The 144,179-nt window shown below is 40.4% G+C and overlaps 2 protein-coding genes and 2 long non-coding RNA genes across 9 annotated transcripts in view; 2 read left to right on the top strand and 2 right to left on the bottom strand.

Annotated features, from left to right (window-relative positions):
• The window catches only part of ACVR1C (activin A receptor type 1C), an 80,757-nt gene extending 42,694 nt beyond the window's left edge, over positions 1 to 38,063 (top strand). For both annotated transcript variants that reach the window (XM_084799166.1, XM_084799167.1), the window contains 7 exons: positions 13,149 to 13,388; positions 19,784 to 20,014; positions 23,052 to 23,219; positions 24,531 to 24,687; positions 26,339 to 26,463; positions 27,743 to 27,873; positions 33,634 to 38,063. In XM_084799166.1, the coding sequence (XP_084655292.1) occupies positions 13,149 to 13,388; positions 19,784 to 20,014; positions 23,052 to 23,219; positions 24,531 to 24,687; positions 26,339 to 26,463; positions 27,743 to 27,873; positions 33,634 to 33,759 (1,178 nt within the window). In that variant the 3' untranslated portion in view covers positions 33,760 to 38,063. The remainder of the gene's footprint in view (positions 1 to 13,148; positions 13,389 to 19,783; positions 20,015 to 23,051; positions 23,220 to 24,530; positions 24,688 to 26,338; positions 26,464 to 27,742; positions 27,874 to 33,633) is intronic.
• Positions 38,064 to 73,896: 35,833 nt separating this feature from the next.
• Positions 73,897 to 136,318, top strand: CYTIP (cytohesin 1 interacting protein). 4 transcript variants are annotated; one of them, XM_084798167.1, is made up of 9 exons: positions 73,897 to 74,017; positions 75,446 to 75,538; positions 117,265 to 117,314; positions 117,653 to 117,707; positions 120,507 to 120,609; positions 120,811 to 120,904; positions 123,556 to 123,625; positions 130,621 to 130,687; positions 134,907 to 136,318. In XM_084798167.1, exons 2-9 carry the CDS (start codon positions 75,536 to 75,538, stop codon positions 135,371 to 135,373), a joined length of 909 nt encoding a protein of 302 aa, XP_084654293.1. In that variant the 5' UTR covers positions 73,897 to 74,017; positions 75,446 to 75,535; the 3' UTR covers positions 135,374 to 136,318. The 4 variants fall into 4 exon arrangements, with proteins under 4 accessions (XP_084654293.1, XP_084654292.1, XP_084654290.1 ...); XM_084798166.1 differs by lacking the exon at positions 73,897 to 74,017 and adding an exon at positions 74,933 to 74,977; XM_084798164.1 differs by lacking the exons at positions 73,897 to 74,017; positions 75,446 to 75,538 and adding exons at positions 94,006 to 94,101; positions 108,136 to 108,295.
• LOC311606760 lies at positions 94,111 to 108,034 on the bottom strand. Of its 2 annotated transcripts, XR_014782428.1 has the most exons (4): positions 107,616 to 108,034; positions 100,934 to 101,219; positions 99,457 to 99,517; positions 94,111 to 94,804 (listed from the first exon to the last, which is right to left on the bottom strand). It is a non-coding gene; the product is annotated as an uncharacterized lncRNA (long non-coding RNA). The 2 variants fall into 2 exon arrangements; XR_014782429.1 differs by lacking the exons at positions 100,934 to 101,219; positions 107,616 to 108,034 and adding an exon at positions 100,316 to 100,679.
• Positions 135,862 to 140,224, bottom strand: LOC311606761. The gene is made up of 2 exons (XR_014782430.1): positions 138,031 to 140,224; positions 135,862 to 137,987 (listed from the first exon to the last, which is right to left on the bottom strand). It is a non-coding gene; the product is annotated as an uncharacterized lncRNA (long non-coding RNA).
• Positions 140,225 to 144,179: the final 3,955 nt, after the last annotated feature.

The raw sequence follows: 144,179 nt of genomic DNA, 5'->3' as shown, positions 1-144,179 counted from the left end.
AACTCCAGTTCTGCATGATCTTATGCCCTCTTCTGGCCTTTATGGGTCCCAGGTATGCAGGTATACAATATATACTTAGAGGCAAATACTCATATACATTAAAAGTTAAATAAAAAAGCATAGAAACCAGCATAAAAGAACACATATAGAGAGAATTACTAAGAAGAAATTATAGACTCAGTGCTCTGCCTAGTTTAAGAGAACAAAAGGTAAATTAGAAAACAGTTATAGAGAATAAGGAACCATAAAATAGTGCTCTAGTAGATAAGAACAGTAACAAAAGAAAAATAATAAAAATACGTAACAATTGAAATTAAAAACTGAAGAAATGGGTTTAACAATTGAAGAGATATTATAATTCTGAGATCCAGGATGAAAGGAATTGTTTTCTGTGTACTGTGTAGACAATAAATGATGAAAAATGTGAAGAGAGATGACAAAGACAAGTATAAATAGGATTATCATGAGATAGGTCATACATAATGGTACAAAAGAGCAGAGGAAAAAAAAAAACAAAGCAAAACAAAAGATCCTTGGGGAAAAAAGAGCCATCTTCACAGCTAGCAGATCAAAACTGATGAAGGATGTGAATCTACAAATCTCAGAAACTCACTAAGTATCACCATGACAAGTGAGAAGAAAGCCCTGGCATATTGTATAACTGACTATTAGGCACCAACACAAAGGGAAAGCTTTAAATTTGGCAGAGAAAAATGGTAAGCTAAATGCAGAAGGGATATAGTGACGGCGGACATTGTCCTTGCAATAGTGAAGAGGGAAGTGAGAGAGACTCGAATTATGTCACCAATATTCTGAGAACAAGACCAGCAACAGAGACTCTATATTCAGAAAAGTGATCTTTGACACATAGGGAGAGGATAGGAAAGTTTGACAGCAATGGACATGGAATGAGTTGGCCTTGAGAGAAGTCTGGCACAGGATATTCTGAAGGACTCTTTCCAATATAGAAAGAGCAAATGCACAGCTCTGGCACTATGTGCAGGATGGAACCGTGAGGTGAGAGGCATATAACTGATTATAGAGGTTATTGATTAGCAACAGAAATGATGTCCATGGATCCTTAAGAATAATATAGGCAATAGATTATCTTCTTTATGGTTATGTAAAAAAAGAATAATATTGACACACCATTGTATATAAAAGTAGCATACTATGTACACCAGGAGAAGTATACATATAGTTCATTTTCTGAAGGCTTTGATAGATCTAGATGGAGCATAAAAATTCTTGCAAGTATTACTCAAAATATGTTTTAGATGAATGTTGTCATTGCCCCAGACATCTAAGAGAATAGGAGAATATTGTCTTTAGTCTGTGAAAATAAAAAAAAATAGAATATGAAAAATTACAGCAGATGGCAAGACAAGAAAGAATATGACAGGTGGGCAAATGAAAGCAGACAAGTATATCAGTTAAGAGCAAATAATTTAAGGTAAATAAGCCAACCATTCTAGTTAAAACAAAAGATTATCAAATTAGAGAAAAATTAATTCAATTAAATCTTTAAAAATATATGTGTGGGGGGCTGGTGATGGGTCAGTGTGAATGTCTACTTGCTGCTCAAGTCAACTGACCTGTGTCTGTGTTCCTAGAATTCACTTAAAGGCAGGAAGAGAGCTGACTCCAGAACATTCCCTCCACGTGTAAATGGTGGCACGTGCTTGCTCCAGCCTCCACTGTCATCACAGAACAGTAAATAAATAAATAATATCTTAAGAATTTTAATTAACTCTATCTATCTATCTATCTATCTATCTATCTATCTATCTATCTATCTATCTATCTATCTATCTATCATCTATCTGTCATCTCTCTGTGTGGGACCGTCCTTCTGTTACAACACTCTGGAGGTGAAAGACAACCTATAGGATTCAGTTATACCCTCCCACCACATGGGACAAGCTCAGGTCGTCAGACTTGACAATAGGTTCTTTTACTCCATGAATCATTAGTAAATTAATTATTTTTACATCCACTTACTTATATGTATGCACATATGCATGTGCGTTGGTGAATGTGTACAACAGTGTGCATTGGCAGGGTCAAAGGACAGCTTTTGGCAGTCTCTTCCTCCATCATATGGGTTCTAGGGATGGAACTCACTTTGTCAGGCATTTCAAGTGACTTAATCTGCTGAGTGATGTCTCTGCCTACTAAGAAAGGAATGAATAAATAAATCAATTAATCTATGAAAATGTTTAGAGAAACATTAAAATTATTCTGATGGAAAAGATATAATATGCACGAAACAAAGGTGATAATTTACATTTGCTAATAGCAGACAGAATAAACATTAATGCAAAAGAGTTGCTGGAATTAAAAATGGCCTGGTCAAAGGCTGTAGCTCTTAGGAAAAGAGTGCACTTCACACACACACACACACACACACACACACACACACACACACACACCACATGAAAACAATTTTTAAAAAAGAATCAAATTGAGGACATAACCTTTCTTTCTGTTGTGCCTTTAAGGGCATTACTAAGCATAAGGAAAACCAAGACATGTCTACAACCTCAGAGGGAGGTTTTTATTAATCAACTACAATATACTCAATAAATTAATATAATTTTACTTATTAATTAATTAACTAATATTAATTAATATACCCTGGAAACAGGCAGATAATTTTCCATAAAATTACAGTTTACCAGTGAAAATAGTCCTGTGACATTAAAACATGATTTTAAAACATTCTTTTCAAGAAAATTTCAGTGCCCTAGAGGATCCACCAGAAGACCTGGCCAAGCTTCCAGGAACACATGGCTCCTACCTGGACTTTTCAAAGTATGGACACACAGGATATAATCCTGTAACTCATTTTATGCTTGTTTTAAGAGCCTAATCTGCAAAGTGTTGGTATTGAGATATGGGGCCTTCTAGGAAGTGATCAAATCAGGAGGGTGGAGTCCTCAGGAGTGGGATTAATGTCCTTATAAAAGATGTCCAAGGTAGCCAGCTCCTTTGGCCATTTGAAAACAGATGAAGGTAACTCATCTGCCAGAACACAGGCCTCCACCAAACAAGACCTGATGGCACCTTAGCTTGGACTCCTTAGCCTCCAGGACTAATCATGAGAAATAATGTATGCTGTTTATAAGCCATCCATAATTCCCCCAATCAGCAGAGTAGTAATATATTTATTTTTATATAATTGAATTGTTTAATTTAGTACAATTTCATATCTTACCTTTTTTTCCTTTAATATCAAAGAAAAACTTCTCCCATGTGAACAAACACACTTTGTTCTTTGGTGGCTAGCCTGCATTTCACTTTCTAACAGAAATGTCTTCTGGTGTCTCTCTGTAATATATTGTAGCACACCTAGAGAAACAGTCATCAAGCAACATCAAAAGCACTCCAAAATCCACAAGATCCACGTAGCACAAAGGGAGGGAAGTTTATAGGGTTAATCGTGAAAGGCATTGCTATTTGGTGCATGCTTACACTAATTACAGCTCTTCATATGGAAACAGACTATTCAACCACAACCCTCAAGCTACACAATCTCTGTTTCTATTCTGCTACCAAAATACAGTGCAGGATAATGGTAAGTCAAACCGTAACTTCTCATTTTTTTCCCATTCTATATTACAACACCCTCTCTTAAGACAACCATCTTATTTTTCACTAATTTAAAGAGTCATTTTAAATTTTAAAGGAGGTACAACATTAAAAGGTGGACTCTCGGCTAACTTTTACACAGTGCTTATTTCCTGTTCTGTTCTCAATTGTGTGAAGAGAAAAAGGAAGAGTCATTTATCTGCATCCATTGTGTGACATGTGCAAAGCCCACTCATAAGGGACATGTCTGAGGAAGACTTTCAATCAAATGAAAGGTTTTCATCTGAAGAAAGAGGAAGTTCTCAGAGGATCAAATTGATCAAATATTAATAATTTGAAAATATAATGCAATTTCTGAAAAATGAAGACTCCACTAGACAGCATATTCTTTGGAGAGAATAAGTCTTGTTTTCTTTATTCCTTTTAAAACGTCCATCATTATCTTTTGACTTTGGCTTTCTGTTTGAGACACAAATTCATTGCTATAGTCAGAATGAAGTGACATGTGCATGTTGAAAAAAATGCTCCTGGCCCCTTGTGGGATTGCTCCTCCATCATAGAAACAAATCCGTTCACAGCTCTCCTGAAGGACTCGGTGCACACCTGCCAGGTTTGCCAGACAGGATTTCCCCACCTCAGCCCATAAAGTGAAAGGTGCTATATTTTTAAGATTTTTGTAAGTTCAATTAACTCTATCATTCAAAGTAATCAAACCTGTGTTTTGAAAGTTTAATGGGAGAAACATTTCTGGTCTCCAGAAACAAGTACACTGATTCAGATTAGTAAATTTTCTTCATAAGGATGGAATAGGAAATTGAAAATGAATTTATAGCCAATTTAAAATTGAGCATTCTGTATTATGCAAGGTGCTATGCATGTAAATATCTTTAATGTCTCACCCAAATCTGTGTTCGCGACCATGATGGGACCTTGAGCGAGGTCAAAATGTGCTTATCAATCTTTTCCAAGTGAGCAAGCTGCTTTGTGGAACACATTAGAGCTTACACCAGTAAAGATTTCGGACAAAGACATGTGTCTTTTCCCTTGTCATCAATATTTTAAGTACCTTTTGCTGAGCAAGGCTTCCTGCCATGAGCTAGGGAAGCTTTCTTTCTTCTTCTTTTTTTTTTTTTTTCACAGAAAGGACTTCTTTTAGTGGAGGACAGAGGAGAGAGACTATTGCTCTTTGCTGCCCTGAAATCAAGGAAAATGACTTGTGAAACCTACTTGGGTTTTCTTTCAACATTTTATATTTTTAACAATTAAATTTTTTTTGTTTATGTGTGTATCTGTGTGATTGTATACCGTATATAAATGGGTGCCCATAGAGGTCAGAAAAGGGCTCTGGAGCCCCTGGATATGGAGTCATAGGTGTTGTGAGATGTGCTCATCCCCCATCATGACTGCTGGTTCTCTGGAATAGCAGGAAGCACTGTGAAACAGTAAACATCTCTCTACCCTTCTTCCAACATTATTTTATTAATCTTATCACTCCTTGAGTGGAGGTTTTACTTTTTTAAACACTGTTAGGTCAACAATTATATTCTTCAGCCTAATGCCAGGTAAAGCTGTCATCCAGGAAATATTTTTATGTGTGATGCCACCTGCTTGCTCAAAGATTATGAAATTTGGTCTGATGACAATGATGTACACCAAAAAAGGCCTTTTCTTTTCTAGAAAGAGCACCAGAGCAATGAAACTTGTGTCAGTAGCTCACAGGTTCAGCTCAAAGGCAGAAATACTTACTAGTCTTGTCCCTGGCCAGGCTTGGTGGAATATTTATATTCACAGCCCGGTACATGACGCATGTTGATCACAGTGCTTTTTAAACATGACTAGCAGTGTGTGCCGAAGGAAGACCATTTGCTGATGTGTTTTGTGAAGGCGTCTGGCCAAATGAGCTCATGTGCAGCGTATGTCTCCTGAATCTTATCACGGTGACTGCTGTGAACAAGGAGTGGTGGGGCTGTGACAAGCAGGAGGCAGAGGAAGCATGGGGATGTGAGCATCTGCCTGCAGCAAATGAGTACATGACCCCAGTGAAGTCACATGGAAGTCCAGTATTATGGACTTAGTCCCCTAACTCCTTCCGCCTCACATTCCAGCCCAAGTGCAGCTACACCTAATGATGGGCGCCTTTAATGGGGGAGGGGGGGGGAATTAACCTGGGTCTCTTTAAGGGTTATTTTGGACTATTAATTTTCTGTAACCATAACCATTTGTTACCATAATGGTTGGCAAGAAAGCACCAACCTTGAGAAGTTTTGAAGAAAACACTCTTTGCGGGAAACCTTCTAGTCTGGTGTACTTTTGTTTGTCTCCCTGAATTACTTAAAAAATAGCCAGTCAGCTAGTACATGCCCTTTTTAGGCTATCTAGTCTCCAAGCTTTTCTCTATATTGTTTCATTTAAGTCCGGCTGATACCATTTCAAGGAGGAATAGAAATGAGTGTGTAACAGATTTGGACTAATGTATTCCAGGCAATGGCAATGTGGATTTTTAAAAAAAAAATATTTGATCAAGTACATTTAACCACACTAACTTAACCATAATTCCACCTAACCCTCAGCAATCTCTTATAGCAATGTTCACTCACAAATTTCAATACATACCAAGGAAACGTAAAATTCTTAAGCTGGAGCCATATGGTTCTAATGAGCATCGATGATCTATCCTTTGATAAAAGATAAAATGTCAGCAACAGTTGAGAAAGCACAGGAATCCTGCCCATGTTCTCTCCTCTGTTTCTTTGCAACCTGTTGAGTTTGCTTCCCAAAGCAAGACGTGGGACGTGGTGGGAAGGGAGCTGACATGGACAGCAGTCCTGGGCCACGATGGCAGATCTGAACTCTGTGCTCCAGGTTGGGGTGACTTTCACCACCAGCTCAACTAGCCATTGAGGGAAAGTTGCAAATTCACAAATTAAACTCCTTCCTTCCTTCCTCCCTCCCTCCCTCCCTCCCTCCCTCCCTCCCTTCCTTCCTTCCTTCCTTCCTTCCTTCCTTCTGTCATAATTTCTTCTTCACTACCTCTCTTTCTCCATCCTCTGTTTTTCCTTCCCTTTTCTCTACCTTGCTAATACATTTAGCCCTTCATATTCGTAAGTTCTGTCTCCACAGATTCAGTCAGCTGCCTACCGAAAGCATTTGGCGGGGGGGGGGGGGGGGGTGTTTATACACATCTCTACAGGATTTTTTCTTTATCCTTATTCCTTACACAATGTGACCATGACATAACATTTACATTGTATTAGTTTTTAGAAGTAATCTAGAGGCAAATTAAAGTGTGTGGAGGAGTGGTGTGTGGGTTATGTAAAAGTCCTATTCCATTTTATATAAGGGACTTATATAAACGTATATAATTTTAAATTAGTCCCCATAAATAACAAAGGACACTTGTATTTATTTTCCCGGTTCGACAGATTCCAGGGTTCTGTAGAGATGCTTGTGAGCTGGTTTCTCACACAGCTGGCCTAGTACTCTTGTCTTCTTAACTCCCTTTCATTTAATTGGCTTTGGAAGGAAATGCTTTGAATTCCTGATGCAGTGCCGCCCAAACCTCACTTGTGGGCTGTCACATGTGTCCTGCCATTATGTTTTTCATGCTCAGTACATCCCTCCCAGGCACCAAAGAATCGTCATAATCAGAAATCATCAAATAACAAGTTCTCCTGTGATCAAGAACTTAGAACTTGCTCCAAAAGTAGTATTTGTATCAAAGCTGTCTTCTACTGCCATCTTCTATCCCAACTCATTGGCTGTAGGTATATTTTTTTTTCCGTCTTTCCTATTAGGATTACAAGGGAACATTTGGCTTAAGGGAAGGTTTTATACACGTTTGCTTTTAGGATTGTTCAGTGTTTAAGGAGTCCTTTCTGAATGGGGTTGCTAGCCAATTTCTAGCTGAGGAATCCTTTTTTGTCCCCTACTAACTTGTATCAGTAGATCTGTTCACAAAGGGAGAAACATTGGCCATCTACGGTAAACATCCCTGAGAGCAGTTGCTGGCACCATGACAGGTGACTCTAATTTCAGGTTTGCTGACCTTTTATCTCTATTAGTTGCCATAGTGATGAGCTGAGCTCTGCTTAATAGACCTTTACCACAGTGAAGACAATCAATAGCTTTTTAAGGTGAATGTTTGTGTTGGGGGCTCCTGATAGGCAATATCAAAATTAAATGTAGCTCTATGGATGCCTCCAATGATAGAAGTGAAGTTAGAAGTTGCCAGCATATGGAAACAGGTATTTAAGAAAAGATTTAATTCACATGGTGAATATACTTGGGGGCTTTTGTAAACACCCAGGATCCTTTGTGAGGGTACAGAAAAACAGAATGATCACTGTGGAGTGGATGGTGATTCTTTTTTTTTTTTTACAACTGCAAACTTCAAAAGTCACAAGGGTTTGGTTAAGGATTTCTGAAGCCAAGTTGTCAGAGAATGCTCTTAGCGCTCCTTGAAAAATACTCCAGGCTAAGCTCTCACCATCTATCTGCGTAACAGCCAATGATCCCAGAGGAGGCCTGAAACACACAAGGTATGTATGTGGTGGCCAGTTAAAGTCTACAGTGGAAGCAGAAAAGCTGGGACTGTGCTCCACAGCCCTTTACACACAGACAGCCGACTGGCAGCTCTGGGGACTATGATGAAACACCTAGCAACAGACTGGGGAGGAATTGGGTACTTTTTTCTTTCAGATCTAGTTATTTTCAAAGGTTTTTCATATATTTCTTTTTTACCATATCCTGAGAGAAATGCAAGAATCATTAATGCACTAAGTTGTCTAGTTTTGACAGTACAGTGGGAGCCATCCGAGGGCAGCATAACTCACAAAGCTCATTGTCAGCCACTTATTTGGCCTCTAAAGAGCAGATGTGTTCTCAGTGGGATGGTCGCTGGACCTTTCCTAGCAGGATGGAGTTAGCCTTGTGTGTGCAGGGCTCAGCATGAGAGGGAGGCAATGCCCAACCAAGGAGGACTTTCCTTTCTTTCTTCCTTTCTCTCTCTCTTTCTCTTTCTTTCTTTCTTTCATTTGCAAATAGGATTTATTGTTCAAATTCTCTTGTTTTCCTCTATCCTTGGATGACAATATGCTTAAAAACTGAAAAGAAGACAGTATTTTACTGTAGTAATGTTTCACCTAATATTATCTGAGCCTCATTGACAGGGCTCACTGGGGAGTGCCTGTGGTGTGCAAGGCTGGCAACCTGACCTTGGTTACCAGATAAAGACGGCCCAAAGTAGATGCCACAAAACACAAAGTTGCCTTCCAGGCTCCACTTATCTGTGGTGGCCTAAGAACTTATAATCACACTACACCCCCCCCCCCCCAAAACAAACCAAAAAGTTCTAAATGAATCTCATTGCTGTCACAATATTTAGCAGCTCTGGATAATTTCCTTAGAAGGCAGTACTTCAAGATGAAATGCCAAAAACAAAAACAAAAACAAAAACAAAAAACCAACAAAACAAAAAACACAGCAAACAAACAAAAAACCAAAACCAACCAACCAACCAAGCAAACATAAACTATTTCTTTAACGATCTGTTTTAATTTTAGTTATGTGGTGTCAGTGTATTTTGTGTGGGATATGTGCATGTGCATGCTAGATTCTGTTGATCTTCTATTGCACTTTCACTTGGTGACAGGTCGTTTTCTGCTACAGTGTATAGCGTGGGATCCCCATCATCCAAGTGGTCCATTGTTTATTTAACTATCAGCCTGTGTGTGAGCATACTTTTCCAGGAAGGGTGCTGGTGAAAGGGTGGTAGGTTGTTGTTCCTGGGTTTCCTTTTTATATTTTCACAAACTCCTCTGAGGCCTTTTCTTTCCTTAGAGGTTTAGGATGAGCTCCTTGATGTTTGAGGTGTTTCAGAACTAAACTCTTCTAAATTCTGATGTGATAGTTTGTCAAACACATCTCAAAGCTTATTAAAGACAAAGATTAGGGGATGGAGAGATTGCTCGGTGGCTAAGAATGTGTAATGCGTCTGCAGAGGACATGGGTTCAGATCCCAGCGCCCACATCAGACTGTTTACAACTCTACCTCTAGTTTCAGGGGTTTCTACACCCTTTTCTGGTCTCACAGGCACCTGCTTATATATAGTACGCATATAGATAAAGGATTCCGAGACATATAAACGTAAATTTAAAGTAAAAACAAAACAAAACGAACAACAGAAGCCAGTGCTACTGGAGGTAAGGCATGGCTGTAAAATTAAATAGTTGCAGAGGTAACCTCAGTGAGTCAAAAGGAAGCAAACACCACACCAGTCTCACGGGTTCTTAGCTACAGACTGTGTCTGTCATGACCTTTTTAGGTGTCACTGCTTTTGCAAATTTAAAAGAAAAGTCTGAAGTGCAAGATTAATTTTCCATTTAAAAGATGGCTACAAATATAGTTATGGATTTTTTCTAATCTGTATGTATGTTTGGTGTACATATGTATATTTATGCTTGTTCAAAGATTGTGTGTGTGTGTGTGTGTGTGTGTGTGTGTGTGTGTGTGTGTGTGTTTATGAAGGTCAGAGGTTGGTGTCAGGTGTCTTCTTTGCTCTATCTTCATTTTATATATTGAGGCAAGGTTTCCCACTAAAGTCAGATCTTGGTTATTTGGCTATCTAGCTAGGCAGTCTGTTCTGAGGATCCTGCTTCTGCCTCTGAATGCTGGGATTACAGGCAGGCCTCCATGTCTTCTCAGAGTCTATGTGGGCTCCGGGGATCCACCCTTGCACAATGAGTACGTGATCCACTAAGCCAGTGGTTCTCAACCTTCCTAAATGCTGAGATCCTTTAATACAGTTTCTCATGTTGTGGTGACACCCAACCATAAATTTACTTATTTTTGTCACTTTGCATCTGGAATTTTGGTACTGTTATGACTCATAATGTAAATATCTATGTTTTCGGATGGTCTTAGTCAACCCCTGTGGAAGGGTCATTCAACCCTCTCAAGGGGGTAGCGACCCACAGGTTGAGAACCACCACACTAAGCCATCTCCCTTTCCTGTAAATATGTCTTACTATTATTTGGTTTCGATGATCACATTGACATTTCTGAAGAAGAGATCTCTTACTTATCAGGAATAAAAATAGTCAAATTTTAAGTGACCCCACAGTTAAGAACTTCTTACTGATGACCTACTATGAATCAAGCAAGCACTGTGGGAAACACTGGAAATTCAGTGAGGAATACCACAGGCAGCTTCTTCCTCTCACAAAGCTCTCGGTCCTCAGAGGAAAATCAGACGGTAGATGAATGAGCAAATGATTGTCACGGGGCAGTATTAGCCAGGAACTGAAGTATAGCAAGGTGCCAAGGGAGTGAGTGGAGACTGGGAAGAAATTCTTTTAAAATCCTTAAAACTTAATTTTCATTTTAAAAACTTGGAGATGATTAAATTTTGTCATCTAGGCCGGCCTTGAGTTTTCCATCCTACTGCCTATGGTATTGTAGGTGTGTTGCACTGTGCCCAGCTTCCTGACAGTACTTATTGGTAGGGCTGTTAGCTGAGGTCATCACCTTCCACCAGGCGTATTGACCTGGGCTTCTGGCTGGTCATTTTCCATTCTTATTGCTCCAGTCTCTACTGACACAGTGACCACTTAGAATAAAAGTTTGGTCATATCTGGGGCTGGAGAGATGGCTCAGTGGTTAAAGGCATTGACTACTCTTCCAGAGGTCCTGAGTTCAATTCCCAGCAACCACATGGTGGCTCACAACCATCGATAATGTGAACTGATATCCTCTTTTGCCATATTAGCACACATGCAAATAGAGCGCTCATGTATAAATTATATAAACAAATAAATTACATAAGAAATTTCAACCAGATCTCAGAACCTCACAACAGCTTCCATGCGAAATGAAACACCTATTCCTTCCCTTAGCCTGCAACTCACCACACAAGGTTTTCCATCAACCCCTTGATCCCACACTCCTTTCTTTACTTGTTTCCTGCATTCTCTGACATGTTTCTGAAGTGGCCAAATAGGTGCCCACCTCTGGGTCCCTTGCACTGGCTTTCCTGGTTGCGGGCACCATGCCTCTCTGCCTGCCATTCAGTCTTGGTTTCATTGTCTCCATGACACTTCCTGGTGGGGCTTTCTAGGACCAATCTGAAGTGACATCTTCTATCATGATGTTCTCTCTGCTGATCCATCCTTCTAGCCCTTATCTTGTCTTCTCTTTGTGCTGTGTAGCCCTCTGCTCAGCTCTCTGTAGTTAGAAGAGTGCATGTGCTCAGGGAGTAAGGGTTGGGCTCTTCACTGTTTTGCTTCTAGTACCTGGAATAATAGCAACATATTCTGAGAGCCCGAGGATTATTTGTGAAATAAGTGAATGGATGGATGAACTACTGAGTAGCAAGGAGAAAACAGCACAAAGGAAAGTATCGAATATTTTGGAGGATTTTCAAACCTTCCAAGATGATGGTTCCATAATTGCCTCCCATTGTTGTAGGCTCAATTTTTTTTTAAACTAATATATTTTATTATGAACTTATTAACCGAGCATACGTCACTGATAACCCGACTAACCAAAACAATAGAAAAAGAAGATTAAAGAATAACAAAACTGTAAAGATATCAGTTCCAAGGCACGATTCTCTTGGCGTAATTAGCAGGATTTCTTTTGCTGGAACCTTTAGTAACCAGAACCTGGAACCTCAGCAGGAGCCCAGAGCCGCGAAGCCTCCCCTCAAGCAGTTAGGAGTGTCTCGAAGTGGAGAGATGAACAGCCAAAAACTATCCCAAGTCTCCAAAGTCCCCGCCTCTAGTTTTGGGCTCATTTATGTATCTCCTCCCAGAGTCTGTTCACAGATCTTTTCAGCTGGTAACAATCAAGCTCCCGCAGGAGGTGGTTTGTCTTCCAGTGGATTAACCTCACCTGTTCTCACAAGACTGCTCCCCATCCCACACTTGGGATCATAACAAAAACAGATTTATCTCTCCTTCTCATTGCCTTGTCCTAGCTGCAGCTACTTGCCACTTTTTTTTCCTCTTATTTTTGGTTTCATTGTGGTCTTTGCCACTGAACTTAGATCTACACTTTTGTAGCTCCATATTCTGATGTAGTCACCAATATTATTTTGGTGACTCTACTTGGACTTCCAGAATAATTTTTAATTTTAGTACTTTTAAACTATTTTCCGACCTACATACAAAGTAATGAATGGGTTCTGTTGTGAATTTTACATATATATATATATATATATATATATATATATATATATATATATATATATATACACACACAAATATATAGGCATATTTGCAGCATATGCCTATAATCCCAGTACTGGTGAGCTGGAAGCAGGAAGATTAAGAGTTCAAAGTTATCTTTGTCTACATAGTTTCAGGCTAACCTGGGCTACATAAGACCCTGTCTCAAAAATAAAATAATCTTTGAGTTTAGATTGACTTCAAAACTCTCCCATGTTTACTATAAAAAAAAAACCCTAACAGAAAATTAATATTTTAAAAAAAGAAATTGTCAAAGACATTTTACATGAGTTGATTTATGGTTCCTCTCACTCTTTCTTTTTAAACTGCAGCATCGCCAAATGTCCCCAGGCTGGGCCCCACGGAGCTGACAGTTGTTATCACCGTGCCTGTTTGCCTCCTGTCCATAGCAGCCATGCTGACAATATGGGCGTGTCAGGACCGCCAGTGCACATACAGGAAGACCAAGAGACACAACGTGGAGGAGCCCCTGGCGGAGTACAGCCTGGTCAATGCTGGGAAAACACTCAGAGATCTGATTTATGATGCCACTGCCTCGGGCTCAGGCTCTGGTACGTGTGTGTTTTCAGTAACCAAACTCTGGTTTAAAAAGAAATGAACCACCTCTTTGATAAGAGTGTCCAATGTAAACTCATCAACTGAAGTGCTCCATGAGGTACAGAATAAATAAAGTCATGAACATAAATCTCTTTAGGGATTTATGAGCAAATTGTCTACGGTAGTAGCTTTTTAAAAGGCCTTTAGGATTCATTGTCCCTCCACGCATTCTCTTCTTTTCTTTACCCTGTTCCTACCCACATGAAATCTCATTTTAGCTTCTCCTTTATCTCCCCATAACACCACATCCCATTCTCCCTTCCTTTTTTTCTTTTTAGAGAGAGGCAGTCATACACACAAATACACACAGACACATAAATACAGATAGACACAAATACACACACACACACACACACACACACACGCTCGTGCACACTCATATGTATGCATGCATGCTCACAGACCAAGAGACAGATAGAAGAAGAAGAGGGAAGGCATTGAGTTGGGTTGGGAGGAGTTGGTGGAGGGGAAAATAGGATCAAAATATACTGTATGAAAGCTTTAAAGGGCGGAGGGGGGGGGAGGTGGTTGGATGAGAAAGAAAACTGTCAAAATGCTTCTCAGGTGTCCACTGCAGCTTCCTGGGTCTAATTTGTGTCTTTTACACCTTGGGATTTGATTCTTTGTTTGTTTTGGCTTTCCATTTGTCCTGCACCCCTGCCCATTGTCAGAGCCATCACTGCCATGTTCTCGGTCTGTTTAATGGAAACAGAGCTGTTCGGTGGGGTTGGGTTTAAGTCTATGAAATGTGGGAAAAGTAGTTAAGAAAGCAATTTTCTTGTGCGTATTTGTTTGTGGTCGCCGAGGCCTTCTGGATCTGTAGGCATCCACCAAAACGTGCTTTCGAAGCTAACAAGGAGCTGCGATGGAATTAAATCAGTATTATGTTCTGGAAACCCAGAAATGGGAGCCCGAAGGAAGCTCACAGCATTCCTGCCTGACTTCCATGGCTCAGGGTTATCTACTCACTGTTATCTCAACTTTACATTTCCTTCTTTAATGCATTCGGACCTCCGATGAAGAAGAGTCTTTTTCATAGCTTAAAACACTGGTGGAGAGGGAAGGGAAAGGGAGGGAAGGGGAGGGAAGGGGAGGGAAGGGGAGGGAAGGGGAGGGAAGGGGAGTCGGAGCAGAGCAGGATTTCCCTGAAGTTTTAGGGATTCCTCTCTTCCCATCTGAATTTCTAGAAATCCTTAGCCCTTGGCTTTGCAGAAATATGACCAAGAGTACACACTTCAGAAGTTCTTACAACTCTCCTTGCTTTAGAAGGATCATTGGTAGTGTCATTAATCCAGCCAGGGATGGTGGTACCTGTCTATAATCTCAGTAGTGGGGAGGCTATAGTAGGAGCCTCTCCAGCTAGAGACTAGCCTGAGCAAAAGCTTGCTTTGAAAAAAAAAAAAAAAGGAAAGGAAAGGAAACAAAATAAAACACACAGCTTTGAGGAACTCTCCCACTGGTGGATGTGAGCAGTAGCCAGGAAGATACAGTTAATAGAGGCAAGGGAGAAACAACATCACATTCATATGGGCACCCTTATTTAACAGGAAGCACTCTGGATGCATCCGAAAGGAACAAGATTTTGCTGACCCAAAGAGTCTAATGGTCCATGCCAACATTATAACATCAAGTGAGACTTTTTTCTTTATTAAATGGAGGAAACCAAGAGAGGAAAATCTTGGAATTACAAAGCATATAAAGGTGTTATACAAATTATGTCATTGTATAGCAGGCTTATGTATTTTTTTCTTAATAGCAATATTCCGCAGTATTCAAATTCTGCTTCTTTGGATGTTTCATGTTGAGACCTACTGTACTCCGAGTTTTTGAGTACTGGTGACATTCCAGGCCCAAAGATCTCTCTGGTTTTTGCTCAATTTCTAGAAACACATTCCTTTTCTTTTCTTTTCTTTCCTTTTTGTTTTTTTGACACAGAGTTTGTTTGTTTAGTTCTGGCTGTCCTGAAGCTCATTTTGTAAACTTGGCTGGTTCCAGACTCAGAGATCCTCCTGCCTCTGCCTCCCAATTGCTGGGACTAAAGGCCTGTGCCTTAAGCACACATTCCTTTACAAGGTTCTGAGGACCGAACAGTCTTCTGTGTATTTCTCACTGAAACATTGTAGTTCACTTGATGATATTAGGTACTGTCCCAGGTAGTTTTTATTGTCAACTTGACACAATCTAGAGTCATCTGAAAGGAGAAGCCTCAGGTGAAAAGCTGCCTGGGCTAGGCTGGCCATTGGGCATTTCTATGGGGGAACTCTCCTGAGTGCTAACTGAAGTAGCTGGGCATAGGCCACTGTAGGTAGGAGCATCCTTGGGCGTATGGTCCTGGGCTGTACAAGAAAGCTAGAAAAGAATAGGCTAGGGAGCCATCCAGAAAGCAGTGTTTCTCCATAGTTTCTGCCTCCAGGTTCCTGCCCTGACTTTCTTCAAGGATAGATTGTGTCCTGGAAGTGTAAGACAAATAAACCCCTTCCTCCGCAAGTTGCTTTTGGTCATGGTGTTCATTTTTCTGCTCTTTAAGTGTATTGAATCTGATCAAGGATTTCTCCTCCAGGCAAACCCATGCAAATTAAGAAGCAGAAGACTAGATATGTAATTTAAGAAAGGAGTAATGAGCTGGCAAGATGGCTCACTGGGTAAAGGTGCTTGCCACCAAGCCTGAAGACCTGAGTTCATTTCCCAGGACCCACACAGAAGAAGGAGAGAGCCAACCTTGACAGGTTGTTCTTTGGCCATGAAATCTTTATGGTGCTCTCATCCTACATACAAATAAATAAATGCAATTGCAATTTGTTTTTGTAGGAAAGGTTCATGAGACACGTGGCACTGACCCAGATTAGTGTAGGAAGCTTTTTTTTTTCTTCAGTAGATGGAGACCATTAAAGTGGCCTACAACTGTTCAAATTTCATAAAACACCGATCATGGCATACCCAGCCTCAAGGCATACACCTACAACACAGTTCTACACCTGAGGCTCAGGGAAGATAGAGTGGAAAGCAATTAAGAGCCAGAGGAGCGGGAAGTCACCTGTGAGTTTGTGCCTCCTAGAAGTGGTAGGGAAATTTCTCCTGGGATGCCTCAACTATATGGCTGCCTGAATAAGACAGAACAAGGACAACACCAATAAACACGCTAATGAGGAAAGAGGAAATCTCACAGAGATGCCCAATTTCATGGAGTTCTGTGTTTAAACAAATACCAAATGGACTCATTGGGTTTTATTTTATATATTTATACGTATTATACATGTAACAATCAAAATGAAAGAAAAATGGATGTTAACCTTTTGAATACTCTTAAAAGTTTATCTTCAAGCATGGATATGAATTTGTTGGCTCCTGGATTCTTTGAGATTCTTTGAGATTATTCTAAGACATTTTATGAAAAGAAGAAGGAAGCATACCCAAGCTTGATCATTTCTTTCTGTTTTGCAATGAAGACTGAGTCCAGGGTCTCACACATCACAGGCTGGGCAGGTTATCTTTCTCTGAGAGGGGTGTGTGTGTGTGTGTGTGTGTGTGTGTGTGTGTGTGTGTTTCTGTTTGTGTGTCTATGTGTGTGTGTGTGTCTGTGTGAGGGCAATGGTCACAAGGTATCACTAACTTGTCCAGGTTAGCCCTGCCTCAGCATCCCAAGTTGTTTAGAACACAGAGCTGTGTCCCCAGGCTCTGCTTATGGATACTTTTCCTTAAAGACAAATTGGAACAAATTTTAGGTATTCTGTCTTTGTATAGCCAGTTCGTTTGGCAGTGACCCCCTTGATTATTGTCTTTCTATTACCTGCTTGTTTAAATTCTGAGGGGAGGGTATGGATTTGGAGGCGGAGAAGTGGGAAGGATATAAGAGGCATGGAAAGAGGGGGAAACTAGGATCAGAATATATGTATGAAAAGAAAATCCACTTGAAAAAATTAAAAGCACATGCCTTTGGTCATCAGGGAACAGGTTTACCTTCAGCAAAGCTTCTTCCATAATAGCTTGCCCATAGGGAGGGGACTGGACCTGTCTGCTTCTTCTCAGCCTTTCTCAATTGGTCGGTGACCTTGGAGCTGAGGCAGCTTTGTCAGATATTGAAAAACCCTGATTACGAAGCTTATCCATGACCAGGTCAGGGACAAATTTCAAAGAGACGGAGAGCCTACAAAGTGAAAATAAAAGATGTTTTATTGGAGTCTGCTTGAGAGTGGGCTTTGTCTCAGGCGGCTTTTAAGGACATGGGAAGCCTGTTTCTTTGTTTTATGGTATGCATTCTGACAGATGGTGACACAAGCCAGACCCCAGCTTTCTACAATCCCCGGTGAAAAGATTAAAATGAACACATAGCAAGAGGCGAAGTTTCTGTTCAAATGCAGTCTGAAGCTGTATAGCACAGAAACTACTCAGATCCATTTGTTATTTGCCTCGGAAGATAGTGTAGCAGCCTTCATTTTCACTCTCTCTTCCTGCTCACCCCACTGACCCACTTTCACATTACTCTTTGTCCATGCACTGCAGTGTGAAAACACTGCCATACGGGTTCTTTTCTTTCTTTGTCAATGATGATATGGGGAGAGGGACACTGAGATTTGACTTAGTAATTAGTAGCGTCACTTTGTGCCAAACACATTGGGTATAGCATACAAAGATAACCCTGGATACTTGTTGTGGGATGTCTCTTTTCCCACAGACCTGTCCTGCTATGGGGTGTGGGGGGGTGGTGCAAAGCATTCTGAGGCAGCCTCGGACAGCATCAGACCTTCTTCAGGTCTGATTACTCTCAGCGTCCAATTTTCTCATCGATGGATGATGAGGCTGAACCAGATGGTCCCCAAAGAACTTTTGGACTGTGGGGTTTGGTGACTAATTGTTGAGGCTCAAACCAGTGAATTTATAGTCTGTGCGTATTTACCATCGTGGGTGGTTCTGCTGGAGATGAGAACATCTGTGTAAACACTGGCTCATTCTTGGAGCAGGGGACAATGCTCCCAGGAGCCACATGGACATTGTTTTCTCCAGCCACCTGGGAACAATGACAAGGACCAAGCTGATTTTCTAGAATACACTCAGCCTGCAGCCTCTTTAACCATTTGCTTTCTAATGATACAACTATAGGAATAATAAAACCTTCCAACGGGCCTTATGTTGAAAATTCAACAAATGAGAAGAAAGAATATTATAACTCATTCTGATTCCATCCTGTGGTTCAGTTTCTCTTCCATGCGTAGTTTGAAAAGCTACAAACTTATATAGATAAAACATACTGTACTATTTTCAATTAACAGTGTAGCAAAGCAGCTTCTGGTGTCATTGGAATTCCCTTTGCTAGCAGTGCCATCAGTGTTACACAGTGTATTCTGAGACTGCTGTAATATTAAGAGGGTAACCATTATTGATCGTGCATTATGTCAGGCACAGTGCTAGCTGCCTAACTTCCTTATTAACTCTTATATTGTCCCATTTCCCGGAGAGCAGTGCTAAAGCTCTTAGGAGTTAAATAACATGTCCATGGTGATTACATGACACAGTTGAAACTGGAGCCCAAGTCTTTACTTATCTGTGCTTTTTGTCTCTGTACCATATTTCACAATTGTCTTCTTAACTTGAAAGGCTTCCTTTTTGTTTTCTATAAGTAACAATGTATTTAATATTTTACATGGATTATCTACATTTTGCATTAATTCTATGGGATTGAATTTTAGAAGCAGAGATACTGTTTAAAAATATATACGACCAATTTGGGCATGGTGGTATATACCTTTGTGCCAGCACTTGAGAGGCAGAGGCAGGCAGGTCTCTGTGAATTTGAAGCCAGCTTGGTCTGAATAGTGAATTCCCAGCCATCAAGGGATACATAGCCTCTGTCTCAAGACAACCACAACAACAACAACAAAAATTAAGGGTATTATACCTATTCACAGAACATGTTTTCCTTGGATTTATTTATTTCTCAGACAACAACTCAGTCATTGAATTTGATTTCTTATATGCACATTTATTTTGTTTTTAAAAAAATATCACAAAGAGTTCTTTCCTTTTTGAAGTAGTGCCTGGAGCCATGGATGTTTTCCTTTGAGTCAGACTGGCTTCATGGGAAAATTCAGGAGGATTTGCCACAATTCTTAGAAATCAGATACCTGCAGCAACAGCAGGCTGTGTTCCAAAGTTTTGTTTGTGAATAAGAGACAAGACATTAATCATTTAAGACATTTACAGATCGTGTCCTGGCACCACAGTTTGTTGTAATGATGCTTATTCCTTCAAATTTAATATAATCACTAAAGTGCTTGAGTGTTTGGTGTTCATGTAACAGTGACTGTCATTGTGACTTTTGTTTGTACGATCTGTCTGCCCTTCCTTTGACTAGGTCTGCCTCTTTTGGTTCAAAGAACAATTGCAAGGACGATTGTACTTCAAGAAATCGTAGGAAAAGGTCGGTTTGGGGAAGTGTGGCATGGAAGATGGTGTGGGGAAGACGTGGCTGTGAAAATATTCTCCTCCCGAGATGAAAGATCTTGGTTTCGTGAGGCGGAAATTTATCAGACTGTAATGCTGCGTCATGAAAACATCCTCGGTTTCATCGCGGCTGACAACAAAGGTGAGGTCACTGTCGCCAGAGCTGGCAAGCAGCAGCAATGTCGGATTGCTTGCCAGCGGGAGGCATCCCTCTGTTTCAGGAAGAGACATAAAAATCCTATCTTCTTTATTATTAAAAAATATTCTTTTTTCTTTGCCACATGTAAATGGCCATGGCTAAGCAGTTGAGTGTGGCAGCAAATGATAGGTGTGAAATTATGATGACACAGCAAAGCTGATGTTTACCATAGTGGATAACTGGTACTGGGCAGGGATCAGCCATCTGCCACTGGAGCCAGTCTGGGGAGAAAAGAGTCTACTGGGCTAGTTGTTCTGTGTTTAGTCATTCTGGTTCACAGAAAGATCTAGACAGAGGCATTTTGGAATGTGGAGAGCATGTGTGTGTGTTGGGCAGTGGGATGGTCGATATTTGAATTTTGTATGGCTGCTGTTTATCACCGGGGCTGGAATCTATGTTCATGGGCTTTGTCTGCAGGTATCCAGTTCTCAGCACATGTCCCCACTAGACTGTGTGAGAATGCGAATGGGGCAAGAGATCATCAGTGGAGTTTGCTATCATTGGTAATTTGCCCATGCCTCAGAATTTGAAGTTTAACACTGACAGGTGACTAATTATTAGTTCTTTAGTGTCCTGGAGCAAAACAGACGATCACCTAGCTGGGATTTGAAGTCAGTGCTCTCAAACTATTGTACATGTGCTGGGACAGTGAGGGAGAGACATAGTTAGTGGATCACCTCTGTCTCTTTCCTCTTCCTAAAATGCTTGGGATCATTTTACACACACACACACACACACACACACACACACACACACACACACACACACCACAAACACACATACACACACACACAGCACAAACACACACACACACGCACGCACACCACACAAACACACACATACACAAACTCACACACATGCACACGCACCACACAAACACACACACATACGTACACACACACACACACACACACACACACACACACACACACACACACACGAAATACAGACTGAAGTGAGAAAAATCAGTTCAGGAATGAAATTAAATCTTTAATCAGATCCTATGAAGAACTTTGGTGAAGCCACAGTTATAATCTCATCGAAAAACAAGAATTTAAACTAAATTATCTATGAATTTTACACATCTCCTATTGCCTGGGAAATTAAAAAAAACTTTAATTTTGTTTAATAGAAACATGATCATGCTTTTATTTATTATTAGTTAAGGTGGCAAAAGGAAAGTTTGGTAGATATTGCACATTCTGACCAGATTTTTGTTTCCTACTTCTGATTTGTAAGAAAAGAGAATAAAGTTGAGATTAGCTGAGAGGCAAAGGTCTTCACACGTTCTATCATTACCACTATCATCATCACTTTCTTCTTCTTCTCCTCCTTCTCCTCCGCCTCCTCCTTATTATTATTATTATTATTATTATTATTATTATTATTATTATTATTATTATTACATGTGTTTGGGTAGTTTCCATGCATGTATGTATGTCTATGCCTAGTGCCAAATGAAGCCAGAAGAGGACATTAGACCCCCTGGAACTGGAGTTACAGACTATTGTGAGCCACCATGTAGATGCTGGGAATTGAACCTGGGTCCTCTGGAAGAGCAGCTAGTGCTCTTAACTGCCGAGCCATCTTCCCAATCCTGCTTTCCAACTTCTTATGGACATATACTTTAAAACTATATCCAGAGTTTTGAAAAACAGTCATTTTATTCCACTGCTAAGAATCTACTTTGCAAAACTCTGCTGTCCTGAGCTGAGGTTAGGTTAGGTTTCTGTTAGGTTATCAGCAGCGAGGTCACCGCAGCACCCGGATGAACTAGTTTAATGACAGCGCCCTAAGAAGGCCATTCTGGTTTCCTTCCATTTAACTGGCTTCTCTTAGTCATAGCCTTAATTGTCAGCCTTTTTTCAGATACAAAATGGTCTCTAACATCACTTTCATCTTCGCAAATTCTTTATTCGTGTAACAGTCACAGTTTTACATTGTGACCTAGGGTCGGACAAAGACATTCTTGTGAGAGAGCATAGCTAGGCATGGGTGTAAACTTCAGGGATTAGTGTGTGGTGGGTTGTTAGTGAACTTTACAGTATTATATTGATGCCTGACCATGTAGCACTTGGCAGGAGAACAGCTAAGCAAAGTGCTTACTGTAGAGTCTATTTTAATTCCAGAACTGGCCCGAGATGACCATACTGTCATATGCACTTTGCTTAGACAGCTACAGCTAATTGTTGAAGCTCTGCCACACAGAGAAGCATCAGACCAATTTCTAGTCTGCTAAAAAGTCTTTTGAAAAAACATTGGGTTAGTTTTGTTTAAATGGGTACAATATCAGTGACTATGTAGCAATCAATCCTAGTACTTGGCTCCTTATGAAACTGTTTGGAGTCCATAACTCCCTATTTATTTTTGCTTATTGTTTGTTTTTCGAGACAGGGTTTCTCTGTGTAGCCTTGACTGTCCTGGATTCACTTTGTAGACCAGGCTGGCCTTGAACTCACAGAGATCCATCTGATTCTGCCTCCCTTAGTGCTGGGATTACAGGTGTGTGCCACTGCGCCCAGCTCATAACTTCCTATTTGTAAAGACAAACTCCATGGACATGGCTAAAATGTCAGCGTTCTTATTGTAGTGATAGTGGTTGGTGTAAATTTATTGTATTTATTTCTTTGATCTTTCTTAAAAGCTTGAGAGTAAGGGACAAGGCTGTACTGAAGCCAAATGTACCTCTCAGAAGTTTCTCCCACAGTGCACCTCTCAGAAGGTTCCCGAGCACTACAGTAACTGTCACCAGCAACTATTGGTGACAGCACTCAGGGACAGAATCACTTACTTGTTAGAACCACCTTTCACAACTTCCTGTTTTGATGGAAACTTCTGCCACACTCACATTTTCAATAAGTCATTGAGAGTTTTATACTCCCCTAACTTGAGCTTTCCTGTTGAAAGAATTGCCTTCGTTTCATGAGTGGCATGGATGAACTTTAAATACTGACCACAACAAACGATGTTTTCTTGTCAGATAATGGGACTTGGACTCAACTTTGGCTTGTGTCAGAGTATCACGAACAGGGCTCCTTATATGACTATCTTAATAGAAACATCGTCACCGTGGCTGGAATGGTTAAGCTGGCGCTGTCCATAGCCAGTGGGCTGGCTCACCTACACATGGAGATCGTTGGTACTCAAGGTATGCATCTCCTTTCCAAAAGCTGGCCTTTGTATTGAGTTTATTTTAGTTCTTTATAATCATCAACTACAGAGGGGACAACAGAGCGACTTCACAAACGTGAGGTTCTTGTCACAGTGCGAATGACTTTCTCATACTCTCCGAACCACATGTGTTACTCATGGTGTATTTTTATCCTCAGTGGCCCCATCCTTGCCATCAGCCTGTGTACCTGGAGGTCTTGTTTTGGTGGCAAAGGCCATATGTTCACATATGCAGATGATATAAGTTTTTGATTTTGAGAATTAAAGCATAATTGGGAAAGGTGATGTGACCATGAGAGAATATCTGAAGCTGGGTGTGGGAGGCTGAGGCAGAAGGATTGCCCATGAGTTTGAGGCCATCCCAGGTTACATGGTGACTTTCATACCAAGCTGGGACTATCTCAAAAAGATGAGAAAGACTATCTGAGTCATACTTGAAAGCCAAATGATAGCCCCTGCCTTGTTGACTTGCTGAGCCCGCAGGAAACTAACTCTCAAAAGTCATTAGCCTAAACAGGCCACTAGGTTCAATGACCTCTTTCTATTCTTAAAAATTATTGAGATTCCCCAAGTTTTGGTAACTGTAGGTTATATTTGTTAATAACCTCAATATTGAAAGCTTTTCATTGATATACTTAAAAATTGTTTACTTTAAGAAATTAATTAGCCAATTAAATATTAATATGAATAGCAGCTTACAAATGTTTTATAACTTTTTTCTAATGCAGTGTAGTGACAATAATGTTTTATTTCCTACATTTTAAAAGTACCTTTAATGTCTAGCTTATTGTCTGAAATTTCACAATGCTCTTTGTTCTATTTGCCTCATTATACGGTTTTAATTGAAGTCAGTGGAGACATGGTGACATGACCCTGACAGGTCGACGTATGGTAGTTTTTAAGGATTCCCCTGTCATCTTCTATTCCACTTGAGATTTGTCAGTCTAACGTAGTCATATTTTGAGACCTGTTTGGTTAGAAGCTATTTGCCTATTGTGGATCACACACACTAGTAACTTTAAGTAATTTATTTAAACAAATTGGTGACGAATGCTCGCAACTGTCACCTGGTGTTCTGCACACTGGGACTACTTGATCATAAGCGAGAGACTGCCCTCACTTAGCTCGGACTCTGAATAGGAGCCCGAATGTCTCTCCAAAGCTCTGCTGGACTTGGGGTGCAGTCAGAGACAATATATCTGAGGAGGTGACATTTGAGCTAAGCCTTAGGAGATCCCCAGTCTTCAGTAGGATCAAAAGCTGAATACATTTTTCTTCTGCTTTGTAGGTAAGCCGGCCATTGCTCACCGAGATATAAAGTCAAAGAATATCTTAGTGAAGAAATGTGACACTTGTGCCATAGCTGATCTAGGGCTGGCTGTGAAACATGATTCAATCATGAACACCATAGACATACCCCAGAATCCGAAAGTGGGAACTAAGAGGTAAGATAACTTTTCCTTGGTGGCTTACTAGAGTTTATATGGTGGGTCAAATGCCATGAGTGCCTGTGTGCATCCAAATGTGAAAAAGGTTAAGCCTAGAAAAGCAAGAAGTCCTTCCGGCGACATTGAGAAGCCCGTGGCCACAATGATTACAAAGTGGGAGGGTTGTCTTTTTTGCCCTGGTGACGTAGCCATTTGAATGCAGAGTCTAGTTCAGAGCAGTGGTGAAGAGGTAATGGCATGCCATATTGATGTGACGCAGTTTCTGGATGGAGGAAAGAAACCACTTCAGTCGTATATAGACACTTCAGCACCTTTGTGCCTCACCGGTGAACTGAAATTCAGGGCTTGCTGTACAGGCTCAGGCTTTAAAGAAGACATAAAAAAATCAGGGCACTGGAATAGGCAGGGTAGGGATGATACATAAGAAAGCCATTTGTGTCAGAGTTATGCCCTTAACCCACCAAGATATTGTGTGTCAATTTATATTTTACCTATAGTTGCACCTGTTCTTAATGTCCTAGAAGGATGCATTTTGAGGTAACATGCATTTGGATACAATCTCCACTTTCAAGGAGCAGAATATAATAACGCTAGGGGGAAGCATGGAGTAAAAGGAGCTCACACAGCTGGGGCTAAGATAGGCTCATCAGTCACAGACCGTCTGGTGTGTTTCTCTTGTTGACCAGCAGGTGGCTCCGCAGCTACTCTATGGCCATCTCCTTTACCTGGGTTCCCGGCTTGATGCTCCTTTTTCCTAATTCCAGAGCCCTTGGCCTTGAAATCACAACAACCAAAATTGTTTCCTGGACATGTTAAAGCGCTTGAGATAGAACTTTTTCTAAGGAGATAGAGCTGGCATCTAAGCCAGTTGAGATTTCAGAACAGTGCTTGCAAGCCATTTGCTGTCTTTTGGTAGACAGTATCAAGTGGGCAGAGAGATTCCAGGCAAGTGTGTTCAGAATGAACAGCCCTAAAAGCCCTTCTTTTCCAAATAAGGACAATCCGCTTACTATTCCTACAAGAGGGACCCTCAGGCAAGGCTTGGGTGCTGGTTTCCTTGGGGGAACCTAACACTTTGAAAAGAACCCAAAGAATGTAGAGTCTGGAGCAACACCCAACTCCGTATGGGCCAGTTAGGCTCAGTCAGGCCCTGTGACTCTAGGACTTCTTCCATTAAGCTTTGTTTGAACTCTGCCATATTTTTCTTGGTCACGGCATATAATAAAATTCTTTATTCTGAGAAGGAATTTGTGGAATGCCCTGTGTTGGCGATTGAGCGCCCTGGGGTCAGTGATGCACCCTATTTTTCAGAAGGACCTTATCTACATGACAAATTCTTGTGATGCCAAGCTCTGTCTCTGTTGCTGAGTTCTTCCCTTATTAACCTTCTCGGTTTATTCTTTCCAAGCACTAGGCTGCTGTTGAGTCTGCCATAAAATGTGAAATTGTGTAACCTTTAGTTTCACTTTAAATGTTTTTTAAAATGATGGTTGAGCCAATAACTGTGTCTTCTTTTTAATTTCACCCTATTATGGTATCTGAGATGCTCCTTTAAAATTGATGGGAGCTATCTTAATTTATGTTTTGTATCACGATGTGTTAAAATTGTGTTTCACTGGACCGAATCTCCATGTGAACATTTTTGAAGGTATATGGCTCCTGAAATGCTGGACGATACAATGAATGTGAGCATCTTTGAGTCCTTCAAGCGAGCTGACATCTATTCTGTGGGACTAGTTTACTGGGAAATAGCTCGAAGGTGTTCAGTTGGAGGTAAGCTTTTGGAAAGACCCTTTGTTCCCCTTTCCTTGACTCTGAGCACAAGATATAATTTTCTATATTTTCCCCCTCAGTATACTGAATAGTTTCTGAGTAGGTAAGAGAATTCCATTCAGTGATTTCTTTACAGGGGCAAAAGTAGAGCATCCTGTGGAGAGTGTGTGGGGGTTGTCTTTTGAATTATGCTTAGATGTGGGTGATAGTTCTGATCATTCTGATACTCATAAAGATTATTTTTGACCCACTTGAAAATTATCTCATTGGACTTTGGAAGCAGCTGAAATCCCTTACTCTTATCCCAAATGAGCTAAATGACTTGTCAAAGTGGCAGGACTGCAAGCCTTCTGTTCCCCAGGCCTTCCCTCTTTTCTCTCCTGTGATATAAAGCACTGGGGCAGATAAAGTGGAGTGGGAAAGTGAACGACAGCTTACCCTTTGCCCTCTACAGCTTCCCCAAGCTTGGAAGTTAGTAAGGGGACCCTGTTAATGCAATCTAATGAGATCATTGCACCAGTGGTGGTGGTGGGGACCAGTTAAATGCTTGTATAAAGGAGTTTACAGAGTATTCCCCAAGGTGAGACACACCTTCGATGCAAGTGAGTTTAGGACTTTGTGGTGTGTGTGTGTGTGTGTGTGTGTGTGTGTGTGTGTGTGTGTGTGTGTGTTGTATCCCTACATGCCATACACTGAGCTCATGTTGAGGTCAGAGGACAGCTTGTGAGATTTGATTTTCTCCTTCTACCATGTGGGGTCTGGGATCATTTTATCAGGTTTGGCACCAGTACCTTACCTGCTGAGCCAGATACCTGGAAATTCCATAACCAAAAAAGCTATTTTGATAGGTAAACATATTCTATTTATAGGACACTGATGTTATGCTATAAATATTAGAATTGGGGAAATTACTATATTAGCTGTCTAATGGCAACTTATAAAAATAAAGTCACATTTTAAAGTCATGTTTTTGTTGGAGACAACATTTGTTTTGTTTTATATTGTTATAAAATTGTATGCAGTGATGTGGTACTTTATTTATTACATATGACAATTTTATTAATTTTACATTTTATAAAAATTATTTTTACGTTATAAATATCACAACTTTACATAGTGGCCTGTTTCATAGCGATACATTATTTTAACAAAAGTGAGGTTCCCCTTTGCCAGGATATCATGTGTGCCCGATATAAGTAGAAGTAAGTGGTATTTAGTTTGAAATATACATCATTGCTGATTATATATGTAGGGAAATGTATTTTCAATTTTCTTATAGGAATTGTTGAGGAGTACCAGTTGCCTTATTATGACATGGTGCCTTCAGATCCTTCGATAGAGGAAATGAGAAAGGTTGTTTGTGATCAGAAGTTCCGACCAAATATCCCAAATCAGTGGCAAAGCTGTGAAGTAAGGCTCCTATGTTTCTCTTCCTCTTCCTCCTCTTCCTCCTCCTCCTCCCTCCTCTCCATCCCTCTGCCCATCCCTCCTCTCCTCCTCCTCTCTTCTCCTTCTCCATCCACTATAGAACAAGACAACCTGTCTTCTCATGTATTTCTTTCTATTTATTTTTCAGATTAGCGTCAGTGAGGATTTTTCAAATAATATGTAGTCTGTCTGTCTTTCTTTCTTTCTTTCTTTCTTTCTTTCTTTCTTTCTTTCTTTCTTTCCTTCTTTCTTTCTTTCTACAAGGCAGGGCTTCTTTGTGTACCTTTGGCTGTCCTGAACTCATTTTGTAGACCAAGCTGACCTTGAACTCACAGAGATTCACCTGCCTCTGCCTCCCAGAGTGCTGGGATTACAGCTGTGCACCACTGCTCCTGGCTTGTATTTCTTTCTTTGTGAAGTTGTTTAATTCATTCCATATATGGGGTTGTTGTTGTTTTCTTTTACTGTCCTTAGAGGGATTTTTATTCTCTTTGGTAGTATGCATCCATGACATAAACCCTGAGGCCCAGGCAGCCTCTGACAACAGGATCTTTACTAGTGCGTCTCTGAAGTCCCCTGTGCCTTAGGTGACTGTCCGGGATGTATGTCCTCACTGAAGCGGCTCAATAGTTATGCTCCCTGCTCCTCCATGGCAGCATAGCAGAACCACAGACATGGTCCCACCCCAGGGCAACGGGCTGGGGGATGAAGGACATGGGAAAAACCAGTGGGTAATTATATTGTAATTGGTAACTTAGGCCTAATTTCCAAGTGTCTGAGGCTTAAGCTCCCTCATCAGATGAGCGTCCTCACCTTAGATTCAGTTGTTGTCTCTCTTGTCTTCACAAGCAATGCAGGGTTGGGAGCAAGCATGGTGGATACACAGGATATAGTGCTCCTTCCATAAATTCCTACAGAGAGAGGGAAGGAGGTGGCCCAATCCTGTCCTCTCCACTCCTGTGCCTCCAGCTCTCTACTCCTGTGTCTCCACCCCTTCACTCCTATGTCTCCACCTCTCCACAACTGTGCATCCACCATCCTGTGCCTCCACCATTCTCTGCCTCCACCATCCTGTGTCTCCACCATCCTGTGCCTCCACCATCCTGTGCCTCCACCATCCTGTGCCTCCACCATCCTGTGTCTCCACCATCCTCTGCCTCCACCATCCTCTGCCTCCACCATCCTGTGTCTCCACCATCTTCTGCCTCCACCATCCTCTGCCTCCACCATCCTGTGTCTCCACCATCCTCTGCCTCCACCATCCTGTGTCTCCACCATCTTCTGCCTCCACCATCCTCTGCCTTCACCATCCTGTGCCTCCACCATCCTGTGCCTCCACCATCCTGTGCCTCCACCATCCTGTGCCTCCACCATCCTCTGCCTCCACCATCCTGTGTCTCCACCATCCTGTGCCTCCACCATCCTGTGCCTCCACCATCCTCTGCCTCCACCATCCTGTGTCTCCACCATCCTCTGCCTCCACCATCCTGTGTCTCCACCATCTTCTGCCTCCACCATCCTCTGCCTCCACCATCCTGTGTCTCCACCATCCTGTGTCTCCACCATCCTGTGCCTCCACCATCCTGTGCCTCCACCATCCTGTGCCTCCACCATCCTGTGCCTCCACCATCCTGTGCCTCCACCATCCTCTGCCTTCACCATCCTGTGCCTCCACCATCCTGTGTCTCCACCATCTTCTGCCTCCACCATCCTCTGCCTCCACCATCCTGTGCCTCCACCATCCTCTGCCTCCACCATCCTGTGCCTCCACCATCCTGTGCCTCCACCATCCTCTGCCTCCACCATCCTGTGCCTCCACCATCCTGTGCCTCCACCATCCTGTGCCTCCACCATCCTGTGCCTCCACCATCCTGTGCCTCCACCATCCTGTGTCTCCACCATCTTCTGCCTCCACCATCCTCTGCCTCCACCATCCTGTGCCTCCACCATCCTCTGCCTCCACCATCCTGTGTCTCCACCATCCTGTGCCTCCACCATCCTGTGCCTCCACCATCCTCTGCCTCCACCATCCTGTGTCTCCACCATCCTCTGCCTCCACCATCCTGTGTCTCCACCATCTTCTGCCTCCACCATCCTCTGCCTCCACCATCCTGTGTCTCCACCATCCTGTGTCTCCACCATCCTGTGCCTCCACCATCCTGTGCCTCCACCATCCTGTGCCTCCACCATCCTGTGCCTCCACCATCCTCTGCCTTCACCATCCTGTGCCTCCACCATCCTGTGTCTCCACCATCTTCTGCCTCCACCATCCTCTGCCTCCACCATCCTGTGCCTCCACCATCCTCTGCCTCCACCATCCTCTGCCTCCACCATCCTCTGCCTCCACCATCCTGTGCCTCCACCATCCTGTGTCTCCACCATCCTGTGCCTCCACCATCCTGTGCCTCCACCATCCTGTGTCTCCACCATCTTCTGCCTCCACCATCCTCTGCCTCCACCATCCTGTGCCTCCACCATCCTGTGTCTCCACCATCTTCTGCCTCCACCATCCTCTGCCTCCACCATCCTGTGCCTCCACCATCCTCTGCCTCCACCATCCTGTGCCTCCACCATCCTGTGCCTCCACCATCCTGTGCCTCCACCATCCTGTGTCTCCATCTCTCCACTCCAATCACTGCTGCTGATTTTCAGCCCTATTTTAACATAATGAGTAATTTTTAGTGACACCATTGCTCTTTATTTTGTTTTGGGATTATTTTATGTATTTGTCTCTTTACCTTTTTTGTTTCTCTCTTCCATGATGCAAACTCTTTTGTTTAAGGCATTTGTTAGTGTTTTTGTCTTTTGTGGAGTTATTTCAACTCTATGTTTACCTGAGAAGCAGATTTACATGATTTGAAAAGAACATTTTTGGAGATCTTTTGAGGAATTTTCTTATTATTCTCTAATTTCATTTATATTTTTGCCACACATATATATGAATATCCTGAAAAATATTTGCATTTATGTATTTATGAAAATTGTGAGGAAAACTTATTATAGATTCTCTTTCCATATATATATATAATCTGTCCATTTTCATTGCTATATAGCATTCTCCTGTGTGGATATAATAGGATTTCTTTAACTATTCTAGTATTGGTTATCAAATGTGATTTATAGATATAATTATTAAAACGTTGCCAAATATATTAGTGATTTTTATTGTTCCTGTGCCAGAATATGTGACAAAAAGTACTTAGAGAAGGAAGGGTTAATTGTAGCTCTAAGTTTGAAGGTATCATCATGGCAGAAGAGGCATTGCAGTAGTAACATGAGGCAGCTGGTCACATACAACTGATCCACGAGAGGGAGAGAGGGAGGGAGGGAGAGAGAGAGAGAGAGAGAGAGAGAGAGAGAGAGAGAGAGAGAGAGAGAGGAATGGTGTAGGCATTTAAAACATCAAAACTAATCCTACTGACACTACTGACACACTTCCTCCAATTCTTTCAACAAGGCCATGCCTCCTAACCTTCCCAAAGAGTTCCATTAACTGTGGACCAAGCATTGAAACATATGAATCTATGGGGCCTTTCTCACTCAGAGCACCACCTACTCTGTCCAGAATCAGAAAGCATGCAGGAAAATTATGGTGCTTAGCTTGTTTTCTTTCTCTCTCGACCCAGGGCATCAGCCTATGGAATAGTGTCACCTACACATTTTCTTTACTTTTTGAATGTGACAAATGCTTCATATTTAGGTTAAATAAAAAGTAGACTTTGATTTTAATAAAACTTTTCCTCTTCATGTCTTTTCCATTGACTGTAAATTTATTTTATTTTCATATGAATGAATATTTTGCCTGCATGCATGCATGTATACCATGTGCACGTCTGATGGCTGGGAAGTCAGAAGAAGGCTTTATATTCACTGGAACTGAGTCATGGGTGGCTTTGAGTCACCAGGGGAAAGCTTGGCACTAAAGCCAGCGCCTCTAAAAGAGAAATAAGTGCTCTTAACAACTGAGCCATCTCTCTAGCCCCTCTAATTGCATTTAAGAACTTTAAGACAGAGGCCTATAGTGTTCTTCTGTTTCTCTACATCTCGTGGCCAGTCTTTCTGTTTGTTATTTTTGAAGGAAGCTCTCACTATATAAGCCTAAACTCACGGGAATCCTCCTGCTGTAGCCTCTGAGTGCTGAAATCACAGCGTGCACCACCAAACCCAGCTTTACGGTTAAACTTGTTCAAACAAAGACTGTTCTAATTCTAAGGATTTGTGACATGCCTCTGTTCCAGAAACTTCTGTGATAATATGTCTTCAGATAATTCTTCTTTCATTGTCTTTATTTCTATTTTTGGAAAACTCGGTGGCTGCTATTAAACCTTTCAGACTCTACTTCGCTTCACCTGTGCTTCCTATGTTGGCACTCGTATACTTGATCTTGTAGATTTGGTTTCTAGTTCCTTACTGCCTCAGATATGTCTAGCCTGCCATTTAACTCATCTGCTAGATTCTTTATTTTCATACTGAGAACTTTTACTGGTTCTGAAAGTATTGTTCTTTTCCCCACAGGTAGTTCAAGTTTTATTTCTTTTTAAATGTATGCTTCTTGTAATTAAGTATTAATCTATGTTCTTTAATGGATCTGATTCTGATGGTTATTGTTTTGATGATTCTTGTTTATTTATTGGCAACCCTCCCCCTTTCTGAGTGAAGATTTCATTATGAGTTCAGGTTTACTGAAAAATTTGGACAGATTTTTTTTGTTTTGTTTTGTTTTCTTTATCAAAAGTCAAAGTAAGTGTTTTTCCTTACAGACTTCTTTCCTATACATACATACATTTTATTATGTTTATTTTCCTATATGTATATGGAAATGCATGTGTGTGCCAGGGCACACTTGCAGAGGCCAAAGGACAGCTGGCAGAAGTCTCTTTTCTCTTTCCACATGTGGGTCCCATGATTAAACTCATATTCCCAGGCTTAGTTGCAAGTCTCTTTACTTGCTGAGCCATTTTGCTAGCTCAAGATTCATGCTTAAATTCAGGTTTTTTTTAAAAAGCATCTTTAACATCTCTTTCCTTTTGGCTGACTTTCCTAACTTTTACATGCAGTCCCCCATCCCTCAGGCTCTACAACAGAAAATGAGCATATGCCACTAGACCTCCCCAGCTTCAGTGACTTCCTGGGTGTCTCATGCTTCGTGCTTTTACATTGATTTTCCCCCTACGTATATATCTTCTTTCTTTGAGAGTTCATTTATACTGACTTTTTCTATCTCCCCTTAGATTATCATTTGCAACATGCAAATATGAATTGTGAAAGTGTAAATCTTAGTTTTCAGTTTGATGACTTTTTTTTTCCGTGTGTGTGCGCACATTTGGTTAAAATGTAACTTGGTATTCTCACACAGCTTCCACACCCCTCTATGGCTCATGCCACAGTTTAGGTGTTTGGTTTGACACAGGATTTCATGTGACTGGCCTAGTTACATAAAACTTGAATTCCTGGTGCTTCTGCCTCTGTCACCCAATTACTGGGACCGTGCGCTTGTACCACAGCACTCAGCTATTGTTGCTTTTCATAGAGGAATTCAAAAATAGCTATCCTTTCATCTCAGGAGTCATCAATATCATGTAAGCTAGTATTTACAAGGTTCATGTTTGTGCCTTTAAAAGGGATTTTTTAAAAAAAAAGAAGTTTGGCCCAGTTTCCACAATCACCTTTTGGTTTGCGGTTTTGCTTCTCCGGTGCTTTGCTCTGTACACATTAAGCCTTTGGTGTCTTTCTCTCCTGAAGGCGCTCCGAGTCATGGGAAGAATAATGCGTGAGTGCTGGTATGCCAACGGGGCAGCGCGCTTGACAGCCCTCCGCGTGAAGAAGACCGTCTCTCAGCTGTGTGTCAAGGAAGATTGCAAAGCCTGACCCCACACACAGGCAAAGAGAAAGTGCTGACAGCTCGCTTTTGTGTCTCCTTCTTTGTCTGAATGTGTTTTGGCTTCGTTTTTTTTGCTGCGTTTTGTTTTAGTTCTACCTCAATGACGATTCACTACAGTGTTTAAGTGTCCCAAAGACAGCATGAAAAGACAACTCTAAAGTTAAGCACAGGCAGGTCTTGAATTTCCCAATCTCAGTGTTGTCATTAACTTTATTTTTTTAAAGGTGACACAACTCATTTTTTTAAACGTGAGGAGGAAGATGTTATGAATATAAAATAAGCTACATAAAATAGTAAAAAACAAAAAACAAAAAACAGTTAAATGTTAAATCTTTGTTTTGCTTGAACCAAGGACAAAACAGAAATGAGATGTGTATTAAAATGTAACTGGGTATTCCCTCTAGAGCATTTTATAATGGAACGGAACTTTAAAAATTAGTAGGATTCTTGAAAAGTCAATTTTGCTCAGAATGTTAACATCTGAAGACTGAAAAGCTGGAGGTCGTCAGTGACGTATGAAAGTGAGGCCATGTTCTCAGCACTTGCTCTCTCATTACTGTTTTTCACTCTTCATCCCTACTCAAGCAGTCCCTAAGTAGTTTGAAAGCCACTGAGCCATTACTTCTGATAAATAACAGAGGTCCCCGATGTCATGAACACTGTGAAATGGCCCCAAGTCCCAGATCTCATGCCAGAGATGTCACAAACCCTGTGACAATAAGCACTGTGAAATTTGCTGGCCACTACATTCCTTTGAATTCCCATAGTGCTTTTCTTCCTAAGTGGGAGCATCTTCAGTTATAATATTTTAAATTTAGTCATATAGGGAGTGCATTGAGTATTTTGTAAGACCATAATGGGTTTGCTAGGACTTCAAAACCAATCTATTATTATGGCCCTGTAGATTAGGTCGTCGCTATCCCATTCAATAATGAGAAAATATTTCCTGAACATTGCCAAAGACTGGACAATTATAAGCATACATTGTCTAAAGATGTATGTATTAAGATGTCATTACTTTGGGGGTCCATATTTATAAAGAAAGGTAAACAAAGAAAAAGTTTGAGAAAAATTAAGAGAACTCTTCCAAAAGGGTTTAACCTCTTACTGGTAGCAGGGAACGATCACACTTGTTATTAGAAGATATTCCTGGCCTCTAATGAGGGGCCGTGTATGGAGAGATTTGGCAGCTCTGCCTCTGTTCTCCTTTTTTTTTTTTTTTTGAGGTACAGAATATTTAATAGGATTCCAGATATTCCCTTACAAATATACTATATGCTTTAGTGAAGGTGATTTTACACGTTGTCTTTCAGTGTTCTCAAACACTACTTCCCAGACCCCACTCCTTAGAGTGTTCTTCTGCCTAGATGTTCTTAGAACGGAGGCACTGCTCAGGCAACTTGAACAGTGAGTGATATGACAGCATATTCTATTCTTTGATGGTTCTCGAATTGAAGACATGTTACCTGGATATTTTTTAAGGCCAGCTATTTGATTACTCATAGTACAGCCCTTTCATTATAGATAGGGTGAAATTTCACCATCGAGCATTTAGATTTTCTCCAAAGCCCACCATGGGGCAATAGTGTTCTGAAGGATGCACCTATGTTGTCCATAAGAGAGCAACTTGATGTGTACATTTTACTGTGGAAATATACTACTGGATCCATTTCATTTGACTGAGTTGACATGAGAGAAACAAAGTGCCGTGACAGCTTTGGGGTTTGCGTATACTTCCATTCTCAGTCAGACACGCATCCATTTATAAGCAGGGGGCACCCCATAACTTGCTTGCCACAATATTGGGTACAAGAGGGAATAAAAAGATAGATAGGTCCTGCCCTCAGGGATTTTAAAGTCTAATTTGGGAGTGGGAAAAGGCATGTGAGCATGAGGGAAGAAAGTAAATTGACAGATCAAATACGCAGTGGGATGTCTTGAGTTCTGTGTGACAGTGGTTTCTAGAACAGGTCTGAAGCTCACTCCCAATTTTCAACACATTTAGAAAAGATCTTTATTTAGATATTAAAGTCTAATTATACCATCAGCATCGAAAGGTGCGCCTATGTGAATGGATGTTAAAAAGAGCTGTGTGACAGGTGATCTGGCTTGTGTTTATTACCTTATTTCACACAGTTTCTACATGAAGGAAATAAAGTTATTTGCTTAGATGATTGTATACAAATCTCCAACTAAAAAAATCCTGCTATAGCCTGTTCTATTCACCACTGTTTGGTGGTGATTATTAGATTTTTAAAGAGAGGGTGTTTTAACATCTTTATATTTTGACATTATGTTTTATAATTTATTTGAGAGTGTAGAAATGTAACTTATATTTTATTGATTCAGATTTCACTGTGGAGGAATCTGCATATTGGTATGTTTTTGGGACATTTTGCTGTTGTTCGGCTGTTGAACTGTAATTCCTAAGTGAATAGTCTTAAAGAAAATAGCCACAAAAGGATAAGGGAAACAATAGAATTGTAGTTTTTCCTTAGCTCTCAATTCAATTATACATAGAAACTGTTCACTTATTAAAAAAAAAAGTAATGAATAGAGCATAAGGCAGATTTACTGTACATACCTATGCAGCTCAATTTACATTACATGTTTTTAATAGAATCTTATGCAATACTTGTTTCTTTTTGATTTTGTTATGAGCAAAAATATCTTCTTAGGTTAGGTGCAGAGTGACATCGTTGTTTTGCTTCTTATGGACATTTTGGCTTTGGGTGTAACCTAGAGCTTAGGAATGCTATTATAAATTTTTAGTACTGTATGCAGAAATGATGGGATTTATACATGGCATCACTTCTTGAAATATGAGACGTGTTATTTGCTGTCAACATTTGAGCATGAATTTGTTGCCTTATAAGTTGTGTGTTTAAGTTTGTAATCAGTACCGATTCTGTTGTATGCATTCTTCCATGTCTAAAATATTTGGCATGTCACATCTAGAATTCTTAATTTATGTTCTGCCTTGAGAGCTAAGTGAAACATGACTGGCGTGCTCTATTTTAGGCATAGCACTTGCTTCTCATCTTTATACTTTCAATTAACTTTGCATTTTACATTTCCATAATTGTATGAAAATAGTAACCTGATTGCAATGTCTGTAGAATTTAAAAATCTGCTTTTATTTTAAAATGAAAAATCTACAATACATTCATCGGATTAGAAGTGCTACAATAACTTATTATTTTGAATGCTTCTACTATTGCAGAATGATTAAACACAAGAAAAGTCCACTGTCCTGCAATTTTGCCACCATGTGACTTACTGGGGCAGAGTAAACTCAGGGCCAGTTTGTAATCTAAGGGAGTACTTAGTGTATTTCCTGAAGGCAGGGAGCAGGCATCTGCCATCAGACAAGGATCAGGAGAATAACTTGAAATTACTTGGCAGGGAATAGCTTTTTGATTCTTGAAAGTGAAGATGAAATTTTACATGGATAAATTGATTCATTTAAAATGTGGAAATTTTGATTTCTACCAAGCAGTTAGGGAACATTAACAAACGCATCAATATTGCTATAGATGAGGTCTTCAATAATCAGTTCTTTTATATAACTTTAAAAACCAGTATTATCAACTACTCAGAAATGTTTATGCTTGGTATCCTAAAATGATGCCACTGTAGCTTTTGAACCTATTTCTTGTCATCTGTGAAGCGTAACGTTTCAGCGAATAGCACCGATGAATGAGACAGTCATAGTTTTAAGGGCTTTTAATTTTTTTCAGGTTTCTTTAAAACTAAACCAAAAAAGAAAGAAAGAAGGAAATAAAGGAAGGAAGGAAATCTATAATATAAAACATTCATTAAAATCTAATATTAAGCATAATTTCTATAGTCTACATATTTTTTTAAAGGACTCTAACACACACATTCTAGTACCTGGCTTTTTTTTGCCCTTTCAACTTTTCTTTCATTATTTTTCACCTACTTCTAAACTTACTGTTCTTCCTAAATTTACTGTTCTTTCACCATCTTCCAAGATTATAGTTACTTCTTAATTATTTTTAAGCATAGCTATTATTTAACATAATTATCATAGAACTGTACATTTGAAATGAAAAAGAAATCCCTTAGTGAGCTAAATTATTTTGAATGTGCCATAATGCAAAATAAAAATGAGAAGTTAAAAGTTAAGGGGACACGGAGCCTCATAAATTGATTCCAATATTTTGTAGACAAAGAAACTGGAGATCAGATATTGGGTGGCTGCTAATGATTGTGGAAACATGGTGGTGAAACCTACTTCTGAAACCTCCCCCACTTTACCAAATTAAAAGGTCAATCAGAACGTATCTTAAACTGCCATGTGCGTGTGTTAATGTGATAAGTCATTCAGTGCTGATGGTCAAATCCTAGTTCTTGGTTCATTTCCACCCAAATAATTTGCTCAGGTCAAGGACACTAGGAAAAACAAAAATAGACAAAGCGAGCATTTCAAAGTAGTCATCAAGCTAGGTAGACAAGCCAGGGAGTGCTGATAAAACCGAAAATGTAATTGAAAAGATGGTAGTTTGTGGAGGTTCTTGGTGGTGGCTGGAGATGTGGAGCAGTGGCAGAGTGCTTGCCTAGCATGCGCAAGGACCTGGGTTCAATCCTCAGCACTGGAAAGAGGCAGGCAGGCAGGAAAGAAGGAAAAGAAAATATTACCAGCATGAGTTATAATTAGAGAATCTTCCAGACTCTTTCCATTCTCCCTCTCTGCACATATTCTTCTTTTCCCATTGTGTCTTGGAGTGGATGCAAGGTGATTTGGTGCATGAACTGGGGACTCTGTGTCACGTCACTTCCCTCTCTCTCTCTCTCTCTCTCTCTCTCTCTCTCTCTCTCTCTCTCTCTCTCATTAGTTTTGACTTTGACACTGCTTTCTTCCAGTGGCAGATTTCCCGAGCCACGCATCACTCCACAGCTCTGTCCTTTCATGTGTTTGAGCCCTGTCCAGACTGTTACACACCGAACTTCTTAACAAGATTTTAATCTCCCCCACTGTGTGTAAGAGGTTTCGCCTCATCAGTTCCCCGGTGATTATTCTCTTGGCACTGGGGAGAGAGAGGGCTTTGTTAATAACAGGCATGACTTTCTCTTAAACTTTAGTCAGACTGTCAGGTTATAGTCTAGCTCCTAGCTAATGCATAAAGGATGCCTGATTCTGCCCTAATGCTGAATTCCACTTAAGCAGTGACTTGAACAGAGACTGTGAGGTACCATGTCCCATAATGTGAGTGCTTGAGCTACTTCTGTGATGATGGCTGCCATTGAATTGTTTTACCTCTGCCATCCTTCCAAAATCTTGATTTATTTATTTTCTAATGTGTTATGGGTGTTTTGACTGAATGTGTGTCTGTGCATCATGTGCGTGTCGGATGTGTCAGAGGCCAGAAGAAAGAGTCTGATCCCCGGGAGCTGGAACTACAGGGAGTTGTGAGCTGCCCACGTGGGTCATGGAAACCAAACCTTGGTCCTCTGGAAGAGCAGCAGCCAGTGCTCTTAACTGCTAAGCTACCTCTCCAGCCCTGCTTCTGCCATGGTTTTAGGCTAAGCCATGTACCATGCTGTTTGGAATGTAGATTATCCTGAAATTAGGTAACAGTCTCCACTTTAAATTTTGTTATTGATAACTGCCAGGATTCTTTTCCAGTTATGAAGATAACATTTGGGAGAATGTGAGTTTCAGCTCATCCTCATTTTAATAGTGCCAGAAATGCATTTTCTGGTGTATGTTATGCCACAAGAAGTTTTCTTCTTGGACCCAACTTTTCATTGGAATATGTAATTATATCCTGGGCTTTAGGAATCTGACTGTTAACACAGCAACTAAGAGCCGGAGTATGGTAGGAAATTCACCTCTTTCTAGCATCCCACTATGAATTCTCCACAGGGAACTCACAGCTTGGGGCAGCTGAGGACCGAGGTGATGGCTGCAGCCAGTTCTTCCCTCCAGACATAATTCTCTAATGTTCAGAAAAAGACATAACGTGGGCTTATCCATCATTAATGATTTTGTTGAAGTTATTTTTGTGAAACAGTGTTCGTTTCTCTAAGCTTATTTCTTAACCTGGCTACCACACAAATAATTGAGACTCCTTTACAATACAGGGTTTCACAACACAATTTTTGAGCAGTTTAAGTCTGTTCTTAATCCTCTACGCTCTTTTGTCTTACTCCCAGCAAACGTCCCAGGGAAACGTGCACTTCGTAGCTTTCCTTGGCTGCAGCTCTTTCCTCTGGCTCCTCCTTGAACCTCCACCCACAGCTGAATCCCTCACTTCTCCTCCTTTCTCCTCTAACTCCTCCTCCTCTGGCAGGAAATCCAACCCTAATCTCTCCCCTGCTCAGCAATTGGTTGTAAACTGCTTTATTGACGTAGCAGGGAACAACTGAGGAGCCGTTTTTTACACAACACTGAGACAGAAATCAGAATGTAAAGTACACAATAACCTTATGCCTACAGAATTTAGAGGAAATCAGCACTATGACTTTTCATCCCAGTTGTCCCAAGACTGAATGAGCTGGACCCTTTATCCCGGTGATCACTTTAACCCAAATCACCTGTAGCAGGGCACAGGAACCTCAATTTCTAGATGCCCAGGGAGGTTTCATTCCATGGACAAACCTTCTCATTTCCTTCACCGGCAAAGCTGTGAGAAAGTCAGTCATAGACAGGGATTTATCAATATGTCCAGTTCCTCATTGGCAAAATAGTAATAGCTACTCAATTTTAAAAAATCTGGCAGTTGTCTGCTTTCTTTATCAAACAAGAGTACCTGAGTAAAATATTAGACTCTAGTTCGTTTCTAGCATGACCTATGTCAAGCTCCTGTACTCTTCTGACCCTAGAATGGGTGAGATTATTCATGTTTGATTGGTGTTTGGGGTTTTTTTAATGGCCTAAAAAGAGAAAATTGGGTTCAGATCTTTTTTAAAAGGGGGATTTTGGATTGATTTTTTTCAAAGCACTAATACTAATTAAACTTCCCTTTGGGTAGTGTGACTCTTCTTGCACCCATGAACACATTTCACATGTCAAAACCATTGCATTTTGACATTACAAAAACATGCCTTGAACTCTTGAACTACTGTGAACAGAATCACTGTTGTAAAGATCTTTTTTTTGTACGCTTTCTGATATTCTTAAGTATGTAAAAAAGATGTTGCCTTCTTCCGCAGACAGGCTCAAATGAATGTATATAAGGACTGTGAAAAAATAAATTCGGTTTTAAAATAAGAGCTGGGCGATAAATTGTATCCAAAATGTGCAGATGGGGATTGTGGAGTGTAGCTGTGTTTTCATTGTTGAAGGTTGAACAGAGTTCCACAGAGTCATGGATGACATTCAGATGTTTCATGAATTTTCAATCTGTGAACATATGCATTTGTAGTAATATATACTTATATTGTTAGGAAATAATCATACTTTAGAATTTAGTAAGAACTCAGTGATAGCCTTCATACCAAAATGTTTAACTTTGCCAACAGCAAGTCATAGAAGTATTTATTTTAAAGCGTTTTAATATTATCGCATAACTTCCTGCTGCCTCCAGGTGTACATGCTTCCCCGCCTAAATGTTATATTTTTATGTATGCATTTTTTCAGGAAGCATATTGTTTTGGAAAGTGGCAAAGACAATAAATTAAGCACTCCTTGCACTTGTTTCTGTAAAGCATAAAGAGCTCTATTTTAAATAAAAGAAACGGTGTCATATGTTGGTGTCCATGTGCTCATATTCTCTTTCACAACTGTGTTTATATTTGTATGCAGAGTGCAGACAGGGTACTGGGGATTGAGTACTGGTTCCGGTAGCACTGTCACTCCCCCCTTCCCTCCCTCCCTTCTTTCCTCCCTCTCTTTCCATCAAGTTAATACAGAATTCTAGAATTTCGAAGCCAAAAGACACACTTATTTAGAACTGTTTTTCTGAATGGCATTTAGGACAGTGTGTTCTTAAGGGCTTTATCTTGTCAATATTTTGTATTAATTTTTTCCAGTTTTTAATTTTTATGTGCATGTTTTGCCTACATGTATATACGTGCACAAAGTGCATGCAGCGTTCAAGAGGCCAGAAAAGGGCATTGTATCCTGCGGAACTGGGATTAGAGATGGTTGTAAGTCACCATGTGGGTGCTAGGAATTGAAGTCAGGTTCTCTGGAAGAGCAGTCAGTGCTCTTAACTGCTGACCCATCTCTTTATGTCCCCACCCCAATTTGAATTGTATGTATTTATGTATTTATATTTTTAAACTCCAATTCCTTTTCTTTTTAAAGATTTATTTATTTGTTATGTATACAGTGTTCTGACTGCATGTGTGCCTGCACACCAGAAGAGGGCACCAGATCTCAGTATAGATGGTTGTGAACCACCATGTGGTGCTGGGAATTGAACTCAGGACCTTTGGAAGAAGGAACCAGGGCTCTTAACCTCTGGGTCATCTCTCTAACCCTAGACATAACTTTTTGAAGAACTACCAGCTTGATGTGCTCTAGAGCCTAAAGCACAAGCTTCTATCATACTTAAAAGCCATAACTGCTCAGGTCACTGACAGAACAAACCCACGGTCTTCACTTCTGGAGCCCCCACCTTCATCTCCAGACTCTGCCTTCTTGCTGTTCCTTGGTCTTTGCAGACATAAGTCTGTCCCAGGAATTTGTCCAATTGGCCTTTCCCTCGTCCTGAGTGCACTGTAGGTGTCTGGCAGGTGCCAGCTTTCCTGTGCGTCCCTCATCATCCACCAGGAGCTGCTCCTTCCCACTTTTCTTTATTGCACTGAGTGCTATTAGGCTTTATTTTCCAGCCTATGCCCAGTGGATATAGACTCACAGGGTCTAACTCTCCAAGTACCGGTGTAGGGCATTTGAAGGTGAAGTTTTAAACCTTTAAGGGCAGTGCATTATGTTGCCCAATGAGAAGCCTCCTCAGGCCTTACTACCCTCTGCTGTCTATAATGACCTGGAGAGATTTTGATGATTCTCTATAATCGAATGATAGTTGTTTTGGAACAATATCACAATTTTGATGCTTTGAGGATTTGGCCAAACAAGCAGAATACTGTGTTCGTTTTACTTTTGGTAGGAAAAATAAAATAAAGCAAAATATACTGAATTTTTTTTACTATTTTTAAATTTTATTTTCAAGGGCATAGCTTTTTAAATAAGTGCCCATGACCTTGCATTAAATTGGTATTAAACAATTATTATGTTTAAAAAGTTTTATTTTATCCACTTATATGTTAAAAAGAACTTGTAAATTAAAAATGAAAGAACGAAAGGAAGGAAAGAGGAAAGGAAGGAAGGAAGGAAAGAAGGAAATCACACACCAAAATTAACCAGACACAAAGTCTCCATAGCATAGTGGACTTCTGCATAGTTTGAGGGGCCAATCTGAAGCTGTGGCGCTTCCTGTTAGATTTGCACTTTCTCTGACCTGGAGCAGCAGGTGATTCTTCTGTAACACAGTCCTAAGAGGGAGCACTAGAAGATGAGGAAAAATGAAGATAGGAAAGCTCTGTCTAATGCAAAACAAGTTTATTAACAAGCACAGCATTTTATATACAATTTTCAGGGAATAAATAGAACAGAGTCAGCAAAAAACTACCACACAATGGGACACCATCAGCAGAAAGCTAATCAAGCGATGCTGCTCATGGGAACATAGGCTAGCTTTTTAAAAAGTCTGTTTAATGATAAAAGTTTCCTCCAAGACATTTCCATGCCCCCCCCAATATTTGGTTGTTACTACTATATCTAGCATATAATTATGATCGCTTCTATAATTAAAATATTTTAATATTATTTTTCTTCCAAATGTTAGTCAATAAATCTTTACCAGATCTGGTTGCCAAACACGCAGTGATATAAGTCATTGTCAGACTATTTCGATTCTGACTGATATTGAAGTGCATACCATTTAGAAAGTCAACCCAGGAAAATACATATTGTTTTGTATATTACATAATCTAAAAAATGATACAACACCCACAAGGGATACACAGAAAATATTTCTTTAAAGATAATGGTTTCCAAAGACTTTCAGAGCAAATTAAATAACTCCTAAAATCTTGATGGTAATAAATATTTAAGATCAAGAAAACAAAGCTGTGCATTTGGGAAGGAGACAAGGCAGGAACACCGAGGGCAATCTCACGTTGGAGGCTAGAAATAGAGCTCTTCTAAACAACCAAAATCATAACCATGCTTGGCGTGGGGACAAATATTATGTCAGAGACGACATAAGATCTCTGTGTCCATTCAGATGAAAGACCAAGGACCTTGACAAGCTGAAGCTTCTGGTACAGGAAATATTTGTAAGAGTCTGATCCAAGGGGAAAACCAGCAACAAACCTCCTGGTAGGAAATTTCCCAAAGAGAGGCAGGACAGCATTTGTGAAGCCTGAGAATAGCGTGCAGAACGAACGGAGGCGGAAGTGTGTAAGGACCGGATCTTCCTGTTGACTGCTGCTGCTGAGGGGTCTCCTGGAGGTTTTAAGGCAGCACTAGTCTCATGACGTTAGCATTCAATAAAAGCAGAGGAGCATTGCCTTGACAGTCTTATCAAAGTAACCCCAAGACTCCTCAGTGTCCTGTCTCCCTCATTAATAAATATTTAGAGATGTTATTACATCAGCGAAACATTCCAAGACGGCCTGCTGTGCCTCAGGGGCAGTGCAATGGAATACACAAGGTAGTTTAGCATAATAAATATGCAAGTAGTTTGGCGTAATAAATATGACACAGGTAGCCTTTTAAAAGTGCGTGTGCTCGCGAGCACACACACACACACACACACACACACACACACACACACACACACACACACAATTGAACTAAGTCTACCTTGTCGTTGTCTTTCTGCATGGAGAAATTTCCAGGTGCCACTGAACTGTGCGCATTAAAATTTAAATACAGCCAAATTGGATTTAGAACCTACTAATGGCTGTTCCATAGAAGAACCCTTGCTTCAGCAACTTAGGAAATTACACTTGATTCTCTTTTGAGTGTAACTCAATTGTGCTTGAAATTGTTCGCTTGAACCCCTCTAAACAAGAAGCAGGTGGTTAAATGTGGGCCCTATTTAACATTTACACAAAACGTTGCCAGCGCAATGCACGGTTGCCCTTTGAATGCCAGCTGCCTTTCCCCTCGCTCTCACAGCCTGTCCTTCCCTGGTCATTGCATTTGACCTTGCTACATTCCTGAAAGGAGAATTGGCTTCAACGCAGTTACCTGCTAGGGAGTATTACGCTATTTTTTTATAGTCTTCTAGCTAAAGCTTCTAATGTGGCAAGTGCTGGTTACTGATGCAGTTTAAGAAACAGGAATTGCTGAGCTTGCTTTATTTTAACCGAAGAAACACAGAGTGGCATGATCTTGTAAAATAGTGAACCGAAACGGGGGGCTACAGCCTAGGTTCGCTATCCAACAAAAGCAAGGCTTTGCAGAAACTCGTTTCAACCTTATGCAGCAACTTAGGTCTTTGCTTTCAGGACATACATGAGCGAGCGCAGGAATGTACTTGTCCATAGCTCAGCTTTTCCTTTACCAGAACACATGGCTGATTTTTATGAGGGACCATAAAGACCCCACTGAGAAGCCTGCCGCCCTGAGGCACATACAGCCAGGTAGAGAGGTGAGGATCGGAAATGGACACATGCTGTCCTTTCTTTACCACAGCAGGCCTTTCTTTGTGGGACGACGCATGCGCTCTCCTGCTTCTGTTGCCCCCTTTCCCCACACCCTCCTGTGCATGGACCCCTTGCTCATTCATCTGAACACTTTCTCTGTGCTCACTAAGGAGTGTCTCCGCGTGTCTGAAGTCTGATGGATAGCCAGGATTCACTCTCCTTCTCAGCGCTTCTTAGTGACTTTCTTTAATTGCTTTCCTTTACCGAGGCTGGGGACTCCTGAACATATTCGTTTGTTCCAGATTTCCTTCCTAAGACCCAGCACTGTTGACGCAAGATACTGCTCACCGCAAAGTGAAGAAAGAAGGGTTCATTCGCATATGAGTGACCGTGGCTCAGAATCACGCAACGCTGTTACAACCAATGATATATTTCAATGCGACAACAGTTTCATGAAGTTTGTATAGCTACAGAACAAAGCAAAGCATACACCGAAGCACTTAGAATATATTGATGGAAGAAATATCAGGGGACTGATTATCGCAAAGTCAGGGCATCTCTGCTACGGGTTTCTGATGCTCCCTGGTGACATTTTTCTTTTTTTTTCTAAATTTAGTGGAAGCTATCAGTCTAGAAATATTTCCCACGTGGTGTTACGTGCTAGTAGATAAGACATCAACAAATGTTTATCAAGGGAGCTAAACAAAGCCTAAGCTAATTTGGCTCTGGGTCACCCACATTACGACTTTGCACAAACATGAAGTTCTAACCAGTTAAACTTTAAGAATCCTTAACGTGGTGTGTGTGTCCCTGCACTGTCACTTCGGAGGAGAGGGTGCCTTTCGGTTTTTAACTTCTTTTGCTTAGTGTACTGTTTCTCTGGCCCCAACCGGGCTGTTGTGTGTTTTACTACCTCATTCTCTGGCATTGCTGGGTATGGTCCTGCTCTGTGAACACCCTTCACTTTGTGGTTACAAATTGTGTGAATTCATTGGGTGAATATTTAGATTGTTTCCAGTTTGAAACTATGATGAGTATATCTGCTACAAACATTCAAGTGCTAGATTTTAGAAGCTATGCTTTCGTTTCTCTTGGGTGAATACTTAGGAATATAATGTTTGACATATATATATATATATATATATATATATATATATATATATATGTATATGTACTAATTTAATGCAAGATCATTGGAGTGCTTATTTAAAAAGCTGTTTCTTCAAAAATAAAATTGAAAATTAGTATAAGAATGTCAGGGTTTTTTTTTTCCAAAAGTAAAACCAGTACAGTGTTCTGATCATTTTGCCAAATCCTCAAAGCATCAAAACTGTGATATTGTTGCCAAATAATCCTCATTCAGTGATGGAGAATCACCAGAATCTCTCCAGGTCATTATAGACAGTAGGGGGTAGTAAGAAGCCTGCATGGGCAGGCTTCTCATTGGGCAACATAATGCACTGCCTTTAAGGTTTTACTCTATTTAATGAGTTATTTCTCATCAAATGAGATGCTGAATAGAAATTGAAAAATGAACATCCTTTCCTCATTCCTGATCTAGGGAAAAGGCATTCAGTTTTCAATTAAATATGACAGTTGTGGGTGGTCCATAGTTTTGTTTTGTTTTGCCTTTTTGGTTTTATTGTTTGTTTGTTTGGTATTGTTCTTTTGAGACAGGGTTTCTTTGTGTATTCCTAGTTGTCCTGGAACTCACTTTGTACAGTAGGCTGTCCTTGAACTTACAGAGACCAGCCTGCATCTGCCTTCTGAGTGCTGGGATTAAAGGCCTGTATATATATTTTTTTTAAATCAATGTAAGGATCCAAGCACACATACAAAGTTATTTATTTTTCTTCAGTTTTCCTTTGTTTGGAAAATGCCCACAGTCTGAGTGCACTTTTTGACTTCTCTAGCTTTGTATCTCCCAAATACACCATCAGCATCTAACCCCTTACTCACCCTCTTTTCTAAGTTTAGCTACTTGAATAGTGGATAGCGGTAGAATATTCAGATGAAACTGACAGAGTGAATTTTCTAAGGAAAAATATATGACAATTAGCTAAATAATAGAAAGAAATACCAGAAACATGGTAAGAAAAAAAAAATCTCAAGATCATAGATAATACACACGGAGTGTTGTGCCGCTTCCAGTATTTGCAGTTGGCAGATGTACTGGAGAAAAAACGGAGGCTGAGCTTGGATATGACAAAAGTGTTGGTGTACTTTTTATGACCTATTTTAGTGGGATTTTTTTATACCTCTACCTCCCTTCCACCAACTCTCAACACTAGGTAGGAGAGGAAGGAGGTTATAATGGGCGGGGACATAGACCTCTTTAGACTTAGTTCCTTGGGGCAGTTCTAATCTTTGTAGTGAGGACATCCAGCAGTCCAGCCTACCAGCCAAGAGCAAATAGCATACACAGTAGCAGGATGAACCAGCAGCCTTCTCCCTCCTCCAACTGTCTCCTCGAAGTATTCTTTTATCTCTCTGGGCTCTGGTATATATACCATCTCTGAGTCTGCAAAATTCAACTAACTGTGGCTGGCAAAGACCATGCCTCACACAAGGCAATTATAGTTAACATCTCTGGATAACTAAGGCAGTCCCATATCACACACTTGGGATTAAAACAAAAGCATGTTTACATAACATAACTGAGTTTGAGATCAAAGCTTCCACTACACAAAAGAAGAGAAGTGAGTTATTAAAATATATTAGTGTCAAGACTAGAGAGAAGGTTCAGTTAAGAGCAGTTGGCTGCTTTTGCAGAGGCCTTGAGTTCAGTTCTCAATACCCACATCAGATGACTCACAGCTGCCTGTAACCCCAGCTCCACATGATGTGTTGTTCTCTCTCTCTCTCTCTCTCTCTCTCTCTCTCTCTCTCTCTCTCTGGCGTACACACGCACACTAAAAAACAAAAATTAAAAAGAAAGTTCATACAAATTCTAGTGTCTTGAAGTGAGTGGAAAGATTTAAACAGGATTTTAAAAGAGCAGGTGTGATACTTGTAATCAAGAATGCTTATGTGCACTGTTTAGCAAATGTTTTGCAGAGGACTTGAGTTCAGTTCTCAATAACCACATCAGATAACTCACAGCTGCCTGTAACCCCAGCTCCACATGCTCTCATGGCTTCCATAGGCCAGAACATAGACTGAAATAGACAACCCCTAACCCCAGTGTAGTGGTGGTCTCTAGAATAAAGACACAAAGTCATAGTGAGCAATAGACAGACGGAAGAAATAGGAACAACACAACATGGGTCTGGTTGGGTCTGTCACTCGAGTTCCAACTGGAAAAAAAACTGATCCTATCCCGAATACAATGTTTACTTAAAATTCAACCATAAGAAAACAAACAGCCAAATACTAGATGAAGTCAGCATCTGCATCTACAAGAAAAGAAGCCAAGTATAGTTGATGATTGTCAAAGAGTAACTTACAATGACAGTGAGGTACCACTACAATCTCAGCAGAGCTGATAAAAATGGAAGTCTGGGCTGATGTTACCCCCTTGCACCGCAAGCAAAATAATAAAGGTACTAACCCAATTACAATGCCTACTGAGGTTTTATATATATATCTCCTCAGTGTATATACACTACAAAAGCATCTTGAGTAAATTTGCTTTGCCTTGAAACTACTACTTTCGTGGTGTGATTTCTTTTACTTCTTTCAGCAATATTTTAGGCGTTGTCTTCTGTATGCATCAGTCTTACACCTATTTTGTTTACTTTTTCTCACAGTGTTAATATTTGAAAATGTCATTAGTTTCACTAGATCAGTTCCTCAAAGGCTTAGCTCTTAGTGCAACAATCTTTCACTCACTGCAGTTCCAGTGATGGATACTTAAACATATTAAGCAAATGGTAAATGTCTTAAACTGAATACATTTGCATTTGAGAATTATTTTTAGCTCGTATCTAAATTTAATTGGTGAATCACTGAAGTTTCTGCTCCCCCAAAATGATATAGGGAGGTCATAGATTCTTTCCAAACTTTAAAAATCTTGAGAAGACCTTTTATGAGAAGTCATGGGACAATTGAATACAACAACATTTTTTTGTTTTACAATGAGAAAGCTGCGCCCAGTGTTAAATAGGCAATCATCGGCAGTAAGAGTGGTAGCTGTGAGCTCAGAAACCCAAGCAATATGGAGGAAAGAGCTATGTTTAGGAAGAATTTCACAGCTGACTGTTTGCTGTGGGTTGCTAAGGAATACAAGACCAAGGTTGAAAACTGGGGAAACTATCAAACTTACAAAAAAAATAGAATGGAGACACTGGCAAAACATTCTACTCTCTTCATTTGTAACTACCAAACAAGGTGAATACTGTGTAACCAAAATATTGAGAATCTGTTCAAAGAATGTTTGCAATGTCTGGGTTTTGTTACACACACACACACAAATGTGTGTGTGTCTGTATGTAAATATAATATAATAATATATGTTAATCACTCCTCAAGAGCAACAGCATGCCTTCCCAGGAGTTGGCCCTGTCTCTCTATTGTATGTTATAATGGATGGGCCAGTGTTTTATAGTGATAGCCTCCAAATTAAAACATTCCATCCTGGAAGGAAACACATTAACTCTCAGAAAGTAAATGTAACTTATAATAGTTAGGAATCAAACAAACTCAAGAAGTTCCTGAAACTCATAGGACTCATAAAGCCCCTGTCCAGGATTATAAAACCAGTACCAATGGCTGGGGGAAGTAAGGTTCTGCCAAATTGCCTGCAAGTAGTGCAGGGAGCCCCAGGGATACAGCTTAGACCTGGTGGCAATCAGAGGAAGGACAGCAAGTTACCAAGAAGAGACTTGATACCCTATGAGCATATAGAGGGGGAGGTAATCCCCCTCAGGAACAGTCATAGGGGAGGGGAATAAGGGGAAATTGGGAGGGAGGGAAGAATGGGAGGATACAAGGGATGAGATAACCATTGAGATGTAACAAGAATAAATTAATAAAGGAAGGAAAAAAAATTAAAAAAAAAAAGGGTTGTCACCCATGCTAGAGTGGGTTTTCAGGGATGTAGTTGCATTTGAATTATCTGTGTTCCTATGAGTAACATAAATAAACCCATTGGCTCACCAAAGTAGACTTGGGTGTGATTGACCTGTAGTCACTAGCTCAGCATGCTCTCTATCTGGGGTGAAGAGATGTTTTTTTTTCTCACATTATCCTAGGAAAAATTATACAACAAATTTGAAGATTTTAGGGGTTTTTCTAACATTTAAAATAGGATTGTTTAATTCATAATAATCTACTATGAAATATTTCCAAACCAGTTTATATACAAATTAAGATTCTTAAAAAGTATATATTAATTTTTTCCTTCTTATCCTCTTTGGTTTTATTGTAGTTTTTTATTCCTATACTTTAAAAATGTTTTTCTTTATTATTTAAAACAATTTTAAATTTAAATATATTTTGATCATATTATTCCCATTCCCAAGTCATTTTAAAGAATCTCTTCTCTATCCAACTTTTAAGTTTTTTCTTAAAAACAAAACAACAAACCAAGAAACAAAATAAAACACCACCCCCCCAAAAAAAAAGAAAAAGAAAAAAACAAGCAACCAAAACCCATCAAACTATAACCAAATAAAAACAGAAAGGAAAAAAAAAAAACCCAAAACAAAAAACAAAACAAGTCTGTAATACCTTATATGTTGGTCAATTATTCCTGAACATGAAACCTTCTCTGGATTGGTTGATGTACCCAGTTTTATTCCATTGGGGGAAAAAAAACCCTGATTTTCCCTCTCCCTAAAGATATGTGATAGGTCAGTTGTAAACTTGACCATATTGTGTTTCATTTTCATTAAATTCTAAAAGTTTTTGCTTTTTTTTTTTTTGAGACAAAGTTTCTCTGTGTAGCCTTAGCTATCTGGAACTCATTCTGTAGACCAGGCTGGCCTCAAATTCACAGAGATCTACCTTCCTCTGCCTCCTGAGTGCTGGAATTAAAGACATGGACCATCATTGCCTGACACAATTCTAAAACGTTTAAATTTCTCTTAATTTCTGTCTTGACCCATTTTTTCCCCATCCAGTGGGGAGGAGACCCCCAGCTTGGTCTAAGCTTGACTATTTTTAATCTTATAATCGAGGTGTGTGATGTTGGCAAAGGGGGCTTATTTTGTTTTCCAGCAGTGAGCTTATAAGGATTTTTGTGAGCTTCTTGTTTGTTTGTTAACTGATTGTTTCATCAAACTTCTTGTTTATGTTAAAAACTTTCAACGACTTCTGGAGAATTTTCTGCACTCCAATATGTACCTATATATGCCATCCTATGACCTCTCCTTTCTTCATGAAGTTTGAAATACATGTAAATCATACGACTTGATGTTGCTCCAGAGGCTCCTGAGTCTGTTCCTTGTTTCTTGGCTTCCCTATCCGTGTGTCACAATGTTTCAGTTCTTTGGTTTATATCGCCAAGTTCATTATTGCCCTATTTTGAGTTGTCTTCTTTTTAAAAATGTTTATTCGTGTGTGTGTGTGTGTGTGTGTGTGTGTGTGTGTGTGTGTGTGTGTGTGTGATGTGTGATGTGAACATGCTATGTGCCACCACGCTCTACTCTGTGCATGTGGCGGTTAAAGGACAACTTTTTAGGAGTTGGTTTTCTCTTTCCACTCTACAGGATCTAGTGACTGAACTCAAGTCATTAGACTTAGCTACAAAAGCCTTTACCCACTGAACCACATGGCTGGCCTCTTTGTGCGTTAGATAATCAGACATACCTTTCCAATAAGGTTGTATTCCAGATGTGAACAGCCTGGAATAAAATTATATCTGGAAATACTATTTCACTCTTGCTTTTTAATGCTGTCCACTTGTTTTCACATCTGTTTTATGTTTAAATATATTAGCAGTGTTGTCATCTTGTCTTGGGCTTTGCTGTTGTTGTTTTTTTTCTCATCTAGTCTGTATCTGTCCTTCATAACTCTTCTTTCTTTTCTTGTAGATCATAACTTTATTCTTTAGATGACTAGTAATTTCTTACTTGATGCTGACAATGTAAAACCTGCATCATTGTGTCTTTCTGAAGTGTTAAGCTTTGATGTCTAAGCTATTTAAGGGGCATGAAGAACAGCTGATTCCTTTTAAGACTGAGTTTTCATGCCTTGTTGAGGAAGATGTAGAGTAATTGGTACTCCAGACCAGCCACGGATGCGGTGCCTGCCAATGCTGCACCTCTTCAGTGCAGTGTGAACTCCTAGGTTTGCCATGTCTTTAGCGTCACAGGAATTGTTCTTTGTCATCATATGAATAGCAACCTAAGTTGGTACCATGTAGCATTTAGGATAAGAAGGATACTACTGTTTAGCCTCCTCCAGAAGCTGTTTTTCTGTGAGGCATTCTCTTGTTCTTTAAATACCAGGTGTCTTTATCTTCTCAATATTGGCCCTTGCAATTCAGCAAGATAGCCAAACTCAACATGCTTCTCCCCTGTTCCAGGAGGTGCCTCTGGGAAAGCAAGCTAAGGGTGCTCTGTGCTTTATTTTAGGAACTGTAACTGTGCTGCTACCTGTTGTTGATTCCTGAAGAAGTTTTATGATCTATGTATGCACACATGGCACATGTGTGTATGTGCACACAAACACACATACATATATTTACAAACTTTCATTGCTATATTTTATACATATGTGACATATATACTTAAATCACATATTCTTGCCTGTCTTTTCAGGTATTTATGACAGGAGAACAATTATAGTGACAGACAGTCTAACAGGGTAGAAGCAGAAACTCTTGTTTTGATTTTTATAATTCTTAGCATATTGTATGTATTTTGTTCACCTAAATGCTAGTCTGTTACATCCCAGTGTACTAGATTTTATTTTTAGACTATATCAAGTCAAATGCTTCAGATAAGGACCTAAAATACAATTTAAACACATTCGAATCATTAAAGTGTGTTTATATTATGGAGAGGTAAAAGAAACAGGGGGTGAGATTAAAATGAAAGAAAAAGATCACAAGAGCTTCAGATTCATTTCTTCGTGTTGAAAGGCTGGATAGACAGATAGTTGGAGATGGTGAGTGATCATTTTTGAGAATGGACCTCGTATAAGCAGTGTAAGCATTGTCTGAACTATCCTTGTCATGTTCAACCTTGTTGTAAGCATTGATGGAAGGTAATATTTTGTGCTGTGTCTACATTCCTCGGCTCTTTAAGCATTAGTTCTTAATGAAGTTTCCAGTTTTATAGCCTTCCAGAACAAAACCATTGGTTATTATTCTAAAAGAATGTAGGCCATTATATATACTCCTGACACTTCTGTCTTGTTTCTGACGGTTACACCTTTCCTCTCTAGAAGGCTGGGAGCTAGAGTGGCAGGTGCCTGGAATGCCCTCCATCTGACACCTGTGCTTCCATGTCTTACTCTCACTTCTTTTCCCCCTAACGCTGTATTGTCTTCCTTTCCTGGACTTGCTTGCTCTGGATGCCTTCCCGTGGAGGAAGGGGTAGAGCAGTAAGGGTCAGTTTCAATGGGAACAGACATCTATTCAGTTTCAATGGGAACAGACTTCCTTCTTCCCGTGGCTTAACCACCTCTGAATCATTGGTTATATAAAACCTCACACGCAGTCCCTCAAAAAACCTCAGCCTTCTTATCCAAAGTTGAGAAAGACAGCTTCAGGGACAGTTTGACAGGGTCCAGAGATTTCAGTTCTATCTGTGTCATTTCGGTGCGATTTTTAATGTACTCTAAATACTGGTAATTGACTTCAGTTTGCATTGAGATATCTAAAAGCAGGATGGAGTGGACAGGGAGGATGCACTTGGGCAATGACAATTGATTAAATGTTAATATTTTTGATATCAAGCTCGTCAACCTCCTACTAAATTCCCTGACACAAACATCTTCAAAGTTGATCCTCAGCATTATGAAAACTAGATACTTTCTTCAAAGATATATTTAAGAAAAATGTTCTGAAGATAAAGATCATAACAATAATTATCCCCCACAGTTACTGATATTTTAAGAATCAAATGAGTCCCCTTCATATCACAAAAGAAATTACATGTGCATATGGACCCATTAACTTTTCCATCCATCTCAAAGGTCTTTAAAGACTATCCAAAGCTCCACACTGAAAAATATTTTGGGAGAAGAAATGCAAGTTTTTCTTGAGAAAGGGAACAGACATTCACTGTGCATTGATTTTGATGTGTAAGTTATTTTGTTTTACCTTTGTAGACGTTTTCCATAAATAGGGGCAACAACAATGTTGATCTCACATGGTCCTCTAGAACTGTGCCATTGCAGACCTGTGGAATCCGTTTTCCTTCATTTGAATATTGGCACTTGTACAATTTTTTAATTGAAAAAAATCACAAAGCAAAAGTGGCTACAATGATTTCTAAGGCTAACTCATGAGAGACATTGTATCTTGATGGCTCACAGGCTTACTCTTGGAAACTAGTTACCACATTGTAAGGAAGCCCAGAACACATGGGGATGTTATAATGTAGGCATTTTATATGACAGTCCCACACCAGCTTCTCACACAACATCCAGAATCAAGCATTAGACATGAGCCTGGAAAGCCTTTGGAGGAGTCTAAACTCCAGCCAAGGAATTATCTATCGGTTTCCATATACCAGAACGGAGCAAACAGTAAACGTGAATGGAGTCTTAATTTTTCAGTTTCCTCTGTTAAGGCTGATCTGAGCACAGATACACACTTTTCATGGATTAGTCCCCATATTGCGTATTTTGAAGAAAAATCAATGTTGTTAGGTTTCGGTAGCTTTATGGGAAGTAGTAAATAGCTGGAACACACTTTGGTTCTGGAAGTGAAGTGCAGCCCAACCAGATGAATCTATGTGGTAGTGGGTCTAGGGTTGAGGCAAGTGGGATGGGCAGCGTCTGCACATGGGCGCTAACAAAAGCCACCAGAAATTCAGGGAGTGTCAGAGCAAATCTAACAGACCTCGAGAAGCCCGCCGCCGCTGCTGCTGACAGAAAGGAATGAGTAAGATGCTACGGGAAGCAAGAGGGAAGGAACTCTCATACACACTGGCACAAAGTTTAGCAACAATATCTCCTGCAGTGAGGTGAAAATAGGAAATGTACCTATTTTCCCAGCTAAAGGAGTATGTATCACAGAAAGAGGCTCGAAAGTGGTTTGCCTCCCGTCTGTTTCTAAGTGCCTGGAGTAAAATCCAAGGAAGAGAGATGAGCTAAAGAAAGAAATGTTATATATAAAGTCTCCAGGGCTTGCTGGTTTGGAAAAGAAAACTGTATCTCATTCCCAGCCTCTCCAGATGGCAAATGATGCTAAATTAAGACATGGCTTCTGAGCAGAGATCAAATCCAGGGTGCTGTCAAGAAAACAAGACCGACAGAGAAATACCTTTTGTTAAGGCTTCACAGAGTTCCGTTATAGGTCATTTGGAGTAGACAAAAAATCACCACGTGGCAGTTTGGTGGTGTTTCTTCCAGGTTCCTTCCACGAAATAATAAGGCTTCCGAGAATCTTAGAGTGGTATTCTTGAAGAGAGCCCATGTTTTGTTTTGTTTTGTTTTGTTTTTAAAGGTTTATCTCAATGAGACTTAACGCATGTGGCTTTTGTCTGATGGGATAATTTATAAATTGATTCATAAGAAATTCACAAATACATAAAGGAATTTCATCACCTTGTACTGACAAGAATAGAGACAGTATCTCTGGAAGAGGGGGAAGCAGACAATGAGAGTGATTCATTGACAACAATGACCTACATCTTACGACATAGTAAGGATGTGTTAGTGAGATCAAGAGTCTAAATGTAGAGCAAAAGCCATGCAGATTTCCTTGGTAGTAGGTCTGAGCCCTCGTCAAGGATCTGGGACTGCGTACCTGGCTATAATATATAATGTATATGGACCAGTGCCTACTGTGTTTTATCTTTTGGCTCCTTTTCAACCAAGCACACTTCCTGTTCCTCCATCTATTGCAGCATGTGCGGATTAGGGAAATCATCTGTTCAGTTCACGGATCTTCAGATCAACATGGTGGAAACCTCAAAGGACCTTGACCTAAGGCAGTGGTTCTCAACCTTCCTAATGCTGTGACTCTTCGATACAGTTCCTCATGTTGTGGTCAACCCGCCTCCCCCCTTGCCCCCCACCACCACACCATAAACAATTTTCATTGCTTCTTCATAACGGTAATTTTGCTATTGTTAGAAATCATAATTTAAATATCTGTGTTTTCCATCGGTCTTAGGTGACCACTGTGAAAGGGTCATATGACCCCCTAAAGGGGTTGTGACCCACGGGTTAAGAACTGTTGCTATGAGGATTTTACACAACTTGGTGATTAAGACCTTGGATCTTAAGTCTAAATTTGATGAGTTTGGGAGGTGGCCTGGGTACCGGAATGTGAGTATTTTACTTGTGGAAAAATGGGAATTGTGGCCTGAAAGTGAAACTGTGTGAGATGTTTAGCTTCCCACAGAAGGTACCATACTAGTTTTGTGTCAAAAGCTATGCTCGAGTCCTGGACAGATCTGTACTAATAAACCATTGATACATTTCCTGACACAGGACAAATCTTTAAAATTATTGCCAGAGTAGAATCCTGTCAAAGCCAGGTTGTGTGGTGCTTGAGGCTAGTTCTCAGAGAGAATCAACACACGCCCCCTCCATTCCCTGGGAATGTTTGCCTCTGGAATTGGGGATCTGTAGTGTGAGGAGGTACAAGAGGTCAAGCATAGATGCTTTGTTTGGAGATCCCAGCAGGGAATTCAGACAAGAACCAGAATCAGTTACAGAGAGTATGTGAGGTAATATACGCACCAGCTCACAGTCTTTTGGTACAGCAGAGATGAGGTACCCCAACATCCTTTGGTGGTTTTAGTGATAAATGCCCCCTGTAGTCTCAGATGGTTGGATGTTTTAGGGAGGATTAGGAGGTATGGCCTTATTGGAGGAGGCATGCTGCCTAGCGGCAGGCTTTAACGACTCTGAGTTCCATCTCTCTGCTTTGCACTTTCAGTTCCATATGTGAGCCCTCAGCTTCTGCCCCAGACACGTCTCTTCTTGCCTCCACCCCATCATTATGAATCTCACCCCTCCAGAAACGTAAGCCCAAATAAACTCTTTCCTCTATAAGTTCCCTTGCTCATGGTGTTTTATCAGAGCAGCAGAAAAATCACTAACACAGGCACGCGTCAGATTACCGGGGTGGTGGTTTGAATACTAACATCCCCCTCCACTCCCTTCCTAGGCTTACCTATTTGACAGCTTGCTCCCCGTGGGACTGCCGGAGCGTGCCTCCAGGGGAACTGGCATGGAACTGCTGAGATGTGCATGTTCAAACCCCAGGAATCTCACATTTGAGATGTAAAATGTCATCCTGAGAAGAGAAAGTGTGGGACAAAGCTCTCTTGCTGTTTTCTGTGCCTGCCTCAGGAGCACATGATATACTCCAAAGTTGTAGGTGGTCACTAAAGGTTACAGGTGGTCAGTCACAAGAGCTTGTGTCCTTGTTATCTTTCTCCATGCAAATATAGCATTGCCAGCATCCTAGTCCCAACCAATGGCATGCATCTATCTGAAAACCTCCCACTACCCAAAGTTCGTAAGTCCCTACTTCATCACTGACCTCTGAGTCTCGCTGTTTATTCTGGCGAAAGAAGGGCTCCACTCCTCCCCAAATTCACCGCTGGATCCCAGGGCTTGACTTCCTGTCAGGCAGCCACAGTGGAACTGCCTCAGTCACTGCTGAAGCTGGCCTGACCTTGGAGAGTTTCAGTGCTCACATGCGGGAACGTGCTGCTGGCCACTGTGGGCTTCCGCCACTCATAGGCAAGTCAGCACAGATTACTGCCACTGCAGCTCTGCCCATAGCAGTGCCCATCTTCGCGGGGCGAGCTGCTTGCTGTTCAGGAAGCAGCTGTCTGACTCCTCCAAGTCAGGCCAGGCACCCTGTCGCCTCTGCCTGACTCGCTCTCAGAGCCCTGACCTCTGGAACCTGCATTCAGCTGTAACCCAGTCAGGTGTGGGCGTTCACCATCTGCTGCTAATGTGGCTTTACAAAAAGAGCATGGTGCCTGTAATCCTAGCACTCGGGAGGCAGAAGCAGGAGGCTCGCGGGGAGTTCGAGACCATCCTTGTCTACAAAGTGAGTCCAGGGCAGCCAAGACTACACAGAGAAACCTGTCTTGAAAAGCAAAAACAAACAAAAAACAAACAAAGCTATAACCGTCCACTGCTAGAGTGGCTATTCTAAATGAGCAGTAATACTTGTGGAGAAAATCTTTTCTCTCACACTTCCGGCTAAACAGGAAGTGCAGACCCAGTTCCGTGTGCTTCATCTTTCCCGGGCCAGTGACGAATGTTCCTGGGAGAGTCAGAACCTTTGATTCCACACTTCACTACCCGCAACCCCCGTGGCAGAAGGGGAGAACTGGTGATTGAAAGTTTCCTTCTCACCACCATGAGCATGTAGTAGCATCTGCACGCACACACCCACACCACACATTTTTTTTAAAAAATCGTATTTTCTATTAGCGATTAATTTACTTCCATTTGAAGAAGTGACTTCACTATAGGTGGTTTCATATTCAGGCATAAGCATTTCTCTGTGCTGGTCCATGACAGATCCTGAGGTAGAAACTGCACAGAATAAAGTATAAAATTAGAAGGACTCTGGGAAAGCCGTTTAGTTCCCTTGTTAAGAAACATGCATGGGCGATTTTCACAGCTCAGAATTATCAGGGAGAAGAAGAAAGGGAACAGGAGTGGATACAGCTTGTGTTGTATCACACATTTTTATTCATTAATATTGTCCTCAAAATATATGAAATGGAATGTAAAATACATTGCAATTTAATAAAACTATAAACATGTTTTGTACAAACAATATGTAACAGCCCCCACCGGAGTCTTTTGGCTCCATTTATAGGCAACTTACAGCCGCTTCATTCCTGACATTCTCTTGGGAGCCATGAATCTACCTCATGGTCTTTCATGGACCAGCACAGAGAAACACTTTGTGTTCGAATGAGGCAGCACCTCAAGGCACTTCTTCAAAGAGAAGTGAAATAATAATCGGGTGGATCTTCCTTTTGGTCAAGTTTGGTCTTAGGATAACCATCTCCCCACGTTCTCTAGCTGCTGTCGCCGTCCCCTTCCCCACCAATCTCTGTCCAGGGGTCAGGTCTTTGTTATGTCACCATCTGGTGCCGGCACCATGTCGACCTCAAACTTCCCGTGTTTTCTGGAGAGCTTGAGGAAGTTACCAATTTTGCTGGTCCATCCTGAGAGATTGCACAGAGTGCTTTTTCAGAACTGTCTGTTCTCCTCACGCTCAATTCCAAAATCCTAAAGAAAAAGAAAGTTTTAAAATTGAAGAGTAGTATTATGTATTAATTGGTGTCAACTCACTCTCCCAAGAATGCTTTTGTCAAATTAATCTTTCTAAATTTCTACGTCACATATGTTGTCCCCCTGTTAACCAACTGTTAATGTACCATTAATTTCCTTGAGAATACAATCAATTATCTCTAGTCTAGAATCCAGACTGGACACTGAAGACTTTCCCAATATATATTAGTTCTCTAATATAATTTCACACCAGTACCAACAGACTAGCAAACCTTTCTGGTTTGTCGCAGGATGTTGCTGTAAAGCATCGTAGGCTGTACAGATCAAACAGCAGACTTATTTCTCACAGTCCCAGAAGCTAAGAAGCCTAAGAAAAGGTTACCAGAGGACACGTTTTTCTGCTTTGAATCCCTTTTCTTTTTTGTCTTATTTATAACAAAGGGCAAGTAGCAGAGGTAGCTCAGGAAAAGGAAGTTGACACGTGACGTCTCCAGAAGAAACGGTTTATTAGACATAAGGCCTATGAGACCATGACTGGGCTTTGAGGTGCAAGGAATAACATTAGACAAAAAAATCATACAGGCTATGGAGACCCAAACATGATGGTGCCTTAAAGGGAAGGAGAGGTTTTCCCTTCCAAATTGGGAGAGGAGAATCAGTAAGGACGAGGATGGGGTAATAGAGTGGGAGATGGCAGGTTGATACTAGCAGGGAAGCCAGAGGAGCCTCTTCAAAGAGCAGCCTTCCTTTAGTGAACCTCCTTGAGCAGATCTTCCCAAGGAGTCTCTGGGCCCGACCTGAAAACAAAGGAAAATTTAGATTTTTTTTTTAATAACCTTTTTGGGGTGGCTGAAAGTTTCATACATCATGATTTGGTTCAATATAGCCTATGTGACCAAAAGCATGGAAGAATAAGGCACTATAATTTGACACAGCTGTTGATTCGCAGCACAGACAACTTTTTAATTTTCGGTCCTATAAAGAGCTGGGGGGAGGCAGATAGATGGCTTGATTCTTTTCAGGCTGTGAGATCTGGGGCCAGATCAGATATACAGCCCAAGTTCTAACAGGTTGTAGTCCGTTGCCTTCTTGAGGTACTCTTCACGGTGCAAGGAACATATTGATGTCAGAGGCACATGGCTTAAAATACATAGTGAAATGACCAAATATGTAATAAATATGGACGTAACACAGTCATCTGATCCATGGAATATGGAAAGGAAAAATACCAGGTGAGAAACGACCCTGGAAAAGTGTGTACCTGCAAAGGCCTTGAATTCTTAACATAAAGTAATTGACAGTTCAATTATAAGAGGAGAGATGCCCTTTTCTTCATTCGACCAAAGACTGCTACACAAAGGAAAATTAACGGTTAATATGCACGTCGGAAGGTACTCAGTACAGTGGTTTGAATACAAATACCCGTATAGACTCTGGCATTTGAATACTTGGTTGAAGGTTAGTGGCACACTGTTTGGTAAGGCTTAGGAGGCATAGCCACCTAGGGGTGAATTTTGAGGGTTTAAAGACTCTTGCCGTTTTGAGTTCACGCTCTCTGTTTCCTGCTTGTGGTCAGCAGATCCTGCTGCTATACCTGCTGTTTGTTGCCATACTCTTATCCTCCTGGAACTGTAAGCCAAATAGAGCTTCCTTATATGTTGCCTTGTGCATGGAGTTTTATCACACCTATAGACAAACAAACTAAGACACTCATCATTAGAAATGCGAGTGAAAACCCATGGGAAAACCTACACAGGGTCATGAAAGAATGAAAATGATGAAGACGATTTAATATCCCAAGATCCTGGGATCTGTGATTCACTCATTAAAGAATATACAGCAATTCAACCACTTTGAAAACTCCTTGTCTTTTCCTTATAGTTACACATTTATATTCTGTCTATTGTTCATTATTTCAGTTCCTATTTAATCATTCATAAAAGTAAAACTATTCCTTCACAGAATGATACCATCTTCACACATATAAACTAATAATTAGGCCTCTCACAAATGCCCCTGGACTTAGAAACTGGTGAGTTATGCTCATACAGTATAGTAAGTACATGAAGTATAATAAGACATTACACAAGAATTGTGTCATAGATTTCAGAGAAATAATGCTGAAAGCAAAAGCAAGACACAAAAGAGTAGACATTGAAATTGGGTAAAATGAATTCATGGTTTAAAAAGTAACAGTTCATGGTAATAAAAGGCAAAACAGTGGTGTGCATCTTAATCAGAATATGGGACTTCTTAGGTAAATATATTGGCTGGTTCCTATTCATGCCATATGTCAGTTATACAGTAATAGTAAGTGTAACCCAAAAGCTACGCTTGGAGTGCACTCAAACTACAAGGGAATTTCTGCAAGGACCTTAGTATAGCAGGATCTCAGGCCACTAGCTGCTAATATCTCCAGGCAGGTACTGCTCACATGGTAGTAGAGTACCCCAAAATTTAGAAGGAAAATGTGGCCAGTGAGTGTATAAATGTATGTCTGCATCTATATCGGTGCTCTGCATGCATGTAGTACCCTTGGAGGGCAGAAGGTAGCAATGGATCCCTTGGAACTAGAGATAAAGAGTTGTTACTTGCATGTAGGTGATGAGAAAGAACCTGGCTCCTCTGCAACAGCAAGAGCTCCCAGTTACTGAACCACCTCTCCAGCCAAACCAGACAGTTCTTTTTGGTTTGTTTGTTTCTTGAGACAGAGTTTCTCTTTGTATCCCTGGATGTTCTAGAATTTTCCATGTAGATCAGGTTGTCCTCAAACTTATAGATATCCACTTGCCTCTGACTCCATGAGTACATGGATTAAACGTGTGCACCATCACATTTAACTAGACAACTCTTAACTAGATTGTAAGACAGAACCAGTGAATCAAATATCCAGAACTTAATTCTTCCTTTAGCATATTCCATTATTTTTTCATGTTCAGGAGTAGACTCATAGCCATGTATTACTAGACAAACACTTTACCATTGACTCATATCACAGACCTTTGGTTTTTGTATAACTTCCCAAAGCAGTATTTAATTATAATTATAATTATAATAAGAGTGGCTTGGCTAAGAGAGTCTACACATGAGAATGACCTAAGTGAGTTGAGGACATATAAAAGGAAATGAATATAATTATCAAATTATAATTTGTGTTGCTTGGTTGCCAAGGAAGTTATGATGGCAGGAAGGATGGTGCAATTTTGGTAGAATTAGTGAAACATCAGGCCTGGAAGAATCAAAGGATTTCTGGAGTTGTGCATAAGGAAAGGTGTTTTGCCATTGCGATTTCAGAGGGCTTTCAATTAACAACAGCAAAATGTCAAAGGCACATATGCAAGGAAATAAATGGTAAGATGCATGGAATAAAAAAATGATTGAAAAATACAAACTTAAGGAACTGAGCAATTAGGATGACTGAAGCATAGATCTGCGTGCATATATACATATATACCTATTACTATATGATACAGTATATAATTATTTACTTATGTATAGTACACTATAATAAATACTAATTTATACAAAGAGCTGAGGATGTAGCTCTCTGGTGGAGTATTTGTCTAGCTTGTGTGACACTGGATTCCATCCCCTGTGCTACAAAATCAACAATGACCCAAAAAGAATTGTGATGATAGATCAGTAGTAAAAGTGAATGCCATGAAAGTAGGATGACCTGAGTTTGGTCTTCAGCATTCATTTAAAAAGCCGGGAATGCTGGCTTTGCTTGTAATGGCAGTGCTGGGGAAGTAGAGAGCTACAGATCCTTGGGGCAACCTGGCCAGTCAGCATATCTCAATCGGCGAGCTCCAGATCCCAGTGACAAAGACCCCGTTTCAAAACACAAGTGACTGTCACTTAAGAATGATACCTAAAGTCTACTTCTGGCCTTCACATATAATCAATGATACATGTTTGTACATCCACACACGTGGGTATGCACACAAAACTGTACACATATGCACCAGGAAAAAAATAGGAAGTATGGGATGATGAAGAAAATGAGAGACAAAGCTGGATTCTGAATTCTGCAAAAAACATTGGGGGCTAGAGTTCTGGAGAGAGCCTTAGGGTGCCTTCAAAGAAAAGTGGATAGCATAGCCTGCTGTTAGTGTGAGCCATTCTTTTTTTTTTTTTTCAATAAAAATGGAATTTATTAAGATTTTTTATAGAAAATTACTTATTTCATAACCATATCTTTTATTTCTAGTGCTTAATATTTTCTTTTTTAAAATGTGTGTGTGTGTGTGTGTGTGTGTGTGTGTGTGTGTGTGTGTGTGGTGATATTCTATCTGCGTGTGTGTATGTGGACCACACGTGTGCAGTACCTGTGAAGGCCAGAAGAGGGCATCAGATATCCCTGAAAATGAAGTTACAGATGGTTGTGAATGGCCATGTGGGTGCTGGATACTGAACCCAGATCCTCTGCAGGAGCAACAAATTATCTTAACCACCAAAGCATCCCTCTAGCCCCTTGCTTAATGTTTCCAATTCTTTGTGTAGTCTAGGTATGAGCCATTATTGATGCTCTTAGTTTTCTTGGCTGCTGGAGTCAGGGAGTCATTGAGTCTTGTAAAGTTACTCCTTTTTTCAACATTTGTTACACTTTAATTGCAGAAGTTTGTTTTGTTTTAATAACCTCTCCCTACTTTAGAACATTAGTTTTCTAATTGGTCTCACAGTATCTATTTTTGTCAGTTAGATTCTTCATTGCTGCTACTGAACTTTTCTCAGTAAATTTCATCCTGTCTCTTAAGTCCCCTTATCCTCTTCAAAGCTACCACTGCAAATTTTCCATGGCCTTAAGAGGACCCACATGATCTGGCCTCGGGTCCACCATTTCAGTCCCGTCCAACAATAATTTCCACCCTCACATTGCTATATGCTCCAAACCTGGGTCTTCTCACTCAGTCTTCAGGGTCATTGTCTGTGCAGTGTGCTTTCTCTGGAACATCCTCTCCTGTAATATCCTGCTCCCTACAATTTAGCGTATGGTGTTCAATTAAAGCTCAGTTCAAAATTACCCAGTCTCAGGAAGCTAGGCCCATCACTTCCCAGACCATGTGTATATGTGCATGTGTCTGCAGACACCCACGCATAGTTCCATATGAAGGACATTTTAGATTGGCTTAAACATGCAGAGGCTGAATCGTACCATAAAAACCATCTACAGCCAAGCCAATTAAGAGCTGCTCAGCCTATGGAGCTACACATCTCAGAAAAAGAGGATTCAGTGATGGAGCATAGAGGATAAACACCCAGAAGCCCCCTGGGGATCTCTAGTGCAAGTCAAGGTCAAAGCTGAAGAGGTAGCAGTCTGATGTCCACACGTGGTGGCAGTTGCAGCAAAACCAAATATCAGTTCACAAAGAGGTAAGCGAAACATGGGCAAGAGCTTCCTTTTTTTCTGATTTTTGCTCTATCTGGGTCCCTAGATCTACATATGTAGTATGTATGTACGTATGTATGTATGTATGTATGTATGTATGTATTTATGTATGCATCTATCTATCTATCATCTATTTATTATCTATAATCTATCTATCATCTACATACTGTTTATTTTTATCTATCTATCTATCTATCTATCTATCTATCTATCTATCTATCATCGATCCTCTATCTGTCATCTACCAGTCGTTAATCTACCTATCTGCCATCATCATCATCATCTATCATCTATTCTCTCCTTCTGTCTCTGTCTCTGTCTCTGTCTCTCTCTTTCTCTCTCTCTCCATCTCTTGGTCCTGCTCTTGCTCTTTCACTCTGTCTCTTTCTCAAGATTATACCTTTACGTGAAGAAAACACACCAGTTCATCTCTAATGTGTGTTACTACTGGGAATAAAATGACATATAGGAAAACAAACCTATTTTTTCTTATGAAAAAACAACCATGATTAAACTATGAATTGATGTGGTTACCAACAGGGATGGAAGAAATGAGGAGGAAAGAATCAGGGCTGAGAATGAGTAGAAGGGACGAATAGGGACACTTCCCTAATGCCTGTGCCTTTCTTATGTTAATAAATGAAAATTGTTTTACCTTTACAAAATACTATAACTTACAATGTAGGAGAAACACACACAGAATGCAAACAACATTCAGTGTTCTAGTTGCACTAGAATTAAACCCCCCAACCATGACAAATGAGCCAAAAGGAAAAGAGTAAGATGAAAATAATCAGAGGAAGACAATATAATAATTTTGTGATGAGTAACTTTTTACTGAAGTGGCCTGTTTTTGGAAGAGAAAAGAACAATGGCGTAAACACTATTAGGTAGCCTCCATGCTAGAACTAAAGGGAGACCGTCAATAGATTGTTAAGACACAAACTAAAGAACTGCATTGTACACATTTTTTTTTCTGAGTAAATTTACTTCGACAGGGGTGTGTGCTAGCAGTCCTAACACAGTTTGATGTGTGTTCTAAGACTGCAAATGAGTAAGTTAGATAGTGAAAGCCAGTTTCTCAGTCTCTGAGAACAGAGTAACAATGGCTGAAAGCAGAAACCTACACTGAATGCAGTGGACTAGGCTGAAGCCTTATTGTAGTTCAGTATACATTGATTCTAGATATATTTGTGTGTGTGGTCAATAGAAAAATGGGCATAGAAACATGAGTATTTGCGTATGCATCCATGCTTTGTCACTTTGAAAGGCACCCCAGATGCAAAGAACATATGCATAATTTGTACTCTATCTACCAATTTTCAATAAAGGTTTGAAACCAGGCTTGAGTGCATGCACAAGCACACATATGCACACAAACAGGCAAACAAAGGAATGAATGAACAAACAAACAAACAAAAAAAACCCCACACAATATAAACCTAGATTGATTAAACTGTGGTACCAGAATATGTACTCAGAGTGATGGCAGCATATTGAAAGAACTAGAAATCTATCTGAAGGACCTTTTGATGGCCAAACCAGGGAAAGTGGAGGAAGAGGAGGATGAGGGTATCAACAACAAAGTGGACTATAGAAAATAAATATACGTGAATTCCTAACACAGACAGATAGTTGAATAAATAAGGACATGTGGGGAAGAGGACATGAAAGCTTTGGAATTATAGTAGAATTCTAAGGAATAAGCGTGAAAGGAGTAACAGGGAGACAGCATTGATGTTTGATGATGCCAGAGAAATAACTGCTTTAGGAAAGACTGAGTGGATGCTAAAACCAACATGCAATAATGCAGTTCAAAACAAGACGTTGTGTTATCTCAGGCCACATAGTACGTGGAGAACTTGATGGACACTGACACCCTATGCTTCTTGATGTAATGTACCAAGAAACAGGGTTTTTTTTCTCCTGTGACGTTCTTTCCACAAATATGCAATTCTAACCTAACAATGATAGATCATTGGACAAACTCAAATTAAAGAGTATACAACATAACAACTGACTGTACTCTTCAAAATTATCAAGGTCATTAAAGACCAAGTGTGCCTGAGGTCAAAATATATACACACACATATATACATACACATACATGTATATATGTGTGTGTATATACATACATATATATGTATATCTATAGTGCATGTACATGTGTGTTTGTGTTTGTGAGAGTGTTTGTGTATATGAGTGTGTGTGTTTGTGCATTTCAGTAACTGTGGAGGGCAGATAATGAATGCAGTATGGAGGAGAGGGAAGGGCCCAAAGAGCAAGGCTACAGTCTTGTTTTGGTGCAACAGATGGAGCTGCGAATTGAACACGAGCTACTGAGTAATCTGGGGTGGGGTGGGGTGGGATTTATTGATCACAGAACTTATGTGCCTCCCCTAGTACTGTATCTATTTGACACGACATTTGTCAAGACATAATTTATGTCTCTTTTTCCTAAAATGTAAACGCCACGAACCCAGGTGAATGTCACATCTATCTTGTTTACAACATCATGCAAGTGCTTGATATACTACTTTGCACAGAATAGTTGAGGAAAAGAACTTCTTCTTCTGCTGACCAAGCCTCTGGGAGCAGCACCATGCCTTATCTTTGCTCTGGTCAACTTGGCTGCTCTCTCCACAGAGACAGCATCTCTTTATTCCGTGTGTCTCTCTCCTCTAAGCGGCACATAAGATCAATCTTACAGTGGCTGTGCCTTGGCTTTAAAGCCTAGCTAGGGCCTTAAGTTCACTTCCTTCCCTTTATTCTTGACTTGTACTCCCTCCTTTTCAGACTTGATCTCCTCCATAGAAGAATGGGTAAAACCCTTGTGAGACTCAAGGCCTGCCCCAAAACTTCTACCTAGTGCCCTACATCAAAAGCATGGGGAAGGACCTCCAGACATGCCATCACAGCTGCGTTGAACTTGTTGATGGAGGGGGATTTGAGTTAGTGAGGCTCATGTCCTATCCAAGGGGGTTGTAGAGGGGCAGCAGACAAGAAGCCCCACAGTGGGGAGCTGTTGAGGGTTTCCAAGGACAGAGGGATAGTCACTTTAGGGTACGTGGGGATAAGGAAACAGGGCATGAGAATAGAATAACTCAGGTTTAACTGAGGCAGCATCCAGTCAGAATCCTAAATTAATTCTCTACACACCTTCTTTAGCAAGACTTGAATTGGCTACTATCCAACTTTCTTAAAGATCAGGTTCCCAAGAAGAAAGTGAGCGTGCTCTGAAGGAAACTTCTCCTTACATCTCCAAGTTCATGACCTGCAGTTTCTATTTTCAAGTGGATGACAGACGTACTCAGATTCTTGTAAGAAAGTGAGGACCGTCCTGGTAACGGGTAAATGTTCTTTCCTCTAATAGAGAGTTGCAGTGTTCTGACTAGAGGCTGTAGCCAGCTGGCCCTTGGTGGGAGCATCCTGCCCTCTGCTGGATCCGGCTAGCAAAATGACTCTGCATTGCATTAAGAAGAATTAATTACAGCTGGAAGTATTTAGGTTTATCTGAAAATAAATATTTGCTTGCACGCCGATGAGGTTTTAATTAACCAAGGGATGCATTTCTTACATGACGTCTTCACTCTCAGAGGATTTCCAAGTATTTGAGAGAGACAGAGCTGGGCATCAAGTGCATTCCCCCTGCATAATAAACACTCTAGGCCACCATTTCCAGAGAAATATATGCAATCATAACTGAATCTCTAATAGTTTTTAAAGTAGTCACATACTGTTTTGGTCTGGTAGGAAAATTTGCAGAAGACCCTGGGCTGATGAACTAATTCTCCAAGGTGCTAAAGCTCTCCCAGGCTCAGTTTGTTTGGAATAAAAGATGGAGTTGCCTTAAAAGGCTGCTGTGCACTCAATCGCTCTACCACAGCTCAAAAATTAGGCAGAGCTTAGGAAATCCTGAAGAAAAGGCAGGAGGAAGGATGGAAGGAGACAGAGGGTCAAAGACACCACAAGAAAATTCAAGAATCAATTCACCTGGGCTGATGGGGGCTCACAGAGGCTGACCTGACAATCAGTCCACATGGGTCTGACCTAGGCCCTCAGCATATACAATGTGGCTGTGTAGCTTGGCTTTTTTGAGGAACTGCTAACAGTTGAAGCCAGGACTGCCTCTGATTCTTTTGCCTGCTTCTGGGACCCTTTTCCTCGCTCTGGCTTGCCTAGTCCAGCCTTACTATGAGGGCAAGTGCTAGCTAGAGTTATTGTAACTTGACAGGCCATGGTTCATTGATATCCCTCAGAGGCCCTTTTCCTAAAGGAAAATGGAGGAGGAGTGGGTCTGGGGGAGAGAAGTGGCAGGGAGGGACTGAGAGGGGAAGAGGAAACTGTGGTCAGGATATGTAAGAGAATAAAAAGTAAAAGGGCTGCCTTGGAGCCACAGGAAGCAACTTAGAAGATCTCCACACTCAAGGCAAGTGTGGAGTTAAAACACACCCACAATGTACATATCACATAGTGTGTTAAGTGTTCCATGTTAGCAACAGTGTGGAGCTAGTGGTGTCAGTTTGGGTAAAAGAGAAACTGAGGTACTAATATATATCTAGAGGAGGCTAAAATAACTCTTCCCAGGCATATATACAGAAAGGAGAATGCCCTGAAATAACTTTCTGGTAAAGAATGAGGAGACAGAAGGCCTTGCTATTTAGTGTTGATCCTTGTGTCCTGATCAATCTACACACGTGTCTGTACTTCTCACTTTTATTAAAAATTGGTGAAATTTGATGAGGCATGGGGCTACAATAGGGATGTAAAGAGTTTAAACTGACAAACAAGCAGGTAACTTATATTGCTAATCCCAGTACATGGGAATACCTCTGAGAAGGTCTGAGACATGAGCATCTATGCATAGACAATGCTTCTTGACAGTTACAGAATCTCTGCGATTTAGGATTAGATGCCATTCTTCATATGCATGAACGAAGATCTACAGAAATATATATGGGTGATAGGAAAGAAAGTAGATTATTGAGTCTACTCCTCAACTTAAGGCCTTAATTATTACTCACAAGTTTATCTTTAATTTATTGGTATAGAATATTGATTTATTGGTATAGAATATTATATTGATGCAAAATAAATTTAATTTTGATACATTGGTATATAATTCAAATTTTAAGATTATTCTTCACACACATTATACATATTTCTACTCTAGTATGAGGTATTGTATCCATACAAATCAATTAGAATACAAGGGTTTACCTTCAATACTTTGAAAGTGCTATTGCAGGCTGTTTAGGATAGTAAATTATACATGTTAACTGTTAGTTAATCAAATCATGATCATGTCAATCACTAGTCTATTTTTATCACAAAATATAATCCGAGGGGTAATAGATAGATATGATTCTATAGATAGATAAGGTAAAATTTGTTAGATAAGGTTTTCAAAAACCTCAGAGTCCTACAGAATATGGCATTTAAATTTTTTTTATTGTTTTAAGGATTCTTCGACAATAATAAAGGTTAACTCCTGGCAACACCCAGTCTATCTCAAAGAAGACGAAGAACATCAAAGAACCTCCTTATGGAGATGGTTTCAACTGTGGCAAATCAGCCATCGGGCAAAATATCCTCATTTCAGCTACAGATAGAATTCTGCCTAAAAATAGGCAAGCTTGGATGCAGGCAGAGTCAACAGCCAAACTCTGCCAAGACAGGGTAAGCAAGTCCTCAGTAGTTCCTGCCTTACAAATGTCTGTCAGATATACTGTGCCAGAAGGCTGAAGGTGATGCTCCGACATTATAGAGCGTTTTGGGTGACTGTTCAGGCAGCAAACTGTCTGTCATTTTTTTTTTTCACTTTGGAAGCTGCTAACCTGCACTTCCTGTTTACTCAGGCAGTTAATTTTATTCCTTCTCAAGTCTCTGTTAGGGTTGAAAACCAGATAGTTTTGTTTTACACTTAAGATTAGTTGTTTAGGGGTTAAGATGTTTTTAGGTCTAGATAGATGTTTTAAGTTGGTAGAGATGAGCTATGATAGATATTGATTTTCATTCAGAGTTTTAGACTCACCAAGATAGGAAAGATGTTTTCTGCAAGGCTGCCAAATACTAACAGCCAAAACACTACAGGTGTAACATCAATATAATTCCTGATTGTTTCGTGGTTCTCCTCCTTGTTGTAGGTAGCTTATTTTATGTATGTGCAATAAGACAAATGTATATGTAAAAATATGTTTAAAAACTTGGTGAAATTAATTCTAAGCATAATATTTTACAGCAGCCAATCTCTCCCAAAGCTGTTCTTTCCCCTTTCTTTCTGGATCCCTCTTGAGCTTTCTCTCTACCAGAAAGAGGTGGTTTTAGCTGCCACTTCCCAAACTGTGGAGCACTCGGCTATTCTTCACCTTCCAGCACCAGCTCCACAGGTGTGTTTTCTCTGTTGCTGTTGCTGTAATGCGGGTAGACAGTACATCTTCCAGCTCTTGGCCACCTTAGGGCTGAGAGAGACGAGGAACTGGCAGTGATGATGATATTAATACAGTCATACCTTGATAACAGCAACAGATCTGCTTACAACTTAATTTGTTTAATTGATTTTGTTGTCTTCCTTAGCAGCTCTGCTTCTCTCTTTAACTCCCATCGGGACGTCCAGCTGAAGAGGAAAGACAAGTCTAATTGATTACCTGACCAGCCTCACTCAGCATGTGCTGTATTGATGTGTTCCAGAAAGTCCAAGTTCAACAAACTTTTAACAGTAGTTGCTGGAGACACAAAGAAATGATCTGATGTCAACACACAAAACATTGAGAGCTCATGTAGGTGTCTGTCTAAATAAATGAATATGCAATAGGCTGATGATGCGGGGGTTAGAGTGGAGACAGGCAGAAGGTGTCTTCTGATTTTTTGTTTCTTCTGTCTTCTGCTTTACTAATTGTACATATATGTATTTGTTTATGCAGAGTATATATTTATGAGATGCACGGTAGAATTTTAATATATCTTTATAATGTTTAATGATGTGATTGGAATGACTAATGTGTTCATCAACTCACTTATTATTTCTTTGGGTGGGTAACATTTGAAATCTTTTCCATTGGCCCTTTTGAATGATGTCATCAGAAGTCAGCAACCGGTTATCCTGCTGTGGTATTGAATGGTTGAAGTTACCCCTCCTGTCCAACTGACCCCCTGCACCCATTTACCCCCGCCTCTGTTCCAGGCTTACTCCAACTGCCAGGCTTTTGTTTTGTTTTACAGATCGTTTTGACCTTTTACATATAAGTAAAATTACATTATCATCTATCTCTGGCTTATTTCCCTTAATATAAAGTCCTCTAGATTCATCACTGCTTCTGCAGATGACAGAGCTTTGTTCTTTTTGATACTGTTGAATTGTATTTCATTATGTATTCATGCCATACTTTCTTTATTCATTCGTCTGTTGATTGCAACCGTGACTTACTCCACTTCTTGGCTCCTTAGCATGCTGACCTCATTTCCTTGTTTTCTTTGGGTATATACCCAGTAGTGAGATTGCTGGGTCATGCAAGAGTTCTATTTCTGGCTTTTCTGAGGAAGTTCCACAATGTTTTCCACAGTAGCTGTGCAAATTTACTTTCCCATCAACAGTGTAAGAGAGTTCTCCTCTCTCCTCTTCCTGACCAGCATTTGTTTTCAAAAATGTCAGTTGGTCAAAAAAGTGTGTGTGTGTGTGTGTGTGTGTGTGTGTGTGTCCTGTGTCTTAAATGGCAGATTGATCTTTTACTTCCTTGATATGTTATCCAGTCAAGCCCATGTTGAGTAGGGGGCAAAGATCAGCTGTAAATAGTATCATGCTGCCTTTTGACTTTTAAATTATGTGGAAGTTTCTATCAGCTGTGAACTGGGTTGCGTTGTTGACTCTCTGAACCCAAGACCCTCCTAGCCTTGTATTGATCAGGAGAAGACAGAAGGGAGAATCCCTTTTGATGGATTAGAAAGCCATGTGTTCTAAAAAGGAACCACCAGGCCGCTTTATGCTGCTCATCTCACATAAGCATAGACTCTATACACAGGTCATTGTCTCAGGAAGGTTTAGAAATGGCCTCAGCTGTTTTCCATATGTAGCTTGCTATTTTATGACATAAAACAGCTGGGGAAGTCCCGAGGACAAAGGCCATGCTTCACCAGCCAGGTTGGCTCACCTGCTCAACATAAACATAGATTATTTATCTGACCATCTCAGCATAACAACAGGGACCTTACACTTCTCCTTGTCGCCTATAGCAACTCTACAAGCACTGGAAGAAACAAAGAGCATCCATTCTAAGTCTTTGTTTATGGCTGCTTGAAAGGAAGCACTTTGAATTTATATTTCTCAGTTGCTGTAGCTGTAACAAGACTTATAGGCAATTTAAATGCTTTTCTCCTGTGCTTGCTCCACACCCCCGCACATTAGGAACAGTTTAAAGAAAGGAGCAAATTGCTTTAAACAACTTGGCCAAAATAAAATGCAAAGAAGTGTAATCCGTAGTTGTAGCTTGGTACATAGTGACCCTTGCAGACAACCCAAATAGCTGGGAAGCTCCACAAGAGTCTATTTACCTCCAGTGCTCTGCACACAGTAGGTGCTCAGTAAATATTGAGAAGTAAAGAAATAATAGTGTGGCCTTTTAAAGGATTTGGCTTGCAGTTGCTTTCTTAAGGGTGTATTCAAGTAATAGTGAAGTCTTGGCTACTTAGCCTCATGAGTTAATGTTTACAAAGTGCTTTGAACTTCTTGAAAAAAAAAGAATGTTTTTGTTGGCACTATAGCCTACTTGCCAAGGTACACGGACTCTTCCAGCCTTTATTCTTTAGCTGCCAGGCCTGTGTCCTTTTTTCCACACAAGGCTGTGCTCTCTCACTAGTCCAGTGTCTCCTGCCTCCTCTAGCCTGCTCCAGCACAGGTAGGGACGGAACAAACTGTCAACAGATTTCTTTAAGGGCTCCAGAGAAAGTGTCGGGAAGTGAAAATAGGGTCTGTATTAACGCTTCTTAAAGTGATTGTTGTCAAAAAAGGTGCAGGAGCCTGATCAGCCATGGGGAAAATCATGGGACACACACTCTTCAATGAGGCAACATTAATCTCGGTCCTCATGGGTGCACAGAGGCGGAGAGACGGTCTGGAGTATATACTGAAGTTGCCTCTGTGGATTTTAAGTGAATTATATGCAGACCTTGACTAATGTCTATCTCGTAGTTCTGTTATAAAGTACTCATTAGGTAGATTTCTTTTTAGATTAGCAAGGCTTGTATCTATTATAATTTCTTTCCTTGTAGTTTTTCTTTTTCATATTTCATGATCGCAAACAGCAGTGTTAAAGTCCGCATATGGTCAGCCAAAGCTGTGGTGTTTTGTAACCTGCTTGTCACCGTCTCCGAACATGCTGTCTTTACGTTTAGGAATGTGGTGATTAAACAGGTGAAATGTGGTTTGAAGGGCACAAGCTATGGTTTGTCCACCCATCCACGCGAGTAAATTCAAACAGAAGAGGTTTTTATTTTGGGAGGTTACAACATATTAACTTTAAACTAACCACACACAATAAAGCTTTCGAAGTAACGCAGGCTGCAAATAAATAGCATGGCTCTCCACGACCGAGCTTGCTTTAAAGGTAGCGGCAATGCCTATTTTCTGCATTGAAGGAACTTGTTTTCTACCGCAGACCGTGAGGTTTTCTGTGTGGGAGGAAATTTTCCATAATACATATTTATACCATAGCTGCTGTCCATGTGGCACATTTGCTCTCTCAAAACTGTTTCTAGGGACTGCAAATGATTGTCGTGTGGGCAAAACCCAACATGGTATTCTCTTAAAGTGACAGGGCACCCAGAAAATGATGCCTGGTCTTCACAGACAAACTCAGGTAATGCCAAACTCTGAATGCCAAGAAGTTAACTAGGAGCAAGTCTTTAGATTTTCAAACAAAAATTATAAACAAAAGCTTCCCTTCTATCTCAGATGCCTCCATTACATACCTAAAGCAAAAGCAAGGAGAGCAAAATTTGTAGTTAAAGGATAATGACAGCTTTTGGCAGTCGAAAAGCTCACAGTCCACAGGAAAGAAAGCCACAAGAAAAACATCTGTCTGAAAAGGGCTCCAGATAAGAAATGCTTTCTTTCCCCCCTTGGTTCATTAGTGAATGCATCTCCCTTTTGGACTTGGCTATGGATTCACGTATGCAGCATTGAAATTTATATTTATTTATTTTCTCTCTACCTTTTGGAAAAAAAATAGGAATGGGTGATCCTTTAGGAAGAATGGGGTGGGTAGAATGAGCTAGGGCCAGACGGAGTTCCCTTTTCTGTCTGTAAGTGTCTTGTGGCCTTGCAGGGTGCTGTGAAGGGCCAAGAGTGGACTAGACAAAACCTCAGGCACGGAGAGCACGAGGAGTTCTTACTGACGTTTGCCAGCTACAGTCCTATGGTAAGTTTGGCGGGGATTCTCGTCATGCATTATTCTAATTAATTTGAAGGAAGGGAGAAAGTGAACACGTTTTATTGAAGTATTGTATATTAAGATAAACAAATTATGCTGGGATTTATTTCATTCGTGTGTTTAGTAAGTAAGGCAACTAGATGTTTGGGGTTTCTTTTCTAAATATTTTGGACTTCTATATTTTGCTTGAAGATCTGTTTATATATATGACCACATATACACATCTGTTTATATGTATAACAACACGCACATATGTCTAGAAAGCTGGTAAGAAGTCAGTTTTAAACTGACTGCACACTAGGACTCAACATGGTGTTCTGGTGATTTAGACAGGACAAGGCAACTAATGGGAATTCACAACCTTGTGTACATATGTGCACATGTACGTGTGTGTGTGTGTGTGTGTGTGTGTGTGTGTGTGTGTGTGTGTCTGTGAGACAGAATGTGTGCTTGGGGAAATTAAGCATCAACTCTTCTTGTCCTTTCTGCTCTGTGTCATCTTCAAGGAACAGACAATTAAACATTTTATTTGACAGACTATCACTCTTTTGTAGCTGCTAGAAGAACAAGTCAGGGAATTCCTTGCTTTTAGATGTGCCCTGTGGGACAGGCCTGACTGAGATGCTCAGAGCCCAGTCAGGAACAAGTGGCAATCAAGTTGCCAGCAAAACAGTGAGCTTTGAGGCAGACACAAAGTACTCCTTCAAGTCCTGTTGTGTCTGAGTTACACTTTAGGATTAGACCACCAGGGGTCAGGCCCTTGTGCCCAAAGAGCCTTTGTTATGTGGCATAGAAAAAAAGGCACTCCAACTTTGAGGCCTGTAGGCTCCAGGAGAGCAATTAAACAAGCATTGACCCTGGTTCTCAGCCCTGCTAACGGAGTCTGGGAGTCTGCAAATCTGAGGTGGAGGCCATATGCCTCTGAGAATCTTTATTTTGTAATGGACACAAGCATTAGGAAATGTGCTTCCTTTTCATTGTAGCGTGTGTGTGTGTGTGTTTGTGTGTGTGTGTGTGTGTGTGTGTATGTGTGTGTGTGTGTGTGTGTGATGTGCATGTCTATCTAGATGAGACTATATATATATGCGCCAGGGGTTGACATGGGGAAGTCTTTCTCAGTGCCTTCTCCACTTCATTATTTTTGAAGCAATGTCCCCCACTGAACTTTCCATTTTGGATAGGCATTGGGATCAGAACTCGGGTCTTCATTCTTGCACTGTGATTAATATACACTGAGCTGTCTCCCCAGGCTCCACTTTTTAGTGTTGTTTGAGTTAGATTCTCACTGTAGTCTAGGCTGGCTGGTCACCTCTGCTCCTCATGCTTCGGCTGCCAGAGTACGGGGAACGAACCACCGCACGCTCTGTTAGACAGCCTTGCTTTGAAAGAATACATTGCAGGTTCTCTAGCCATCATATAATAAAAACAATTATCAAATGTTAGAGGAGGAATGTCATGGGTGCCCTGGGTGGCAGGAAAATGTCACAGGTAGGGTATCAATAACTGGGGGGCGGGGGGGACTAGGTCTTAAGTTTTGAGGGTCAAAGGCCAATGCTTACAGGTAGATCTTTCTCTGGAGTGAATAAGGATAGCCCTGGGGATGCAGGTCAGTGTTAGCACGCTTGCCTAGCATACTTGAGGTTCTGGGTTCGATACACTGCAAACTATGATATACAGAGGAGACACCTTTCCTCACCACTGTGTGTGTGTGTGTGTGTGTGTGTGTGTGCACTTACAAGTGCTTCTTTCTAAGACTAATAAGGAGTAACCAAGATGACACCAATAACTGCAATTATAATTGATCCCTCAACGGTGTTTCAGTCAATAGTTCAATTGATTTTCCTTGGGAAGATCATTATGAGCGGCGCTGAAAGAGAACAACGTGCAGTGCATCCAATTCTGTGGTACGTTCACATCTGCCGCTCACCATGTATGGAGGTGACGCATGAAGAAAAATGCGGTGAAATAAAGGAAGGGTGCAGAGACCTCGTTAACTATACCAGTGATGCTGGGCATGGTAGGGCCTGTGGAACCAGCTGGTCAGCTCCCATTTGGTTGGTCCCACATGCTCTCTCCAAATCGCAGTTCCAGAAGTGAAAGCAAAAGAACATTGATACCCCAGGTCCTTTTTTTAAAGACAAAGATGGAATTGGGGGAGCTCACAGGATCTGATCGGAACACCAACAAACTGACTCCTCCAGAATAGGAAGGGCAGTGGGGTGAAGTGTGACACTGTCACGGCTTCTCATCCCTTAGACTAGTCAGGATACATCTTCCCTTTCAGCCTCCATCCTCTGTAACATGGCATATTGGGTAACATGGCATATTGGGTAAAAATTAACATGTTATTGTATGTTTTCCCACTTACAGAATAGTCCCTCAAACTACCAGCTAGATATTTTGAGGAACTTTGCTTGAATTATTAATCTTTTAGTTTCTTTTTCCAGAAACGAAAATTTTAAATTAAATATAGTTCTTCAACAGCACATTGCCATTTATCTGTGGATATTATTAGTATATTCTCATTTCCACAATCTTTGAACATAATGAAAGAAAAGGGGGCTTACTACAGTAGGCACCACTCACGAACACCTGTCATTTACTGGGTTTTACTGCTGTAGTAACCCCACCTAGGAGGTATTGCTGTGGCTGTTACCACATGAATTATGAAGTATCACAGAACTAGAAAACAATTCAGTATTCTTAGATGAATAATTTTAATGCATCATTAATTAAAATTATTTCTATAGAACCCTATAATATAATAAAGATGCAATAAAATGGGCATTCTTTCTATACTTGACTCTCTGTGTAGAGTTTACAGTGACTGATAAGCAAGACAGGCCCGTTTCTTTTTGGCTCAGCCAGCTTCATCAGTAAAAGCAAGGCTGTGGCCATCATGCCATGCTGTGTTCTTAGCGTATAGTATTTGTGAAAGCGCTTGAAACCTGGGCAATGCTCTTCAAGCCACCCTGTGTCCCGACTCTTTAAATATTTCTAAACCAGACACTTTGCTGGTGGATACAGAGTTGCAAAGCTCCTAAGTTAGCACATTTCTTCATGTCAAGTCCTGCCCCCCAAACTAGAAACCTGCCTTGGTATTAGACATCATCCTGGCTTACCAGAGCTGCTAAGTGAATCACATTATTGTACTAATTGGAATATATATATTCCATATATATATATATATATATATATATATATATATATATATATATATATATATTCCTTTCCACCTCAAATTAGAGTCAAAATTTGAGTCCGTTGCTTTTCTAGTCGATTAACCGGTTTTCCCTCTGATGGTCCATTGCAAGTCTGCTCTTTTGAGCCTCATCATTATTAATCCTGCACAACTAGATCTTTACTCCAAAGTTTCTGCTTCATCCTGTTGTATAAATGCGATGTTCATAGCGAAGTGACTGATTCAGTGTCTGCTTGTGATCTCCTCAGTTGAAAAGATGGACATCTCATGTTGTTTCTACTTTTATTAATGAGTTCGCTGAGTAGTCAACTTGCCAGGAGCATAGGTATTGCCAGTAATGTTTTCTTTTCCAATTACTTAAACTTTGCCAAGTTTATCTTTTCCTTTGGCAGATACTTGAGGATTTGTTTTTCTATAAACAAAACCAAACCACAACACAATTAAGGATTGTGAGCGTTTCAAACTCAGACAACTTAAAAGTATCCCCTCCAACCCTGCCAAACACAGGCTGGGTAGAGACAGGGATGTGCACTCCTTCTGGGATGCAAGTATGCAGCTAACCCAGGCCTGGGACTGCTCTTCTCTCCAAGGCTTTTTCTTCCTTCACAGATGTGGAGAAGGACTGTCCAGGCTATTTTAGAGGCAGGTGTGGAAGCCTGCACTGGCTCTTCTTTCTTACAGGTTTACGAATGCTTCTCTTACTGGTCCATGTACTTGGCTCAGTGGTGAGAGGAGAGCCCTTGGGAGCAGATGAAAAATCTTAGGCATCCCTTCCTTCCTCTTCTCACCCAGGCTGCTTTGCTCTTTCTTTTAGATTTGATTAAAGGGAAGGGCAGTTGAGGGCAGAAGAGCCGTTGGCCTGTCCTTTGGCAAGCTTTGTAGAACATGTCTAGCTCCAGGTACTATCACTTGTCTATCATTTTAATTCTGATATTTGGAGTCTATTTGCCAACCCTGGTAACAGGAAAACATAGACTCAATAACCCATTGCATTTGTGAACTTTGATATAAAACCGAACCTTTCTTATCTCTATAAAACACTGTCAAGAGACTGATACTGCAGATAAATATGGAAGTGCATATCTGCATATGGAGACAGAACCAGGAGGGTTGAGATTTTTGAACCATGCCTAAGCTACATAGTGAAAAATGAACGCCCCCCCTCAAAAAAATTAAAAGTGTAGGGAAAGGTAAGTTACATGTTGAAATCTATTCCGAGAACCCATAGAACTCAATGTTAAGAATACAACTTGGTTGGTTCCAAGAGAACCAGAAACATTGTCCCTGGAGAAGGACACTAATGAAAAGCGATCACCACCACACAATTGCCATTAAAACACAGAGATAATGCACCCTCCCCCTGCCTTGGTAGAGTCCCCAAACGCTGATCCAAAATGTTCTCAGACACTGAGTTAGAACAAAAGAAACCTCTGTTGCTTGCTGGCAGCAATGCAGAATGGCACAGCCACTTTGGAAGAGACTCTGGCAGCTTCTTGTAAAACTAGATATAGCCTTAGTATAAAATGCAGCAATTGTGTTGCTTGGTGGTTTTCAAATCAGTTGAAGGTCATGCCCTTCACACATGTACCCATGCATGCACATATACATATGCTTTTAGTGGTTTTATCCAGAATTGCAAAAGCACAGAAGAAACCAGAATATCCTTCAGCAAGTAAATGGATAAACAAATGATAATAGACACATACAATTCATGGCTGAGATGAACAACTATTGTTTGTTGGGGTGTGAGAAAACACAGAGGAAACTTAATGGCATATTACTATATGAAAGGAACCAATATGAAAAGGTTACAACACACACACACACACACACACACACACACACACACATACACACACACACACACACCACAGCAACATGATGTTGCAGTAGAGAAAATGCTAGGGCACAGGAAAGGTCAAGGTCAAGCAGGAAGCAGAAATCGATGGGATGGAACTTAGAGGACTTTTAGGTTAGTGAAACCATTTTGTACAATGCTACATGTCGACTGTCCATAATTATATACTTGTCAAATCCATAGACCGTAGAACAGCAGGAAGCAAATGTTAATGTGAACTCTGGACTTTGAGTGATGGTGGTGTGTCAGGTGTAACCTCTACACCACTGAGATGCGGGATGTTGGCAGAGGAGGCAGTGTGCCAGTGGTAACTGGACGCCTGAGAACTCTCATTGTGTGTGTGTGTGTGTGTGTGTGTGTGCATGTAAGTCTGACTTAAAAAGTAAAATATAGTAAAATTTAATCTACGTAGGTAATACTACTATAGTCATGTCTACCCAGACATAGCTCATCATTTGTGTGGGAGAGAATGATGCTATATGACTCCATTCCTTGGGTAGAGGTTGTTTGTAAAATCATAGGCACAATTTGATCCTCCACCTCCTGCCTATGTTCTGTTTACTTTTGTTGTTGGTTGTTGTTGGTGTCAGGGTCTCAGCGTGTAGATCACATTGGCTTTGTACTCACAGAGATTCATCTGCCTCTGCTCCCTGAGTGCTGAGATGATTAACAACCACCACCACACCTGGCTCCACCTGTATTTCCTTCTGAGGTGACTGGGAAGTAGCGCAGGAGCTGCATAGAGCCCACCCTTTCCTGGAAACCTGGCCCCAGACAATGAGCACACTGTACTGTCGACGTTACGAAGAACCGTGCATCACACTTAACTGTTCTGAGTGATGCAATTCTACAATGACGGTTACTCAGAAAAGAGCTACAGTACCTGGAATTCCGTTTTCTTTGAAAACTTTTTTTTTTTTTCATTACTTGAGCTGGCTTTTTAAAGTAGGTTAGGGGAACCAGAAAAAACAAAAACAAAAAAACAAAATGAAATTAAAGCTGGCAAGTTAGACAGAGTGGAGGTGGGATCTCATGTATTTTGGAAATTGTCTATAGCAAACACAGAGATAATAAACATGGGAGTGCATGGTGAGAGGTGCAGCAGGTGCACACACGTCTGAAGCCAAGGCAGAGCTGGCAGGTGCTTTGATTAATAAGCTTCTTGGAACACTGAAGCTGTTGGCTAGCCAGGTCAAAGCAGGGCAGCACACAGCATGACCCCAGGAATGACCAGCACACAGCATGACTGCAGGAATGACCGGGGCGTCTCTGTGTTGGAGTATGTTGAGAAAAGACAGAGTGTTTTTAAAACAAGTCAGCTCTCAGGCAGACATTTTTAAAAAATAGATTATATAGCTTTTCAACTTTGTCTCCCAAATATTCTAGATTAGATGTTTCAAAGGAAGAGTCTAGCATTTTCTCTCTGTTTTGACAAGCTTTCTCGTTTATGGTAAATTGTAAATTAGAGGCAGAGGTAAAGAGCAAAAGCAAATGCGATTTGTCCATTTGCTGCTGCTGCTTTGTTTCCCATGGTCTAGATGTCTGGAAGCTTTCAGCTTTATTTTCTGTTGAACTTTCTAAAACATCTTATAGGACTGAGAGAGAGCCTCGCTATTTCCTTCTAATATGCACTCATGTCTTCTTGCCTACAGGCATGGCTCCATCCCTAGAAGTTCGGGTCCTTATTTTCAGATCTCTCCTGCTTATTTGGCTCTCAGCAAACCTTCCCAGAGCCAGGCCCTTATGTACATGCCCTCATGAGAACACACCCATAGTTAACACATTGAAATGTCTACCTTTGCTTTCTACTTATCTTTTCAAGTTGCTCGGGGGCCCAATCCTGTTCCTTTGTAGGAAGTTGATTGCCACTACTCAAAACACAAAGTTCAACAGTGAGCGAACACTTGCGTAGGTCACATGGAGAAGAGCAGTGCTTTCTTTGATTTTTCTTTTTAGAAGACATCAATACATTTTAAAAAAATTAAAACACAGTTATTTATTCTTAACAAACTTGTACAGAAACAAAGCATTTCAAATCTATTTTTTTTCCGTTGAGTCATCGCTGAATTATTTTTATAGAGAGAACATCTTCTTTCCACCCAGTCTCAAGATATTGTATTGGTTTCCCCACCCAGGAGGAGAAAGTTGGTTCATGCAAACAAGCTGTCATTGAGTCCCAGGGCATTAATCATCATGGCACCCACAATATCGCTCTGCTTTGCTGTGCTGAGCCAAGGAGATGATGGCTGTGGCTTCACACTCCTCCACTCTCATCCTGCATCTCCACTTTCTCTCCGAAGGCAGTTTTGGCTGCCACCAAAAAAAAAAAAAAAAAAAATTACCCCAAATGCCAAATTTTCAAATGTGAATGGTGTTGTGCTTATTTCTGGGAACATCACATCCCTCAGAGTGGCCATCGGGCCATTTTCCTACTGGCAGTTGGATTGCAATTTTGTAAATATCAAAGTAGCAATCAAAATTACAAAGCTCTAATTAAAACTGGAATATGATTAGGTAGTCTTGGATGTGTCTGAAGTGTGTTTTCAAGCCAAGCGTTGTATCAACCTCAAGTGTTATTTTACCACGTCATATAAGCCCTGTGTCTTTTACCTTTTGTTCAACCCATGCTACTGTCAACTTCCAATGTTTACACTGTCACAGTTTCTTCTAGTTCTAGCATTCATTTATTCATTTAGTAAAAAGGGTCAGAGGGCCAGGGCACAAGCAACCGTATCTGGGCACAATGCTTAGGTGTGAGAGGCTTATGAGTGAAAACCAAGAAAGAGATATTTTGACCCTCCAAGAATATAAGGCTAGTGGGAATAGACAACCAGAGAGCTGTCCAAGCACAGTAGGAACACCTTCTGTGTTATGACAGAATGTAGCACGTAAGAAGGATGCTTTTGGAAAGAGTGGCCAGGGGTCATTCCTTGGACCAGTGATCTGGAACCAGAAGAAGGGATTAAATCTGAGAGACATTTCACTTCTAAGCTCTCTTCCATGGGATGCGCTGGGATTCCAGAAAAGCCCTGACCACAACAGAACACATATCACCCAAAGCAACCAGGCCAGGCTTTGGCAAGTGTAAATGCCGTTTTTATTTCCTCAGATGAGCAGATGAGGTGAGGGTCATTCCCAAGCCTTTCTAGTTCTTTCTGAATCCTCATTGGCTGATACAACTCAGATGTGCTGGCCTAAACTGCCCTCCAAGCTGACTGGTTCAACCTGGCTTCTCTTGACTTGGGACTGAATTGCTCTGCTTGGCCTCAAACTCGTGCTCACATTGTCTTCTACTCATCTGTGTCTATCTCTTTCTCATTCTCTGGCTTGTTCTGTCTTTACTTGTGTCTAGATTTTTCACTCTGCAATCTGTCACTGTAAAAGTGTCCTGGCATGAGGGTCCCCTAGCAACTACAGTTAGGGGCTGTCTCTGACACGAACTCTGTTGCCTGTGTTTAGATCAGTGTCCCCTAGCTGGGCTGTCTTGTGGGTCCTCAGTAGAAGAGGACGAGCTTAGTCCCACTTGATGTGACAGGGTGGGTTGTCCTCCTTTTCTGAGGTGAAGGGGAGAGGGAAAAGGGCAAAGAGGGTGGACCATGAGGAGAGGAGGGAGGGGTGTATCCTATCTCTGACTCACTCTGTCAAAGCTTTCTCTGATTTGTTGCTTTGTCTACTCCTCAATTAGTCATCACTCTCAAACATGGCTGTGTCCTTCTATAAGATAACCTTTCCTTCATTGTTTGGCATTAAAGGTGTGTACTAATGGCCTGTCTATATTTCAGACAGATCATACTGTAATCCAGAGTGTGTCTGCATTCCAGCCAGATCACATAGACCTAAATGGTCTTTGGATGTGATCCTTTGCCAGAGATGCCATGTAGCTGGATTGAAATTTCTCTACAGGCAAGCAATGGAAAAATGAGCACCTTAGACTTCCATTATCTTGCTGAAAATGTGCAGCATTTACAGCATTCCTGCCTCAGAAAGCTTTTGGGATGAGATGAAGTTGGGGTGGGATTTTGATTGATTGTCCTTCATCGCAGAAATGAAGAGGCTGCTGTGACGCCCTGGTGATCTGGGAGGCTAAGAACTCAAGAGGTGTCTAACCACAGTGTGGGCCACTGGGGCTTTATTTCTTGGTTTTCTGAAGTGACGGCATGCTCAGTGGCCTCCCTGTCGAAGCAGCCCTTGTAGCGATGACTTATGATTAAAGAGTACTTCAAAGACATCAAAGTGATTGGCTTTCTGTTGTCTGGTGTGGTTTCCTTTTCCAAAAATGAGAAGAAAATGACTGGGAAGACCGGAGCTGATGGGGTGTCATACAAATTCTATCAACAATTTAGCTACTGGTGAAATTAACTGCTTTCCAAGTATCTCAGAATCCTTGTAGGTGATTTCCCCCTTCCATAACGTCACATAGGGCTAATTAAGGACTCTTCATGGCCCTATGCAATCATTTCCCTGTGTCATTGAGAATGTTGAGTGTGTAATTTGGATGGCCCACTCCAAAGTTGTTATCATTCCGGTACACATTCATTTATAGTCATTACGCAGAGATGGGTGAGAGAGATTTTGTTATTAGCCAATCTCTTTATTTATTTAATATCACCTCCATTTTATTCCAAAGGGAATTTCAGTGGCCAAGTTAGTAAAATTCAGAAAGCAATCCCTTGACCACACTCTGCAGAACTCCCCTGTTCTTTAGAAAGCTTCCACACAAAAACATTCATTGTGATGACAGAGTTATTATCAGTTAAAGAAAGAAGCACAGATATACTTTTCTTCAGAAGTGCTAAAAATCTGCATGAGGTGAAACACTTGGGACAGACACCAGGCACAAAGTCAGGCCAAGCCTCTCAGAAAGGAAAAAAAAATTTTTTTTCTTGTGTTTCTAAGCTACGTGGTAGGTTAAACCAAACAGGAAAACACAGGAGACGCCTGAGTCACAGACGAACTGCTCTTTCCTCATTTGAGTTTACAAGCAGTGCTATGATGCTACTGTCCTGAAATAAAGAAATTCAATGAGCCTTTAGTGATGCTGTTACCATGGTTTCCTTTTCAGGTCGGAGAATGTCCTGGACAACTCCACTGTTTTCCTCTCCCTTAAACTACACCACTTCATATGTCCAAATAGAACATTTTTAAAACTAACTTTTAAGAAACAAAAGACACTTCGGGTAAGAAGATAAGTGATCCCACTCAGTAGTGTAAGTGAACTGCCTCACCTTGTAGAATTTGACTGGGAAAAATACATGTGAAAACAAATGGGAAGATCTGTGCTTTTTTTTTTTTTTAACATACTTGAGACAGTACTGAGTTTCTTAAAACTTGGGGAAACCTGAGAATTAGGTGCAAAGTTATCACACGCATGAATCTCCTAGGCCTGTGGTTGACTAGTCATCTGTAATACGCAGACAACTTGTCAGACCCAATGAAAACAGTGAAGAAAGGGAAGCAAGCAGGGGAAGTGGGAACGGGTGTATAACTATACTGGTCTTAGTGGTCTTTGGGCACTTGAAAAATGAAGAAGTTAGCATATTGTTTCCAAAACCTTAATTTGCCTTCCTTTGCAAGGACACATATGAATGCTGTTGACTTTTAGATCTGTTCTCTAATGAGGAAAAGGGATGCCTTTCTTCCTAAAGCAAGTCTTATTCTGTCCACACCATGCCAATAATTGCACCTCAGGGTTCCTTGAGTTATTTCTAACATTTATTGAGTGCTTACTATTGCATCAAGTATTTCTCTAATAATTTAATTTAAGGAAAACCTGGAAAGGTTATTATTCTTATATAGGCATGAACATGAAGGCATACAGAGACAAGATGAAGCTACTGCCAGTATGTCTGTTGTATACTGCCTTTATGGGGAACTTGTAGCATTATTTGGTCTTTTCCTCTATTTCAACACGCTCTTTCCGTATATCTCAGCTTCCACTTAACATACACATTTATCTTCTGCTTGTGGTTCTCTCAAGGCATGTAAGTTTTTTCTTGCCATCCGGTGGTCATTTATAAATGTGCTTATCTCCTTGACTTGCCCATAATCTGTTTGAAGTCTAGGATATTTCATTATACTGTTCTGGCCGTGTGCTTACTCACAAATAAGACTTAGCCATTTACATGAACAACAACATACATTTTGTCCCCAGCTCTGCAGTTTAGCTTGGGCTCAGTGAATGTCCATTGTTTCCATTACACTTAGGGTTAGTTTAGGCCGCTCAGAGGCTAATACTGGCATCAGATAACAGTTCTATCGCTTACATATGTTGTGTTTGATCTTGTTATCACCCGGAATCTCAGGAGGGGTTATGGCTGGAATCTATATGAAGTCTTTCTGTGGAGTAGCCTGGCTTCCTCAGAACATAGTCATTGGCTTCCAAAGATCCTAGGAGAACTGGGGAGAAATGTTTTATAATTTCCCTGTGAACTTCACAATGCTTCATTCCTGTGGGTTTAGCCAAACTTCAATGGGAGAAAATGTCTCCAAACCTATAATGTAAGAATGGTATGTGGGATAGGATGTAACAACAATGCTCTCTTTAAACTATGTATTATGGCCAAGTCTGCTTTCATCTCAGGCTCTTTTCTCCATGCTCTAGCTTTTTACCTCTCAGTTTTATCAACAGGCATTTTCAATCAATATCCTGGGAATATAACTGGTGAATCAAATTTGAAAGGAGGTAGCGTCCTGCACTGAGTTGACCTAACACCAATGGAAGACGTGCAGCTCTTACAAAAAGCCGTGTGCAGCATGTAAGGTCCCATTCAAGACAATTGGTGGAGATTTTCAGGAAAGGTACACACAGTTAAGTCTTAATCTCGAAGCTTTTTAGAGGTGATATTTTGCTTGTTTGGGGGAATAAAAAGATGTGCTAGGTTGAGCTTCTAACATGCTCCTTTGGCATCTCAGTCTGTGAGGAGATCTATAACCCTTTCTACAGAAGCATCCTTTTTTTGTTTTGTTTTGTTTTTGTTTTTGTTTTTTGAGATAGGGTTTCTCTGTGTAGCCTTGGATGTCCTAGACTTGCTTTGTAGGCCAGGCTGGCCTTGAACTCACAGCGATCCACCTGCCGCTGCCTCCCGGGTGCTGGAATTAAGTGTGCTACCACTGCCTGGTTTACAGAAGCATTCTTAAAGTGCTCAGTGCCCCAATGTATGAAAATCATTTTATTAGCAGGAAAAGAAAAAATGGCAATCATGAGCACCAAATATGAACGTTTGTGTTGGCGTTCAAGTTGCTCTTACCGCTGGTGCCTATCAGAGTTGAGTATGAAGTACTGCTATCACTGATGGTCTTCTCACACCAAGACTAGGTCTGCAACACCAGTTGAGGCCAGTTGCTTAAGAATATCTCCTGACCAAGCCTTGCAGAGTCAGTTGAGAGTAAGAAAAGTGTACAGGTAGACAGAAGGGCGCAGTCACACATGTGTTTTAGAACTCATCCCTGTTATGACTTACTTCGTCTTTCTTATTCTTTTGTGTTTTCTGCAAAGGCCTTCATCCTGTGTCACATTGGATTTCCAAGCCTGCACCAATTTCTCTTTCAAACATTTACATTGTTGCTCATTTCTGGCATTCCATCACTTAAAATGATAACTTATGTACTAGCCTGACCCTTGCAAATCTCCCTGCCTCACATTTCATTTGCATGTGTTTGTGTGTGTGTGTGTGTGTGAGAGAGAGAGAGAGAGAGAGAGGGGGAGGGAGAGAGTTTTAAATATTCCCTGCCTTCCTTTTAGGAGTCTTAATTTGAGCATAAAAGCTTCATGGGATGTCCTCATGTTCCTAGTCTGGCTTAAATAGCATTAAGGCTAGCAATCATTAAGTTTCTGTAAGAAGGACTTGGAGTCAGATATAAAACTGAAAAAGAACTTTATCTGCTCATGAAGAACTATATTCGGAAAACATCAATCAGACAATATCATTTCCTCACATTCTCTGGCTATGTGTGCACACAACTATAGCCAGGAGTCTGTTTCCTGGTTACTCACAGGAGCTGTCAATCATGAAGCATATATTGGTTCTTCACTCAGATGGGTAGTCAGAGTATGTTTACTTTTTTCCTACAGTTTATAGCTATTTTAATTTTTGTACACATCATAAAGGCAAATTTCACCTACCCACCCATCATTGTTTACATGTGTTCCTCAACTGCTAATATCCAGCAGTAGAATGTGATGGTATGGTATCACTGGAAATTCCTCCATACAGGAAGAAGATGCAGCTCAAGAGTGAGTTTCATAATTCCCTGATGAGAAATTGATCCAAAGGGATTGTTGGGTCTTCAGTTCTCTGGCTGAGTTCAAGTTGTGGCTTTAAGCATGATTATTTTTGGAAAGCCACAAGATCTTGGTATGTATTGACTTTTCAGTGCCAATGGTTTCAGTAGAGTAAGAGAAAGAGAAAATTAAATTTCTCATTGTGGCAAGGATTTGTGGTTTAATTTCCAGCTCTTGGAGGTTGAATTCTGTTTACTGGAGTTTTATTGCAATGCTGGTAATGAAATTAGAGCTGGGCAGCAGAGCAAAATATGCAGATTCACTGCCATCATCACTCATGACATCATCTTCCCAGTTCCTGGAGATGAGTCAGAATCCTTAAGTCCCTCTCTTATTGATCCTTAGTCTCCAAAGTCACAAACTCCTAAAGTCCTATTGTTTATTTATTTAATTTTTTTTTTGGAGATGTTTCTCACTCCTACTTCCAACAGCCCTCCATTGTTTTAATTGTAGTATTAATCAGTCATTTTCAATATTATATAGCAGTCATTGAGTTGCCTTCAGCAGCTGTTATAGATCCACCACCGACCCATACCCCTAAAATTACTTAACTGCTGAAAAAATTAGTATTTATTTTTATGGTAGAATTGAGTCCAAAGTATGTATTATGGTAGGCAGTTGGCCTCATTCCCAGTCCCCAGTAAGGTGCTTGGTTGTTATCACGTACACACCACACTCTATAAACACGAAGCTGCATTTGTCCCTGCTCCGGTTTTCTTCTCTTGACAACGCCCCTGACTTCATTCACCCTGACCACTGTTTCTTAATGTTCAAATTCTCTTTCTCTTTCAAAGTCAACTCCTCTTCCTGTTACCTCTGTGCTACAGCCTTTGAGCGAAGTCCTTCCAATCTTCCTGCTCTGCGCAGGTGGACAGTAGAGATATTTTCCTAGACTGACCCATGCAGGGCAGAGCTGGGTCTTCTCTATCTTTAGCATCACTTTAGAGGCAAGGGGCTCTTCTTAGCTCAGGGAAGTTCTTTGGAATTGAATTTTTCACAGATTCTCTTTGAGAAGAGCTTCAATCTAATACAGACCATCAACTTATTTTTTTTTCTGCATAAAGAGTATGTTAAGCATATGCAGTACAAATGTATGATTGGTTTGGTATCTAGCTACTCAAATTACATTTTAAATAAAACAGTGAAAAATGTGATTCTATAAAGACTATTTAAAACATAGTAGGTTAAGAATTTAGGTCACTAGAGCAAAACAGCAAGAGCTTTTACTGACTGAGCCATCTTGCTAGCCCATAACTAATAACTTAAAGATCCAAACCCAAAGCATAACTGTCAATGGTTGTTCATCCATCACATCAGCACAGGAAGTCTTTACGACCTTTGAAATGCACAACTTTACCTTCATTTTCACCACTGTGTGTAGAACTGTGCCCTGCTGTGGTGTACCCATGAGAATAGGGACCTACAGTGTTTGCTTCCCTCCTCGGCTAAACAAAGAAGCTGATACATGCAGAAGCTAGCCTGAGATGGAGCATGACAGAAAATTAATTAGCACCATCAAATTGTTTTTATTTTAAAGAAAAAAATTTTTTTGTTGTATCTTTTCCAAAATCGTTCTTCTACTAAAGGGTCTAGATTTCAGAGCTGGCTCCCCTTGCACCTGGCAACTGTCTCTCAATTACCTGCTTTAGTGTTGAAAGGTGTAGCATTTCTCCATCAGCATCTTTGGCTGTCTTATAATGTTTTGGGTGATGCTATTCATAGTAGCCCTGCTGTTTGCCTTGCCAACACACATGGCACATATTTTGGGCACAGCTCTTCTGAAGCAGGTAGAAGCTTTGTACACAGATGAAACATGCAGCAGAGAGGGGCGTGGCGCTTCTGCCTTCCCCTCCACTAGACCCTTTCATCACTGTGGAAAAAGTGTTCCACCCTTCTGTAGATAAGAATCTTTTCTTGTACATTTCCATATTTAACACTGAGACTAAACGCTGTAAAGCAACAACAGTCTTTTTCACCACATCCACACAGATAAGCGAATCAGACAATTAAGAGAGTGTGGTAGAAACTGTGACCTGCAAAACCAATAGATTTTGATAATGTCTTCTGACATGTTCTTGATGACAAACGCAAGGGGACAGATCAAGGCAACTTCCTTTGCTCCTCCATCTCATTTACATGAGGAGAGTTGACTGTATTTTGCTTTTCCCACTTTCTTGGTCCATTGATTGTTAAGAGTTGATGGAGGGAGGCAGTGGCTCAGACACACTGCTCAGTTCTTGTTTGGTCACTAGATTGCTTCTAGCTTTCCTCTCCAGATGTCGCGTTGAACTTCGTGAAATTTCTGGTGCTCTGTGAATTCTCTTGGCCATCCTTGTCAATGCTGAATGAACTTCTCTTTCAACTAAGTGCTCACTGTCATTGCCAGCCTGTCCTTGTCTAGATCCTGAAGGCTCACATCTTCTAAAAACATGTGTAGCAGAAATCCTTGGGCCAATCTGACCACTTTGGACCCTGTCACTGAGGTATGAGCTTCTTCACAGAGTCTCTGTCCAAACTCACACCTCCACAACGTGGGACAGACTAAAGTAGATGGAGTTTCCATACTAAAGTTCTCCTACGTGCTTTGAGCTCACTGTGTGAAGTTGGAGTTTTCCCAGATCAGCTCCAGTTGTTTTGTTTAATTTGGGATCAGGCAGTGGTGGTGCAGGCCTGTAATTCCAGCACTCAGGAGGCAGGGGCAGGTGATGGAGCAAGTCCGAGGATAGCCAGAGCTACACAGAGAAACCCTGTCTTTAAAAATCCAAAAAAATGAAGAAAAAGAAAAGAAAGAAAGAAATTCAATAACCTGAAAGAAAGAAAGAAATTCAATAACCTGAAAGAAAGACTCCTGTGACAGCTTTTACTATTATGCATGCAGAAAGACCTTTTAGGGTGCCATCAGGCACAGTGCTATACACCAGGAGTCCCACCCCACACTCAGAACAGAGGCAGGAAAACCATTAGATTGAGGCCAGCCTGAGCTACAGAGTTACGGTGCCTCAAATATTAAAAACAGACCAACCAAACCAACCAACAACCAGTCAATCAACAAAAGGCACTCTAAAAATGTCAGTCTTCCAGTACAATCTTCAGAGGACTGACTACCAGGGGATAGACAGTAAGTGGCTTCCAATAAGTATAGTATGAATCTAAAGGAGTCTTCATAACCAAGAGATTTTTGTTGTGGAATATATTTATGTTCTCTAATTTATATAGAATTATTTTCTATGTATTGTTGAATATATTTTCTTTTTAAAAGAGAGAGCTTTCCTACGTCACACAAATAGGAATTTTTTTTTTAAGATTACCCTCAAATTCTTCCTTTTTAATATACCAATGGTGAGCAAAAAAGACTGTGTCAATGTTTATATGTGCTTTTAAAAGTTATTGCCATTGTATCAAAATAACCTTACGTTTTTCCAGCTTCCCACCTCAGAAATCAACAGTTCAGGATGGGAAAGTATCCATTAGTGCATAAGGGTTCTTTCATAGCCATGTGGTTTATAAGAAACGGTATGCGAATTCATGTGTGCATAATGATTATGATAGATTTTATTTCTTTGGTGCATTCATTTTATTATTTTATTTTTAAATAAAAATTTGGTTACCAGGATTAAATATATTTTCTATCTTAATCATTCCAATAATTGAGGTTATTTTTTTTAATTTAAATAAAAGCTCTAGATTCATTTAATTCCAAAGCACTTGAAAAAAGGAAAACCTGTATTCCATTCAGGGCTATTTTCACTGGGCTCTTTCCATATACCTGAAGAATAAAACATTCCCCTTGCTTTTCTATAATTAGACTTCAGCATTGAAGATTTTTTTTTTGTCAGAGTAGATGTCAAGTGATTTGGTAGATGTTGTAAAATCAATCAGAGTCTTTAAAAAATTTTTTGTCCTGCCAAGACTGTGAAATACATTTGTACATATTCATTTTGAGTTGATGGATGGGTGACAGGCAGTAGGCAGCAAGAGTGAGCACTAAGCGATCCTAGTGTCAGGTTTCAACATTCTTAGCAGTCTGATTCTTAGCAGCACATGAAAAGGCATAGGAAAAGAGCAAAACCAGAAATATGTATGAGAATTTGGTCTTAAGTCAGGAAATAGCAGCAAAGAATTATTTTTACTGGGAGATACAGAAAAATAGTAAACCTGGAAGGCTGGGTTCCTTTTGATGAATAAATGAACCGATTATTTTATGTTTTATTGATAAGTTACATTATCTTATGCCATGTTGAACTCATAGAGATGAGCTGAAAGAGAATAAAAGTGAGTGAAGGATTGGAAGGCTGCTTTTATAAGGCAAATTAAAAATAGGCCAAGCTCAAGCTCAATTGATGATCTTCCAGTAGACAGTTGTGTGCTTCCGGGAGAAGAGTGCCATTCTGGGAGGCAGAGGGCCTGTCCTCATCTCAAGGCTCCTTTCAATGGAACATCATATCTTCACACAAGCAGCTGCTCCTTTGTCAGACTGCCCACTTTGGTCAAATGTGGCATTGCATGGGGCAAATTTAATGGCTTCCCACCTTCTAATGCAGTCAGAATACAGAGCAAGCAGAGGTTCAAAGTGTCTGATTCCGTTGTGCTGGGGAAATACATCATTGGTACAGCTGGAGATAGATGCTCACAGACACTGGGGGCCATTCCCAATCTGTACTGTTGGCGTTTGTGCAGTGCTCATCTCTTTTTTTCCTTCTCCCTGCAGAACCCCTTGGTGTCTTTTGTATTCACAGTCATGTCCAAACATCTCCTCTGAAAAAGAAAGAATGAAAATAGAAAAAAATTAATGCAAGTTCAGTATCTTCTGTGGCATCTACTGGTTTGTTCTCAGCCTGCCCTACTTTTTCCTCAAACCTGGCTTGCATATCAATTTAGGGTATTTCTTTGCAAATCTTATTAGAGTTTCTGCAAGAAATAACATTATTTTTAAGGAAAAAGAATTCCAGTTATAAACCCATATAAAACTTTCAGAGTACAGGGCTTAAAGCAAACAACCCTGAAGTGTATTTCTTTCTGCACCCAGGTCCTCCAGGATCCCATGGAAGAAGTAAATAATTAACTACCTACTGCTTGCTGGGAAAATGGCACAGAGCGCTCGCTTCAGGGTGTGTTGTGCCAGCACTAGATGGGTCTTCAATGTTCTCTGTAGCCCACAAGTTCCAAAGTATCAATTGTGCCCTCAGGGAAATCACATTTCAAAACTGGAGGTAGGGGACACCTAGGTTAAGCCAAGGTGTTTCACTGGAAAACAACAGCAGCCACTCTGACCTTGCCTGCTTTGTATGTCCCTCAACGCTCCCAACATTCATTTCAGACAAATTCCATTTTATTTTTCTACCTGAGGCGTTCTCCAGTATAGGTGGTTTGGCTTTCCAGTTTCTGGGGACAGTGAGCCACCTTCCGACAGGGAAACTAATAAGCAAAGTGTGGCAAGTGGCCAGCAAGGGACACACTGGAGGCTGGAAAAAGCCCAGAGTGCAAATTGTGAACTGTAATCTAAAGGGAATATTGACCTTTTGAAAAAAAGTCAAATCAGACACAAAAGGAGGAATTTCTGCCTATCAACACAGGCAAGACTACATTAGGGAAGCCCAAAATCCACCAGGGGTATATGCTCAGAAAACCCTAGGGCTTCATTCAAATTTGGAAAAGGTGAGCACTATGTTAATGACCCCTAAAAAAAACTCACCAGAGAGCTCACCTCAATCTTTCATGCTTCTTCTTCTCCCTCTTAGGGCTCGGCCACTGGGGAGGGAAGGCACACTTGCAGGCCCCTCTGTCTCTTCCCCTTAATAAACTATCTGGTTTCTTACCTGTGCATCTCTACAGAATTCTAAAGAGGCCTAGGGACACACAACCTCCCAGGTCTGCCCTCTTGACTCACATCTGTACCCGTGATAGTATCTGTAGCTGCAAAAGAAATAAAGTTAATTGTAGTAAATGGGACTGATTGGGGCTATCCCTACATCTGAGAAAAGACTCCTAACAGCTAATCTAAACACTACCGAGCAGACTAGCCATGAGAAAGGGAGTCAACAGATTTGCAGTTGAAGACTTGGGCCTGTCCTCCCAGAGTGAAGAGGAGAGAAGCCACCCTTCTCCAGTTAAGCCTCAGCTACTGTGCTCTGTGTAGAAAGATTTTGGTTTTATCATTTGTGTGGCATGAACACCTAGGTCTTGAGACCCATTTACGGAGATGTGCAACAACAGCGTAAGAAAGACCAGGGGACACTAGAAAGTCTCGTCCTTGTTAGTGAGTGTTGTCTTACACACTGACTATGGAGTTGAATGCCATATCCCAGAGAGGAGCGACAGATCGATACAATCTGGCTGCTTCTTCATTCAGTTTCTTAGCTCGTGGCTAAGAGCCAGGGATATATTTTGCTGTCTTTGTTCCGCACTGCACACGTGCTCTGGCAGGCAGCTGCTATGCCTTCCTTTCAGTGCTCAGGCATGATCAGGGTACTTCTGTGAGGGCCTACAAGAATTTACATCAGTCCTGGCCAGTAATTACTGTCTCTTTCCAGACACAACTCTTACACGTTCTGCATTTCAATGCTCCAGTGCTGTGGAGTAAATAGAGTGAGGCTGAAATGCTTACAGTCCTAAACCTTGGAGTGCCGCCGCTACCAGCGAACAGGGCTTCCTCTCTGCCAGGTGTTGTGGTGCATGCCTACAGCATGACAGTGGTGCAGCCAACTTTAGGAGGCAGATGCGTGAGGATGTGGAGTTCAAGGTCAGACTGGGCCAGAGGACATCTTGTCTCAAAACATCAAAAAGAAAGGGGTTAAAAAGACAACCCTTTCCCCCAGTAAGATGGTCAAGGGCATCTCTTTCAGACGCTGCTAATGTGAGGTGTGGGTGTTTGGATGATTGTACTTGGCCTAGGCTGTTATTTACTGACACCCCAAGTATTTAATAATCATATCTACTTTCCATTTATTCTGCTCTGTTTAAACAACAAGCTTCCGAGTTCCCTCCTACCAAAGGACTGTGTGATACAGTTAGAAATAAAATGTTTCACTTTATTCCCTTTTATCTGCCCCCTGTCCTTCCTTATTTCCCCAGAAACATTCTTATGAGGCTTAATTAAATCTCACAACATTGTTTAAGCCTGTGGGGAGGTGTCATAAAAAAGATATAAAATGAGGTTACCTACCCTGAATGGTGATGTGAGTAACTAAGTGGGGGTGTACCCGAGGCACTGTGAGTAAGGTAAACGGTTAATTGTTCAGAGGTGGTAAAGACACGTTACCTGCAGCTGGTATGGAGAGATGCTTCAGAGGACGGAGCATCTGAGGTGAGCCACGCAGAGTGTATGGAATTTAATGTGAGTGGTAAGAAGCAGGTGGTAGGCAGCGAGAAGAAAGAGCTTAGGAAGGCTCTTACATCTCGGAGCAATGAGCCGATTTGTTTAGATTAAAATTGATAACTCAAAAATTATGTAACAACTACACTGTAGATGAATTTAAATGTAAAGGTAGGAAGTGAAATTTCCAATTGATAGGTATGAAGTCAGAATATGTCCAGATGACATCATTAGAGGATGGATATCTGGGAACATAGAATATTGGGGGACCATTTTGTGGTTTCTTGTACTGGGCTGTACCTGAGCCTTGAGTTCAAAACAAGGTGGAGATGGATGAGATGGTAGAACATCCAAAGGAAGAAGTGATAGAACATGAGGTCTAATATGAAAAGAGGCATCTGAGGAGAATGGGCTGGCAGGTTGTGTCTGTCATGCAGCACCATCCCAGATACTCTGGTACTATCTGTAGCTTAGTTTATGAACATCTTGTGGCAAGAAGAAGGTGGCAAACTATACTTCTTCAATTCTGTTGCACTTCTTACCTTTGTATTTGTGATATTAGGTGCTTCTTAGGATCTTTGGGCACATTCGGTGTTTTTTTTTTTTCCTTGAAAACCAGTTAGTACATCAGTGGTGCATACTTTAATTGATGGCATCTTATTATTAAGATGTAACATAAAATGCACATTATTACTGTATTTCAGTTTTGCCTTAAATAGTCATTTCAATTAAGACAAACAATACAGCATATAAATTGCATTTAAATATTAAAAATACCATGAATATCATTCAGTAAACACATACATTGCTCTAAGTAAATTATCACAGAAAATAAATCGGTCCCAGAGCTTTAAGCAAATTATGAATGCGTTCACCACTACTTAGTGAGAACTCTGATAAATGTGTTTCTGTCATAAGTGCTAGAAGGACACAAGTAAGTGAGAGAAGAGCAATTTCTTGGACTGAGGATACATGGGTAGAGTTCAGAAGAAGAAAAGACAGATGCTTCATTTGAATAAGGCAGAATGTGACACATTATGGGAGACTCCCAACAAGGGTTTTGGATTTTCTGAGAAGATATGCTCATTGCTTCTGTGGACATCAGGTGAAGCTTGGAGAAAGAAAGATGATACATTTAAGGTGAGCATGGGAGAATGCATACCAACAGACAAAGTGGAGGAATTCAGGTAAACTATGTGTAGTGAACCAAAGTACGAAACTGGAAAGAATCCTGTGTGTTCAAGAAAGGAGGCAGATCAGTGTCATTGGAAGGAAGGCTATGGATAATAGTAACCATCCTGGGAAGCATGGAGTGACTGTTATGTACTAGACATTGTGTGTGCATCCCTGGTCCTGTGTAGAAGCTGAGCTGAGCACAATGAAGCCTGGGGCAGTTAAGTAGCCTGGCCAAGAATGTAAGGCCCCATGCTTCACCAGCTGGTCTTCCTTCTTCCTTTCTAAGAAGGCACATGAAAGGTTACATGCACAGGGACACGTGGAGGAGGGGTTGCAAAAGATGGGAAGAAATCTGAACTTGATCCTGCAGCTACAGTGATGGCATTTTCTGGATTTGAAATAACACGTGACACCTCTCCCCCCCCAACCCCGCCGATTATTGTCAATGCAGTAGAATTGTACCATAAAGGTCTTAATGATACAGTGATAGGGAAACTTAGGTTGTTTGCTCTAGGGAACTTTTAAACTGTTGCTTTTATTGTAGTATTTTGTATTGTTAAAGATATTTCTGTCCGTTTTTATTTGATCCTCGTAATAATGCATTGGGTCTTTGGAGAAACACTGCAAATGACATTGGTCTTGTAAAAGTCCTACAGATGGTGGGTGGCTGATCTGGGGAAGCAGTAACCGTTCAGAGGCCCAGATAACTGCTGTCATCTTCTGGTTCTCGAGTTCACTGTTGTTTTGGTTTCATCTCAGCAAACCTCCCTCTGCCACCGGTCATACCAATGGGCGTGAACATGGGTTTGCTTTGCTCTGGAAATCAAAACTCCAGTGCAGAAGATGGTGTCCTTACCAAGTGGAGAACTAGGCCGTTCAAGCTGTCCCCTAGAGCTCCAGCGTCTAGAGTGTTTGAAAATTTCCCTGGACTTCATTCCTCACTACACAACCATTTTGCTTCTCCCACCCATCCTCCATCTTATTTTAAAGTCAGAGGTTTAGTGTTGCTTGACTAAAGAGAAAGTGTCACTTGCTGTTCCTGCATTGACCAGAACTCACCGTATATTGTTTGTAACATTTCAATGCCTTCTATTGTACTTTGAGTCAATATTCTGGCATAGGTAGCACTGGGAGCAAAAAGCATGTTCCACTTTAAAAAATTATTTATTTTTATTTCCCATGCGTTGGTGCTTTTGCCTGCATGTTTGCTTATGTGAGGGTGTCTGATCCCCTGAAACTGGAGGTATAGACAGTGGTAAGCTGCCATGTTGATGCTTGGAATTGAACCCATGTCCTCTGGAAGAGCAGCCAGTGCTCTTAACCACTCAGTAATCTCCTCAACTCACATGCTTCACGTTTAGTATCATCTTGTCTCTAAAGAGTAGGAATGGATCATAAACTATGCTACAGATTAATCAAAAGTAGTATCTGAAACCAAGAGAAAATTAGCCTTTCCCAGTCTTGAGGCTAGAGGTCAGAAATCAAGGCAGTACCCCCTTGAGATTGGACAGAAGCCTTTCTCACCTCTTCCTAGTTTGTGATGGTGAAGTCCAACTTCAATGTTCCTTGGCATGCAACTGCAAAGCTTCAACTTCAAAATCTGCTTCTATGGTCACATGGGATTCTTCAAATTAATCCCATTGGACTAAAGCCTACCCTAATGATATCATCTTATCATGATCACATCTGTAGGTACCAAGGGTTAGGACTTCAACCTTAAAAAAAAAAACTCACGGGGACAAGAGTTGTATTTCCCATCTTCTCAGGGTCAGCACAGTTGTGAGGTAACAGAATTGCAGCATGGTTAACTTGATCATCATTGGGTTATAACCCTGGCTGTACTAGGTTCTGGCTGTGTACCCTTGGGTAAATGTGTTAGATCTAGCATGCTTTGTTGGAAAAGGAGCAATATGGTACCACCCTTACAGTTAGTATGAGGTTAAGCATGTTCATCATTTTGCTTAGCTAGTGTTATGTCTATTCACTTTGGACATGCTTATAGAGTTCTGTTGAAGAGATTGTAAGATGTACTGAGAGTTCTATCATTAAGCCACAGTCCTTGGGCTTTACTGTTTACCTGCAAGTAAAGATGTCATGTGAGGTGATTGCAGTTTCTTCTACTCTGCGTCTTCTTGTACCTTTAAGTGAGAGAGGGCAAGAAAATGAGAGTGGACAAGAGAGATTACTGATTGTATATTCTATTGGAGATCCTTTTTTTAAATTTCTTTTTTAATTTTTAATTTTTATTTTATTTTTATTAATTTATTCTTGTTACATCTCAATGGTTATCCCATCCCTTGCATCCTCCCATTCTTCCCTCCCTCCCATTTTCCCCTTACTCCCCTCCCCTATGACTCTGCTTGAGGGGGACCTCCTCCCCCTTTATATGCTCATAGGGTATCAAGTCTCTTCTTGGTAGCCTGCTATTTTTCCTCTGAGTGCCACCAGGTCTCCCCCTCCAGGGGACATGGTCAAATATGAGGCACCAGAGTATGTGTGAGAGTCATACCCCACTCTCCACTCAACTGTGGAGAATGTCTTGTCCGTTGGCTAGATCTGGGTAGGGGTTTGAAGTTTATGGCCTGTATTGTCCTTGCCTAGTGCCCTTGGAATATACCCAGAAGATGCTCCAGCACACAACAAGAAAACTTCTCAACCATGTTCATAGCAGCCTTATTCATAATAGCCAAATCATGGAAACAGCCTAAGTGTCCCTTAGTAGAAGAATGGATAAAGAAACTGTGGTACATTTACACTATGGAATACTACTCAGCTATTAAAAACAAGGAATTCCCGAAATTTTTGGACAAATGGATTGAGCTAGAAATGATCATAATGAGTGAGTTAACCCAGAAGCAGAAAGACTCAAATGGTATATACTCACTTATATCTGCATACTAGCCCAAGGGGCATGTCCCATGAAAGTCTTCACTCACCAGGAAACTGAGACAGAGGGGAGGACACCCTATTGGGACTCTAGATGAGAGAAGCATGGGAGAATAGCAAAGTAGAAGGATCCAGAGGGTCCTAGAAAACTACAAGAAGAACATTATGATAGGCAGATTTGGGCCCAGGGGTCCCACTCACTCTATTGGAGATTCTAATAAATATTGTGGATTTATGGAAAGACACTTTGTTACTAGTTTATGTCTCCTGCTTAATATTTTGAACTGTATCTATTCAACTTACTATTTTTAGTTAATAAAAGTTAAGAACCATTTCTTGTTTCCTCAAGTCAGATTTTATGTTAGATCAAGAATGAGCAGGAATGATGAATATACTGTTTTTCGTTGTATTGCATTTAAATCTCAAAGCAACTGAGATTTTATATCCATTTAAAATTGTAAAGAAGCTAGGGCAGAAATAAAATAAAAAAGATTCCGGTTTTCTAAGAAGTTACCTTATTGCCCATCTGTAGCTCCTTCTGCTACACACACACACACACACACACACACACACACACACACACTTCTAGATTATGGAAATAAAAACGGAGAAGACGATGCACATTCCGTAAGTTTCTACGGGCTGACCCTCTCTGCTGATTCACTTACCATGTACAAAGACATCCTCTACAGGTGGTAGAGTGAGCCCCAGCAGCAGATGGAGAGCAGATTGGAGGGAGGACCACTTGGAGAACGCAGGGGGGAAGCTTCCTGGGAGCTGTTCCTTTTGGATGTGGTTTAACATCTTCCTCCATCCAATTCAGTTGAGCTGGTGCCTCTCTAGTTCATTCTGAGCAGTCATTTGAATGGAGAGAAAAGGCAAGTGCAGTAGGATTGGAGGAGCAGTCTTGTGGGACAAAGAAGGACAACAAAAGCTCCCCAAAGGAACTGCCTTCTGTGGAAAGATCAGAAGGAAGGTCACTAAGGTGTGGTGTGGTATGAGGTCAGGTATCTACCAAAACAAGTGGGAGCAGGAGGAATGGACTAACAGGGAAATGACCAGACCCAGACTTCATGTAAATATTTTGTTATTCTAAGCAACTCATACAATTCCAGTTCCCAAACGGTCTTCTAGCTTTCTAAGAAAGACTTTCCCAATGCTGGAGGGTTAACTGCCCACACTGAAGTGAAAGGGTGAAGTTATGTAAAAGGTCTTAGGGGAACAGGAAGGAACCTCCCTCATTTGTTTATCTTGAATTCTTATGAAAGCTTTGGTTTTAAAATGTAACTGTCTGTGGTGAGGGAGGAAAGGATAAGACATGACTTTAGAGACATGCAGGCAGGCAGGCAGACAGACAGACAGACAGACAGACAGACAGACACACACACACACACACACACACACACACACACACACACGATGGCCATCACAGAAACAATTGATGGGTTTATATAACCCAGGTCACTGTTGTTTTTGTTTGTGATTTCATTCTCTTCTCTGCCACTATTTCGTAGATACCTCATTAGACTGTTTGGAGGAAGGATTTTGCTTCATTGGAAGAAGGTGATAAAAGAATGAAAAAAAAATCTGTTTGCCAACCAACACCAGACATCCACTGGATAAAACAGTAATTATTATTAGTATACATGAACCAAAACATGAGGACTTTAAAACTAAGAGATATTAACTAAACCTAGCTGACTCCTTAAAATTATTTACGAATTATTGAAATTTTGAAAGCTGACAACAGTATGTAGATGAAAACATGTATAAAAGGGTTAAGCCCTCTACAACAGTGATTTTGATAATTGTCTCTCTTTTTCTTCTCTGAGTCATCACCAGTGGTGGTTAATCCCACCTGTGAAGAATAAGACCACTACCATAGTGTAAAGTCAAATTTGATGCAAGCTTTAATTAAATACTGGCCAAGGTGATAGACTCTCTGGTCAGGTCCATCTCTGGGTTTACAGAAAATGGCCCCGTCACTGTTTGAAGGGACTTAAAAAGGCAATATCCACAACTCAACACATTTTCCATCTGGTCCAATCAGGGGCAAGCATACATCCTGATGTATTTCCTGCCTATGTACAGCCCCCCTACATCTAATTAAGGCAACTGGTCATCCTGCCTATATACCACTTGTCGGTGTGTGATCAAGCACATCTGATGCAGATGGGTCAATCAAATTTTGTAGAGGAAGGAGTGAAAACACGTGGCTTGTTATCTCCCCTAAGCAGTAGCCTCCCAACATTTCAGGAAGTATCTGTCCTCGGAGAAGGGGCTAAAAAATTAGATGTGGTTTTGTTTTTCGGATCTTTTAAGCACAGAAATTAAAACTTAAGAGGCAACATAAATTAAAATTTAAACCGCCACAACTCATTTAACATTTGGTGTGATGCACAATTAAAACCCCACAAAAATCATTTTTGGGCTGTCGTTGTAGAGAGAGGGGTCTGTCAGGACTCTTAAAGTTAGAATTACTGGTTGCATACTTAATTTCGTACTGTCAAATGACATCACTAATAAGGCTTGATAGAGCTACCTTCATACACAAAGTGTCTAACTGCTCATTTATTTACAACTTTGCCAGTACTGTATATCATAATTAGTATTTGCTATTTAAAATTTTTCTACTTCCTCTTTCACTAAAAATGTTGAACACTGAGAAGTGTACTGGTGATTTTTATCTTTCCTCTAAATTATCTGCTCAGGCTTTGTATTTTGAAAAATACTTTTCTAAAAAAAAATACAGCTTGAAGCTCTCTATTTGTTGTTTCTTCTTCTTCTTCTTCTTCTTCTTCTTCTTCTTCTTCTTCTTCTTCTTCTTCTTCTTCATTATTTTCTAATTAATATACAGAACTCATGGCCTTGCCTTTGTGAGTAAGTGAGCTAAAGCACCAGCCTAAGCACTCCTTTTATTAAACCACTACATAATTGTTTCTCACAGCAATACTTGGATGGCTCTTAATTTTCATCCTTGTCCATCGTAGCTTTTACTGGACAGAATTTTCACATGTTTGTGCTGTTGATACTCCCTGAGTTTTTATGAATTATGTAGGAAAACCATTCCTGATCTTATCTTATTGAAATAGTCTATATTTTCTACTTCTTATATATTCTAAATATTTACATGTGACTGTTTGAGTCTTAGGTATTTACTCAGTTCTGGTAAAAGAATATAACTTAATTCCCCTCCCCCCAAATTAGGTCCTAGTTTTTTTTTTTTTTTTGGAAGGTCTATTCTATTGCTAATGGGTTGAAATCACTTGATCGTAAAGGTTTGTGCACATGCTTGGGGTTGTTTGGGGATTCTCTATTCATTTGATAGAATTTGATAATATTCTTTTCCTTTACATTTTAAAATAAATTCATTCTATTTTTTTATCCTCTCGTACATTACATCCTGACTGCAGTTCCCCTCCCTCCACTCCTCCCAGTACCTCACCTATAACCTCTCTTCCCTCTCAGTTCCATTCATCCTTCATTTTCTTTCGGAAAAAATAGGAGGCCTTTTAGGGATATCCACTGAGCATACAGCTCTGAGTTACACTGCATCACTCAGATCTCATGAGAACAGGGCCCCGCGCCTTCCCTCACCTCCATATACCACCGTTACTATTTTGCAATTTGCAAAAGTCTTATGCCTTTTCTCTTTCAGACAACTGTAAGAATGTTTGTTAAATGTTATAAACAAAACTATGGATTTTGACTCATAGTCTATTGACTATTTTAGAGGATTTGAGGATAGTCAGCATGGTTATAAGACAGTCTCCACTTGTGGGGATAGGGTCTCTGTCTCCCTCAGTCTAGCCTTATAGATTTATAGCCATCCTCATAAAGTTTGCAAAATGCTTTCTAAGGCCATGCTTCTTTATGATGGTGTAGCTGTTTTTGATAATGGTTCTTTTACCCAGTATTTTAAGTCTCTTTATAATAATGCAATATAACAATGTAATAATTTTAATGATTAAGTATATTTATAACAAGAATTATCAGGTATCATATATGAGTTGATGTTGCAACATACTTAATTTTGTATTTAATTTTTGCAACTTATACTCTGGAAAACCATTGCTAAGTTCATTCTTTCCTCTTTTGAAATGAGTGATAGCATGTTGACCAGGCTGGCTTTAACTCCTGGGGTCAAGCAACCCTCTTGCATCAGTGTCCTGAGAGGCTGGAATCCCAGCAATGTACCATTGTGCCCTGCTAACGGTCTCTTCTATAACTATCTCTCTGTTCTAGGGAGTCTAGTCCTGGAAGCCTAGAATTATTAAATTATTTGTGGGTATGGAGTTCAACAGGAAGAACGATTGCAGGACACACCGGCCTTTCAATATTCAGCACGCATCTGGGGGGTATTTCTTTTCAGACTTAGATTTATATTACTTGCTTCTGTAAGAACCTAGCTTGCTTGGGATTTTTTTAAAAAGGAAAATGAATATTTACAGTGCCTTGGTCTCTGTATAAGGCAGTCTTTGTGAAGCAAATGTGGCTCCATTCAGCTCAAAGTCAACTTGGTAAATGCATGGGAAAAGATGGTTCTAGCAAAGTTTTAGAGAAACTCAATTGGGTTTCCTTTAGCTGATGGTGACACTGTTTGCTTTGTCCTTTCATTGAAGGAGACAAAGTTTCCAGCCCCAGTTCTATCCCTCTAAAAGAGAGCCATGTCTGTGGAAACGAGGAGGGGCGGGTGGGTGTGGGGGAAAGCTGTTCCTGGCTCGACACTTTGCTGCAGAGGAGTCAGTAGGCTATTGTTCTTTGGACGCTGTGTGCAGGCTCCTTTCTGTCTTCTGTAGGCTTGTTTTTCTCACTTGGCTTTTATTTTTATCATCTAAGCAAATTGTGCAGTATGAGAGGAACACAGCCCAGAGGGTTAATAGCACAATTGCAGCTTAATCCAGGCTGGAAGTTAGAACTTTGATGTGCTCTCTTGTCACCTCATCTCCCTGTTTGATGGATAATTTCAGGAACTGCCTTTTATCTGCATAGGCACAACTTCAAAATCACTGCATTGACCGCCTCTAAAACGCCAGAGAACTCTTGTGCACCACCGGATAATTTTCCACAACACCTGCATAACGCAGGAAAAGGTGGCTGGGATACACATATCCCTGTCTCCAAGTGACCCACTTGTCACTTTACACCGACAGCAGGACACCTTGCAGAGCTATCTCTGCCACGCACCATGGCTGTACATGTGCTCTCCAAGGCTGAAGCAGGGAGAAATGAGAATGGAACTTTTATGAAGTTGTTAGTGATGTTCCTTTGTGATAAAGTGAGTGGATGAATGTGGAAAAACATCTATTTTTACACTTGAAGAAGACAGAGTTAGCTCATCAGATTACCTCAAGCAAAGCAGATCTTGATAAGGCAACACGCCTCAGATAAACTTAGGCCCCTCTTGGGGGTAACAGTATGGTCTACCCACAGCTTTATGAGCCAGTGAATTGACCATGAACAGGTTAGAAATTGTTTCTTTATCTGTGTATTTAAAACATTTTGTCAATTATTATCTAGGTTAGGGTTAAAGTTTTTCTCTCTTGTTTTATATGTATTGGTAACTTCACTTGGTGCTTCTCACACAATAGTTATAGAAAGCTTTCATGAACCGGCTCTGTTACTTCCCCTCCGTGAACTGGCTACTCTCTAGAGACAGTCTTTCTGTATAATTTTACATTGCCATTTTCTGAAGATGAGTATTTGTTTTTGGAGAATGGTGTTTAATTCCCATTGATTCAGGGGAGAAGGGAAATGTTCACCTTTCCAAGACAGTCATTACAATGGGTACTAGACAGATAGCTCAGTGATCCCCTGGTTCACCTTGGCTCTCTTCCTCCCTTTAAGTGGCTGCTTCCTTCTTTGTACTCACATGGAAAGAGAGCTCTCTAGTGCCTGTTCTTACAAGGACATAGTCCCCTGGAGAAAGCTCCATCCCTTTGACCTCAGCTAAGCTTGATTGCTGCTTTATGCAATTGTAGTCTACATTGGAGGTTAGGGCTTTAACATGTGCAGAGTAGGACATGTGCTAGTCTCCCTTCTTACAGCACCAGAGACAGCACTTGCCTCTCCGGCCTGGCACTGGAGCACTGTGGCCAATAATCATGTTGTTTTTATGAATAGCTAGCAGGTTGGCCACAGGTTCTTGAAGAACTTCCTACCTTTCTGGTAGGAAGCACATCTTCTCATCTGGCTCTACCACATCTCCCTACGCCTCCCAGGGTCCACCTCATCCACACTAAAGATGGATTTCTACATAAAATAAAGTGTTCGATACAAGAGCATTCTGCCTCGGGTAATGGAAAGTAAGTTTTGGAGAACATGGCCGAAAATCTTTTTTAAAAATCTCTTCTCACATTCACACCCTTGAGGAACACATGACAAGTGCCATGGCATAAGACCATGGCCACCATGTTCTGGGTGGCTCTCCATGCCAAACATTTTTTATCTTCAATTGTCCCTTTGGAATAGGGCCAATTTCCTTCCCTCCTCCTTTCCCTCCTTTCCCTCCTTTCTTTCTCTTTCTTTCTTTCTTTCTTTCTTTCTTTCTTTCTTTCTTTCTTTCTTTCTTTCTTTCTTAGATTTTACATGTATTAGGGCCACCATTTGCTTCTATCTTAATCCAGTTCCACCAGTTAGGAGTCATGCAATGGTAGAGCTTTACCATTCTCTGACTTGGCTCCCTCTTTTGATTAATCCTAAAGATTTTATGACTCACATTCGGTCAGTTCTGTGTGAGCTGACCTCATCTCAACTTCTAGTGGACACACTCCATTCCATCTTGAAGCTTTTCTAATTCTTGTAAACTCGAGTAGTGACCTTCCAAATGACTTTTAGATGCCTGTATGACTTCTGTGCTATTTAAAACTTCTCCTTTTTTACTTTTGCTTTGATTCTACCTTCTACTTTCCTGCTCTGCTTCTGTGTGGAACCAGTTATTTTCAACTCCTCAAAAAAAAAAAAAAAAAGGAAAATAAAAACCAACTCTTTTCAAGTACCCTGTAATGGCACATTGCAGCAGTGGGACCATCCTGTGCTATCTTAGCTTGTCTATGACGTACTTACTTACCCCTTTCTTTGCCCTAATGTTGCAGCTTTGTTCCATCCAGCTATGAACAACATTCTGCACTAAATACACCACCTTTCCCTTCCCTCCCCACTGTGCCCTATAATGTGGATGGATAATTGCAGTAAGGATAAAAGCAGCATAAAGGCGAGTGTCGAAGGCATCTACAGCTCAAGCAATAGGCCATCTGTTGAGGAACTTTAATGAGCTAGGGTGTGCTGTAGGGGAGAAATACAGCAGGGACTTTACCTGAGACCAACATAGCCAGCACCTGAGATACTTACAGCCCAAAGAGCGAGTGCTGATGCAGTCCGCCTAAGTGCACTGAGGTGCTTCCATTAAATGAGGACATGGGTAGGAAACAGATGAAAGAAATTGAGCAAGGCATTTCCTTCCTTCCTTCCTTCCTTCCTTCCTTCCTTCCTTCCTTTCTTTCTTTCCTTTTTCTTTTTTCTTTCTTTTAAGAACTGGCAAGTTCTGTTCTGGACACAAGTAGTCAAATTCTAAGTGTTCTCACTGTTTGAGGTGAGGAAAAGTCAGATGATTTTTCTTTTTTCTTTCTTTTTTTTTTTTTAAATTGTAGCAAAGGAGCATGAGGTTCTCTGAGGCCTGGGGAGTGGGAGTGACTTGCTAGATAGGGTTTGCGTAACAGTGTCTCAACCACAACAGTCACATGGGTTCTTTCTGCTTTGCTACTTTTTTGACTGCTTGTCAGAGGGCTGTGCACTTCGCTTCCTCCCTCCTTCAAGGCCACCGAGCCATGTGCAGGTGGCATTAGTCTTTGTCCACAATGTCTCTGCACAGGCCCCTGCAGCGGCAGGCCAGCAATGGCAATTTGGAGTATGGTGCTGATCTTGCCTACAGCTCCTACTCCGCACTCACAGGCCCACTCACGATAGAGGACAACCGAAGGATTCAGGTGCTGGCAGACACCGTGGCTACTCTGCCTCGGGGACGAAAGCAGGTAGGGTCATTTATGCTTGTCTGACTACAACTGTCTTGCTCCCCTGTGTCTCCCTGACTTTTTTGAGTCACGCAGCCTCACTCCCCACCCCTAATAGCCATTTTGGTTCTTATTCAAAAGAGAATTCTTTCCTCCCTCCGACCCCCTCCAGGGCAACCTCTGTCTACTAAGCCAATCCACTTAGAAGTTAATGTTTGAGAGTACATATGAGGAAGGAGGTGACATGCCCACAAACAAGTGTAGCAGTTGAGAGATGGAAAAACAGTCACTTTTCTTTTTTCTATAGTAAGACTTACATTTTTTTTTCATTTAAAAATGTGCTCCAGTAAAATGAAAGTTGTTGAGCTCAAGAAACACAACTGGCACCATCGCTCTTTCTCCCTTTGTGCCTCTGTTGATTCTTTGCCTTTTAGTTGTACCTCCAGGCAACTACTCCTATCAGTTGACAGTCAAGAGAAGATTTCTCCTTGAATACAAAGTCTGTCAACTAAATAAATTCTTTAGCCCCAGAACACAGATACAACCTGGGTCTCCTGGGAGGTAACATTTTTTTACCGGGAGGTAAATGTTGCCTAGAAACGTCTGGCTAGCTTACTAAACAGCTGTGACACCTAGAGCAAGTTGCTAGCCTCCTTTTCCTTATGTCCTTTATATTAGACTAAATTCCACTCATTTGATTAGGTAACACCACAACCTCCCTCCTTAAACCCCATGCTCCTTAAGTAAGAAAATGTGCAGGGGCGGTCAGTACTCAGAAAAGGCTGTTTGAAAATTTTTATTGCATAAAATTTCTTTAGAGATGAAAACTACGTCTATGTGATTGTGTTGTGAATTTTTGCTCTTTAAATTTTAAGACATAAAAACTAACTAACTAACTATATATATATGATCATACGACTTCCTCCAAGGTCCAAACTATGTATTTGAATTTGTATACAGCTATTGCGCACAGGATATTTAGAATTGTCTGAGAGCAAGGCTCTGTGGTCTGCGATCTTGTGTGTATTTTGTTCTCCTCTGAACGCCTCTACCTTCAGCATTACAGAGTTCCAGCTTGGAGGAGAGGCAGGATCTCCCTTCAGTGATAGGGGGCACTGATTCCTCCATAGGGATGAAGATGATGACATCATTTACCAAGATTTAATTATCATTCTCGATCCAAAGTCCTTTCGTGATACAAAGTTTGATGAACATCTGTATCGGTTTATAAATGGGTAACACAGGAAACACCACCATCTTTATTCAGATTTCAGAGAGAGAACAGTCCATTTCTCTATTTGTTACAAAGCTGCTAAACTAAAGTCTGTTCATTTGTTAGTCTAGGAGTCACTCGTTGGATGCATTACTTCCCAGGAAAGGAACTTGTTAAGCTTTGCGTCAAGGAGGGATCCTTCCACATTCCCTTTTCAGCTCAGGCATTATATTGTGCTGGACGCCTGCAGGGGGAAAACCATCACACCATCAAACTAGCTATATCAACCATGAGGATGTGTTTGCTTCCTGGAGAAAGATTTCCATTACGGGACAGAAGGAACCACTGTTCTACAGCATATATGTAACATGTCTCTGAAAACCATTCCTAAGCAAGGAAATCCTGCAAGTGGGGGTGCAGAGTTCGGTGTGATAGGAAGATCCAGCGTGCCTGTGAGAAGTCAGAGCAGAGACAAGCATGTGGGCCCAGTTCCTTGAGAAAATAGTACAGTTTGCTATTGCTATCCACAGAGCACTGATTCCAAAAACCACCATCCATGAAAACCAAAGACCAGAGATGTATATCCGGAGTCTCGGACATAAAGTAGCAGTATATTTGCATATAAACTACTGAGATCAGGTCTGATATCTAAGACAATATCATTGTCATTGGGTATGCAAAAAGCTGTCACACTGTATTGTGTAGAGATCAAGGGCAGAAAAAAACGTGTACATGTTCAGTACAGATGGAAGACATTTTGTTTCTGTGGAGCATTGCATCAGCAGCTGGTTGAATGAATGGATGTCCAGAGTAGACTACCATTTGAATGGTACCCAGAGCCAACAAATAGGTGTGAGATGTTCTGGACTTTAGGAACTTCATTATAGAGATGTGGCAGGTTGGTGGAGTAGTTAGAGAAAGGAAATGGAACAACAGAGAGAAAGGGTAAAGCTGTAGTGTCCAGTGGCACTGAAGACCAAAGAAGCACGGCTGGCTTTTCAGCCTGGGTTGAGTTAGTATGAATTTGAACAGGACAATAAGGAGGCTTGGCTGGGTTAAAGGGAACAATTAAGGGATTGATGCATAAAAACTGTGTGAGCACACAGACTTTCTATACTATTAACTTATGTATGTGCTTTCTCTGTTTTTTTTCTTTCTCCTCTCATATTCTTTAACACACTGTCCTTAAAGCTTTTTCTTTTTTTTAATATTTTTTATTGATTTGTTCATATTACATCTTGATTGTTAGCCCTTTCCCTGTTTCCTCCCATTCTTCCCTCCCTCCCACTTCCCCCCTTCTCCCTTCGCCTATGTCTGTGATTGAGGGAGACCTCCTCCCCCTATATATGCTCTTAGAATATCGAGTCTCTTCTTGGTAACTTGCTATCCTTCCTCTGAGTGCCGCCAGACCTCCCCATCCAGGGGACGTGGTCAGAAAAGAGGCACCAGAGTTCATGTGAGAGCCAGATCTCACTCTCCACTCAACGGTAGAGAATATCCTGTTCATTGGCTAGGTCTTGGTAGGGGTTCGAAGTTTACTGCCTATATTCTCCTTGGCTAGTGCCTTAGTTTGAGGAGGACCCCAGGACCCAGATCTGCCTGTCATAGAGGAATATCAAATGGCTGAGAAATACTTAAAGAAATGCTCGTCCTAGTTAGTCATCAGAGAAATGCAAATCAAAACGACACTGAGATTCCATCTTACACCCATCAGAATGGCTAAGATCAAAAACTCAAATGACACCACATGTTGGCGAGGACGTGGAGAGAGAGGAACACTCCTTCATTGCTGGAGGGAATGCAAACTAGTACAACCATTTTGGAAAGCTATCTGGCATTTTCTCAGAAAAATGGGAATAGAGTTTCCTCAAGACCCAGCTATCCCACTCCTTGGAATATACCCAGAAAATGCCCTAACACACAACAGGGACATATGCTCAACCATGTTCATATCTGCTTTATACATAATAGCCAGAACATGGAAAAAGCCTAAGTGTCCCTCAGTAGAAGAATGGACTAACAAACTGTGGTACATTTACACTATGGAGTACTACTCAGTTATTAAAAACAAGGAATTCCTGAAATTTGTGGACAAATGGATTGATCTAGAAATTATCATAATGAGTGAGTTCACCCAGAAGCAAAAAGAGACAAATGGTATATACTCACTTATATCAAAACACTAGTCCAAGGGGTACGTCCCATGAAAAACTTTACTTACCAAGAAAGTGGGTCAGAGGAGAGGACATCCTATTGAGACTTTAGGCGAGAGCAGCATGAAAGAATGGGGAAATAGTAGGACCCACAGGGTCCTGGAAACCTAAAGCTTTTTCTTACTTTTATATTTCCTTAGGGGGGAAAAAAACAAAGACAAAATTAACCCAAACTTTTTAAGCATGGGCTCAAGGTCCTCCATAATCACTGTCAGTGAAAGTTCCTGAGGGTACGTGCTAAGGCTTTATAGTGTTCTATGGGATATTTTCTTCCTATTAATTATTTTCCTAGAAAAACAAACAAACAACAACATCAAAAAAAAAAAAAAGAAAGAAAAAGAAAACCACCCTCTCTGGCAGTGTCTGAATGGTCTGCAGCAGGATCCCTCTGAGGCAATTGTGGTAGCAGGTGTTCCTCTGTCTGCTGTTATTTTCAACACTTTGAGGGCTGACGTCAACATTCACACTTCTTGTTATTGGGGCTTTGGTTTCTGCAAAGCTATATCTGGCTAGCTTGTAGCTTCAGCCTTAATCTTCAGAATCCACTGGTTGTTTGCACTCAGAATTTTTTTTTAAAATAGCTTTCTGTGTGTGTGCATATTATTTCAGTACCTGCACGGGGAGGAAGTGCCAGACACCAGTAATGTTTCTAAATTTGAACATAGCTTTTTGGGGAGCAAAGTCCCTGCAATATAAACTCCTGAGGGAGGGTGATGGAAGGGAAGAGAGGGCTGAGAAGCATGCTATGCCCCAGAGGTAAACATTATGCCTGACTGCCACCCTCACAAGGCTGTAATGGTGGCAGCTCTTGCCTAGGGCTGCAGTAAGAAATAGGAATCTAGCATACAGGTATGAAGTATGTAAATTAGACCCTAGCAGACTGTCCTTGTCTGATATTCTTTTAGCAATCAAATTATTCCTAAATAGGAAGCTTCTAGAGGACTGGCTTCACGTACAATTTCCGGTAGGGATGGTGCTAAATGCTTGCAATGGGTAGTTCTGCCCACAGGGACTTTCTTTGTGCTTCTGCCAGTGCCTCATAAGGCAGCATCAATCCTGCAGTGTGGTGCTTGGGTTAATACCCAACCATTCTTTTTTCAAAGAGGTGTTGTACTGTAGGCAGACCTTCCTGGAAGCTGGAATGTCCTATTCACCTCTCAGATGGAATTAATGTTACGGCATTGACTTTAGTTTCATTATTCTGTTGTGTCTTTGGATAGCTTGATTAGTCTTTCTCTCTTAATGGTCTGACTTTCAAAAGTGGGGGAGAGCTGCATTCATGAAGCAGTTCGGGACAAAAGTGAGATAGACAGAGAATTGGAAAGAGCCAAGGACATAATTTGAAACAAATTACTTAAAAAAAATAAAAGCTCACTTCTGAATCCCTCCCCTCTCTTTACACATCCACAGCTTTTGCAGGAAATGAGTACCCAGAGTCAGGCCAAGAGTCTTAACAGTCTGACTTAGGAACAAAAGTGGCTTCAGTGTTGGTCTCTGAGCTGCTCTAGGTGGAGTCACCATCAAGCTATGTTTCCGACTTCCTCTTTGCTTTGCACACTGACAGCTGCTGTTTTTGGTCTTGATTTTGCACTAAAGAGAGACCTGTGAATCACTGCATAGCAAGAGACACTGCGTGTGGAATATTAATGCCTTGTCTTGTAAGACATCTCTCTGGAAGTAGAAAAGACTCCCTAAGATCAGTCCCAGGCATCACTATGCACGTGGCTAGTGAGACGCTAAGGAGCCTGGTCTACTGTAGTCAGAGCCAAAAGTGTAGCTTTCAAGCCTGCCAAATCGCTAAACCTAGACTTCTCATATTAGATAATGTGTAATAAAAGACAGCTGTTGCCAGCATATGCTGTGAATTGCACACCAGTTCTCCATTCATGAGTTTTGTTGTTGTTGTTGGGCCATCACTCCAACTCAGAAAGACTCTGGCTGGGGGAGGGCAGTCTGGGACACACTTACTCCGTGTCTACATCTTTAAATAGGGCTGGTGCATGCTGGGGAAAGGGGTACAAGGAAAACTTGACTCAGAAGAGTCTTGATAAAGCCTTGGGTGCACTCCAAGTCACACAGGCAGTTTAGCATGTGAGCAAGGCAGAACCTTGAGAGTTTCTTTTTATGTCACTCCTCAGGACAGCTCAGATCAAAACCGAGAAGACATTGTGTCAAGGTGGGGCTGGCCCCATCAGAGAGTCTGTTGGTAGCTAATGTATTTCAATCACTTTTTTTTTTGTTGTTGTTGTTCATTTGTATGTTTTGTGCTGAAAATAGCCTCTCTACCAATCCAGAACGGAAGCTAATTTGTGATCTGGTTTGACCTGAGCTTTTTGTGTCAGTAATAATCCAAACAGATCAGCCCAGGCATGCTCCCCCATGGCATTCGTAGTCACTTTTAGCCAGTGAGCTACACAGGACTGTTAAGGGGAGGGAGGCAAGGGGCATCTTCTTCTGTATAGGCAACTCTGATCTGTTTGGTGGCCCTAAAAGATTTTAGAGTTGAATGTACCCAAAATCACCCATCACTTAAAGGGCATGCTGAGGAGGAAATCTAGAGGCTCCTATCAATTCCATGAATATAAAGTGAGGAGAAGAAGAGTATTTAACAGTATGGTAGCAGGACATTTTATTAATTCTTGCCAACATTTGTTTATTTAGCACTTTACTTTTTTCCCCCTAGCTCTCTTTCTAGACTGTTGGATTTTTGAGCACTTTCCCCCTTCCTTTTGCTTTGAAAATCCTTCTATATGTTTGGGATTTTCATTGTTATCCTTTAAAAGTTACCTTTCAATTTTTCCTATGAGCATTTAAATTAACGAAGGGCAAAGTTAAAGAAGCTCTTAGCACGTCCGTCTGAATGCGAATATTGTACCGGGGGTCTCTGTACATCATTTAGTTGTGGATGGCATAGTTCTGTCTGTCTTACTATTTTTAAAGTCATAATCTACTATGGTCCCCATGTGAAGCCCTGGAGTAGAAAGTAAAACCAGTGTATTTCCCCAGAGTCCCAAAGCAGATCCTTAGCGGCAGAGGTAAAACATTTGATCAAACATGCTCTTCATATAAATGTACATATATTGACGCATATAAACCTCTACGAGAGTGATAATATGAATGATATGGCAAGTCATAATAGTGAGAACAATATTTTTAAAAACAAGGCCCTTAATTGTGATTATAGTTAACAGAATTAAATAAAGCTGAACTAAGTACTTGACAATCTGAATTAAGGGTGAAATACAAGGAAATAGGCATAATGAAAATAGATCAAGCAAATATGAACACACTAGGGTGAGATGGACAGTGCTTGTGAATATCATCTTTCTTACTCCTCTTTCACAGGGATGCAGCATTCTCACTGAACTGAAAAGTTCACATCTTTGCTAATCTCTCTCTGTGTCTCTCTGTCTTTCTCTCTCTGCCTCTGTCTGTCTGTCTCTGTCTCTGTCTCTGTCTCTGTCTCTGTCTCTGTCTCTGTCTCTGTCTCTGTCTCTGTCTCTCTCTCTCTCTCTCTCTCTCTCTCTCTTTGTGTGTGTGTGTGTGTGTGTGTTTCATGTACATTAAATACTTTAAGCAGAAAATCAGATTATGACAAACTATTCAGATTGCTGTAGATATCTCATAATTAGTCCTCATAAATCAAAAGTAGAGACTTATTACAGCCTACAGGCTTATTTTGGGTCTGGGCCCTCCTGTTTGAGAGTCCAGATACAACTGACAAAAGAAGACAATGCAATCGTTGCACATAAAATTTGTGGGGTAACTTCATCTCTTCATTTTATATAGTGATGGCGCATGAATTCTTAACACTGAGGCATTCCAGAAAAGTTGTGGAATTGTTGGCATTTGGTACCTGGAAGTTTAAATAATGCAGGTTTCTATGGAACTTTTCCTGTATGCATTAGTTTCTCCTATGCATTTTCTATGTGCTTTTTTATTCCTCACATTATTTTTACTTATCTATACCAAGTACTTTGATCAACTATTTTATTTATTTGCTTATGAGTGACAACTACAGTTAAACATCATGGCTTATTGCCTGGAAAAATGCCTCATAATTAAAAGCATAATTGCTCCTCTTGTAAAAAAAAAACGTGGGTTCAATTTTCAGTACCCTCGTGGAAGCTCACAACAGGCAGCCCTTAATTCTGGTTCCAAGCATCTGTTGACCCCTCTGACCTACATAAGGCACTAGACACACACACACACACAGATACACACACAGACACACACACACACACACACAGATACACACACAGACACACACACACACAGACACACACACACACACAGATACACACACACAGACACACACACACACACACACACAGACACACACACACAGACACACACATCACAAACATATCTTATTTATATATAAAAATATATAATAAGAATATATACTCATATATAAATCTATTCTTACTATATATATATAAGAAAAATAGCAAAACTCTAAAAATTATCATGACCTAATTAGGAGCAAAGAGTTATGTTTTGAGCCCTTGGAACAATATTTAAGAAAGCTTAATTAAAAATTAGCATCCATTAAATATTTCTTAAACAAATGAAACCAAACCTACAACAATGTGAAAAATGACCTCAGTCCCCTACATCTAAGGTCTCCTTTTTGCTTACTCCATCTCTTCATAAGAGTCTTTTTCTGTCCCAGAAGCTTATGAGCATATGACTTTTCCCAAAATGTGCAGAGGAGTAATGTAATGTTATTTATAGCATTATGAGGTTTCTTTTCTTTCTTGGCAGGAGATCTCACTATATTCTTCCAAAACTATTGTGAAAATAAATCATAATCAGAATTGAGGTTTTGAGTCCCTTCCTCAATTTTCTGAATCTATTTCATATTTTCTATCCTCATTATTTGTGTGTGGTGTTTGTGGTGATGGTGGAGACTGGGTATGTGTGGGCATTGTCTATGTGCATTTAATGCTGTGCTTACAATGCTGTGCATGCAGAAATCAGAGGATGAATTGCAGGAGTTGGATCTATCCTCCCACCAAGCAAACCTAGGAGGTGAGCATCTTTAGCCACTCAGCCATCTTGCCAGCACTTTGAGACATATTTCTCTATGTAAGCTCATTCTTTAAAGACTTTCTTATCCTGATAAAAAGAGTAATACAGTGAACTGTTATAATAAACATAAGCATTTATCTGCATCTACAGAAAATATGGATGGTCTGGCTCCCATGCTATTCTATAGGTAGGTGTTTCAGCATGGTTGTAAATTGCTGTGGCTCATTATGAGAGGGTGACATAAATGCAAGGTAGACACAAAGCCATCTCTGGAAGCTTGCAGTTCTGCTACATGGCGTGGACATTCTCCCTGCACAGAAGCTTACTATCTGAGCTTCTCCTCGTCATCTCCACACGATGTCTGGGTGTCCCTGATCTCCCAGACTCTCCTTTGCTGTTAAGAGAGAATGGACATTACTAATCTCATCTAACAAGGTTTCCAGGATGATGATAATGAACAAAGCCCTTTGTGATCCAGAGTGGTTGTAGACATGACCTTGCAATAATTCAATACTCTTTATATTTTTTAGCTTGCTTTGGCCAGATCAAGTTCCCTAGGCGACTTTTCCTGGTCTCAAAGGTAAAAAGATTCATTGTCTTTTCTTCTTTTCTTTTTTTCCTCCTTTCTTTCTCTGTCTGTCTATCTGTCTGTCTGCCTGCCGGCCTACCTGTCTGTCAGTCTCTGCCCAAGATGTTTAGGAACATCAATACTACACACACACACACACACACACACACACACACACACGCACGCGCGCGCGCGTGAACATACAGACACACACATACTCACATACCTCTAAACCATACAGCAATTACAGAAATGAAAGCTAGTTTTCATTGTAACAGTCATCATAATGCTAAATCTGTGTCAAATTTGATACTCTGGTATTTAAGTGCCTTATTTATTTTTTCTTACAGAAAGCTTGTTACTGTGGAAAAGCAGGACAATGGAGCGTTTGGATTTGAAATTCAGGTGGGCAGTTTTTAAACATTCTAGATTTCCAAGGAAGTAACAGGCATTAGTTACATCATGATATTTGCAAAGAGCAATGAGAACGATGATGGGGACAGGATTTATTTAGTGGGTGACTCTTTTTCAGTGTGTTGAGTGCTATTGGGGAGAAAGCATTGACACTTACATTCCTTAGAGATGCACCTCACTCCCTGTGATGGGGGCTCTTAAGGGGTCTTCCTTAAGGACAAGGCCAAACAGAGATGCTTGATACTTCACAAGCTTAAGTAAGAAAGCAAAAGACATTTATTTACAGACCTTTATTTTCATATAATCATATTCTGTACTGTATGTAAATCAGATTCTAAATACTTGAGCTGGACATGGTGTATGTATATCAGCTTCTAAATACTTGTGTTGAGCATGGTGATTCAAAGCTTTAAACCCTGCCCTTGGGAGGCAGAGGCGGGAAGTTCCAGGCTATCCAGGACTACATTGTAAGACCCTGTTTCAAAAAGTAAAAATGAAAATAAATAGAAATATTTGCCAGATGGTATACTTGTGTATATATAATCCATACACATTACAAAGGAGGCCAAACATTTCCTATTGGGTACAATGAGAAATTTCTACCTGCCCCCACCACCCAGATACTAACACGTTATTGCTTGAAAAGCCTTTGGTGGAATATTCTACCCGTAGTCATAAGTTTCAATGTGGCTGCCCAAGAATTTCCTTTCTTCCTTGTTGCTTGTCTTTTCATGATTATATTTGTGAAGACGGAGAAAGGGGTCAAGTGGACTGTAGTCTAACTGAGTGCAGCAACTTAAGTCTTGTTTCTCCACATCATTTCTACATTTCTTTTCCATGTGCTTTGCATAATCACACTCTTATGCTAGATGCTAACTCCAGTGAGTGCTGCTTTCAGATAACATTGGTGTGATGTCAGCCCCATAAAAAATAAACTTGGTGTATAATTTAAGATCAGAATCAGGAGGCTACTACATTAAACATGTTTTACAAGTAAAGAAACAACATGAGATGAACAAAAAGTCCTGGGAGAAGGGGGGTGGTGTCTCTGTTTTCTGAACTCCCCTACTTTAAAATTTAGTGAAATCTACAATTTACCATAAAATCATTGAGACATAATATTCTACAGAAATGGGTTAAATCTATCAGATTTTAGAAGTATGGCCCCCGTGCTTAGGAGCTCATTGAGAGCTGATGGTTTCACCTCACACGTTATCTCAGAAGTCAAAGGGCTTACAAGGGTGCTCTTGACGCCTTTCTTAGCCAATAGAAGCACAGGGATGAGAGATGTGGGTGGGAGATGGGGGTCATATTATTTGACCAAGTACTCTTTTCTGTGCCTTCATGGCTTCTGGTTTTCCCTGTCTGTCTCTAATCCCAAAATTTACAGCTGTTATGCAATGCGCATTTGCCAGCTCCATAAATCCAAGTGCCTTTCCTGCTTGGTGTTCACTTTGATAGCTGGGGGTTGAAGGTGGGTCTCCCCGTTGGTGAGGACTTCTAAAATGTGTTTCAGTTTGATCTTTGGCTCCTGCAGCATCTGAGCTAGAAGGGCTTCCATTTCTAGAAGGAGCAGCACCATGGTGTGGTCAGAGGCAGGACACTTGCCAGAAGGTTTCTGATACAGCTAAACTTGTGTTATAGGCCACTTAAAGCTCCTCTATTTTTCAAATGGAAGGTTGTAAACACATTACAGTTGAGTGGGCATCTCTGTATTTAACAGAAGCAAGTGGCTAGCTCTAGAAGTGCTCTGATGTGGCTGAATGTACTGTCCCAGGCATGGATTGCTCTAGAAGAAAGCAGCACTCTGTCTGATGTGGCTTAGTTCTTAGAACTCAGATCTTTAAAGGACAACTCAAAACATTGATTTTGCTCTAGATGGAACTCAGCCCCACAGCTCAAATGTACTAAAACAGAAAGCATGTGTGTTTGCAGTTCCGGGAGTGCTATAGGTAGCAAATGTTTCCTTAGTGTTTCTATATATTTTGAAGTAAAAACTAAAAACATCAGCAACAAAACCCAGCATCACTGAACTATTTGTGTTCAACTGAGACATCTGGGGAGCATGTTTCCTTTTTTTTATTTACTTGGATGACTGATGAACTGGTGAGAATTCAGAGCAAGAGGGGGTCTGTGTAGTCAGGAATGAAATTGGTCGAGTCAATTAGATCCCTGTATGTTCCAGGCCAGCCTGGTCTACAATGCGAGTCCAGGACAGCCAAGGCTACACAGAGAAACCCTGTTTCAAAAAGCAAAACATAACAAAACAAAAGAAGAATCCTTCAAACAAACACAGGACACATTGTCCTTATTTGCAGAACTCTGATCCAATATAATCACTGTTGGCCCATTTCCTTGCTGGATATTTTGTATCTCATAGCCTGTCCCAATGCCTGCTTTAGCCTGAGAGACCTGCAAGGATCTTTTCAATGTACTTGACTACCACTGTTTCATCCCATTGAGAAATAGGAAACTTAAGGTTTTTTCTTAATAAATACCTAATGATAACACTAGGTGCTCTCTTAGGCTTGAAAACAGATCACTTTGAGCCACTTACATTCCACTTTCTTTTTCATGCCAGGCTATTTTCTTTTTTTAATGAATGGAATTAACTGTCAATTATCTGGTGGAATTCCAAAATTGGTACCTTCATTTCAGTGTATAGCTTTCCAAATTGTGTTTTGTACTTACCTATTATGCCACTCAATGCTGTTGGCAGGATTTTATGTTTTGGCAGATATTTGTTGACTTTTTAAAAAAAAGTTACTATGTATCTACTTATATTTATAGACTTACAGGCTCCAGAACCAGAACATCTGCTCCTCCGGTGTGTGCACAATGATCTGCAAAGTGCAGGAAGACAGCCCCGCTCACTGCGCTGGCCTGCAAGCTGGTAATGTCACTCTGCTCATGCTAGAAGACGCCATTTACATAGCAAGGAACCTTTGATAGTGAAGGGTGGGAAGCAGTTGTTGCTTTGAACTTTCTTGAGTGACACTATGGTTTGGATACTTGCTTGTTTGGCTTCATTTCCTTGTCAGAAGGGTTTGTTTAACTAACTAATAAAACACTCATTTTCCTTCGTATCTCCCAGGTGACATCCTGGCAAATATCAATGGTGTGAGCACAGAAGGATTTACCCACAAACAAGTGGTTGACCTGATCCGATCCTCGGGAAATCTGCTAACGTAAATATCCACTCTGGTGCTGTGGGGTTTCAGAGATGCTTTGGTGATTTGCCTGATGAATGAATGAATGGACTATTTGTCTGTGGCTAACCAGAAGGAAGGCAGGATACACAGCTCTGGATTGGGTGCAGACGTTTTCATGGGCTTCTTTTGTTTGTCAAAGTTTTGTGAGTCATGGGTATATTCTTAACATCTGAAGTCAGGGGATGACAGTAGAAAAATGTCTTTGTGGAAGGGAAAGCATTTAAAATCTTCTTCAATAAAATTGACGCACATATCTTTGAACCAAAAGAAACTGGTTCTGTTTCCACAATGCATGTAATCTTTCAGCATTTTTTCTCTTTCATATGCCCCAAGCCTCTTGTTTTTCTGTTACTGTTTCATAAGGAATAATGAAAATAAGTATCCTCAGTTTTCTCCACCTTTGAACATAAGTAGTTGAATATTAATAATGTTCAAATTATCAGAAAGACACTGGTCTTCCCAGCTACTCAATGGGTTTAGTCTTTGACCTTCATCTTAACAATCTTAAGGAGATACAGTTACAAAGACACCCATTGTCATCCACAAAGTCATAACTGTCTACGAAAATGGAAAGCATTGCACTTGCCTTCATTTGTGTCCCAAGGACCCAATAAGACTTAATAATCAGTTACAAGGGAGTTAATTATTACATGAAATTCATAGATACTCAATAAATATTATGTTTCTATTTCTGTGTGTTCTGCGGAGGCAAAACCAAACACAGTTGAACTCTAAACGTTATAGAAGGTTTCTAAGAAAAGCCTGACATTTTTTTTTATTACAGTTATTGAAAACTAGCATAAGAAAGGTAGGATAATGTGACAGGGCAGTACACTGAGTAAGACGGTGGCCAGGTGAACTTAGCCTGTCAAAATGTTCCACTCTGAGGAAGTATAGTTGGAACTGAGACTAAACAGCGGGAAGAAGTAGGCTATGAACTCCTGGTAGGAACGTGTAGGTAAAGAAAGATGTCTTTGAGCCCTAGAAGTGGATTTGGCATATCCTGAGGACAAAGTGAACTTGGTATCTGGTGGATTAAAGAGACTAGATGAGTGATGAGGTCATAGTTGGCCAAGCATCAGATCATGAGATGCTTTGTTCTGCCAGGGTATTTAGATTTTATTCTGAATTAGGTGGTTTCAACATTACCTAATTCATTTTTCTTCACAGCCTCTTGTCAGTCCAGGTTTATTCTTTTATGAAGATGAAGTGCCTGGGGGTAAAAAAGGTTTAGTTGTGTTCACTGGAGAAGTGAGTGACAGTGGGATCCAGTCTGCAGAAGATGTCAGTATAGGCTCTTTCTAGTTATAGTGGTCCATTGTGAGCTGCTGGTAGAATCCATCAGATTCTTCACTAATATTTCAAAAGAAGTTTTGGGTGGGTCTGTCGAGGTGGTTTTAAGAGATGACCGATGATGGTAGAACTTAAGCCAGCCCTTAGAGTTTTAGTTCTTAGGGGTCAAAGTTTGTCTCAAAGAAACCTAGAACCATACAGAACCCAAGAGAAAATATTATTGGTCAAAGTCAGAAAAATAGGTCCCATGTAGACAAAGCCAAAAGACCACAGGTAAATAAGGATAGAGATAGTTCTTATAAAGCCACAGATGGGTTAAATGTGCGACACCGTGAACAAACACTGAAGGAAGGGCCCATCTCTACTGCTGGGTACATTCACCAGTGCTTAGATATGTTAGAACATTAAAAGTCTTATGAGACTTCACAGTGATTCTGTTGTCCAAAGAAACAGACATTGTCTCAATCAGAAATCAGATGCATTTGTTGGACGATCGATCATCTTATTATGGTGGGAAGAATAGAGAAAAGATGGTTTCACATTTAGTGCTCTTACCATATCTTTAAATTTTTCTCACACTTTCATGAACATAACTACAATTTAATTGTCAAAAAGAATTAGAACAAATGCTATAACATGCTTAAGAGTGTGATTCAAAGGTGAAGCTAGCTATCACACTCAGGCAGAGGGTTTGTAGTCAAAGCAATAGTCAAAACAAACCAACTCCAGAGAGAACAAGACTATTTTTAGAAAATCTCTGATAGAGGAATAAAAGAACATTGTTAAACTGATAATTTTAGGTAGCCATTTGTAAACTAAAGGTTTTGAGATGAAATAGCCATACACAGTTGCAGAAATTTTTCCATTTCAAGAAATAGCACATTGACTCCACTGGTGTAGCAGTCCCAAGTACCGTTTTTTGTTGACATACCATCTGGCTCACAGTAGACGCTCAATGAATATTCACCAAGTGAATGAGATTACTCAGGCTGTCCAGGAAAGAATAGATTCTGGTGGAGACAACCATCATTAGCATATAGAGCCTTCTAGAATATTAGCTAAGGTTTGTAAATTAGCCAGGATCTTTCCCTCCACTCTTTGTCGGGCAAATTTTCATCCCCTTTTCTTTCCCCCACTGTTGTTGAGAAATTTGGCTTAGGTACAGACACTCAAGTATCCACACTCCATAGTCAAGAGCCTTAGAAAGTCATGTTGTATTTCTATATAGTCTGCTCTCCACATCCAGTACTTCGTCAGAATGGGTACCTCTTTGAAGATCCCTGCTTGAAGATAGCTCTGTTATTTATGATCATCTTTCCCTTCTCTTCAAACAGGATAGAGACTCTTAATGGAACAATGATTCACAGAAGAGCAGAGCTTGAAGCAAAGCTGCATGCTTTAAAGGTAATTTGATTTAACACAGCACATCATTTTTCATCCTTGAATGTGTGAGTAGCAGGATAATGAAGCATCTGAGGAACTGAGGTAGCCCTTGAAGGGGAAATGTCAGGATGCATCTAAACTACTGACTCGTCAAGGGCCACACAATTACTCCTGCAAGAGTATCTAAGACAGTAAATATGTGTAAATCACCCTCTTCCTTCCTCATTCAGAGTCTATGAGGCTCAGAAAGTCAGCGGGAAGGCGTATTACCTGAAGAACTATTCACAGATGCACCTGTGATCACGTTTGATTTACATTTAGTTTAAGGAGGGGGAAAAGGAGTAAGAGTTAGTGTTGAGTGCTGCAGAGTGCTAGTGCACCCACCACCTTTGCATTCCCAGGGTCCTTTTCTGCTTCCTTTCCTCCTGTGCTCTTCTGAAAACGAACTCTCTACTACTAAACCCGTGGCCATCCTCAAATCTGCTTCCACTGACATTATCAGCTTGAAAGGAAAGAAAAAGGTCACAAGTGACAATGCCTAGCACAGGAAGCTCTGTGTAAATTCCCTGGAATGGTGCTTTGAAGGTTTTGAAGTTTTCAGTTCTCTAGGTTGGTGAGCCTTCCAGGCTCTGAACTATAGACACTCAGTGAGCAAGTGGAGGATGCTCTGAGTCCTCCTAGGTCCTGGCTGACCACCTCATCTCGGTACTCCCCCTGCCAGCCTACTCAGAGATGGCTTGGTTACTGGCAAGGTACTTACTTGTACTTTGTAAGTCTGAATTCATTAGCTTTTCTCAGGAAGTACACTTATTAATTACTGATTTCAAGAGGGCAGTTCACTGTAATTGTGTTTTATCTTGAACTTTTCCTTTCGATCATGTTCAGTCACCAGCAAGTCACCACTCTTGCCATAGTGTCCATCCCCACTAATTTTTAAATCTACTTTAAATAAAATCATTGAAGAATTCTCCCTGCTCAGATTTTGATAGGAATTAAAGTTTTTCATAAAATAAGTGAGATCAATTAAAGTCTGTGTGGTTTTCATTTGTCTCACTTTGAATATAAGTTTCCTATTTTACTCAGCACTTCATACACTCCAGAATAATTTCCTTCAAGCATTTTCAAAGGCATTCTCTAGCTTAAAAATGTTATTTCTTTTCATTTTAAGTTTTGTCTTTTTAGCTCAATTATTCAACTACTTTACTTTTCTTCTCTTATAGCATTGGCTACGATCGTCAGTATATTATAAATTACTTGACTTAAAGAACTGTTTCTAAAACTTGTATTACATTCTTATGAGATGTAATAAATGCTTTATAGTATATTTAGATTTATTAAAACTTCCAAAGATAATTTATTTTTGTAAATAGCAAATAATCTTAGTAAATATCATTTTCAAATGTTAATTTCTCAGATTTTTTTTTCAAAACTAGGACGATAAAAAATAGACTATTGGTTTTATGTTTTATTGCATGAAATAATTACATTTATAATTCATGGGATGAAGTGCTTACTTGAACAAAACATTATTTTATGCTCTTCAGCAATTTCTACCCTGAACATAATTTTAACAAAATTTCTGTAATTTTAACATACACACTTAACTAGTTTTAATTAACAATGTGCACACCTTTCAATGTCTATTCTCTTCTAGAATATAAGTAGGTTCTTAATATACTTTGGATGTCTACTTAAGAACTCATCTCCTTGACTCTTATTTACTTAAGAGCATTTCATCAGTTAAAACATACATAATATGAGACTATTATAAATAGTGTGAAATGAAAATATATCCTCATGTGTTCTACTGATGTGTTTGTATTGCTCCTTCAGTTTACTCTTACCTGTAGGTGTCTGTCATTCTGAATATTGTATTAAATGGTGGTCTTTCCAGAAAAGTCCTTGTATTACTTTACTATTTTTGAAAAACTGTTTTCTAGGTAATTGAAAGTATTTTTCATTAATGAGATCTAAATTTTGTTTCCTTAGCTCTGTGGAAACATTTGATATATTTGTTTGTAAAAGAGCTTATAAATGGTGATCAGCTGTCAATCATCCACATTAATTTTTTCCTAAATATTTAATGTTTTTTCTTTTTCATATTGAAATCTTTAATTTGTCTAGAAATACTCTTTGCATATACTATAAAGTACGGGGTAACTTGAATTTTTTTTCCATATGCACAGACAGCTTCCCAATATAATTTATTTTGTGTTTTGCTTTTTCTTCAACTGAATCACTGTGAAACATATTTTAAAACAGTGTTCATGTAAGTCCACACTTACTCACAGGTTCTCTAATATGGTCCACTGGTCAATTTGTTTTTTATCTCTAATTCAGTTACTAATAAATAGTGACACCTAATTGGACAATGTTCTTAGTCTGTTGATAATCTGGTCAAATAGTCAAGTTCCATGAGTAAATGCTAGAGGTTTGATTGATGTTTCATTTTATATAAATAAGTCAGGGCCAAGAGCATTAAATATTACATGGTATTTCATTTTCTTATTGCTAGGTCATCTTAACCATTTTACTCTTTTTCTTTGCATCTTTCTATAAAAATCTAAAAATTTTACACAGTTGGGTCATAAAGTTTTATGTTGTATTGCCCGTTATGGTTGTATTATAGTTTTTTATAAAAATAAATTTTACAGTTGGTATATAGATATATGTAAATTATTTCTATGCTGTTTTTAATAGTCAAACACTTTATTAAACCATACACTCTCCACTAAGTTGTTTGTATATTATCCGGTGTGCTCTACAAGGATAATACCTGGACAAAATGGATCTGGTTCTTTTCCTTTCCTGCTGTGATGCCTTGGGCTAGGATGTGCTTAAGATGAAGGAACAGTCCTGGGCATCCTTATCTTGGTCTTTAAGGGTGGTTCCTCCAGCTCCTTCACTTTGAGAATATGTTCTCTTTATAAACAGACTTCGAGTTCCAGAGGGTCCCACCCAAACTATATTTTTATTAGTTGTTACGATGCTTATATATTAAATGTTATTAAATACCCTTCTATGCATCTAATAAGAAAGTCTTCTCAAAGATTCATTAAAAGCATCTATCAATATGGTGAATGACACTGTTTTTTTTTTTTCTTATGTAAAAGCACTCTTTTCATCTGAAGAGAAGCCCAGCATGGTTGGTCACCCTGAGACTTAATAATCACTCTTAGGCTTACTTTACTACTGTTGGTAAAATTTGAAAATAGTTCTCACTGACTTACATTTCTATTTCTCCAGCTCCTTTTTAGATTTCGTGCTAAACCTACTAAGTTCATGACGTGAGCTGGATTGTGGTAGAGTTTTTATAGCACCATCTGAATCATCAGGCCTTGGGGCTCTTTCTGGATGGAGTGCTTTCAGGTCGTGGTTTCAGTTCCTTTATTATTAGTGAAGCTACTCAGATCTCTTTCTGAACCAGCTTTAGTGAGGTGTGTTGGCCAACACAGTTTTCTGGTTTTTAAACATATGTCAGGGCCTGATAAAACTTTCATTCTTAACATTTAAATTTGTACTTTAGCTGTGATCTTTGTCCTCATTGTTATTTATTCTTTTTGTGCTTTCTTTTTTCCTTCCTGGTAATTTTTTCTAGGAGACTTTCTAATTATCCAGCTCCCCCTGAGAGAAGAGAGAGAGAGAGAGAGAGAGAGAGAGAGAGAGAGAGAGAGAGAGAGAGAGAGAGAGAGAGAGAGAGAGAGAGAAAGAAAGAGAGAGAGAGAGAGACTGTGCAGAACCCTGATCTCTTCTTTGGAAGAAGCTGTCCCATCTGAGTCACATTTTCAGGGATTTTCTTTATCTTAACCTATGCTTATAGAATTGTGTGAGAAATGTGTTAGGGCCTTTTGACTTGTCCTCCTTAATAATGACTATAGGGGCATCCTCCTCATCTGTATTCCATATAGAATGTGTACTTTTTAATGAGTTTGTAAATGTGAATTGTACTTTATTGACAAGTGATATATACATATATATATTGTATATGTTATTTCTCTCAACTTTTTGTGCCTATAAACACTAATTTAATTTTTCTATTAGAATTTATAGCATTCTTATTTTGATGTCTGTTTTGAATCCTTCCTGTTTCTATGTTGCTTGGAGAGATCCATGACATGATTCACTCTCTGTCCTGTCATTGAACATCTGAAGATGCTGTGGACGTGGGAGTTAGCTCCTTTTTCATCTCCATGAGATGGCTGTACAGTTCCCTCCACACAAGGCTTCAAAGCTGTCCCTCCGGGTCTAGGTCCAGCAGCTTGGCTGCCTCTCTCAGAGAGTAAACGCACTGTGTGACTCAGATCATGAGGTGTGCTGTGTTCCTGTCTCCCAAGATGCCTCTAGCTGTGAGCAGCTTTGGCAAGCATCCTTTTCTTAGTGCCTAATATCCAGCCAGGGTTCATTTCTCAAGATGGAAATTTGGCTGAGTTCTTTGTGTTTAATAGACACATTGAAACCACATATTACCTCAGTATTTAAATGCCTGACTAACAGTTGATGCTTCTGCTTGACAGCTCTTGACATTCATTTCTCTTTACCACCTCACATTTATGTCTCGCAACCAATCTTGAAATTATGAGACATATAGTTAATCCCTCAAGGCAGAAATGACCTATAACTGAAGTTAGCCTGGCTTCCCCTTCGCATGGTGGCATTTATTTTGCATCACAATTACGTGAGCATTCTCAAGACTGTGCAGAACTCTGATCTCTTCTTTGGAAGAAGCTGTCCCATCTGAGTCACATTTTCAGGGATTTCCTTTATCTTAACCTATGCTTCAGATGCTTGGCACAAATAGTGAACCAGTTTAAAAGCCTAGTTTAAAAATCTGTCTGTGCTACTGACTAGGCCTATTATATACCTTGAGAAATATTTTGCTTTAATGACATTTCCTTTTTTCCAGCTTATAACAAAATTATGAAAATTAAATGGCATTATCTGTAAGAGCACAGTGAAAAGATTAGGTGCCAGGGGTAATGCTATTTGTCTTATATAGAATGAGAATACTAGAGCCATGCCTGGAGCCAACTCGGTGTGTGATAGCTTATGGTTGTTCTGGGAAGCTATTCTTCTGTGAGTTCATTCAACAATGTTCAACCGTTCTGTCAGCTGCCATATATGGGCCCAGTGACATAATGTGGTGTCATAAGGCCACATCCACATATGATTTAACAGTCATCTGATATAGAATGTTTAGATGAGACTAGTGTATGGTTGTGATGTCCGTAACACAGGCAGAAACCACCCCAAGGAAAATAGAAAGCAGTCTCCAATTGAAAACTGTTGCTTTGGCACCTCTGCTCTTTATCATGGTGTTTTGTTTTTTTTGTTTGTTTGTTTGTTTTTGTTTTTTTGTTTTTTGGTGTAAATCATGGCACACTTAGAGGACTAGGCTATACCAACAAATGATATATCTTCAAACCTTCTGTCACAAATATGAACTGTTTGGAAAACTCTGTCCATGAACTTAAAAAAGATAACATTTTTTTTTTTTGGTCTTTATGTCTTTAGTTTTGACCAACATCCTGCCTTGTTCCTCTACTGTGTCCTATTCTCTTGTAGGAAATAAATATCTTTAGCAAAGATAAACTGTGTAGGTATATATGCTAGCTCTGGCTTGTCCTGTGTGCCTCAGGCTTCTGGTTCTTGTCTTCGCATACCTATAGACTTATCAGGTGACAAGAGTGACTGATGCAGCCAGCCATCCTATGCCCACCATAGAATGATATCACAGTTCAGAAAAAAACAAAACCAAGCAAAAATAAATGAGCTGAGCTAAGCATTTTTTGTTATTTTTGTTCTTTGATTGAATATAGGCAGCCATAGAATCACTTCAGATGCTGCTGTGAGCCAGTTTAAGTGTTCTGCAGACTGAGGAATGACCCCTGCTCCTTATACTCATTTAATGATGTTCTTGAAATCTTATTTTCATCCCTTTCTCCCATTTTCCTTCAGATATACATAAAAAAATTTTTCTATTTCAATCATCATTTACTCCCTCCAGGTGGTGAGGTACAAAAGATTGCTCTTTTCCAACTAGGCCATCCTTCGTATGGATAAATGTACTTGGCAGGTCTGAGTTGTGCCTGCATGCTGGCCTTGCTGTCGGACCTAAAATAGCAAAGGCAGGATGAAGCAGGGGGTGCAGGAAGCAGGAAGGAGAGTGAGCACATTAACACCTGCCTTTCCAGATGGCTTCTTCTCTGCCACCTTTGACTTCCATTGACTTGGCTAGTCTTTGGGCTGGACCAGGCCAGGCCTTCTGTGTTGAATTACTGTGCTCATAGGCAATTCATTCTCATGATGGTCACTCTTTTCATTTGCCAAGAGAAGAAGCAGTTGTAAAGTTGGGGTGTAGGCTGAGGATACAGCTCAGTTCATTGACTGCTTGCTTAACATGCATCATGTCTTAGGATTGCCCCCCAGAACCTCATAAATGACATGGTAGAGCATGTACTTGGGAGTCTGGAGTAGGAGAATCCAATCGTCACTATCATCTTCAATTACATAGTGAGGTCAAGATTCTGGGTTAGCCTGGGCTACATGAGACTATATCTCAAAGCATAGTTAGGGTACTTAAGTATGTTTTAGGTAGACGTCCAATACAAAGATTGTTTCAGGGCTCAGACTCATTGGTTGGTGACAATATTTACTAAGCATTTCTTAACTTGTAGTTGCTGGCCCAAACCTTTCCATCTGTTAACTCATCCAGTCCTAAGAGTTGAGGTTTCTAGTCCAGTCATCTGTATCATTCATGTGGAAACAGCTAGAAAGCATTTTCAAACCTAAGCAATCTGGTCCTATATTTTTGAAATGAAACTACATGAAATTCATTGGCTCTCTTTCTTTTAAAGAGAAGACGTGTGGTTTTTGGGAACTCCGCATTCCTAGGATCCTCTCTAGTTCAGCAGATGCCTTTAAGGAACAGCAGTGGCTGGTGGTGCTGGCAGTCTCCACTGCTTTGCCTACTTGGGATTTTCTACAACTCTGAATCTTTTCCCCCATCTTTCTCACAGCAAACCTTGAAGAAAAAATGGGTGGAGCTCAGGTCTCTGCACTTACAAGAACAGCGCCTGCTTCATGGTAAGCTCAGTTTCCTGTCAGGAAACCACATTGTCATCACACCCTCTCAGTATTTCTGCCTCCAAATATTTTAAGAGTGTCACTATTACAGTAAATGCTTGGTTGACACCAATGAAGGTCTTGGTCTCTGTTTTGCTGGGATGAACTCTGGAGTGACCTGTGTGTTTGGAGGAAGCTGAGTCAAGCTACACTCTCTTCTCCACACACAGTACATAATGCATATGAAAGCATGCATGAACACAGAAATGCACATATTTGTAAGAGGTGACCAAAGATGCCAGAGGATCCAGCGGAAACATTGCCTGAAATTTGTACCACAACAGCCAATGAATTAGACTCCTGAAAATGATTCTTCCTGAGGCTCTTCAAACTGGAATAGCTGTGTACTTTATGGGTAGAGCAGCAACAGCTTTCCAAATTATATTAGTTATTTATGCAGAGAGTCTCAGGACTAAGACAGACATGTAAGATTATTATGTTGGTAAGAACACTTGCTATCTATGTGTTTTGAAGCAAGGGTTCAATCTAGTCAGCTGATTTGCTCTTTGCTGTGTTACTTGAGGAGTGAACATTTTTGGGAAATCTCTTGAGAGAGACAGTGTCCTGCTTTATGGCACTGCCTGTTCTGGTTACTCACTACTTGTGTAGCCCAAGCTAGGCTCCTCATGCCTTAGCCTCACAAGACTGAAGTTTCAGGCATGCATCACCATAGATGGCAGCTCTATGCAGAAGTAATTTGCTAGAGTCCCTAGCTATGTGGGCTGGAATGCAGGTCATCTCTTCTTTAGGCAACATTCAGCTAACCTCGATTTAGCACCTGGCATATTTGTTCAAATGGTAACTACTTTGCAGAAAAAAAAGATTCAATTTAAAAATCATTTAAAACTGAGTCATGAAAACATATAAGCTGTACCTTGTATGTCATGAATATTGTGTTATGAGTATGTGATATGTTGTGATGATATGTGGGCATTGTACGATGTTTAAGTCAAGATAAACTAGCTCTTCAGGCATTTATTCACTATCTATCTATCTATCATCTATCTATCTATCTATCTATCTATCTATCTATCTATCATCTATCTATCTATCTGTCTATTATATCTATCTATCATCTATCTGTCTGTCTGTCTGTCTATCTATCTATCTATTTTGATAGTAAAACCTCTTAAATATCTTCCTTCTAGCTTTTGAGCTTACAGTAGATTCTTGTTAGCTGCAGTCACTGTACCATGTGTAAGGCAACAAAGCTCTCACTCATCTAATTGTTACTAGTGCCCATGGGTCAAGCTTCCCTCCTCAGTGTCCCCCTGCCCAGCCTCAGGTAACCACCATTCTATCCTCAACACTCACCAGACCGACATTTTCAGACTGCACACATATTGGGATGATTTCATTTTTCTGTTTTTGTACTCAGACTCTTTCATTTCACATGTCCATGGCTGTACATGTTATCACAAGTAATGAATGTTTTGTTTTCTTTCATGGGTAAATAGTATTTCACTGTACATGTACAGTATTTTCTTCTCCGTATATCATTTGTCAGCTCTTCGTAAATCTCATGTTTTTGGCTACTGTGAATAAGATGAACATGTGAGTGCAGGCTTTGTTGGTACACTGATTCTCTTTCCTATGGCTACAGATGCACTATTGGCATTACTGGATTATGTGGCAGTCTTTTGGGGAACCTCCCTACTGTTTTCCTTGGTAGATGAACTGTGTAAGGATTGGTTTTTTTTTCTCCATACCTTCACCATTGTGTCTTTTTGGTATAAGCATTTTTATAGAGGTAAGATGACTGCCATTGTGGCTTTATTTGTGCTCAGCAGTGAGTTAAAGACATGAGGCATTTTTCATACATCTGTTGGCCAATTTCGTTTTTCTTTTGACAAATATCTACCCAAGTGTATTCTACTTTATATTTTATAATCTTTTATTTTTCTTCTTTCTGAAGTTCATTTATATCCTTAATTATCATTTAGGCATTGATTAACAGTTTAGAGATTTGATTTTCATTTTTTACTAGGCAATTTTGAAGCTCGGACAAGTTACTTGTCTTTTTACATTTTATTCATTTTATTCATTTTATTCTGTCTCTCTGTGTGTCTGTGCTCTCTCTCTCTGTCTCTCTGTCTCTCTCTCTGTCTCTCTGTCTCTCTCTCTGTCTCTCTCTGTCTCTCTGTCTCTCTGTCTCTCTCTCTCTCTCTCTCTCTCTCTCTCTCTCTTTCTCTCTCTCTCTCACACACACACACACACACACACATTTTGTGCCACAGTGTGTATGTGTGAAGGCCAGTAGACAACTTGTGAGAGTCAGGTGTCTCTTTCTACTATATAGGTCTCAAGGATTGACCCCAGGCTATCAGATTGACCCTTTACCACTGAGTCAACTCATGGCCCTCTTTTCTTTTCTTATGAATTACAGTTAATTTTTGTTGTTGTTTTGGAAAAGACTTGTTATGTTGAAAGCCTCTTGCCTCAGCTTTCTGATGCTAACTAACATTACAGGCATGTACCAACATATCCAGCTCTATCATACAACATTTTGGAAAAATCAGAAGGATTTTTCTGGGGGGAGGGTTGTTTGCTTGTTTTGAGAGGAGAGGGAGAGAAGATGGGGGGGGTCAATTTCCTCACTTTCTTAGATAACGAGGTGTTATCTAAGCCTTTGCTAAGCTACTGAAGCCTTTGCTAAGCTACTGAAGCGTTTTGAAGAGCCCCATGTACAGTTTCCACATGGCCAGGATCAGTATTGACTGCTTGTGTTTACAAGACGCTCCCTTGTGGTTCATATTTTAAGTGACTAGAGATGTCCATGCATCTCCTTTTTCTAGAGCTAACGGAAGTACCCAGCACACAAGGGTCTATGAGGCAATTGCTCTTCCACCCACATTTCTCAGCTCACTGTTAAGATGAAACCCAGCAGGTTGTAGTAGCACAAAGAAAAGAAATATGCGGGCTGACTGCTCTTAGCCTCATAGATCAAATGGAGTCTCTTTTCTACATAGTCAACAAAAGGCATGGGAGAGCAGAGTGAAGATGACAAACACGGGGCACCTTGCGGAGTGCTTGGCATCCTGTGCCTCTTCTGGAAACAGACTCAAGTTGTCAGTTATGATTTTCTGAGCACACTGGCTGACCACGTACTGAGAAGCTGGTGGGGCAGGGCAGAATGTGACTCATTCTTCAGTTTGGGGAACCCATTTGTGGGTTATGAAGCGCTGACGGAACTTGGTTTTCTGAGGACAGTGATGCTTTCTGAGTACAGTGCCATGCTAGAACATTCAGCTATTCTAAAGGGGAATTTGGAATATTGAGACTGCAACTTATAGTTGATTTCAAAAGCCTTTTCTAAGCACATGTTCTGATTTGTAACTTTTCCCCATATGCTTTAGATGGTTTTATAATAAACTTATGGGTTTTTTTTTTTAAAGGTGGCTAATAAGAACCAGAGAAGAAATTTCTGAGTGTTTGCTTTGACTTCATTTGTGTGAACATTTTCATGAAAGTTTTCAGGGTTCCACAAATTTAAGAAATTAGCACTTGGAGGTTCACCAAACTGCATTGTCATAAGTGTCAGTTGAGTTGACCTGATTTCATATCAAGTGTACTGCTATCTGCCACTAAGGTGAATCAGCTTATAACAATAAAAGTTTTATTTGGCTCAGTGTTTGGAGTCTCAATCCATAATGAACCAGCTTGGGCCTGTGATGGCATGTCATGGCAGAAGTGCTCAGCAGAATAAAACTGCTCTGTTAGTGGCTGGAAAGTGAGGAGGAATAAAGGACCAGGACACGGAAGTTTACATTCAAAACCATGTCCCCAGTGACCTACCTTCTCCCAGGAGGCAGCATCTTTTAAAAATTTCACCACCTCCCAATCGTATCACGATATGAGCTTCCTAGAGAACATTCTAGATCCAAGCTATGGGCATGAGCTATCTTTTTTTTTTTTTTTTAATCTTTAAATTTTATTTTTTATTTATTTTTTTATCTTTTTAAAAATCGATTCTAGGTTATGATTTTCATGATTCTTCCCTTAGAAGCTAGCCCATGATTGCTATTTTGAGTAACTCTCCTCATCATGTTTATGCAAATGAAAACTCAGGCCAAAGCATTTGTCTTTCCCCTCTTGTCTTCTTCTGTAAAGTTGGGTGTCCTTTCTTGTAGGGACTGGTGGGCCGCATCCACCTCACAACACACTGTTCTCTGTATTGTAGGAGATGCAGTTAACTCCCCAAATTTGGAAAATATGGAGCTGGATGAATCGTCCTTGTTTGGAAATCTGCTGGGATCAGGCCCAGCCCTCCTGGACCAGCACCGATTGTCCAGCGAGAGCAGCTGTAAGAGCTGGCTGAGCTCCCTGACTGTGGACAGTGAAGATGGCTACAGGACAAGTGTGTCAGAGGACTCTAGCCGGGGTACCTTCAGCCGGCAGACCAGCACCGATGACGAGTGCTTTCTCTCTAAGGATGGGGACGATATTCTGAGGAATGCCTCTTCCAGGAGAAACCGGAGCATCAGTGTCACCAGCAGTGGGTCCTTATCTCCCTTGTGGGAGGGCAATTACACAAGCATGTTTGGGACTCTGCCCCGAAAAAGCAGACGGGGAAGTGTCCGTAAGCAAATTTTGAAATTCATCCCCGGCCTTCATCGTGCAGTGGAAGAGGAAGAGAGTCGCTTTTGATGGGCAGCAGGGACCTTTCGCATCTGTCTGTTTCACAATTCTCTCTCCACCCGCCTAGATGAGCTCCACCTGGCTTAGTGGGAAAGTACAGATCGACTGCAAAGCTCACATCCCATTTCACAGCTGCATTGACCTTTAAGTTCTTATATTGTTATTTTAGGGTCTTAGATCAGTTTTTTTTTTTCCTTTTCTTGAACCAGTGTAGCTCAAGTTCTAAGCAGTCACCAGGAGAGGAAAGTAATAGGTTCGATAAAGTAATAATGTGCCTGTTCATTCTAATGCTGGCCACGAAAGTACCAAAATATTTATTTTACTGACTATGCATGTAAAAAGCAGAGGACTCTTAGACTCAACTGTGAACATGGAGCGGCAGACATAATTATTGGGTTATAGGTTAATTTGGTAGACTACAAAATCTTATGCTTGCTTAATACTCAGTAGCCTCTGGGGGAGCATTCACAAGGAAGAATTAAAGTTTTTTTTTTCCCCCCCAAACTATTAAAGGATCATAAACAAAGAGAAGTCTTCTCACTTGGACACTGACAGTGAGGCAGGAGAAGCAAGGCATGGGGTGCCGAGGAGGGCTCTTGGGACCATTACCCTAGGCTCCCACTTCCCACCATGTCTAAACAGAATGAGTGAGACTCCCATTAAATTTTGCTCATTTCGGTTGTTTTCCTGCCCAAACATAGATGCCAAGTCCAGAAATCTCAGGATCCGATAAATCTGTGATTATATTTTGCTTCAAATGCCTAAAATTCTAAAAATGAGGGTGAGAAAAGAGTTCCTTGTGTATTTTTTTCCTGTTATTCCTTATTATACATTCTACACAGGTGTCGCTTCAGCTTTCACCTCCCTGTTAACTATGCTTGTGTTGTATTCTCACTTCTCAATCACGTTCTATTTTATTTCAACATCCATTAAAGTATTTGTTCTGGTAATGTACCTGTTTGTTACCTATATACTAAAGCAAACAGTCTGAACCAAGTGATAAAGACTTATGTTGATTCTAAGTTTTGTGTGTGTGTGTGTGTGTGTGTGTGTGTGTGTGTGTGTGTGTGTGTATTCAACAGAAGTGGTACATTTAAAAGAATTTCTAGTTGGTCTATAGAAAGCAATTTTGAGAAGAAAGTGAGATAAAGTTTGTAGGATATTCAGTATCAAACTAGTAAGAGATATGTAGGTGGGACTTGCTGTCTATAAAGTTTTTGAACTAAGATAATACTCTTATGTGAGACAGTCTAAAAGTACCTACATGTGATCCTGGGACAATTGGAAGCAGGATACAAAAGAAAAAAGAAAAAGAAAAAGAAGACAAAGAAGTAAGGAAGAAAGAAAGGAAAAAGAAGGAAAGAAATCAGAGATGCAGAGGCTGTGGTCACATGGTTTGTTAGTGTCCTGCCTGAAACTGGAAGCCATTTCCTCTTGTCTAGCCAATACTCTTGGCCTCCTTAGATAACCTCACTCTTTTGCTGGTTCTGGTGTAGTTATATTAGATCAACTGGACCCTTCTCATCCTCATGGATATGATACAAGGACTTAGGTTGTCAAGAACTCAACTCTCACCAGAAACCAACAGTGGCTCTTGAGTTGTCACTGATGAAGATTAACGACAAACACAATAGGGCAGTACGAAAAACAAACAAAGCTTTATTGAGAAAAGTTGAGGGGAAAGTGAGAGATTAAAGGGGAAACTCCTGAAAGTGGGAGGGGTTTCCAAGAGTCAAAAAGCCACGGACATGTCTTGTCTACAAGTTTTATTGTTTTGTTTTGCTTTTTTTTGTTTGTTTGTTTATAGGATTTACAGTAGAGAGTGACAAAGACTGAAATAATTTCTATTGAGATTGGCCAGTTCTCCAGTGTATCATGCATCATGCTAAGGGAGGGACAACACACCCAGAGCATGCCTTTCTGCCCCAACCAGGCAAAGACCATGTCCTGTTTGCATGCTGCTTACTCTGTCAGGGTAATCAAAGCCCAGCTTTGTTCAACTCTGACTTCCATTCCTTAGCCACTGGCCTTTGCCTCCCTCTGTTAGATGATAGCCCTGTACTATTTGATATGGTAGGTGTATTGCTGGCTGCTAATTAAATTATGGTCTCTTTGTTCTCACATTTGTATGAGCAGCTTGCAGTTTTATCGTGGCAGAGAGAGCTAACTCATGTTTAACCCTTTGCTAAGGGGGCGGTCTCCTTTCTGAACTAGATGAAAGCTTCTCGTTAGACAATATCCTTACAGTTTAATCTGTCACAGCTGAATTAGGAGCAAGACTATATGAAAGGGCAGCTGCCTTGGGTATGTTTCCCTGGTGCTGCAACTTGCAAGGGCTTGACCTGACTCAGGCAATGAGAAAAAAGTAATAAGAGACACATGGACAGAAAATCTAGGTGGAGCGGGTCACGTGCTCTGATGGTGATGTACCAGCATCCAGGAAATCCAGCATGTTTATCCCACAGTTGAACAAGGATGCAGGTTAGCTAATCTTGGTAAGAGGTCTCTGTGGGAGACCAGGCTAAGGCTGCAGTCATCCCAGAGGAGAAAGCTGTGCCTGATAATTTCACACACTGTTACCATCTGTATTCAGACCAGGAGAAGGCCTTGCTATTCTGTGGGTCTGAGACACTGGGGCCTCTTGACATGGCAGCACTCATATCAACAATATACATTTACTCTAAACTTTATCTACTCCCCAAGATATTGGCGATCTGGCCTGCCAGTACTGACCTTGCTACCTAGAGTCTGTCTTTCTTTGCATCTAGTCAACCTGGATGTCTCATACTCAGCTGCTAACTCTCTTCTTCATCTTCCTTGGTACTTTTGACCTAAAGGTTTTGACTCCAACCTTCATTTTACTCCAGTATCTGTTTTGACATTCACCTTTGTGATCAACAAGGAACCTTCACCACGAGCCCTTTACCCTCACTACCTGCAGAGATAGCTCCTGCCTCAGCTCTATGCAGTTCTCACCGTAATACTTTTAATTCACCTGCCAGAAAATATTAAAATATAAATTATAGAAACAACACAGAAAAATTACATTGTCCTTGGCAAGTAGGAGATCAAACATTTAGGCTGATCCTTATGGTTCATTAGCAAAATTTCAAATATAGGTACATTCGTAGCCAAATATTGTAATACATTATATTTTTCTTACAATACACTAATAAATTAATTAATTACAGTGCATTAATGCTTCCTTAAGGGCTTGTAAACCAGTTGCCATTCATATAGTACAGCATTTTTCTCATCTTCAAGGATTATAATGTTACAGATCAGCTTACACAAACATAGCATCTTAATCTTACTTCATGAAGTACAGGGAAGAGTCTTGTATTTACATGAGTCAAGGTGACTTTAAAGCTTCTTGAATGTGAAAGCCCATTTCAGAGCTGCTTCAGATCATCAGGGAAAGAAGATCATAGGTCATTGGCTTCTCTTGGGGTTTTAATGCAGAAGTGCAAGCTTCTGTTAGTAAATGTCAAATGCAAAGTGGGGGCAGGGAAGGGACAGACCAAGTATGAAGTTCATCTGTATTGAGAAGAATTAGCATCAAAAGGCAGATCTGTGCTTTTGGTGTTGGGGGAGAGGAAGCAAAGCTGGTTAACCAAGGTGCAGGAAGGAAGGAAGGCTGTACCGTATACTTGGTGTTCAAAAGCAGTTCAATAGAAATGCGGGTGACTTTCACACCATGTTTTTGTCTTCATCTGGCCCCAGTGGGACATTAGAAGACACTTCTGCGCCTTACTTGGATGTAATATTTGAGGAAAATAGTTTAAAAGCAGTTAAAAATTTTTTTTTGGATTCCAAAGTTGTCAAGTATATAATCTTGGTGCATTGCATTCTGAGTTTTGTATATTCTGAACCACATCATCATTTAGCTAAAAGAATATTGCATTAAACAAGTACAAAATGCATTTTCCTCTTTTTAGACTTTTGTCATTTTATGTGTCTGAGTGTTATACTTGCATCTATGTATACCTGATGCCTGTGGAAATCAGAAGGCATCTGATTCCCTTGAAACTGGAATTACAGATAGTTTTTAGCCTCTGTGTAGCTATTGAGAAATGAGCCTGGTTCTTTGCAAAAGCAGGCAGTGCTCTTAACCACTGAGTCATCCCTCTAGGCCCAGGAAATTCATTTTTTTTTAAAATAATAAACTCTAACTCAAAACATTCTACTTTTAATACTTAGGTGCATATCACAAATAATAACAGAAATAACAGTTTGAGTCAAAGAAACTGAATTTGAACATAATTTATGTGCACTCTTCATGAAGTATATTTGTACATGTAAACAAAATAGAATAACTAACATGTAACTAGACTGAGCCCTTGAGGTCACAAACACTGTTGCTTGTTGTCTACTTACATAAAGAATTATGAGCTACAAGATGGAAGTATTTATTTTTAGAAATAAAGAGTGCTTGTTTTGGATATCAGCATTTTTCCTCCTCTTTTTCCTCTTTCCTATTATAGGTGAAAAAATTTGTTTTAAAGGCAGATTTTAAAAGATCTGAATGACTGCTTGAGACTTCTACGATGGTACCTGTGATGCTCTGGCCCCCCATCGGCTCATGTTTTAATACTTGGTCCCAGTTGGTAGACCTGTTCAGGAAGGATTATAAGATGTGTCATTGTTGGAGGACGCATGTCACTGGGAGTGAAGTTTGAGGTTTTCAAAAGACTCAGTCCTATTTCAGTGTTTTTGTCTTGTGGTTGGGTTTTAAGATGTGGATTTTTAGCTACTGCCCCAGAGCCAGGCCTGCCTGTCTGTTGCTGTGTTCTCCACCATGTTGGTCATAGACTCTAACCCTCTGAAACCATAAGCCTCAAATTAAAGGTTTTCTTTTATACGTTACCTTGTTCGTGGTGTTTTATCACACAATAAAAAAGTAACCAAGACAATATTAAAAGTCACCATGGTGCTAGAGTTATAGATCGGGGCAGAACTGTTGCCTAGTGTGTGCAAGGCTCTATGCTCAACCCCATTAGTGCAAATAACAAAATCAAACCAAATATTACCTATTTTTTTGAGAGTTTACAGTCATTAATTTTTATCCATGGCTCAAAAAGTTACAAATGTACAGGGTGGGCTGGGTCACATGTCCAGGCACAAGTGTGGGTCTGCTTATTGTCTCAGAGTGAGAATTCACTTGTAAACTCCTGGATATTGTCAGAGTGTTATCCTTGCAGCCGTATGATTCCAGTCACCTTATTTCTTCAGAGCTATCAGTGGAAAGGAAGGGAGAGGCCACAAGCAAGGCCAAATCTTGAGTAACTCGGTTTAGTCATGGGTTACAGACTATAGTCTTTGTTGTGCAACATAATCACCAAAATGTCTTCCCAAGCTCCTTGCCAGATGGTGTCACGTGGGGGTGGCAGCCTTACACTTGTGCTGTGTATCAGAGTCTAATCATGGAGTCTCATTATGGAATGGTGTGTGCATCCTGTTAGAAGCAAGACATAGAAGCAGAATAGCTTTTATTTACGCATTGTAAAGATTATTTTTACTTATGTGCATGTGTGTTTGACTGTATGTCACCTGTGTGGGCACCCACATAAACCCAAATAATGAATGTATCATATACCTCGAAGCTGGAATAATAGCACTTTGAATAGCCTGATGTGGGTTCTGGGAATTGAACTTGGGTCCTTCTAAAAGAGCAGCAAGTGCTTTTAAGCACTGAGCCACCTGTCCAGGAACTAGTAGCAGGGATTTGAAAGAGGCACAAACATCAGGAGATGGGGATACGTTAACCTCATGGTGCCTATGGGCACCACACTATAAAAATACTCTTCAAACTGAACCATGTAAAGGTATTAGGATTTCCTTAACCCATTTTGGGTAAAAATAAGCTATGAGTGTTACAGGCATATTTTCAATGCCAAGAAATTGCCACATTAAAGAATTTTAGAGTTAGACAACTAGTCACCAAGCTGAGTAGGCATCTGTATTCAAGAGTGTTGACCTCTTAGTGCTGTCTTCAATGTATATGGAATGACAGGAGGTTTTAAGAGAGGCTGTAGACATAAGCAAGTGCTTCCCTTCAAATCTTATCTGGTTTATCTGAGTTCAGTGACAGGCGTTGTCTTTATGATCAGAGGAGAGTAAAGGTTCATGTATATGCAAACAGCGCAGGTGTTATCAAAACTATAAGGCAGAAAATGAAACGATTAACCGTGAAAAAAAGTGAGGAGGCCAGATAGATACAGCGGCACATGCCTGTCAGCCCAAAACATGGGAGTCTGGGGTAAAAGGATTGCCTCTAGCTTGAGGTCAGCCTCTGCCGTATGGTGAGGACCAGGCAAGCTAGGTCTTCACAACAGACCCTGTTCAAAAAGTGGGATGGGGTGGGACTGCATCAGGAGACACCACAAACAAATTTAGTCGAAAATGAGAAAATAAGCACTTTGAAAAAAAAAACATAAAATACTTACATTTTAGTTAAAATTGATAAGCAATGTCCACACTTTAATAAAACCCATCTTTAAAAACCTACAATTAATAGAATGGTTTTCAAGTATCATGATGATGTGAAACTTGTTATGATCTTTCTGTGATCAGGCACAAAGCAACAGTATCTTTTCTTGCTCAGTAGAAAATGCTAGAGCCAAGACTAAGTAAAGCAAGATCTCAGGAGGCAAGGTCAGTAGGGAGCCAATGTTTCCTATTCATCAGCCATCAAGAGTTGGAATCAGAAAATTTCAAAAATACCACATTGGGCTAAAAAATGTTATGTACATGTGGAGATATAAAAATTGTGATTGAGATTTCTCTGTGAGAAGCTACGAAGGGCCAGTGAAAGAGATCAAGAAAAATCCATGTCCGTATACATTCTGTGGGTTAGAAGACTCAATAATTTTAAGATGTCACCTACTTTAAAATTAATCTATATTTTCATATCACCTCAATGAAATACTAGCAAACTTCTTGTGGATGTGTATAAAGTTATTCTTAGATTTACACGGAAAGCTAAAGCACTTAAAATATACAACACAATAATTGAAGAAAAGGGACTAAAGTAGGGAAAACTAGAGTGTCTTGTTTTCAGTTATTATAAAGCTCTATTGCTCAAGACAACATGTTATTTATGTAAATCTTCCCCATTCCTGTCAGTCCCCCATTCTCCAGTGAAGGCTTAGTCCAGAGACCTCTTTGCAAACACTGTGGCATAGAAAGGTGAGAAAATAATAATTGTGAACTGTAATTACCTGATGAACTTTATTTTATCTGGTGGTTAAGATAAAATTCAATAGAGATCATGTTGGTAATATGCACCCTTGATATCATGCATCAAGGAACATACTTGATTTCCGTGGCACTCCTCCCCAAGCCTACAGCCTCAGGAGACTCACAAGAAATATTTTAACAAATCTTAAGTCAGATACTGTAAACTGACAAACCAGTCTCCCTAAAAAATTTCATAAAAAACCCTGAGGCCTGAAACTATCATTCTCAAGAGGAGCCTGAGACTTGATGACCAGCACTTTGGAAGATAGCACTTACTAGGTAAGAAGAAATTATGGAGAAAATGTAAACTTCAGTTAATGTGTTGATGGTGATTAGTTGGTTGCTAATTTGGACAAGCAATAGCAAGCATGTGTGTGTAGCTATGCCTCCAAACAAACATGTTCCTTTCTAGAGGGAGGAGGCTCACTGAGGTTCAATTAGCATGAGCTGCTTCTCTTCCAGATGAGTAATTTTCCATTCCCAGACCTCACAGCAGGTGGTACTCAACCACCTGTAACTCCAGCTACAGGGGATCTTATGTGGGTGCATGTGCATGGATACACACACATAAAATCTCACAGGTGAAATGCTCAGAAAGAAAGTAAAATGATGCTCAGTGATGCACAAAATTCACACATCCCAGGAAACTCATAAAACAAGAATCACAAGGCCTCTCCACAAGGTTACAGAAGCAAAATCAATCACCATGGGCTGAAATTCAGTAACCATCAGAGCTCTAGTAGATGGTACAAGGAGCTCCAGGGATGTAGCTTTAAAGATCTGCCTCTCATGATAGAGTGAGGCTTTTGTTTTCTGTTGTTGTTCATGTAGCTCCACTTGAGTCATGCATGCTCCTTTATGTAACCCTCACCGATGCTCCAATAAGTAGAACCAATAAGTAGCTCCAATAAATTCACTAATTCACTAAGGTAGATTTGGGTGTAATAATTTCTTTTGCCTATCTGAGTAGATGTATGTTCACACACCAACATCCCCACCCCAGGAAAAGTCACATACCACCATTATCACAATATAAGATGGAAACAGCTGGCGAAACTGTTCACAAAGTAATATGGGGATACTGGGATATTGCCACAATTATTTTTTGTAAATATAAACTTTAAAGGAAGAATGTGTTAAAAATAAGTAGACTTAAATTGATGACTGATAATTAAAAGAAGGATAAAGAACCATAGTAGAGGACTAAAACATGAAAATTTATTGGAAAGGTTCAAATAAATTTAATTATTATTTTGAGAACACCTGCACATTGATGATTTCTAGGACATATTTTAAGGTACTTGTAAAGCACAACTCTTACCAAACAAGTAAAAAAGTTGAACAAGCAAACTAAATATTGGTTCTTTTCAGCTACATGGTAAAGTAAGGTCATAGGGCAAAGCATGGCCTCTAAGTTTGAGAAAGAAATTCACATGTACAGAGTCATGGATGAATAGAGCTGGTGCCTACAGATAAGCAATGCACACACAAGAGCCTAAACTGTAACTGACAAGTTCTGGGGGTTCATATGGACATCTCTGAGAACAAAGAACTTCATTGTCATGGCTATTATTCA

Source organism: Acomys minous, assembly GCF_964271855.1.
Source record: "Acomys minous genome assembly, chromosome: 10".
Lineage (NCBI taxonomy): Eukaryota > Metazoa > Chordata > Mammalia > Rodentia > Muridae > Acomys > Acomys minous.
Note: the sequence above shows the minus strand (reverse complement) of the source record. Positions and strands in the feature narration are given on the sequence as shown.

What these genes read in the sequence shown, in the direction of transcription:
- CYTIP (XM_084798164.1), top strand. Translation starts at nt 94,031, where the DNA reads ATGTTCTCTGTAGCCCACAAGTTCCAAAGTATCAATTGTGCCCTCAGG. An exon ending in TCCTCGGGAAATCTGCTAAC is followed by an intron (nt 120,905 to 123,555) that starts GTAAATATCCAC and finishes CTCTTCAAACAG; the next exon opens with GATAGAGACTCTTAATGGAA. An exon ending in CAAAGCTGCATGCTTTAAAG is followed by an intron (nt 123,626 to 130,620) that starts GTAATTTGATTT and finishes TCTTTCTCACAG; the next exon opens with CAAACCTTGAAGAAAAAATG.